This window comes from Strigops habroptila, chromosome 15 (assembly GCF_004027225.2).
Source record: "Strigops habroptila isolate Jane chromosome 15, bStrHab1.2.pri, whole genome shotgun sequence".
Classification (NCBI taxonomy): Eukaryota; Metazoa; Chordata; class Aves; order Psittaciformes; family Psittacidae; genus Strigops; species Strigops habroptila.
Window position 1 is genome coordinate 5,333,600 of NC_044291.2, and position 105,582 is coordinate 5,439,181.

The 105,582-nt window shown below is 56.4% G+C and overlaps 3 protein-coding genes across 5 annotated transcripts; all 3 read right to left on the reverse strand.

Annotated features, from left to right (window-relative positions):
- Positions 1 to 12,098: 12,098 nt before the first annotated feature.
- ASS1 (argininosuccinate synthase 1) lies at positions 12,099 to 37,808 on the reverse strand. 2 transcript variants are annotated; one of them, XM_030507205.1, is made up of 16 exons: positions 37,748 to 37,802; positions 35,768 to 35,820; positions 35,222 to 35,333; positions 34,747 to 34,815; positions 34,292 to 34,480; positions 32,052 to 32,108; positions 31,510 to 31,584; positions 29,163 to 29,233; positions 28,752 to 28,782; positions 25,006 to 25,096; positions 23,155 to 23,239; positions 22,093 to 22,157; positions 17,948 to 18,079; positions 14,456 to 14,612; positions 12,965 to 13,030; positions 12,099 to 12,434 (listed from the first exon to the last, which is right to left on the reverse strand). In XM_030507205.1, the coding sequence occupies exons 3-16, from the start codon at positions 35,327 to 35,329 to the stop codon at positions 12,380 to 12,382; spliced, it is 1,251 nt and encodes a 416-aa protein (XP_030363065.1). In that variant the 5' UTR covers positions 35,330 to 35,333; positions 35,768 to 35,820; positions 37,748 to 37,802; the 3' UTR covers positions 12,099 to 12,379. The 2 variants fall into 2 exon arrangements, with proteins under 2 accessions (XP_030363065.1, XP_030363064.1); XM_030507204.2 differs by lacking the exon at positions 35,768 to 35,820 and having other exon boundaries at positions 37,748 to 37,808.
- A 1,016-nt stretch (positions 37,809 to 38,824) lies between these two features.
- HMCN2 (hemicentin 2) lies at positions 38,825 to 74,103 on the reverse strand. The gene is made up of 79 exons (XM_030507207.1): positions 73,869 to 74,103; positions 72,932 to 73,002; positions 71,875 to 72,033; positions 71,646 to 71,768; positions 70,691 to 70,862; positions 70,394 to 70,500; positions 70,068 to 70,188; positions 69,709 to 69,972; positions 69,398 to 69,542; positions 69,008 to 69,129; positions 68,643 to 68,915; positions 68,401 to 68,542; positions 67,661 to 67,788; positions 67,332 to 67,445; positions 67,053 to 67,202; positions 66,214 to 66,408; positions 65,768 to 65,863; positions 65,312 to 65,436; positions 64,889 to 65,033; positions 64,669 to 64,781; positions 64,229 to 64,385; positions 63,865 to 64,048; positions 63,001 to 63,128; positions 62,750 to 62,858; positions 62,280 to 62,449; positions 61,656 to 61,751; positions 61,362 to 61,538; positions 58,559 to 58,678; positions 58,233 to 58,394; positions 57,616 to 57,897; positions 56,873 to 57,040; positions 56,597 to 56,710; positions 56,338 to 56,424; positions 55,658 to 55,849; positions 55,067 to 55,240; positions 54,552 to 54,665; positions 53,879 to 54,021; positions 53,553 to 53,703; positions 53,120 to 53,338; positions 52,852 to 52,965; positions 52,597 to 52,784; positions 52,304 to 52,400; positions 51,892 to 52,053; positions 51,400 to 51,513; positions 51,148 to 51,279; positions 50,543 to 50,686; positions 50,282 to 50,441; positions 49,729 to 49,853; positions 49,463 to 49,646; positions 49,180 to 49,277; positions 48,593 to 48,865; positions 48,313 to 48,503; positions 48,154 to 48,235; positions 47,776 to 47,912; positions 47,509 to 47,650; positions 47,160 to 47,307; positions 46,787 to 46,914; positions 46,503 to 46,659; positions 46,276 to 46,397; positions 45,909 to 46,073; positions 45,713 to 45,820; positions 45,471 to 45,605; positions 45,067 to 45,201; positions 44,756 to 44,946; positions 44,218 to 44,431; positions 43,923 to 44,057; positions 43,662 to 43,852; positions 43,493 to 43,574; positions 43,090 to 43,359; positions 42,173 to 42,322; positions 41,840 to 41,977; positions 41,551 to 41,672; positions 41,215 to 41,452; positions 41,020 to 41,082; positions 40,807 to 40,935; positions 40,393 to 40,710; positions 40,042 to 40,161; positions 39,658 to 39,784; positions 38,825 to 39,541 (listed from the first exon to the last, which is right to left on the reverse strand). The coding sequence occupies exons 1-79, from the start codon at positions 74,101 to 74,103 to the stop codon at positions 39,199 to 39,201; spliced, it is 12,219 nt and encodes a 4,072-aa protein (XP_030363067.1). The 3' UTR covers positions 38,825 to 39,198.
- A 2,063-nt stretch (positions 74,104 to 76,166) lies between these two features.
- Positions 76,167 to 97,634, reverse strand: NCS1 (neuronal calcium sensor 1). 2 transcript variants are annotated; one of them, XR_003994485.1, is made up of 9 exons: positions 97,231 to 97,597; positions 84,396 to 84,420; positions 82,994 to 83,132; positions 82,701 to 82,779; positions 82,480 to 82,568; positions 82,139 to 82,216; positions 81,602 to 81,718; positions 80,519 to 80,909; positions 76,167 to 79,415 (listed from the first exon to the last, which is right to left on the reverse strand). XR_003994485.1 is itself a non-coding variant. In XM_030507074.1 (8 exons), exons 1-7 carry the CDS (start codon positions 97,292 to 97,294, stop codon positions 81,620 to 81,622), a joined length of 573 nt encoding a protein of 190 aa, XP_030362934.1. In that variant the 5' UTR covers positions 97,295 to 97,634; the 3' UTR covers positions 76,167 to 80,909; positions 81,602 to 81,619. The 2 variants fall into 2 exon arrangements, 1 of the variants encoding a protein (XP_030362934.1); XM_030507074.1 differs by having other exon boundaries at positions 76,167 to 80,909; positions 97,231 to 97,634.
- Between the last annotated feature and the right edge of the window lie 7,948 nt (positions 97,635 to 105,582).

The following is a 105,582-nucleotide window of genomic DNA, read 5'->3' on the forward strand; positions in this document are numbered from 1 at the left end:
CTTCTCCCTGCCTGGGCCATCACATCTCATCCCATCCCTGCCAGCCCATGCCATCCTGTCCCTGCCTGTGCCATCCCATCCCACCCGTGCCAGCCCGTGCCATACTGTCCCCACCTCTGCCACCCCATGGCAGCGCATGCCAACCCCTCCACCCCTGCTGTAGAGGGCTGCAGAGGTGGCCCCACCAGCAGTCACCATTTCACACATTCCATGTAAATGCGTCATCCCACAGCGCACGTTTCCAGCCCACTCTGGTGCATGTGTTTGGGGACCATGGTTCTGGCCCACACAGTGGTGGCTGGACGGTGCCATGGTGTTTGTGACATTGCATGGAGCTCCTGGAGAGCTCTGCCCTGCTCCTCAGAGAGCTGGAGCTCCTGGGGGTACCCGGTACCCCCATTCTATGTTCCAGAGCCCCCAGGTCTGACACAGCCCTCAGCCACAACGCTCCCACCACAGCAGAGCAGGAGACTCCAGGATGATGCAAGGACCAGTTAGTCAAGGATTGATGCAAAGAACATGCAAAGCTTCTTCCCTGAGCAGGATGCTGCTGCAGAGCCCCTGCACAGCCCTTTTGGTCTGGGACATCTGGGTAACATGGGGCTTTTTGGGGTGTCCCATGAGTGCTGCCACCCAACCTTCTTGGGGGTACATGCCTGCTGTGGTGCTGAGTGTTCACATGTCCTCCAGGATATGAGAGCAATGCCATGCTGCAGGGTGGTGGCATGGCTTATGGCACAGGGGGGACGAGGGTGTCAGTTCTGATGCCAGAGCAAAAAGGAGGGGAGCAGTGGTGGGAGCCCCAGTCCAGCAACTGGCCCTCACTGAGCCTGACAGCATGGGGGGGGGCTTTGACCTAAACCCCCAATTGCAAGTGCAGCTGCATGAGAGATGCAGTCTCCCACACTGCAGCCTGCAGCCAGCTCATGGCATGGCTGGGTTTGCACACTGAACCTGGAACAGTCCAACTTTGACTGATCCCAGACCCCTTTTCCCAAAGCCACCAAGTATTATGCCCCAAGTTGTGTCGTGTCCCATCTCGGCTGTTTCTTGCTCTTTCCAGTTTTATGCATCTCATTCCCGCCCACATGAGTAGGCAGGAATTGCTGAGGCCCATGAAATTGTCTGGTGGCTTTCCAAGAGCAGGGAACACGCTTCTCCCCTGGGATGCACAGTCTGCTGCTGCTCACCTACGTTACACCAGTGGGCTTGCTGATCTCCTGCTTTCGGGAGCAAAATGCCTGTTTATTTTAGGAGAAAGGAACAGAGCTCATGGGGGAAGGATTTTAAGATGATCTATCTCACTGCAGCCACCCATTGTCTTCCAACCATGGTGGAGGCAACTTCTCCAGCCATGCCCAGGGCTTTGCTTCTTCCTCTATTGCAATCAACCCAAAGACTTTGCCGGATTCAGGGATTTTCCCCATTCCAACACTGTCTGGGAAGAGCCAACAGGCTCAGCACCAGCCACCTCTTGTCCCAGGCATGTCCTGGGTGGGGGGATCCCCCCAACAGCCCCACTTGGCTCTCGGGGGTGCTGTGCCCTGAGCAAGATTCACCCCGTGCCCCCCAGTTGATGCCAACCTCAAAGTGGCTGCAAAGGAAAGTGCCCAAATCTAACCTTAAAGCCCTCGGTGCTGGGATGCTGGCAGGGAGAAGCTGTAGCCTCCACTGCAAGCACCTCACTTGGGGCTGGAAGAGCTGAGTTTTGGCAGCATCAAGCCCTGATAAGAGATGGAGGAACCTCCTCAGCACTGAGGACCAGGGCTGATGGACCAGGCTGCCAAGAGGGTGACAGCGACCCCAAGCACTGGACAGGCAGGGGCGGCTGGGAGGGAGCTTGGTGCGAAGAAGACATCAGGCAGCAATTGAAAAGAAGGAAATTACAGGCCTTAAACACTTCCAGAAACAAATTTCTGATGTAAATCTTCCTTTTTGAGAGGGGGGGGGAATAAAAAGAGAGAGCCAGGAGTGATTCTACGCCTCCATCCCCCGCATCCCCCCCGCCAGAGACACACACACCTTCGCACACACACTGAAATTAGTTGTGACAGCTGAAATTCTCCCCTCGTCGGACGCCGTTTGACAGGGTACTTAAAAAAGGAGGGGGGGGAAAAAGAACCCCACCACAAAATAGGAGAGGAAGAAGAAAAAGGAAAGTGGTTTGGTGTCGCCTGGGGGAGGCGGAGGGGGGTGATGGGGTGGGGGGTTTCGAGTGATCCAAGGCGCATAATTCAGGCTTCTTGGATTGCAAAAGCTCCTCTTACCTAAAGGGCCTGCTGCCTTTATTTTTATCCAAATGGCTCAATTACTGCAAAGCCCCACAGAGAAAATTATGGATGTTTGCCTCTATTTTTCTCCCCTTGTCTCGACAACTGTAGATATTTTGTTTTCCTTCTTTCCATCTCTTTTTTTTTTTTTTCTTTCCCTGTTTTGTTTTTGGTTTGGTTTTTATTCCTTTTTGGTGGTGGTGGTGGGTGCGGGGGGTGGAAGGTGGCCAGGAACCAGGATGAGGGATGGATGGGGAGATATGGGGGACCTTGGGTGAGGGATGGGGGGCTGGCATGTGGTGGCCCCGCCACTATCACACAACTTGGTCCCCTCTCCATCTCCTTCATGTCACCTTGCACCTTTGGCTCCTTATGTCCCCCTTATCCCTTCATCCCCCATCCTTATCCCTCCCTCCAGCCCTTTCTCCCTCTCTTCTCCCCCACCTCCCTCCTCTCCTTCCCCCTGCTCTCCTCCCTATCACCCCCTCCCTGTGCCTCTCAAAGCCACCATAATAGCAGCTTGTTTGGCACTTCACTTGGTCTCAATGAGAAAATTTCCCCTTCTCCCTCTTTTTACCTTCGTTATTTCCAAACCCTGCAATAGCTCCTTTGCTCAGGGCTGCGGGAAGTGCCCATTTTTCAACATTTTTCTTTGGCTTATGTTTGTCATCCTCTGAATTACCGCACCGGGGAGTCCAGGCAGCCCGACACCGGGCCCTGCTATTCACGCCTCTCCTGCTCCTTGAGATCATGTAGGGAGAAATTAGTTATTTATTTCGAGCACCACTGCAATGCACTTCCCCTGCAGAAGTGTTTGTTTTGATCCCTCGCTGGAAAAGGAGGCTCCACAGGGAAAACCAGTGTGGTGGCAGAGCCGGGTCTGGCAGGAGATGGGGTGAGGACAGGGCAAGGCTCAGGGCTCCTGGGCAAGGTGTGATTGTGAGACCATCATTGAGCACGAGAGGGGTCCCCATCATGCTGAGATACTTCCCCAAGGCTCCTCCTGGAGCAGATGCTCTCTGCAGGTCCTGAGAGTTTCCAGATGATGTTGTCCCATTAGGAAACCTGGTTGTCCATGGTTTGATCCCATGGTGAGGTGGATCCCAAGACCACATGGTGCTGGGGGAGCATCTCACCCCAAGCTGGCCATGATGGCACCAGGAGGCTCTGCCAAGCACTGAAAGATTGAGTAGGTTTGGTGGCTGGAGGAATAAACCCTGCTCCAGCAAAGCCCATGGTCACTGGACACGGTCCCCAACCCTGATCACCGGCTCCTGTCCTGCCCATCCTGTTACACTTTGCAGAGCGGTGCCAGCCCTGCATGGGCATCCAGGCTTTTAGGCAAGGGCAGCACAGACCAGGAATCATTCACCAGCTCAGAGATCACCCCAGATGATGTGAGATGGAAGGACACTGCTTGTCCTTGGAGATTGTATCCTACCTCCCCTCCTCCCTGTGCCAAGGTCCCATCGCTGAGCCCACTGGTCCCGTTACAGACCAGGCTCCACAGCCATCCCAATGGTCAGGATGCTGCCAACACTCATGAGCCCTTCTTGCATGGGCGGCAGCAGCACCAGCCACACAGGCTGCCAAGGAAGGGACACAGGGAGCTGCAGCTTTAAAGAAGGAAGAGGAGCAGCAGGAGGAAGAAAATGCACAATTGGCCCAGTGGGTAGACCTGCTATTTAAGTGCCGTTGAGAAGCGAGCAGGAGGAATTACAGGAGAAATGATAGTGCCCTGACAGCTGCCATTTCCCACCGCCAGTCTCCCCTAATGGAGTCCTAATGTAGTGGTGGGCTCTTCGCTGACAGCCCAGCCCAAGACAGGGCTCGTCTTTGTGCTGGTGACAGATGGGACAGTCCCGCAACAAACCTGTAATCCTCTGATTTCTGTCACTGGCTCAGCTTAACCCCTTCTTCCCCTGGCCTCCAGGTATGTGGGGCCCAACCTACCCTCAGGTCCCCCATCAATATGCTGCCATGTGCTGGGTCTAGCAGCAAAGAAAGGTACCAGGAAGAGGAGGCAGATCCTTCTGCATCACTGGATGGGGCAGCATGGCAGAGGCTCATCCTGGTCACCGAACAGAGCCAGAGAAGGAGGCAGCACAGGTCCCTATGGGGAAAGCAGCTCCCTGTGTTGCCCTGCCCGTGTGACATTTAAGCAGGCAGGTGAGTGCAGGCAGATGTGCTTTGCACCACGGTCCTCATCGGGAGGGCTCTGGGCTGCCTGCCCAGCACAGCACCCACCAGAAGCCTCCTGCTACCACTGGCTGCTGGCTTTGGCACTGAACGTCCTCGCCTGCCTCCCAATTACCCCCAAACTAGGGTAAGATTAGGCAGTTTTAAGCTAAAAGGTGTGACAGTGCCTCCCCACGACCAGGCTGCCTTGGCTACACGGAGTTCCAGTCCTGATCCCCCGGGGTGGCAGCAGGAAAAGCTGCTGGAGTTTTTCAGCAGAAAAATAAATGCAGCTACTCTACACACTTGTCTGTGTGTAGGGGAAAAGGATGGGTGTGCTTAGGGACACTCTGTGCCACAGGGATGCTCTCACCCCTGGGATGCATAAGGGGGAGATTAACCACCTGCTGATCCCTTGTCTCCTATCCTAAAGGCCCCAAAAGATCCCTGGGGAGGGATGATTTTTGGATGTTTCTCTGTTAGGCAAAAGTCCAAGACCCTCTGTCTCCTGCCCAGCATGGAGCATCTCTCACTTTCACCCTATCTGCTCTCTAACTCACCTTTGGGTCTCTATCCCCTCTGGTGAATCCCACCAGCATCCTTCCAAGCTGCAGGGAGCTCTCTCGTCAGCATTCAGACACAGAGACATCACCCAGGATCACAGGCACTGAGCAAAAAGTCACCGGCCTGGTGGGGTTCCAGCATCCTCCTTGTCTCCCCCCATGAGATCCCATCCCACTGGCATCATACCTGCCTGCTTTCCTGCCAGCACAGGAGTTAGCAGGTAGGACAGAAAGCTCCAGCAGGGTCCATCTGCTTGTCCATCCAGCTGCATCCTGAGCTGAGCCCCACTTCTGGCTCTGCAACTACCCTCCCCAGCTCGTCTGGACCCGAGGCCATAAGGAATAGCAACATCCCCATCCTGCATCCCTGCCCGACCAAACCCCAGGGAGCAGCTGAGACCCTGGGGCAGATCCCAGTGGATACTGAGGGTCCCCATCACCCTCTGCTCAACGGGCAGCGTTGAACCCTCCTCGGCAGGAAAACGCAATGCAGGTCCTCGGCAAAATTAGCCAACAAGTGGCTGTTTTGTGAGGGATTGTTGCTGATGTGTTTTAAGTGGCTTTCTGAGTGGAAAATGTGAGGCGCTGGAGAGGCCGGCGGACAAAGAAGGGGATGCATTAGGTTTTATTGGTCTGTTTTGCGCACATCTGACATCACTCCACGGAGCAAGTTCTGCCCGGGTTCGGGGAAAATGAGAAATAAAGCAAGAAAAAGGGGCCGAGGGTACAGGGGCGGGGGGAGCGCGAGTGATTCAAGAAGGCAAGTGGGAGCTTAATAGCAGGAGACACTGAAGCAAACTGTGTCAACCAGATGGGACCCGGGTGCCGCGGGAGGAGAGGGGAATTAGCCAACCCGCGCTTTGTTCCAGCAGAAAGCGCGGCCCTCTCCCCCCAGGAGCTGCCTCCATGTGATATAATACAGCCCCTTTCAGCCGCTAAGCTGGCCAAGGACAAAAGTCACCGATAAATAGCGAGAGGGCGAGGCTGAAAGCAAAAGGCAGAGTTGCCAAGAGCCGCTGCTTTCTCCTTGGGCTGCCCGCGCTGCCGTGAATCCGCCCTGGCTGCTGGTACCTGCAGCGCAGTGGTGCTGGGGGTGATGCTGTGGGACAGGGCTGGGGACAGGAGGGGTTTTGGGGACATAGTGCCTTCAGCAGGGTGGTTGCAGCCCATGTTTGCTCTGCCTTGATTCCCTTAGCCAAGCCATAGGAGCAAGAGCTCTCCATGTGTCACGCATCCTCAGTGCGCACCAGGAAGGGCTGGAGGCTGCCATCCCGGCCGTGTCCCCCAGCAGCCCACTGCTAGGCCTTATTAAGCCAATGTGCACCCTTCACTTTCGCTTCCAGGCTCCTGTAAAAACACCCCCAGCACCAAATAAGACTGTTCAAACATCCCTCACCCAACCTTAAATGCCAGAAGGAGACCCCACTGAGTGTTCTCTCTGCAGCTACCTGCATCCCTCAGTTCCCCGCTGTTCATCCAGAGCCCGGTAGCTCTGGATGCTGAGCATCCTGCATCCCCACCCATCACCACCGCCCTGCCCACAACAGCCCCATGCATGTGGGGAAAGGGGCTTGAGGGCTGAAGCCACGCCAGCTCATCAGGTTTTAGACCATTTGCGCTCCAGTATAAAGCTCAAGACCCACAAACTGGAAGAAGGAGACCTTGGACACCCCCAGTCTGAGCTGTCATCCTCATTGGAGGTCTCCCTCCTGGCCAAGCACTTAAACCAGCTATGGGTCTGTGCAAACAAGCAGAACCCACCGTCCTTTCCACCCTTCCTGGAGGGGTCATCCATGCTCTTGCAGAAATATTGATCCGGATAAACCAGGAGACACATTAGGTGCCCCCGGGGTCAGGAGATCAGCGGCTCAGCTGGCTGCCCGCTGCCCCATGCCCACAGGGTCCAGCTATGCAAGACAAGGATGGGCAAGGGGAGCACCCAGGGCCTTGGGAAGACCCTTACGTCACCGAGGGGGCTGGGGCCAAAGTGCTTTTTTGCCAAGGGGAGGTAAAACAAATCGATGAGGGGCCGCTGTGACATGCTGACCCTGGCGCTGAGCCCTGGCTTTAACGTGTGACAGTAAATCTGGGCAGGGGGCTCGGAGGCAGATGGCTGGGGCGGGGGGAGGCGAGACCAGGCACTTGGTGGTGGGATGAGGGAAGGGCAAGAGCTTCCTAACCAAGAGGAGTCCAGTAGAGCCCGTCAGGAAGGGAGAGGAGGTGGGAGAGGACAGCTCGGATGCTGGGTGATGCCTCTGCCAGGACTGGGATGACTCTCATAGCCAAGAGCCAAGCATCACTGCCTCCTACTGCTGCATGTGCCTTGGTCCAGCTGGGAGGGCTGCAGGGTGCTGGAGCAGAGGCATTCTGAGCTTTCTCCAAACCTGTTTCCATACAGCTGAGGGGAAGCATCCCCTCTGCACAGAGGTCTCAGTTTCCAGCCCTCAGCTCCTGGCTCCCACCTCCCATCTCTCACCCCCCACGGAAGCCTGAGCAGAGGGTAGGAAGGCACAAACGGTTGCAGATCCGGTTACCTGCAGCCAACAAAACCTACCTGTCCCCCTCTCCATGGGGATGAACCACAAGGACCCCCCAGCCCTCCCCGAGCATCGCTGCCTGCCACGATCGAGTGACCAGATGGACACTGGGCTCACACCGCAGCCTCCTCTGAGGGTCCCTTGTCCCCCCCTCCGTGCCGGCTGAGCTTTGACGCTCTGTCCCCCCGGGGCAGCCTTTTGTCAGGGGCGTGCAGAAGGGCCCCTGTGTCCCTCTGATCCCTGCCGGCCCCACGGCAGCGCGTCCCCGGCCGGAGCATAAAGCTGGCTTTCAGGGACCCGGCGTTGGGAAACTCCCAGGGAAGAAGCAAGGGAGCTTCTTGTTAAACGGGGAGACAAAGCCACCTTGTTAAGGGGTTTACAAAGGCGACCATCTCCCCCTTGCCTGGGAAGCTCACGACCGGCGACTCCCAACCGCACCGGGGGGATGGATGGCTTTCCCTTGGAAAGATAGAAACACTTAATAGCCGTGCTGTGCTGCAGCCCCTGTGACCTGTGTGCAGGGCCCAGGGCACCTTCCCTGCTCCCATGAACTGCTTGGAGCCACGTCTCTGAAGGAAAAAGGGAGACAAACGCTCATCATTGGGATCCCATTGTGTTCCTGTGAGTGCACCATCACTACCCGTGTCTCTGTTGAGGGGACTCCATCCTTGGCACTGCAGCCCATGGACCACCACCTGCACAAAATTACATGATATTGGGTAGCACAAAAGGATTTTCTGTCCCTCCTTTGGGAGAGGTGGGCCGGGGTCTCCTCCCAAACACCCCACAGATGGGGAGATGGAGGCACAGGAGGGACATGATGGGGATGCAGTCTCAGAAGACACAGCCACACAAACCTTCCTGCTTCCCTCCCACAAAACATCATCCCTTTTGCTCACATGGACCCAGTGATCCCTTTCTCTCCCCAGTAAAATAAAGTTTAAGCAAAAACTCAGCAGCTGCATAGCTGCTCTGTTCCCCTGGGAATTTCCTCTTAAAACCCATCTATTCTTACTGCCCTTTGCAGGGAAAAATCCCTGCCCTGAACAAGGTCAGCATGATCTTTGGCACAACCATGAGATCAGATGTGATGGGATATCAGCCTCTGATGGGCACCCCCAAGCCCCCCATTCTGCAGACCACATGGGGGGCTCCATACACCAAGACCACACCTGATCCCCCAGGATGCATTGCCCAAACCTGTGCATTGTTCTGAGCTGTTCTTGATAACACCTGCACTAAAATCCACATGCATATTAAATCTTAAACCCAGTAATTACCTGAACTCCAGAGAAACAGGGAAATTGGTTTTGCCATAGTGATGCAGCAGGCTGCAGTAGCCAGCACTGGCTGGTCAGCTTAGAGAAACCAGGACCCCTGGGCTTGTACAAAGCCCAACTGGGTGTGAAAACCATCCGGGAAGGGGAGATCTGCCTCTGCAATCCCTAGGGATGGGCAAAATGGACCAAACCCCATGCAGTGAACCCTGCTGAGCAGCAAGTGCATTGCCAAAGAAGCCAAATTAACAGCAAGGACCTTTCACCCCTGCTTTTCCCTGTGGTACATCCATGCCTCCCACCTACACTTACAGGTAGCACTTGAGGGGGGCCACATCCCTCCTGCCATCATCCTCACATCCTCCTCCTCCTCTCCGTGGGGAAATGCCATCCCTGTGTGAGCGAGGCTGGAGGACACGTCACCTTATCTACTTTGAGCCAGCAAATGTGAGCTGCCCGTGCTTCATGATGCCATCCTAAGTGCCAGTCCTTCACTGGGAAGCCCCAGCCGCGGCTCTGCACCCCATGGGACCAGGCTGGAGTCATCTCTCCCTCACCGCGACCAGGATAAATTGGAGTGCTGCAGCTTTAAAGCAGCGTGTGTGCTCCTTGGCTGGCTGCAGGGCTGGTGGCAGCGGGGAGAGCCAGAGGACACCTGCGGAGATCCTGTACAGCTGGGGAAGATTAGCCTTTTCCACTAGACAAGACCCATTACCATGTTCCAATATACCATCACTTCCGCTAGGAGAGCCTGCAGATGAGATATCGATTGCTGTGACCCCAGACGAGCCCTTCCCCACAGCCTGGGAGGGCGGCAGAGCAGCCCCATAGCATGGCCCGTGGTATAAAGAGGGAGTGCAGCTTCCCAGGGGCATCCCCAAAGGACACCCAGCACCAGGGGCTGCCTTGGGGCAGGCTGGAGCTTGGGTGGTGCTGATTGGGATGCACAGAAGAGCCTCAAAGCCCAACAGTGGTGCAGGTCCTTTCCCAGGGGATGCTCTGCCCTGGGAATGGGGAACCCCACACTCACTGCCCTTACAGCTGGGTGTTGCAGAAACAAGCCTGCCACCTTGAAAACCCAATATATTACCCAAAAGTACCTCTGAAAGGGTGTTATCAGGTGGTTCAGGAACTTCTCACACCATGCTACTCACCCCCTGCTGCAACATGAGGCTGAGTCCCTGAAATACCTCCCCAGTACAACACCAGGAGTGGAAGGATGCTGGGAACATGCAAGGGGGATAATGAGAAACCACCAAATCCTGAGAACTGGAAGGGCTGATGGTAATTAAAGTAATAATTAAACATGTGGTGGTTGACTCACAGCATCCTATTGCTGCAGCCCCTGGTTGCTGCACCAAGGGGGAAATGGCAGGGATGTGCTGGATCTCCTCTATCCTGTGACCCTATGGCTTTCAAGAGGTTTTATTTCCTCCTGCAAGACTCACACTGGGTTTGATTCCAACACACTAAGCTCTGCTTTACCAGCACGATGCATTTTCAGCCCAGTTGGAAGCTGACACATGCCATCCTCCAAGGCTGACCATAGCCACATCCACCACCACCTCCAAAAGCATCCCTGTGCTGCCCAAGGAGCTGGAGATGCTGTGGTACACAACATCCTCAGCCAAACACCTCATTACACATCCCAGCGGGTGCAGCAAGGCATGGGCAACCAAGGACCCTCAGGTCTGGGCTCCAGAGTGCTGCAGCACCAGTGCTGCAGCCAGTTCAAGGCCTTGGAGTTAAATGGCTTTTTCCAGCTGATGTTTTAAGCACCCCAGGGAGAGGTGGCTCCACCGGTCCGATGAGCCCTCCCGGAGCACATCTGGCATTTCTCAAACATTGGGGCACAAGAAGCTTCTGCTGTGACACTGTTTTGTTTAGTTGGGGGGTCTTCCCCCCAAAAAAGACACCATCTCCTCACTGCACCAAGTTATTTCAAACTCCACTTTGCCAGCAGAGACTTCTACCATGGCCAACCCTTGTTGCTGCTGGGGGAGAGTAGCAGAGGTTCCATGGGCCAGCACAGCATCCTGGAGGGCAGCAGCTCTGTTCCCATCTTGCTTTTTGGATGATGCCCACAGGAGATGGCTCCTGATGAGGTTTCAAGCCCTTTCCTCCACCTGGGAAGGGGCTGCTGTAGGATGAACAGTGCTGGCTCAATGTGGGCTCAGCACCACATCGCCACTGACCATCGCCGCTGCTGCAGGGCTCCGGGATGCTGCTCATGCGGGACCCCCATGTGAAGCTGCACTTTCAGCATGGACTCACTGCCAAAAGCAATAGGATATAGGGAATGGGGCAGCCCCACAGAGCATCCCCACACCCCACAGGGATTGGACAGGCTCCACAAGCCCAGAAAACCATTTCTCTCCCCTCGCCTGACAGCCCTCCGCTGCTTTCTCCTCCCAAGATGGTCGCTGCCAGTAATAGCAGGGAAAGTCACATCCAAGCTGGGAAAATAACATGTTATTTTCCCAGCTGTGATGTCAGAGCTTGTCACGCTCACCAGCTCAGCAGCAGGGCAGGCAGGGCACGCCTGCACGTCCCCAAATGGCCACAGGGCCTGGCTGTCCCCTAGGGGCTCCAGAAATGTTCCCCTTTTTGGTGGCAACTCTGGTTTATGCTTCCCCAATGTGTTGGAAAGCAGCACATCCCTCCTGCCGGGATGGGGCTGCCCAGTTCCCTGCATCTGTGCCCTGGGCACTGCAGGGTGCATCACTCCCAGTCCCACAGAGCATCTCTGCTCTCGGCCTGGGGACACCCACAATGGGGCCATCCCAAAGTGGGTCCTTCCCCGTCCTCGTCAGTGCGGAGCAGCAGCACAACCTGGGTGTTTGCATGGGTCAGAAAGTGTTTTCTTTCTTTCCTCCTGCTTCCACTGGAGTTTTGGAAAACATGTTCTCATCAAGCCACCCCTGCATCCCCGCTGAGCACTGCAGCCTGAGCCCTAGGGATGGAGAGACCCACAACCCGCCCAGCCATGATGGATGGGAGAGAAACCTGCTGACCAGCCTCTCCTGCAGCACCATCCAAAGACATTTCCCCTTTTCAACAAGCCCCAGTTCAGCTCTTAAAACACACTAAAATAAAGACAAAAGAAAGAGGATCAAATCCTCTTAACCCATCCCCACCACCCCGCCCACCCTTCTGGACCAGCACCATGCAGGGTGATGCCCCCCCGCTCCCCACCTTCCCACCAAGGTACTACCAAAACCCCCCATGTCCTTCAGAGCCACTTAATCCATTACAAACTCCACAAAGCCTGGCTCGGGGAAGCACTGGGCCAGAAGAGCAAACAAACAAGGCAGGAATAAAGCCCGGCTCTCAATGAGCGGACCCCGCACGTGGCTGGGGTTTTATTCCTTTCCCTCACTTCTCCTCCGGCCAACCACCTTTATTTAATGATTGCATTTCACTTGCTGCCCCGTAACAAAGCCATCACCTCCGGGGAGACGAGTTACAATTACAAATTACCACCACAATTAGTGCTAGTTCTTAAGAGAAATTAGAAAAGGGGGGAGCGGGGAAGGCTCGCGCGCGATTGATTGCTATTCATCCTGCTTTACGGTGACCTTGCTCTGGAGACGATGATATTCCTTCAGCCTAGAAAACAGGGTTTAGAGAGGAAAAAAAAAAACCCTAAATGAATTAATTGTAAATTAACAGTAATAACACACATTTCCTTTCAATTAATTTAAGCAGAATGAGGGGGCGTGAAGAGCAGGCGTTTGTTAAGGCCTGTACAGTTTAATTATTTTTGTTCCCCTTTCCACGAGATAATGTAATTAATTTATCTTAGAGGAGTTGGGGGGGGGACGGGACACATGGCGGATCAGGGAGAACAAAGCAGTTAACAGGCAATGGAAAAATTAAGAGCCCATTATGTAAATGTGGCGTGTTTTACAGCCCTGGAATTGGGGGGGGAGGATGATACGTATAGTGGGGTCTGAGGAGTAAGTCAAATAACAAGATGCTGTGCTGGGGAAAGCTGTAATTAGGCAGGGCTGATGATGGGGGGGTGTTTGCACCCCGGTGGAGGTCTTGGTGCACCCCCAGAGTGAAGGGGAACAGCCCCATGGGTGCTGGGAAGTTTCTGCCCGCCTTGGGGAGGGTCCCATCTCAAGCCCACAGACCTCAGTGAGTTGATGTTGATGAAGCCGGTGGCATCGGCAGGCTCGTAGTCCCCTTGCACGTTCATGCTGCAGAGAGAAAGGCACCATCACTGGGTTGGGAGGTCCTGGGGGGCTTGGGGCTGTGTTTTGGGTAGGGAGAGGACATGAGTCCTTAGACTCATGGTCCAATGCCTGCTGCTGCCTCTCCTCAGTTGCTGCACGCTTGGGATAGTGTCCCCATCAATCCCTTGGGGAAGGGGTACACGGCCTTGGAACGGCAGATCCACAGGGTCACCCCAATGGCCATCCTAGAGGCGCAGCCCCAAATTTCCCACCACGGTCCCTTGTGTGCATCCTCACCATTCCTCCCCTTGCATCAAGACGGATGCTCGCCCTATCCCAGAGCTGTCCCCTGGGTATGGCTGTCCCATGCCAGGCAGGGACATCAGTGTCCAGGGCAAGGCAGTGGTGCTGAGGACGCCCTGACACCGATGGGGTTTATGGCCACAGTGGCCAGTGCCTCACTGAGCACATCCCTCTCCAAAGGCAGCAGCCACACACCAAATCCCAGCTCCGATGATTTCCTACATCCCCAAAACACACGGCTCATTTCCCAGAAACCACAAACCTTAAAGGAGGAAGTGGAGGGAAATAAAGAAGAAGAAGAAAAAAAAAAGAGAGTTTACAATGATTTTACCTCCCCTGACGGGCTACAGAAAAACCTCTGTGCTTTTATTTTTGCTCATTCGAGTGGTTCTGACCTGCTCTATAATTACGTTACTTTCTACCTACTGTGCAGAGGCATTTCCACACAGCTCTGCCTCTCACAGCTTTCTCTCGGGTTCCTGTGACGCCGTCACTCAAAAGCTTTCAAACCAGCGATGTAGAAATCAAAAAGAAAAGGAAAATGGTTGGAGACGCAGGGAGAATAAGTGCCCCTGCTTTTCTCTCCCTCTCTCTTTTTCCTCCGTCCCACCCCCCTCCATCCTCCTTTTTTTTCTTCCCTCTTTTTTTTTTTTGCCTCCCGATTTTTTTATACACTTTATTCATTTAATCTCTCCAAGTGAGAGTGCGAAGCATAATGAAAGGTTGGGATGGATTATTAGGAGCTGTTGATTTTGAGGGGGAGGGAAAGGGGGAAAAAAAGCCAGAGAAGAGAAAGAGAGAAGATAATTTGACATTTACTCCGACTGATCTAAACTCATTCGGGTGTATTTATGGCTTATAAAGTGTTTAGAGAGATTGAAAGGGGTTGAGGGAGGGCTGTGGGGGGGAGTGAGTGCAAGAGAGAAGAGAAAACAACGTGAAGAAAAGGGAAAAGCCAGAGGGGAAAAAAGAATAATATTGACTTGAAAACATGGCTCGTGCTTTGGCTTGGAGGATGGCGTCACTGGGGATGGGATAAGATGGGATGGAGAGGGATGCAACGGGATGGAGCAGGATGCGATGGGATGGAGTGAGGTGTGATGGGGTGCTCGCTGCCACCACCCCGGCCCCCCAAGCCCCACTCACCTCACCAGCTCCTCGTTGTACAGCGAGCGCGGGGACTCCCTGCCCAGGATGTAGACCTGCCCCTTGAAGACAGAGAGGCGCACGGTGCCCGCCACGGCCTCCTGCGAGCGCCCGATGCACTCCCGGAGGAACTCGCACTCGGGGCTGTGCCAGAAGCCTGCAGGCAAGAGGAAGAGTGATGGCGACATCAGGCAAGATGGGGTGCCCCAAGGTGACCATGCAGGGATGTGGTTGCAGGAGTGGGAGAGGGAAATGAGGTGCTGGGACACCCAGGTTCAGCTCTGAGGGATGGAGACCTCATGTGTGTCCCTTCCCCTTGGTGGCCCTTGGGTTCCCACTTGGGAAAGGAGGCTGGACCTAGCTGGTGGAGAAGAGGCAGTGAGGCCATTCCCCTTCCAGCTCTGCCAGGTTGAAGTGATCGTGGAAATCAAAAGCTTCATTAAGTTAAGTATGAAACTGCCACTCAAAAAACACCATCTCAGGAGGGTCAGGTAGAGACAGACAGATGGACACAGAATTGGGAGGGATCAACTCCGAGCCCCCAGGAAGGGGATGAGCTGTTCTCTGCTGGGATGGGCAAGGATCAGCCCCAAAGGGCCAACCCCAACACTGAGCTCTACTCATTTGACTTGTTCCCCCCGCACTCCCAGAGCAAGAGGCTGGTGGGACGCAGGGTAACGGTGCCAGCACCCATAGAAAGCTTCATCTAACCCACAATCATGGCAAGTGCCTCCCCTTCCCACCCCAGCTCCAGATGTCACAGTAGCCTCCCAGCACCCCAGAGCTCAGATGGTGAGTGCCCAGGCTGGGTCTTGGGGTGATGTGGTCATACTGCAGCCCCCCAAAACACATCCTATGGGAGCAGCCCCCGGCATTGCCATCCACCGAGGCCACCTTGGGTGCACAGAGGGGCCGCAGCCCTGCCTGCTATCCCTGTGCCCCCTCCTGTCCCTAAGCAGGGTAATTAGCCGGGGAGCCCTCAGAGACCTGGAATAAAGCCTGGGAGATGGAGAAGGAGATAGAGGTGGAGAGAGAAAGAGCCCATTCACCACGCTCCGGTCAGCCCCAGGTTTTATCTCCCCCATCGCCCTCCGCTCTCGCACACCGGTGCCCTCTCACCTTTCCCTTCCCAGCTGTGCTCCGGCCAAAGCCATTAAAGCAACAAACAATTTCTTTTGTGTTTGCCTTCGCCAGCCCCTGAGCGGGGCCGTATCCTGCAGCCTCATCCCTGGGATCCGCGTAGCCCTGCAACCCCTCGCCACCAAGACCACATCCCTGACCCAAACCCCACCACAGCACAGGCAGGGGGTTTGGGGACCCCGTCCCATCAATAGCACTGCCATGCAGGCAGGGAGTCTGGGTCCAGGCAAATACACCCCTATTTAGGCAACCACCCTCCAGGTACAACTCTCCAGACATCAGGATAGATGCAGGGCTGTTGCATCCCTGTAAAAAGCAACCCAAGACACATTAATGTAATAACCAGCTACTTAAATCCTGACTCTGACAGCTCCAGGTGTGAGGAAGCATCCCCCCTCCTCGCCCCTCACTGCACACATATTCCCCATTGGAAGCAGATCCTCCTTAATGACCTTCCTGCCTTGTAACCTCCATCCTGCCCTAATCACAGTGTGGGCAGAGGGACAATGGCATTTCCACACCTGGCTGTACCTGCAGGATGGGAACTGGCTTCAAAGCCACCCCTCCACAAAGGGATCAATGGGATGGGGGGAAGATAAACACTAATTCTCCTAAAATCAGGACTAGTTGCAATAATGAGGTGTTAAAGGAAGGTGAGCTTGAAAGCCTGGCCTCCGGCATAGGGACCCACGGGTGCTGTTTGCACCCCTTTGAGGGTGTTCCTTGGATTTGGGCTCAGCTACCAAGGGACCATGCTGAAAATCCCTGGGGATTCAGCATCTGAAGCCAGGGAAACAGCAGCCTTTGCCTGACGGAGGTGGGGAGGGAGAAGCGAAATCACAGTTCCCCAAGTGGCTCTTTAATGTGGTGGCTTCACAAGTGAGTGGTGAGAAATAAACAAATGGGTTTATGCTCAAACTAAGAAATAAAATAGTAAAAATAAAAGCAGTGCAGGACTAAGTCTAATAAAAGCAGCTGGAGGTAGGAGCAGCATCAGAGAGTGAATCAGAGGCTGTGACTCAAGGGGAAGGTAACCAAGATTCCTGCAGCCCCAGAAGCCCTCGCCCTGCCAGGGCCCTAAATATGGTTTAAGCAGCAAAGAGGCTTGGGCATTGAGTGGCAGTCGCCGAGGAAGATACAGGAGGGAACATCCTTGAAGGGGAAGATGCTGAGGATGAGCACAGGCATCAGAAACTGGAGGGGAGAAGACAGCCTGACCCAGTCCCACTGGATCTGCTGCTGCCCAAAGCCCAAGCTCCCAGAGTCAGGTTGTTTTTGTGGGATCTTCCCATGGAAGACCACAAGGGAATCATGCCAGCCACTGTGGTTAGAGAGAAATGCCTAGAAGGAGATAAGAGGACGAATTGGGAGGCAAAGAAATGAGGATATGTGAAAGATAGAAGTGTTGTTTGGCTGAAAGACAGGAAAAACTCAGTGCAGGGTTCCAAGGACATCACTGAACTAGACAGGGGACAGGCAATGAGGACACACCACTTGGAGCCGTGAAGCAGGCACCGGCTATGAGCAGCAGGGTTTTGAACCCACCAACGGTTCTTTGGGCTAAACCTGCTTCCTTCAACTTAGCACCAGCAACTGAGTCAGGGTTGATCCATGGAGCAGACCCCGGGGCAGTGCTGATGTTCCCTCCCGGGGGTGCCATTCCTGGCCCCCCAAACCTGGCAGCACCCACCCCAGCAGCACGGGAGGGGGACTAAGCTGAGACCCCTCAAACTCGTCGCACATGAGCAGACCCGCACTGCATGAGGAAGGGCAAGGGGCTTGTTTCTGTCCCTAACTGCGGGTGAGAGCCAGTGTCCCCTTGTCCCCTGTGGCTCCCGGCCCCCCACGGGCAGTGCTTGTCCTTGCCTCCTGCATCCCGGCAAAGCCACAACCCGCAGTGCCGCTGTGTGGGCTGCATGTCGCATAGCACGGCCAGGACCCTGCTGCCCCATAGACCCTGGACCACCGTAGCTGGAGGGAGGGACACAAAGGGACAGTGAATTACAGCCTGTGAGACATCTGAATGTGTTGGATGGGATGAAGCGGTGGCACTGGGCTGGGAGAGATGCCTGAAGCATCCTGCATCATCCTGGAAGGCAGCACCATGTCCTGAAGGCAGGCATGGAGCTTCCTCGACACAAAATCAGGCAGAATGTGGGGTCAAGCTCAGCCCTTGGCATGAGCAAACCCATTTTGTCCCCCGTGAGCAGCCTCAATATCCACACCTGAATTTTACAGCCCTAAGTGCATGTACCAGTAGGACCTGCAGCCTCTGGTAGCCACAAGGGAGGATGAGGAGGAAGGCTGGGAGCATGCTGCGGTGGCAGGGATGGTCTGAAGGACCATACGTACCATTGTAAACCAGCTCGGAGAATTTCAAGGCGAGCCCCTGCTTGATTTTCCGTACTTCCCGGTCCATGGTGAAGGCCTCGATATCTAAATGCGCGTGGTATAGGATCGTTCCCGCTGGGGTCTCATAGATACCTAGCCATTTTTCCAGGCAGGGGGAAAAACAGAAAAAGAGAGAGAAACGAATGAGACCAAAACTGTCAGCAAATGACAAAAAATAATGACTTGGCTGACAGAAGGAGCCGTGGTCGAGCGCATTCAGTCCCGGCTCGCTGTAAAATGCATCTGTCATTATATTCATGCTGGGGCCGAGACAGTCCACTCCGCACCTTGCGGAGAAAATGTCTAGATTCCCCTCTTTGAAGAGGCACTCTGACGAGGCTAAATGACAGGCTTTGGGAACCGATCCCCCCGCCGATCCGTGCCCAGCGCTGCGCCGCTGAAAACCTGTAATTAAAGGAACGATGCGGGGCACAAGCACGGGGAGCGAGGGCCTGAAATACCCTCCTCTCCCCTCGGCCGCTGGGAAGCAATGAGGCTACCTGGGGGCTGGGAGGGCAACCTCATTTGGGGATGGCAGGGCCCCCCCTTTCCATTGCACGAGGCCTGGGGATGGAGGGATGCTTATTATTTTGGTGATGGGGGCTAACGCTGTGGGTGAGCTGCTCCCTTTGTTGCAGCTGCTCGAGGATTATTTGCTGTATAACGTGTTTACTTGGTGTTTAAATATCATAGAATCAACCAGGTTGGAAAAGACCTTTAAGATCATCAAGTCCAACCATTAAGATGAGGGTGGCTATAGAGTGGCTTAAGGTTGGATGTGAGTGGAAAGATGGGGGGGGAATGCTGAGGCTGTCTGGCATGGATGTTACCTGCCCGTAGCCAAGGCTGCTCCACCAGCATGTCCCTGTGCCCTGTTTGTCCCCTCCCAGTGTCGGGCATCTGTGCTATGGCACGGCCATGGGAATGGTGAAGGGAACCTGCACAGTTGGGTTTTGCTGGCACACAAAGAAATCCCCACCAAAGGGGATGTCCCCCCAACCAGAGCCAGCACAGCGAGGGGTGAGAGGAGCCCATGGGTTGTCATGGGGGCTCAAATCTGCACTGGGATCTGCCCGCTCAGTGCTCTGGAGAGTGGTGCAGGCTCAAGCGTGTCCCATCCCAGGGTGGCCACACTGCCATGGACCCAGCTGAAGCCCTATCTACCACGGGAGCCCAAGACCCTTCATCAAACCTCATCCCTCCCAGTGTCCATGATCTCAGCATCCTACAGGCACGGGACAGGCCCCAGCTGTCCCAAAGGAGAACATCCCCTCCTCTGAGGCCATCCCAGTGGTGTTGCAGCCCAGTCCCTGAGGGAAGCCTGCAGGGTTCTCACCATCCACTCATCCCCATGGGGCTGCAGGAGGAGACAGCCGAGTTGACATCAAACCCAGCCATCCCCATGGACACAGTGAGCACAGAGGGCTGCAGTTTGCTCCCTCCAGCCCCCAAGCATGGAATCGAGATACCACTAACACAATTAATATTCCCTCTCCTTCCCCTTAGGAGGTGTTAAAACGAATTTGGGCTGAATGAAGGCATGAGTTTGTGTCTTGACCCCCATCTCCTGCCTGTGTGCCTGCACCCCTGCCCGTCCCTTTCAACCTGATGCTAAAGGACCAAGGACCGGAGTGTGACAGCCAGGGCAGAGGGGAGGGGAGCTGACATTCACGCTCTAAGCCACCGAGAAGACAAGAGACACCTTCAAAGTGACACTCGCAGCGTCTCCAAGTGTCTATTTTCATCTCCCCATGTTTACAAGAAAAAGACAGAGGTGTCAGCACCGCAGCCTGGCGATGCTTCAATCACCCCGTAATTACTGCTGGGGAAGGGGGGGACCGGAGCCGGGGGGGACATGCAGGGGGGCAGCCAAGGAGACAGCTGCTGCTGCTTAAAATCTGTAACCTCTGCTGTCAGTTCACCTCCATCTGAGCCATTCTGCTGTGCTGAGTGTGGGCTGTTATCCCTGGGGTAGGACGGGATGCGGTGGCTTCCCAAGGGGAAGAGGATGGTGGTGCTACCCATAGGAAGATGCTGCTGGTCCAGGGTTGAGGCCGAGCGTGGCCTGCTATGAGTTCATCATAGGGAAAGGGGTTTCGACTTTCCTCCTCCATCAGCTCCGTGCACTGAGAGGAGGGAAAGGGAAAAGGAAAGGCGAGAGCCGAGGGGAGGAAAAGCCGCAGCTGAAGGCAGCGCTCGGCTCTTTTGGCAGCGGCTGTCCCCTCCTTCCCGCTTCCTCCCCACTGATTTCATTTACTTCACTTAATTAGCCCCCCTTCGGAGTTAAAAAGATAATTTGATAATGAGGATGTGAAAGGCAGGAGAGGCAGCGCCAGGCTCCCGCCTGCAGCCAAGAGCCCCCGGCCGAGCCGTGCCCCCCTGGCCGGCTGCAGCACCGCTCCCCGGCACCCCATAATTAGCCACCGTCCTCCCAGTAAAACAAATATGGCAAAACCGAGTTAATAGCGCTGGAAAGGGTGGGGGGTGCATGCTCAGCTCACCCCTCACCCATTAGGCCTTAACGAAGTTCAATTAGGAGCTTAGTAAAAATCAATGCAAATGAATTTTGCTCTTCTCCCATTTCCCAGGTCTAGGAGGTGAGGGAGAGGAGGCACCTTTCCTTGCCACCTCTATGGCCATGGAGGGCTCTTGCTGTGCTGCCAGTGCCTCAGTTTCCCCTGCAGAGCGGGGTCCCTGTGCTGCCCCAAGGAACCTGCACAACCCAAGCCCATAGGGCCTCCACGTGCTGCTGGGATTTAAGGGGTCATCTCCCACCTGCAAAGCCAGGTCCTGTCTCCTTCCCTGCTCACGCTAACGCTATTTGGGGTCCAAAATGCTCCTGGCAGTGCGATGGTGGGGCCACCCAAGGTGCCCTGCACCCCAGAATCGGGTAGGTACCAGCAGCATCTTCCTGCTCCATCCTGCTCCTGCCTCATCTCTCACAGAGCATCTCTCGGAGCATATTTCTAGGAGGTTTCTATTAATTCCAAAGCGCAAAACGGGGACAGGATGATGCTCACAGCAAGGGGGAAAACCCACTGCCAAGGTCTGGTTCTGGTCCCCGAAGCACCCAGCCCCACTGTACCCAGTAAGCCCGGTCCTCCTGCATCTGTGGCTCGCACACACAGCACCGATCGTTTGGCAATGTCACACAAGAGACAGACATGACAGATAAATGGGGTTTAGAGAAATTGTTAAATGCTGAAGGGTCACTAGAGCGTGTCAGTGCCTCTTAAAAAAATAAACCAGATTTTGACAAATTACTCAGCATCCTGCATGCAAATGCACAGGCGGGCGCGTGTGAGTTGGGGTTTCTTTTTCCTTCCTTCTTTTGGTTTTAATTTGGTTATTCAAACACAGATCAAATGATTTGGGGTTTTGCTTCTTGCCTCTCGTGGCGGATGCTCTCTGGTGCCCTGTGGCGGGGAGGGAGACCACAGGCTGAGCCTTACCAAAATATTTGCTGATGCTCTGCACAGAGGGCAAGTGTAAAGAAAGGGAGCATCTAATTAGGTATTAATGAGATTTAAAACAAAAGAGCAGGGGCGAGGAGATGGGAAATGATGCTGAGCAACCTCGATACTTAGTTCTGCACGGGGCAGCTCACTGCCTGCAGAGATTTCCAATGAAGCTGATCCTAATGGATGATCAATGCTAAGAGTCACAGCCTCAAAAACCCAGATAAATCAAAGAATTGGCTTTAAAATCCCTCAGTGACTCACACTGGCCTCCTGTGCTTTGTACCTGTATTATAGAGCTTTGCACCCTCCAGGACCAACCATGAGCATCTTCCCACACAGATCAGGGATTTTCTCACTAGAGACAGGCCTCACCCAAGACCTGGGGTCCCCGGTGCATTGGTAACCCAAGGCTGGTGCAAACAGTAGCACTGGCAGCAAGCGGGCAGCTGCCTTCATTAGGGAGCAATGAGAAGCCCCTATCAAAGGGGAATCTAAAGCTGATGGGGAGGAAGCAGTTGAGGGCTGCTGGTATGACCTGAGCCACAGCACCCCAGCGATGCTGAGCACCCACCACATCCCGCCAGGGTTTTCCCTTTTCTGCTGTTTTTAGGGCAGGGGTGGCACTGCCCGTGGGTCACTGCTCACCTCTGGACTTCATCCCAACAAAGCGGTTCTCCACGATGTCGATGCGCCCAACTCCATGCTTGCCCCTGCCAATGAGAAGGGAGGTTACAGCAGCCACAGCAGGACACAAGCAGAGGGTCAGAAGGGTGGACAATGGGGGACAAACCCCAAGTGACAATATGGACAGCCCCTGAGAGCATTGGTGACCATCAGTAATGACCCCCACATAGAGTAGGTGACAAGGAGATGGATTTTCTCTCCTTTTCCCCTCCTCCTTGCTGTGCCACCATCCTTGCTTGCCACTTGGGCCACTGGAAAATAAACCAGGCAAGGAGACAGGATGCTCCACAGCTCTATTCCCAATGGCCAAAGTCATTTTAAAACCACTTAATTAACACGTAAGAACTGAATGGGAAAAGTTCATTCCCATTCAGTGCCAGCGGGATAAAGGCAGAGGCACAAAGGAGGATGGCATTTGGCATAGCGCAGGAGGAGCGGGTGCCCTTGTAGGTGCTGATGCACTTTTAGGCAAGCCCCTGGGGATTGCTCTGCCCTTGTGGCAGCAGAAACTGGGCACAGGGTGGCACAGGGTAGAAAATCATAGGGTGATGGACTCAGCCAGCATGTGTCCATGCCCCAAGAAACCTAACTTTCCACCCAAAAGGGACAGTGAGGCCCTATGGGCAGGCAGGGTGAGGTGATGCCCCTGGATGCAGGAGCTGGAGCCTGAGGTGAAGGGTGTCGTGCAGGTAGGGGTGCCCTGAGTCTCAGCCCCCCCTCACCCAGCCATGCAGCCGGGACACACAGTAGATACAGAGGATGTTAATAAGACTTTTTGTCCCTCCTCATGCGCAGGGAGCAAAGCCCTAAATACCTGCTGTGCTTCTGGCCTCAGTGCCCAGCTCCACTTGTTGGCATGACTGGCACAAATGGGATACAACTAGAACCTGACTGGGGCCATCCCATCCTCATGCTGCTCATCGGGATGTGCCTACTACCAGCATCCCGCTTCCACCCCACGCTGGGTACCACGGGGATGATGCCATCCGGCGGCCAGGATGCAGGGGACACTGTGGCACTCACGCAATGTCATTCAGGTACACGAAGAGCTCCAGTGCTGTGCAACGAGTGGCTCCATCCCCAGCATTGGTGACCTTCACAGGGACACCTGCGGAGGACAGGCAGGATCAGCCGGTGTCAGGATCCCCCCTCTGGAACATCACCCCACAGGCGTTAAATAGATGTGACAGATATGAACTCTAAATAACTTCTTAAAAAGGCATATCCAAGCTGGTGCAGGGGAAGGAGCGAGGGGAGGGGGGACCCACCTCGGGAGAGAAGCGAAATAAATAAATAAAAAAGGCCATAAAAACGTCCCCCCCCTTTTTTCCCTTTTTTCTCCTTCTCTCTTTTTTAGGGCCTGTGAAATTGCAACCAGGCCCTTAACTAATTGAATTTCACGCTCCGCAATTGTCTTACAGCACAGCACCTTCTGTCCCACCAGCCCCTACCCGGGTTGGGGAAGGGGGGAGTGTGACAAATGTGTGTCCCCCTCCCTCCTTCCCCTACCAGCATGGGGGGTGTCTATAGGGGGACCCCTGTGCTCGCACACGCACGCACACGCACCCCACGGCGGGGTGCTCCCTGCCATGAATTCATTATTGCACCTTTTATTTTCCCTTTTCCCCCCTCTTTTTCCTTAATTTTTTTATTTGAAGGGCGCTGGGCAGGAGATGGGGGGGGTGTGTGTGTGTGTGATGCTGAATAGAAAAGAGGCATTTTTCTTTAGCGGTGTGAAATGAGCAATAAATGTATTAGGAAGCTGACAAGGGGGCTGCGGGGCCCACAAAGAAAAGCGGTGCGGAGTTGGAGGCTAATCCCCCCTCCATCTGCCCTCCTCATTACCATTTAACGCACTATCAGTTGCCAATCAGCCTCAATGCCTCCCTTTCTAGTCTTTATTACCCCCGCTACAGCCCTGTCTAGTGATGGGGGCTGTCAGCTCCCCCCCCTGCACCAAAGCCCCCCCCCCCTTTAAACCCCCTATTTTCCAGGGGTTTATAAACTCAGTTGTAAATTACTATTAAATGTAACTCACGGCAATAATGAACCTTAAGCTGCTTCTCAGCGCGGGCCCCCCCACTCCGCGCCCTCCCCTCGCCCCGGCTCTTTCTATTCGCATCCTCCGGCGGGGAATTGGCCGGGGTGCGCTCGGCAGAGAGCCGACGGAGCTGGTGAAAGCTGCTTAGCCTTTAAAATAGTTAATAATTAGATTAAAACTTCAAATAAATTAACTAGGGGCTGAATGGGCCGCTGGGAGGGGGGGCTGCTCCGTGCAGGGGGATCATTATCATGGAGCAGGGATGCTGGTGGAGGGGAGGGGGTGATCCTTTGAGCGGGGGCTACCCCCAGCTTGGGCTGGGCTTGCTGTTGCTGCCAGCATGGATGGTGGCGTGGGGATGGCATGGCTGGTGGGAGATGCTGCTCCATGTACCACCCTGGGTGATGGCTCCAGGGCTGGGCCTTACTGCTCATCCCTAGGGATGGAATGGAGTGTCCTCATCTTCATGCAACATCGATGGCACCACAGGACGCATCCTGCTGGAGCATCTCCCAAGCTGTGACACTGGTCAGGGCCACCTACATGCCCCCAGGACCACCTATATGCCATCCAGCAGGAGAGGGACCCTGTCCCCACTGCACCTCGATGGCTGAGGCAGGGGCTCAGACTCTTCTCTGCTCTCAGGGGGGGTCACAGCAAGCCCCCTGAAATGTCCCCAAGACCATTGGCACAACTCAAAGGCCCCCGATGTCCTGCAAGCACCATCGCGAGCCTTGATGCCACAAGTTGGGGCTCATCCTGGCTGCCCCTGGTCCTCGCTGGGGTTTGCCTTTGGAGGGTAGAAGCACAAGGGGCTGTGAGGACACGCTTACCCCGCTCAAACTCGATCTCCAGCACATCCGGGGTGTTGGGAGAAGTGGCCGGATCACAGGTCTTCGTGTAGAGCCCAGGGGGAGCCTGATTCTGCGGGAAGGGGAAGAGAAGAGAGTCAATGGCATCAGCATGGCCAACACTGCCAGCAGCCCCATCCCTGGTGCGCATCCCCCATCCCCAGTGTATATCATCCATCCCTGGTGTGCATCCCCTATCCCCGGTGTATATCCTCCATCCTCCATCCCTGGTGCTCATTCCCCATCCCAAAGCACGGGGCCGGCGCGGCACAGCACCGGTGCTTACTGGGGCCCCGGGAACAAAGGGGTTGGAAGAATCAGCCAATTTTTCCCCTCAACTTGATCTCATCTTTCCCTCCGCCGCCCCCCTCAGCTGGAGGCGGGACGGCTGCGGAGAAGCAAGTCAGGCAGGGAAAAGCGGGATGCGAGCGGAAGGGCGGGCGCCCGCACGTCCCCGCGGCGGGGACCGGCTTATTCTGTGCTGACCGAAGAAACTAATGAGGAGGCCTGACCCCAGCAGGTGCTCCAGGCACACCGGCTCTTTCATGATGTCCCCGGGGTTAATACACATGGGGGAAAATAGAGGAACGAAGCAAAAACCCATTTCAGAGCACATCAACCTTTATGTATATTGGGGTTTTTTCCCCCCCCCCACTTAGATTTATAGGAAAGTGGCATCTTATCTCCATCAGAGCCAGGCCACCGGCGGCTCGGGTGCTGACGATGAATTGCTGCAATTGAAGTGCGTGCCAGAAGAGAAGGGGGGGAAATATAATTAAAAGAAAAAGCTTTCCATCCTGGAGAGAAAATGCTTTGCAATTTCATCTGACCCCAAAACACTTTAGGACCAGTATTTGCAAAGCCCCGTCCCTAAAGAGATTCCCCCCCCGCCCCAGCTAAAACTATGGGAGGTGGAGGGGAAACTGAGGCACGGAGCATCCAGTGCAGTGGGAAGGCAGGAAACAGTGAGCAAGCAAACCACAGAGCAGGGCTGTGCTTGGCCAACATCAGAACATTCAAAGGAGCCTCCAGTGACCTAAAACCCCCTGTGCAAGCACCTCAGGTGGAGGTTCTCCAAACCAAGCTGCTCTTGCAAATAAGCTGCTCTTGCCAATGGTTTAGTGGTGGTAAACTGGTTGTTTCCCCCCTAAAACCTGGCTGGCTGGAGCTAAGACTCTGAGCATCCCTGGGCAGCAGGGCCCTGCCTGCACCTGGGGCTCCCCCTGCTTCTCCTCTCCTTTATAAAGCTCAACTTTTCTCCTGTTCACTTTTCCTCCCTTCTCTCCCCCTTTCCAGTGAGGAAAAAAGAACAAGGCAGAAAACCAGTTAGAATAAAAGTAAAAAAGCAGCAGTGATTGCTTTTAAAGAATTTTAAGCTTTTTTAAAGGGAAAATAAATTCCTCTGCAGAAGTTGTTTCCATCTCAAATTTTTGAGAATGGGCAATAAGCCTTTCGGTGAAAACTTCCTCTTTTTGTCCCCCAACAAACAGCAAAGCCCAATCCCTGCCACCCCCTGCACACCAGGGACCCCCCTTGCCTCAGCCCACACCCCAGGACACACATTCCAGCAGCAACTGCTGCCAAATCCTGGGAATACAGACATAAATCCCCATCAAAACCACTTTGAGGTGCCCATTCTATCTCATTTTTGCCCGTTTTCCCTTGTTTTACCCATGCGGCACTTCCCTGGTGCCCCCTGCGCACAGATTACACGGGCTGAGGATTTCAATTTTACATCGTCTGGCCTTTCCTAGCCCTGATCACACTTATTAACCAGACAAACCTGTGAGAGATGATGAAAAACTTTGAGTTCAAAAGGAAAGATGGGGAGGGGGGCGGAATACTAGAAAGTATTAAAAACTCTTTACTAAACATTGGAAGTCAAAGTCAGGTAGTTTCCAATTTTCCGAGCCAACTATGAAAACCCCTATTAAATAAAATAACTAAATAGAAATAAAAGTGACATTTGGCTTGCATTCCATCATTACGGGTGCGAGTCTGTCCTCTTTTTATTCTCCCTCCTAAAAGCACAGTTCAAATGACAAATAGTTTGTTGCAGTGTATCAATGCCTTCTATTTATCCCTCCCCGCAGGGGGGCTAGTCCTGCAATGTCATCTTTAAAGGGGAGAGAAGGGGGAAAAAAAAGGGGGGGAAAAAAAGGGGGGAGGAGGAAAAAAAAAAAAAGGAAGAGTGTGTGGAAAGGGAGATAGGGAGGGGGGAAGAAAGAAGCAAGAAAAACGGGGCAAGAAGAGAAGAAATTGGAAGCAAATGGTCCATGAAGTAAACCATGATGCAGAGCTATCGATGCCGCAAATGGTTTATTCATCCGGCTGATATTGTTGTGCCCGGGCCTGAATGAACTCTTTCAGAGTGCCATATGAAGTTAAAGCAAGTAAATTTCTATCTTTCTCCACATTAGCTGCCTCATTGCCCTTCAATCGGGCCTCACAGAGGCAGAAAATAGCTCAACCATCTGCTTTCAAATCCCTGCATTTGGCAGGTCCCGGGGGTTTGGGGAGGGGAACCCACTGTGCCTGGCACCCCGGATCCTGCCACGGCTGCCATGGTGCCCAGTGCCGCTTCCTGGGATGGGGAAGGGAATGGTGGTGACACCATGATCCAGGAAGCCACCTCTGGTGTTGCAGAGGGAGAGATACCTGAGTGGAGGATGCTCAAGGGGGTTAGGGCACTGGTTTGCCCTGTTTTCCAAGCTGGCTTTGGGAAGGAAGCGGGCTTGGCAAAGCCTTGGGATTGGGGGTCTTCCCCAAGAGGTGCTGGATGTGAAGGGGTCAGAATGGGCGCATAAGGAAAGGCACGCTCAGTGCTTCACTTGCTCCAGTTACAAGGCATGAAAACCTACCCCTGTGCCAACTGGGATGGAGGAAGAGCCCCCCCAAGGACCCAGCTTTGCAAAGCCTGATGCACAGACACCCCTGCGGAGGGCACCGAAGGGGGAGCAGGGCCCCTTTTCCACCTTCCTCTTCCTCACATCCCTGCTGGAGGCACGCGCCAGCCCCATTGCGGTGAGCGGGCTGCGGGCGCTGAGCTCCAGCCAGCTCCCGTTCCTCTCCCCCTCCTCTCGCTGATTGTCTAATTAGCACTGATGGATAGTTTCAGGAGCATCGTGACCTGCTGGAGCATGAACCGAGCAGGCAGGGGCCAGCAGGCAGCCAGACCACGAGCACTGCTGGAGGCAGCCGGGGCTGGACCCGCACATGGAATCAACTATGGAAAAGACCTTTACAATCACCCCGGACCGATGTGCCACACTCACAGCCACCCACTGCCACCAGGCTCATAGCCCCATTAGTAGCCAAAGCTGCCCAGGAGCTAGTGGTCCCATGGGTCCCGAGCATCACCTCATGCAAGAAGAGATTTTACCCCGCATCCCTTTGGATATTGGGGATGGGAAAGCAAGGAGGGACCTGTAGGCATAGGCAGGGGACTCGAGCTGCAGGGGCCAGCCCGGACCTCCGCCACCAGCTCTCCCACCAGCGCCTCATCTGTCTAATTGCTCCTTTATTGCTGCCTCGTGACATTGCCCCCTCCAGTGTCACCCTGAAACAGTCCCTTCCCCTCTTCACGCCGGCGGCAATTAACGCGCCGGGAGAGGCAGCAGGGCCTCCCCACCACGCACAGAGCCGTGAAATTCCCAATTAGGCTGCAAACACATGAGACACCCCAGCCCTATTGCTGCCATGCTGGCCTGGTGGCTGTGATCCATTACCTTGGGGTTCTCCAGGATCCCGGCTTCATAGCTGCAGCAGGCAGGGAAGGAGAGAGAAGTCACTGCAGCATCTGCAACCCCAAAAACCCACTGGAATGATCCCCCCCAGTCCCAACCACCCCATGAGGATGTGTGTTAAATACATGTGATGGATCTCCAGGGGCTTTTAGCAGCAACCCTGCAAGGAGTACCGGGCTTGGGAGAGCCCAGGAGATGGATGCTGCCATGTGGGACATGGTCAATGAGGCAGAAAGGGAGGTTGGAGGTTTTGGGGTCTCTCTTGGCCAGCATGTGATAGGGCAGCTCTGCAGGTGCAAAGGGCTGTCCTAGCCATGCAGCACAGGGGGAGATGGGGCCCCCAGGATCTGGATCCTCACCCCACAGATGCTCCGCACCTGCCTGGGCTCTCACCTGATGTGCATGAGGTTTTCATCCATGCTCCAAGGTGTCTGGGGCGTCACAGGCACCGGGATCCCATGTTTCTGCAGAGAGAAGAGGAGCAGAGAGGGGGTGAGACAGCGCATAGGGAAAACCAATCCCCACCAGCACCAGCTCCTGCTGGGATCAGCACAAAAGCACAAAGGGACAACTCATGGCCACCAGCAAGGTGGACATCCATGTCCTGATCCTAGGCAACATCAGGTCCCACCATGAGGGCCACCTTGATGGTGACATCAGGGACCTGGTATGGCTAGGAGGAGAGTTGGCCACAAACTGAGAAGGAGTGCCAGAGCACCCCGGAAGCCCCAGCAATGGAGATGTCAGCATGGATGCTGTGTGCTTCCTCTAGGTCCAGGTCCACTGTGGCGCATTCCCCCAGCTGGACTCCTCAGCAAGAGGAGGTGACATGGGGACAGAAGTCCCCAGAACGACCGAATGCTCTGCAGCCTACACAGGACTGATGCTGTGGGGACAGAGGACAGCACACGCATCCCCACAGCCTCATGCGGACACACGGTGATGCAGACACACAGCGATGCAGACACACAGCAGGCAGGCAGCAGCATTCCCAGGAGCCCAGGGTGCCCATGGACACACAGCCCTGCTTGGCTGCCTCCCGGCGCAGCGTCGAGCCCAGCTCCCTAACAAGGTCACAGCGTGCTCCATTATCCGCTGACATTTCAATGGGGGAAATTGCCTGTGAAGACGAGGTGAATACACCGGGGAATTAGCAGGAGAGGGGATGGTGGCGAGCGAACAACCGGAGCCAGCAGGAACATCGCCCACCCTGCCACAGCGAGCCAGGGATGGAGGCAGCAGCTCTGGGCTCCCGCTGTGCCTCGGGGTGTCTATACAGCCCATACATCCCTGGGAAGTTCGGGCATCACAGTGTCACCACAGCAGGGACGTCAGCCAAGGGCTCTGCCAGGAACAGAGGAGCAGGGGCTGAGCAAACTCCTTGTTTGCCAAGAAGATAGGAGGAAATGACTTGTGGTTGTTAAATCGTGGTCATCAACCCATCACCTGAGAGAAGAGCAAGGTTCTGAGATGCCTCCTAAGGCTGCAGAGGGAATAACACAGCCCTGCTCTGTCCCACTGGGCTCTGCCTGCTGTGATGGCTCATCCTGGAGCAGCATCCAGGAGAGCTTCACCTTTCTCATTCAGGTGTTTTGGCCTCAGCTGGTTGTGGGGATGAAGTGGGTGCTGGAGTGAGGCTGGGTCCAGCCCCGGGCAGCAAATCTATAGCAAGAGCTGGGTCACAATGACACAGATCCCTGCTTCCCCCAGCACCAGCAGAGCCCCAGATGTCATTGTGCTTATAACTCCTGAGCATCGGGGTGAGCGCATCCAAGTCCTGAAAGGACCTGGCCACTCATCTCCCTCTCCTAAGCATGAAAAAGAAGGTAACCCTCCTGTTTTCATTAACACTGAACATAACCAGAGACTGAAAAATACTACAGACCCTCCACCCCCAACCTTTCCTCTTTGAGCGGGGCCCCAGTCCATTTCATCTCCCTTTTTTCCCCCCCACTTCCAAACAAAGCCAAAAGAAAACCCCCCAAACAAAACCCCCAAACCCAAAACACATGTTCCATTTTCCATATAATAAAACCGCGGCGCTCTTAATAACTCCCCTTTTTGACAATTTGTTTGGCAACATATGGAAAGCTCTCGTAAACTCGCCCCTTCATAATACAACAGCAGATGGCAAACACAATCCTCGACACGCTGCTCTCAGCGGCCCTAATGGGCTCGGAGGGCTCCTCACCCCACACTGCATCCCTCTGGCTCCACACCTCGCCTTCCCAGAGCTCACCCAAGGCAGCCTCGATGGCAGCTATTTAAAAACTGAAGCAATTTTCTGGTTTATGCACAGAGCTGCCTTTTCCCTTTTGATTGATTGAGCCGAGTTGTCAAGCATTTCCATGAAGTCGCTAAGGAAGAAAGGTACCCTGGTGGGCACGTAAAAACCTGATGCAAAACTTCTAATATGTTTTATTGCAACTTGTACTTCAAAAAGGAAGGGACAACAAAGGTGAATGGATTTGCTTTGTCTGTTACGCAAGTCAGGGAGCTGGGACCTGTTTCCTTGGAAAGCAGGTTACCATTAATAGCCAGGTAATTATGGAGCTTTTAGAAAGGAAGGAGAAAAAGAATAGAGGGGGGGAGTGGGAAATAAACCCCAACCAGAAGCTCCAGCATGGTGCTGCAGGGATGCTCTGCAGGGCTTGCAAGCCATGGTGAGCATCCCACAGCTGCCCCAAGCATCCCGCAGCCATCCCAAGCATCCCGCATCCATCCCAATGCCAGCTCCTACCTTGGCATAGTCCATTAGCTCGCGGCGCCCAGGGAAGCGCTGGTAAAACTCAGGCATCCTCCATGGTGCGATGATCTGGTGGGAAGCAGGAGAATGAGATGAGAAGCCCCCAGTCCCCCTTGTCAGCCCCTCAGCCCCCTTTTCCCCCCCAGGCTCCCCCAGAGGAAAGGGCTCCCCAGGGGAACCAGGTCCCACAGGCTGTTGGTCCCCCAGCTGAAATCTAATCTCCGTGCTCAAGGGTGCAGTAACCCAAACCCCTGATCCTAACAGGGCACTGGGATGCAAGAGGGAAACAGGCAGCATCGATTATCTGGCAGCTGCCTTGGTACTGTTTCCTCCATGGCCTCGTAGTGTTTGGGGTAAAAATAGGTCAATTAAGGACCATTACAGCCCCCTCAAATGCCAAAACGTGGCTCCGTGCAGCTGGCAGCTTGTTAAAGTGAAGCACAGCCGCTTGCGTCAGTGTTAAAATTCCCCACCGGCTGGGGAGGGGGATAGAAGCCCAGCAACAGGGCCCCAGGGGGCAATTTTGGGGGCCTTACCTTGATCTTAGGACACAGAGCGTAGCAGGTGAGCTCAAACCGAACCTGGTCGTTGCCCTGAAACATCAATGAGAGATGCTAAGGGTGGGCTGGGAGGTGAGTGCCCCCACCCTGGTCCAACTGATGGGGGATGAGGCACCATCCCTGGACCAGCTCGCTCAAGGCCATAAGGCATCCTCAGGAGAGGAACAGGGCTGCAGGTTTGGATTTGAGGAAAGAAACTGCAAAATCGGTCAGAATTGTTAAAAAAAAAAAAGAAGAAGGAGCATTAAAAGTGCAGGTGATGAAACAGCAGCTCCACGGCTTCATCCAGGGAGCTGGGGGGCTCAGGAGCTGCTATGTGCTGGGAGAGCATGTGTGTAACAGCACATACGTGCAGCATCTGACACGCTAAAGTCTTCCATGCAACGCTGGAGACCTCTGGCACGGTGGGCAAGGACTCAGGGTTTCCCTGTTCCTGTGCAGGGCTGGGACCAAATTCCCTTCAGCAGAGAATGCCACTGGGATGGGATTGCTGGCAATTTTCACTGGAAAAGCAAGGCCTGAGGCTGAGGACCCATCTATCTCCTCCATTCCCTCAGCAGGAGGGGATAAAGGATGCCAGGACCTAGTCTGACTCTGTGCAGCGGGGTCACTCCTCATCCCTTCTCCATGGCTGGTTTGAACCCAAAATCACCTTTCCTGGTGCTCCTGACAGCTGGGTGTGCAAAACCCTGACCCAGTTCATTCACTCAACAGTGAAACTCTCCCCTGGGCTGACACTCCTAAAAACTGAACCAGCAGAAGCCCAGGTTTGGGTATTTCACCCCTGCAAGCACCAGAGGACACAGAGAGAGAAAGGACAAGCTGGGGGAGAAAGACCATCATGTCATGGTGTCCTGAACCTCCCTTTATCTTAATTGGCCCATGCTGATGAGGTCCTTCTAATGAGGGCAGGTAGCTAGGAAGGGGTGAGGAATGAGCCTGGGGGTTATTAGTACTTCCAAAGGAATAGCGCTCACCAAAGCCTGTTTTCCAGCAGCGCCAAGGGGCGTAAAGGACCCCTTTCCCCACCTCCTCTTGGCCCCATCCTGGAGGATACATTTACAACTGGGCTGGGAAATCCCTGAGGACTATTACACACAGGCAAGAACATCCACCAAAGCACTCATTTCCCTTACAGGCCCAAAACAAGCCCATCTGCTCGGGCAGTGGGGACACCGCAGATGGTCACATTTAAGACTCTGGGGCCAGGATTGAGTTACCCACAGTCAGTCCCTGCCTGTGGCTTAATGGCTTAGGGAACAGGCAGAGCCTGGGGAGCACCCGAGGGTGCCCCGTGAGTGGGGACATACGTGCTGGTGGTACCCAGGAGCAAAGGGAACATCATTGCATTGGGGGTGTACTACCACTGAGCAAGGGCTTTCAAGAGAGAGCTGCTGGAGATGGGTGAGATGAATGGGGAAGGGATATGGGGAACCCACTGCAGCAGGAACAAGAGTTATTTCAGCCCTGAAGCCCCACAACTACCTCTCTGCCCCATCTCCCTGGTGCCAGCTATCTCCTGGCTGCACCTAACATCCTTCTTCTAGCAGGGTCCTCCCTATAGCCGGGGACACCCAAACTAGCCCTCCCAAACCCAGCCCCTTGCACTGAGACCTAAGCAGGCACCTCACCTTTGCCCCCGGGCCAAGACCGGCATGGTCTGCAGTTTGGGTCCCTGTTGGATGGGGAGCAGTGGGCACCCGGCATGTCCTGGGTGCACCCACAGCACCCAAGGGCCCCGCAGAGGCTGCTAGTGACGGTACCGGGGCTGGAGGTGCAGAAGGGATAGCCACATAGAGGATTTCACCATCCCGAGCATCCTTTCCACGGTCTCTAGCTGCCTCTAGTGGCAACGTGTCCTTCCTGCGGCTGGTGGCGACGAGGACAGCCAGGGATGGGGACCGGGATGGGGACCAGGATGAGGACCAGGATCCCCCCATCCTGCCCGGGATGCCCCGAAAAGCCCGGGGATGCTGGCCCGGCTCCTGTCCGTAGCAGCTTTCAGACAGCAGCTACCAAAACCGGGTTCGGCCACAACTCAAGCCTTTCCGAAGGGGAAACGAAACCGAAATTGGGCAGAGAATTCCCAGAAACAAGAAGGAAATGTCGAAACACGGTTGGGCTTTACACAAAACACTCTGTGCACCCCTCCTGGCACCCACAGCTTGGCCAATGGACTGACCAGACACCCCTGATACCCCCCCATCCTCCCTCACCTTGCCGGTGGCTCCATGGGCGACGTGCTGGGCTCCCTCCCGCTGGGCCACCTCCACCAGCCCGCGGGCAATGCAGGGCCGTGCCAGCGCCGTGCCCAGCAGGTACCGGTCCTCATAGAGAGCGTTGGCCTGCACCGCCGGCCAGATGAACTGCTCCACAAACTCCTTGCTGATGTCCTCGATGTAAACCTACCAGGACAGAGGGAAAACTGTGATGGGAATGTGACCATAGGGAGATCCCACTTCTCTAGTGCAGCCAAGGGTCTCTTTGCCTCCCCTTTCCTAGACTGCTTTGGAGCTAAACCTCTGGGAAAGGGATTCCTCGCTGGCACTGTCCACGCTCCCTGCAGTGGCCCCAGCCATGGGATGCATGAGACCTCAGAGCTCAGCCTTACAGCAGTGAGCAGAGGATGCTCAGAATCCCCCCAGGCACCCAGAAAGAGAGACACTATTACCTTTTTAGCCCCCAATGCCAGTGCTTTCTTGCGTGCTGCCTCAAAATCTTCCTTCTGCCCAATGTTGGCCTGGAATGGGGGGAAAAAAAACCATGGCTGAGTTTGAAAGGAGACCACGAAACCCAGTGTGAGCCCAGCCTCAAACAGGGCATCATGTAAGGAACAGCAGAGCCCATACTGGCTGGGTTTGAGGCCACTCAGGATGGGTTCCCCCCAGGATGACATACCGTGGGGCTATGCCACCCTCTGCCAAGCCTCTGCCCGATGCGCTGCCCTCATTAGCAGAGGGTCATTTGCTGGCAGGACAGGATGTACCACAGGGCTGACAGAGCAGCGCCCAGACTGGGCGATGGTTAACCAGTGAGAGCAGGGTCACCACCATGGTTGTGCACAAACCAGGACCCCCCCATCACCCACGCGGGCCCCCCAGCCCCTGGGGCAGGGTCCTTGTGGCAGTCTTTGGCACAGAACTCACCAGGTAGGCAATGACATCGTAGCCCTGCTCCTTCAGCCACACCAGGATGCAGGAGGTGTCGAGGCCCCCACTGTAGGCGAGCACCACCGTGCCCTTGGTCTGAGCCATGGCACTGGCAAAGCAAAGGGAAAGGGGTTCATGATGGCACCAGTCCCTGCTCTTGCTCAGTGCAGGGATGATGTGGCCATTATCTATGAAACCCTTCCTGGTGTTCCTGGACTGGCCATGGGTCCATCATGGTGCGGGTGCTGAGGACTCTCCCAAGAGCGGGATATTCTAGGCAGCACAAACATTATCCAGGGGGTGAATAACCAGGAGGCAAGAAACAAAGCCCACAGCAAACTAAACACCAGCAGCAACTTAAGCAAGTAGAGGAGCACATGGTGGAGCTGCCAGTGCCAGGACAGGGTCTCTGATTAAAACAAGCAGGGGATGGGCTGGGGGCAGGAGGAAAAGCCACATCCAAGCTGCAGCTCCCAGGGAGCTGTGTGCTGGCCAGTATGATGGGGGACACCAGGGCAGTGATGGGCCCCCCTTTGCTCTTACCTTTGCTCCACGCTGCTTTCTCAGCACAACCTGTCCCACACTCTGCAAGCACCCTGCAACACCGAGGGGCCGGCACTCAGCCATGGTGGAGATGCAGCCCAATGCCTTGTTCAGGCACGACCCGGCACATCACAGCCCTGTGCCAGAGGAGCTGCTGCAGCACATAGGTGCAGCACCCACCAGCACTGCCCAGCCCCCAGTCTAATTAACGCTTATTGGGTATTTGTCCTAATTACACCACTCCGAGTTTCCTGCTGGTGTGAAACACCTATGTGAGGATTCGGCGCCTCTCACCCTTCTGCCAAGAGTATCGAGGGCTTCAGCCAACACCAGGAGATGAAGGATGCGGCAGCCCAGAGCTCTTGGGAAACGATGGGGGTCCCGCTGTGGGAAGGGGCTCAGCGTTGCCCCTGAAGTTCCCAGGCCTGTGGATCCCAGGGCCTCCCAAAGAGGCAATGCCAGCTGACCCTTGGACCACAGAGCCGGCCAAATCCCGCCCTGAGCAACATTCCTGCTGCCAAGTCAGCACAATCCTGCTTTTGCCAGTGAGGAAGGCACCGAGCCGAGCTCCCCAGCCTGGCCCAGCCAGCACCTTTCCCAGCGGGATGCGTTTATGCCAGGGTGTATATCCCAGCACCCTGGTCCTGCCAGTGCGGTGTGGGGCCAGCATCCCACAGGGCATGGCTTGGAGCCGGCACAGGATCTGGCATGCTGCTGCCAGTTTCTTGCTGAAAAGCAAAGGAATCTGGCAGACCCATAACTACAACTCAGCTCCCTGAGCCTGCCCATGCCCATCGTGCTGCCTGCACAGCACCCGGCTTGTGCAACCGGTGTTTCCCTACCAGCCAACGCACTGAGCTGGGAAGGCTCCGCCTGTCCCTTCCGCCCCGGGGCATTTACAGGAAGGCAAACACAGTTCCCGCAAAGGGCCCAGCCTAAGCATGATGCTGCATCAGTGGCTCCTTGTTGGGCAAATTGCCTCCTTTACCCCCAAAACCCATTCCCACTGCAGCATTACTGCCTTGACTCAGCACCTCTGAGGCTGGGCACACTCACTTCACAAGTGGCCGGGCAGCAGGTTAAGGAAACAGCTCCAACTTTTGCCTGCTCAGACATGTCCTGCTGCCCACATGATGCCTGGGGGTAGTTTATCTTGGGGCACATCCTGCATCCCAGGAATGGTGTGTGGCCACCACTCTTTCCAGCTCCGGTAATGAGGCTCATGCCAAACCCGCCTGCCCAGGAAGGGAGAGCCCCAGATTTTTGGTGGTAGGTGGTAATAAATCAGAGCAAACAAAGCTCAATGAAGGGGAATGTAGCAGGGACTTTCTCAGCCCTGATTATTATTCTGTAGCAGTTTCCTTGTGAGTTAGGGCAGGGTTTTGGCTGGAGCGATTGTGGCTGCCCTGCTCCAAGGAACACTCCGCAGAAACCAAGGAAAAAGTAAGAAATGAAAGGGAAGAGGAATAAAAAGCCTGAAACTTTGGTAAGGAGAGGAACCACCTTCACCAGCCGGGCTGTAAGATGGGGCAGGCAGCAGGGAGGGCTCCCCAGGAGTCCCTACAGCAGAGGCATGTGGGGCTGTGCTTGTCAGTGCTGGGGTTCACCTCAAGCATTGCTCCTCCACCTTATGGGGGTCCCATCCTGCCCCCCAGCATCCCCACAGTGGGGACACCACCAGCCGAGGTCCCATCTCCCCTCCCTGGGGGTGGCCAAGGTGTCCCCTCAGGGACATTGGACTCACTGGGAAACCCCAAACTGAGCTAGAAGGGGCTTAACTGCAGCTCCCAGTGCTGGGAAGGGGCTGGGACCCCACTGCCCTGCTCCTGCAGGGACCAGCAAGCCCTCCAGCAGCACCCAGGGCTGTGGGAGACCCGTGGCTGGGTGCAGAGGGGACACCCAGGGGCAAGGGGACAGGTCCCCAGTGGCAAAGGGCCCCGTTTCCCCCCGCCTCCAGCCCCATGCCGTGTCCGCACTCACCCGCTCCCGGGGCCCGGCTGCCCTCGTCGCTCCGGTCCGGTGCCTGGAGCATCCTCCTCCTCCTTCCTTATAGCCGGGCGCGGGCAGGCGGAGCCGCCGCGGGACTGTCCCCTCTGTGGGCACCGTCCCCAGCACGGGCACAAAGGGGGAGGCCGGTCGCATCCCGAGTGAGGAGGGAGGATGTGCCCGGCCACAGTCAACCTCCTGTTGGTGCTGTCACCCGTGTGCTCCCACTCCTGACCTCCACAGGGCACCCCTCGCCCTGGGAAACCCCATGGAGCCGCCTGCTCCAAGGAGTGAGAAAACGGGGAGCAGATGGGAGCCGGTGCCCAGTGTTGCGCCCTGGCACAGGGGAAGGTTGGACTTACTTGAAACTCCATCGTCAGGAGAAGCAGGAGCCCGAGTGGGCAGGCAGGGATGGGGCAGGGGACTGTGGATGGGGCAAACCCACCTTTCCCCATTGCACTTACCCAGGGGACCCCAGACCAGCAGCAGAGGTGGTCCTGGAGGACGGGAAGCCCCTAGCCCAAAGGACAGAGCTTTTATCGGGAATGTCAGTGCCCCTGCAAGCTCCAGTGATGGGATGTGACCCTCACCTGGTACCTCATCCATCATCACACCCAATGGCCCAAACCTGGATTGCTGTGGGCTCAGGTCCTCAGGACCAGCAGCCCTTATCCCTCTGGCCAGTGCTGTAACAGAGGACTGAGCAGCTTTTTGGGAATAGCCTCAACCTGCACCATGTGCAGAGAGGCCACATCCTGCTCGTGCTGACCAAGAGACCTGACATTGGGGCAGGATTGCACCTTCAGATGCTGGACATTGGCCAGCCGGCGTTGCCACATCCAGACAATCTCCCTTCTATGGTTCAAGGCCACAGAGGAAGGTGTCTAAGCCCCAGGAAGCCAGGGCTGCTGCTGGAGCAACCCCCTCCCGCATGCTCAAGGAAGCTGCTTTCTTCAGGGACAGCTGATATTTAGCCACAAAACACCTTTATTTGGGAAAAAAAACATAAATAATTAAGTGTACACAGAAACCAAGCAGGCTAAGAATGAGAAAATTGAACACAAGGCTATTTCAGTTTAACATGTGGTTAAATCCAGCGGCCCTGAGGCTTCCCCAGCCCAGGGAATCCCACCCTGCACCCCAGGGGGACCCTCACTGGCTGCTGTCACCCAGCTCATCCCCTGTCCAAGGACTGATAATGGCCAAGGCCACCCAGAGCTCTGTTTGCTCTGGGGCTGCAGGTTGCAACAAAACCCGATTGCAAGAGGCTGGTGGGACACCTTGTTCCCCCCAGGGCCCTGCTGAGTCAGGGACCAGACAAGGGTGAAGGGGCAGCCAAGGGGTCTGCGGGGAGAGGAAGGGTGCAAGCTCAGCTCTCCCTGAGCCACAGTGGCGAGGGACAGGAGGAGATAAGACCCCACATCCTCTCCTGTCCCTCGGCTGTGTCAGTAGGGGTAGGGCGAGATGGAGATGAGGAGGATGAAGATACTGGGTGCCTGCTGCCCGCCCGGGGCCAGCGCCTGCACCTTGAGGCGGTGGGTGCCGGGGTCCCGCAGCGGGCGCAGGGTGAAGACGATGCCACGTCCCTGCTCGGTGCGGAGGGCGAAGGGGCTGCCCGGCTCCCGCTCCAGCAGCGTGAAGAGGGGATGGTGGCGGAGGGCAGAGCCCGGGGTGAGGTGAACCACGGCCCGGCCGGCAGCGATGCCAAGGGGCAATGTGAGCAGCTCGTACCGCAGCGTGGGGGGACCAGCCGAGCCACAGTCTGGGGCGCAGAGACCCACACACAGCCTGCACGAGAGCCGAGGGGATGCAGGATGCAGAGGGGTGTCAGAGCCGGGATGCTGGGGTCCACGGTGCCATAAGGAGTGCAGGATGGGCACCCCCAGACCCACTACACAACTCACCCAGGGCTGGAGCCCCTCCGGTACCCGGCTGGGCACGGCACATCCACACACTGGGCACCTCCATGGGTGTTGAAGCACATCTGATTCGAAGCACACTGGATCATGCCCTCTGCACATTCATCCACATCTGTAGGCAGAAAGGAGACAGGACTGAGGGTGCCGGAGTATCCCGGGACGAAACAGGGATTCAACCCCACCTCCCACCCCTTCCCACTCCCTGCCTGGCTCTCAGACACTGGGGCAGTGAGACGAAAGGAGAAAGGAGGAGACAGACTTGCAGCCCCAAGGGAGTGACACCCAGGGCACCATATGGACTGGGTGCATGCCCTAAGGGACACAGCATCCCCCAGGGCAGGGGCATCCCTCTGGCATCCCCACACTGACCGTGGCAGCTCCTCCCATTGGGCAGCAGCTGGTACCCAGGGGGGCAGATGCAGCGATAGCTGCCCGGGGTGTTCCTGCAGTCGTGCTGGCACTGCTTCAGCATCCGGCACTCATCGAGGTCTGTGGGGCAAGAGGGATGAAGGCAAGCAGAGAAGCATCAGTCCCCTCTGGTACCCACTGCCCTGCAGCATCCTGGCTCTCAGCAACCAGCCCCAGCACAGCCAAGCCCAGGGAGACCCCGACCCCATGAACAGAGGTGCAAACAAATGGGAGACAGAGCAGCAATGGGCATAGGAGCTGCCTTTATGGCCTCCAAACTCCCTGCAAAGCCCTTCCCTGATGTACACTCACCAGTGCAGGTGCCATTCCTCCTGACGAAGCCCATGGGGCACGGAGGACCTCGGGCACTCAGCCCCACATCCTTCGCCACGCGGCGAATGGTGAGCTTGGTGTATAAGGACCGTCCCCATGGGCTGCTTGGCCCCAGCCTATGCAGGGGGGTGTCCTGGTGGGTGCTGCCCGTTGTGTCCCCTCCATCTGCCTCTGCTGCCCCACATGCTCCACTCGGCAGCAGGGTCCTGCCAGGGGGGCACAGGCACTCGTAGGAGCCCCGCAGGTTGCGGCACTCAAAGGCACATGGAGGAGGAAACTGCAGGCACTCGTTTATGTCTGGTGGAGGAAAGAGACGGGGAGTTGCAGCTAGATGGGGAAACTGAGGCTGGAGAAGGGCAGGAGAATGACTGTGACCCTGTGCCCAGCTCATACCCAGGCATGGCCAGCCAGTGCCCAGCGAGTGGTAGCCGGGAGGGCAGACGCAGCGGTAGGTCCCTGCAGTGTTCTGGCAGAGCTGGTTGTAGCGGCAGGTGTGGGACCCCTCGGCACATTCATCAACATCTGGGGAGCAGGGACAGGGTTGGGGTGATGGGGAGGTGGCACCAAGCAGCACCATCCTCACACCCCCTTGGGAAGGGTCCGTACCAATGCAGTGCAGCTGCCCACGGTCCAGGATGAATCCCAGTGGGCACTGGTCTTCATCAGCCACTGGGAATCAAGCAGAGGTGATGAGAAGGGACATATCACTGCAGGGATGTGGCTTTTACACCCTCAGAGCCACCCAGGACCGACAAGGTATCCCGGTGTCTCCATGCCCATCCCTGGGAATCCCCTTGTTACCAGCATCAAGCGAGGCACGGAGCTGGAAGCGGAGCTGCTCTGAGGCTGGGTCATAGGAGGTTTTGATGGCGCTGGCCCGGACGTGCTGCACCCGTGGGGGCTGGAGGCCCACGGGGGGGTCATACATGATGGTGTGATTGCAGCGGGCACGGATGATGTGCCCATCCCGCAGGAATCTCTGCACTGAGCCCCCTGAGAGCCGTCCTGCGCCTGTCTGCACATAGCGCTCATTGAAGTCCTGGGGAGAGGCAGGGAGGGAGGATCAGGCCATGGGCCCCCCCCAGGCTCCCAGCATGGGAGTGTTGGTCGCGCAGGGAGCATGGGCAGCACTGGCACCTGCAGCAGCACCGCGGCATCGCCGATGCTCTCGGGCACGGAGCCGCTGATCACGGTGTCCAGCAGCAGAGCACCAGCAGCATCCGCGCCCCGGGAGAGGTGGGTGACCCGCAGGATCTCCCCTGCCGGGGGGGGAGCAGTGAGCAGCAGCCCACAGCACCCCCAAACACAGCTCCATCTCCAATGGGAACCTCAGCTCAGTGCAGGGATGAGTCCCCAGGGATGGGGCATGGGAGAGATAGAGGCTCCACAACCCTGAGACATGCCTGGAACCCCTGACACTGCTTACCTGTGCCAAACTCCAGCTGTGATTCCTGCTGGAATATGCCCCGGGTGAGCAGGAGCCCGCTCCGGGCATCACCACTGGTGAGCACCAAGGACCAGTAAATGGGGGCAATGACAGCAACCAGCACCCGCATCAGTGGCCCTAGAGTTGGGGGAGAAAGGGTTTACCCTCCAAACGAAGCACCCAGCCCTCCCCAACCACCTCTTCCAAAGGGCACAGCACAGACGTAGGGTGCTGCTTTTGGGAAAAAAACAATAAAATACATCTTTACCTCCAAATTTATACCTGACACAGGTCAAAACCCTCCCTGGGGTGAGGGCAGGGGTGGTGACCTACCTACAGCGGGTGGGATGCTGCCAATGCTGCTCCGGACCGCGGTGGTGCCGGACCGTGGGTCATCCAGCACGCTGGCATCAAGGGTGGTGACACCGAGCTCATGGGTGTTGATGGCCCCGGCCAGGCTGCCCCGCACCCGGCGTGGCTCCCCTGGGGTGAAAGGGACAGGGGCAGCGGTGTTGGGGCTGCTTTCCCATGGGAAAGTGGGGTGCTTCCCTGTCTCCCCTCTCAGTAGCTTGTTCTGGAGGTGAAGGCTGCAAGTACAGCTCTTAAAGTGCCACGTTGACAGGGGATGCTGCAAGCATGGCCCCATGTCTTGTACACACAGACGTGCACCAACCCCCCCAAATTCCTCTCTGTATCAACCCCTGGTCCTGGCCACAGCCCCAAGCTTTTATTTGCTTCTCCAACATGCCTGGCAGCAAATACCAGCAGCAATGCAAGGAGCACACAGAGCTTCCTCTGTGCTACTGGCCAGCCTGGCCCTCTGCTCCCCAAGGGGCAGCAGGAGAGGATATGCATGTACATTTAGCGGAGCCCCTGGGAAATGGGATTTAATCACAGGCAGGAAGGCTGAGGAGAGGCAAAAAGCAGCTGTAGGGTAAGGGTTTGTCTGGGCTCAGACCTTTAGATGAGCAGTAGAAGAGAAGAGAGAGCAAACCAGAGTATGAATCAAGGGGTTTAGAGCAATGAAGGAAAGACAACACCCTTCCAAACCACTCTGCAGGAGGTCTTACCCCAGGGTGTAACAGCACTATGGGCAACTCCCGCCCTCTGAGCCAACGAGAAGCCCCCCAGGCTTTGAGCAACCTGCTCTAGTGGATGGTGTCCCTGCCCATGGAATTGGATGAGCTTTAAGGTTCCTTCCAACCCAAACCATTCCATGATTCTATGAAGCTGCAGGAGAGGACACCCACCTTGCACAGCCAGGGAGGCATGGGCGACAGCAGCCCCCATGGTGTTGCGAGCGAGGCAGGAGTATCTGCCAGCATCACGGCGGGCAGCGGCGGGCAGGAGCAGCGTGGCATTGGGCAGGATGCGGGCGCGGGGACCCTCAGGCAGTGGCTCCCCATCACGCCGCCACTCCACAGATGGGGTGGGCTCCCCCGACACGGCACAGTGCAGCAGCACCCGCTGCCCAGCTCGCACCACTGCCACCCGTGGCATCACCACCACCAAGGGGGCACCTGGGCAGGGAGAGAAATGGAGCATCTCAGCGGTACCATGGTCATTCCCCAAGGTTCAGGATTGTGTGGGGGGCTGAGGAGTGATGCGATTTGCAGTCCCTCAAAAAGGGGGTGCAGAGGGGGCAGCACTCACTTTGTAGGGCCAGAGTGACCACCTTTGCCGCTGTGCCTGCATCATTCTCAGCCACGCAGCGGTAGTGCCCTGCGTCGGTGTTCTGGCAATACCAATAGCATCAATGCGGTGCTTGGCTTTGCTGTGAAGACTCCCCAAAATGCACCAGCACCCCCTAAGCCCCACTCACCCCCACAGCACGGATGGCCAAGGAGCCATTGTGCAGCAGACGCAGGCGCCCACCGGCCACTACTGGCACCCCATCCTTGCTCCAGCGGATGAGGGGCAGGGGGTGGCCCCGAGCATCGCAGTGGAGGAGGGCATCGTCCCCGGGGTGCTCCACCTGGTAGGCGCTGGGGTCCCCATGTATGATGGGTGCCTCTGGGAAAGAGAGAGGGATGGCAGAGGAAGGGGGCTGGCTGCACACCCCGGGTTCCCTGCCAGCACCTACCTCTGATGGAGACAAAGGCAGTGGCCCTGATGGCACCCGCACTGTTCTCTGCGTGGCAGATGTAGGTCCCACTGTCGGCACGGGTGGCTGCCTCCCGCCGCAGGGTGCTCCAGCTGCTCTGCTCTGACACACCATCTGCAGGTGCAAAACACCCAAAAAGTGTAGTTGGGGACCAGCCATATAACCATGCACAGCCAGACATGCCAGCACCCCAAAAAGTAGAACAAGGCCTGGGATGGCAGCAGCATCACATCCTCCCCACAGGCTCAGCATCCTCTGCCCGCTGCCAACGCACCAGTGATGAGCTGCCCGTTGGACATCCAGGATACACGGGGCTGGGGGCTGCCCGTGGCGGCGCACACAAGCTCCAGCCGCTCGCCCCGGCTCAGGGTGACGTCCTGGGGCAGGCGGGTGAAGGTGGGCAGGGTGTGGATGGAGAGGGAGAGCCGGCGGACAGCCCTCCCAGCTGAGTTCACTGCGGTGCAGGAGTAGCTCCCGGCATCCCCTTCCTGCATGGGGAAATGGGAGGATGAGAGGATTCAGTGTGAGTCTGGGGTCCAGCTGCAGCCCTGGCTCATTGGGCTCTGCACACCCAAAAAGCTATAGGTCATTCACAGCTACTTTTTCCAGCCCACGTTAGCAAACCCACGCTGCCTCAACACAACAGCCTGTTGCAAAGGACCAAACAGGGCTCTCCCTCTACCAAACGCTTTTGAAAGCAGCCAGAGACACATAATTATGCAGAACAACTCTTTCTTTTCAGCAGCAGCAGACACTCGTTTCTCAGTTCTAACCTTATAGCTAGCTCAGCTGCAGGAGGGGATGGAGCTCACCTGGACATCACGGAGCAGCAGGTCCCCGGAGGGCAGGACAGTGGCCTTCCCCCCGCCGCCCCGCACTGGGGCTCCATCCCGGCTCCAGGATACACGAGGCTCAGGAACACCGCGGGCAGCACAGGGCAGCAGCACCTCCAGCCCCTCCAACACAGCCAGCTCTGCTGGGCCAGCCGCGATGACGGGGGGCACTGGATGGGGCAAGGAGAGGGATTTGCTTGCACCTTGACAGGCACATTTCACTGTGAGGTGCAGGGGAAGGAGCTGAGTGGAGGAGAGAGCAAGTGATGGGGCTCTGGTTGCTATAATACCTTGCACGATGAGCCTGGTCCTCCCTGCAGCAGTGCCCGATGGGTTGCGAGCCACACACAGGTAGGTGCCTGCATCCTTTGGGGAGGCTCGGAGGAGATGGAGCTGCCCATTAGGGAGCAGCTTCAGCCCAGGCCCTGCAGGAATGGGCAGGAAGGAAGGACAGGATGCAGCAATGCAGCCACCCCAGTGTGTGGATGTGTGTGCATGGGCTCCTAGGGAGTCTCTGGGAAAGATCCCCAATGGCCACTGCATCCCCCTTGTACGGGAGATGGGGGCCAGGAGGACCACGCACAGTGCCACCTAGCACTCTGCTGCGGCACGTACAACCCATGGCACACAATTCCCCCCCAGGCAAAGGCTGGCAGGCAGCATGGGCTCTGCCCCCCAGCAGGATCCCACTCACCTCCAGCAATGCCAACACCATCCTTCTGCCAGCTGACCTCCGGCTGTGGGACGCCTGTTGCCTCGCAGGACAGCACCGTGCTGGTGTTGACCATCACCATCACCATGCCGGGCAGGGGCTTCAAGGCAGGGGGGTCTGCGAGCAGGAAGGCAGCACTGCTCACCAAGGGCTCCCCCCCAAGGTGGGCCAAGGCATGGGGAGGAGCAGGATCCCCAGGATCAGGACCCAGGAGCTGCCTGTACCGTGCACCATGAGCCGGAGATGCTTTCGGGCTGTGCCAGCAGTGCTCCTCGCAGTGCATGTGTAGTGACCAGCGTGTGCGGGCAGTGCCTGCCTGATCTCCAGGGCCCCTGGAAGGCAGCGGGCATAGGGCAGGCAGCAGCAGGGTCTGGCAGGGACCCACTGCCCCACTGGGGCCGCACTGCCCCATGCCCGTACCTGTGGGCAGGATGCGGTACCCCCCTCCCCGGCTGCCCAGACGAGCCCCCTCCTTGCTCCATGACACTGCAGGGGGGGGCACGCCGGATGTGTAGCAGGTAAGGACAGCGGGGGACAGCCGGGTGACAACCACATCCGTAAGGTCATCGGCAATAGTGGGAGGCACTGGAGAGGTGAGGCAGGGAGGTGAGCGGGACTGCATGGCAGATGCTGAAGGGAATTCCATCCCCATGCACAGACTGTTTTCCCTCTTGCCCAGTCCTTAAGAGGGCAAAGGGACTGGAGCAGATCCTTGTCACACCCAGGCTGGTGACAGACCTGGGAAAGCTGCTCTCAGCAACACTCACAGCCCTAAGAGCTCACTCACCATGGACGGACACGCTGAAGACCTTACGTGCCTCTCCAGCAGCATTAGTGGCGATGCACTCAAACCACCCCTCATCCCTGGGAGCAGGGCTGGTGATGAGCAGTGACCCCGAGGACTGAAAACTGCATGGGGAGAGCATCGGGGTCAGCCTCTGCCCCATGGGGAGCAAGTGAGAAGGGGGGAAAACTCCACCGTATGGTGGGTGAGGTGGCTGGTGCTGCAGGTACCTATAGGCGCCAGGTAGGAGGTGTGGGTTCAGGGGGTGACCATCCTTCTCCCATCTGATGTGGGGCTCAGGGGATCCCCAGGCATCACAGCCCAGTGTGGCCGGCTGCTGAGCCATCAGGGTGAGGTTGGAGGGCCCGGGGGTGATGGCAGGAGGGACTGTGGAAGGACATGGTGGTGATGAGCAGAGGATGGCAGCACATCAGTGCACTGATGAGAGCTGCCCAGCAGCGGTGGCTTGGACGGGGGTGAGCCCAGGAAGGATCTGTCTGGCTCATCCACTTACCCAGGATTTGGAGGTCCAGGCCTCGCCAGTCGGAGCCAGCAGGGCTGGACGCCATGCAGAGGTAATAGCCTGAATCCTGGACCTGAACAGGGTTGATCTGCAGGGAGCCTCCCGGCAGGAGCTGCAGCCTGCAGAGGGAGAGAAGGGAGCCCCTTGGGGCTCTGCATGGCCGGGCTGCAACACATGGGGACAGGCGGCTGGGAGGGTGGCAAGTGCCATTGCAGCCATATGTGGCATGTGTCCACTGCACTGCTATGGGGACAGCTTTCCATAGGGGGATAGTGCTCCAGGCACATCAAAACACCCATTGACGTGGAGGGTGGCACGACCCCAGAGCCAGCTCTTGGTGCCACCAACCTGCAGAGCCTCGTACCTGCTGCTCCTGCGAAGGGGCAGGAGCCGTCCGTCCTTCCGCCATGTCACCCGGGGCACGGGCCACCCCTGTGCCCGGCACGGCAGCACGGCAGAGCCATTGAGCAGTGCTCTCACCTCCTCAGGGCCTGGCTGGATCTCCGGAGCCACTGCAGCAGCGAGGAAAGCCAGAGACAGGAGTCAGGGGACGGAGAACATCAATCCAGACCAGTGCTGAAGGCTGGGCACCATCCAACCTCACTTTCCCACTACCCCAAGCATAGGACACCCCATAACATTGCACATCCCTGAGCTAACAGGAGGGAGCTGGCACTCACCGCTGCCAAAGCCCCACAGCAGGGTACACTCACCATGGACCTCCATGTGGGCATGCAAGTTGGTGTCCCCCAGTGCATTGGTGTCCCTGCAGCTGTATTCCCCACCATCCGCTGCCACCACAGCCTGGATCTGCAGGAAGCGTCCCTCGGCCAGGACCTGCCTGCGGGAATCCTCCTAAAACCCCCAGGTATCCCCCATCAGCTGCTCTTCCCAAATCACCTCCACCACGAGCCTAAAGGGGCTGGTGAAGGTGCACTCCAACCCCTGCACCAGCCTGGGCCCCATCACATCACACACACCTGCAGTGGGGAGCCCTCCCGGTGCCACTCGATATGGGGGGACAGCACAGCATCCTTTGGGCACTCCAGGATGAGCTGCCCCCCTGCCACAGCAGTGATGCTAGGGGTCTCTCCAATGCTCGCCATGCTGAGGGGTGCTGTGGGACATGTACCACGTGAGTCAGCGGGTGGGCATCCCCATATTTGTCCCCATACGTCATGTATAGAGCCCCACACCCTGCAGAATCATCAAGCTGTGCTCCAGACCCCTCTTTAGGGGCTTACAGCCCCCACCACTCTCCCCATCCACCCTCCAGCTATCCCAAGGAGGGATGCAGGGGATGCTCTGGTGCCCCAGAGCTTTGAGCACCCCCTGCTAGCACCCTGGGGCCATGCTACCTTGGATACTGATATGGAAGCTCCTGCTGTCCTCCCCAGCAGGACTAGTGGCCAGGCAAGTGTACAAACCAGCATCAGCCACCTACACAGAGCCAGGAGAGGGAAAAACTGAGCCACGAAAAGAAAATGAAGGTGGGGAGAAGGAAGAGGAGCCTTTACCTTAGTGTTCTCTATGTGGAGGGTGCTCTCATTCCGCAACACAAGCCAGGGCCCTGCCAGCAGCCGTCCATCCTTCTCCCAGGTGACAGTGGGCATGGGGACCCCTGTCACCTCACACGTCAGCTCTAGTGGGGTGCCCACGGTGATGGACATCTCAGTGGGCTGGGATGCAGCCTTGATGAGGGGTGGCTCTGTAAGGCACATGGTGGGCTCATCCCTTCTTTGCTCCCAAAACACTGGCTACTCTGCCCTTCCCGCATCCCCAGGGGACAACACGCACCCATCACCAGGAGGTGGAAGGCTTTGCTGGCCTCCCCCACCTCGTTTGCAGCCAGGCAGGAGTACACCCCTGCATCGGCTGGCCCCACGGCCGCCAGGCTCAGCCGCGGGCTGCCGGGCTCCTGAGTGCTGTGCCATGCCAGGGGCTCGCCATCCTTCAGCCAGGTCACTGCCGGTGCTGGGGACCCGGTGGCATCACAGGTGAACGTGACATCGGAGCCCTTGGCCACCATCTGCTCCTCGCTGCTGTCTGGGCTCTCCAGGACGGGGGGCACTGGGGAGGGAGGAATTCCCTTTATAGGGGGGCTATGGGAGCAAAGGTGGGTGCCCAGGCACTGGGTACAGGCTTGGCAGTTCCCTGGTGTGCTGTGAGCACCTCGAGGTGGCTCAGCCTCCCCACAGGGTGCTCTGGGACTACTTTCAAGCTGGTCTTGCCTTCACCATCCTCTCTGAGCCCACCCTGCCTAAGGGATGGCTCAGGACCCCACTTGGAAATGGGGCTGCAAAGCACAACACATGCTCTACCAGCAGAATTAGTGCCTGGGTACCCTCTGCTCTGCTCTCCCCATATTCCCTGCTTCCCCATACCCCGTATCTGCAGGACGAAGCTGCGATCAGCAACCCCTGCCCGGCTGGAAACAATGCAGGTGTAGAGCCCGGCGTCAGACACTTGTGCCTTGGAGATCCTATCCCATGGAGAGGGGAACAGAGACGGGGAGGAGACATCAGCTCCAGGTCCCCACCTATCCCCCAAGGTCTCCACACCGAGATGCAGCCACTTCAGGGTGCAGCCATGGCCACCCCATCAATCAAACCTGGGTACCAGCCCCAAAGCCTGCATCTGAGCATCGCTCCAGGGACAGCTTCTTACCGCAGAACGTGCCCAGCCGAGAGCAGGGTGACACGGGGGGACAGGCGCAGGGGCAGCCCGTCCTTCAGCCAGCTCACATGCACCGGAGGGGACCCCCGTGCCCGGCACTCCAGTGTCACCATTGCAGACAGGACACCACGGACCACTTCCGAGTCATCAGCACCTCTCTGGATGATAGGAGGGACTGGGCAAGGGGACAGAGGAGCTGATATGGCTGCGGGGGGCTGGTGGCCCTGGCACTGCCTGTGGGTTCCGGCTTTACTCACCCAACACACTCAGTGTGTGCAGCCGTGCATCTTCACCCGCGCTGTTTCGGGCCAGGCACGTGTATGCCCCCGAGTCAGCAGCTTGGAGACCCTCGAGGAGCAGGGAGCTGCCATCTGGGGACATCCTGCATGGGAAGGACGGGGCAGTGACCTGTGTGCCCATAGAGCAGAGATGCTCTGTGCTTAGTTGAAACCCAGGCTGCAGGTTTTGGGGTGTGCTGCAAGTCCAGGCAGTGGTTGGGACTCTGCCAGGGTGACAGTGACCATGCCAGGATGCAGGGACAACCGGGACATGAGGGCTTAACCCATGAAGATGTTCCTCAGCAAACAGAGTAGTTTGGGTTGAAGGAACCTTAAAGCTCATCCAGTTCCAACTTCCTTCCACTAGACCAGGTTGCTCCAAGCCCCATTCAACCTGACCTTGAACAGGGATGGGGCAGCCACAGCTTGGGCATGACCCAGCCCAAGCAGAGAGGAGGGGCAAGACGCAGCAGAGCTCAGCCTGCCTCGCACTGCACATGGGGAAACTGAGGCACGGACAGTGCAGACTCACCGGGCATGGGAAGGGGGCTGCAGCCCCAGGGGCTGCCCATCCTTCAGCCAGGAGATCCGGGGGGTGGGCTGCCCCTCTGCCCGGCACTCCAGCATCACCCCTCCGCCCTCCAGCACGCTGTGCTCACTGGGGACCCCCGTGCTGGTGATCCGGGGTGCCACTGCTCCGGGAAGAGAGGGAAGCTGAGGATGAGGATGTGAAGGAAGAGGAAGGGAAGGAAGGCTCCCCTCCAAAGGAGGAGCCGCCTCAGAGGAGCCTTACCTCGCACCAGCACCATGAAGTCCTTGTGTGTCTCAGTGCCTGTGCCCTGCACCAGGCAAGTGTATTGGCCCTGGTGGAAGGGCTGGAGGGGGCTGAGCTGGAGCTGACCCCCACTGGACACCAGGCCCTGCTCCGGGCTGCTCTCTGTGAGGAGACAGGGTGAAGGTGGTGGCAGCCCCGATGCTCCATTGAGCCCTCCCTAGGGACATTTTCATGCTCCCGCCTTCCCACTCCCAAGAGCCAGGTTTGGAGACATGGTGTTTGCACTGTGCATTGCTAGAGTTTTGGAGAAAAAAGGAGCTGCTGGTTTTGGGGCAAACCGTTGTCCCAGCAGGTACCCCAAAAGCTAGTACCCATAGAGCTCAGCCCTGCATCCCTCCATCACATCTTATGCCCACTGCTTCAAGCCTCAGGAACAATCTGAGACCTCTTAAAAACATGCAGAGAAAATACCAGCCCCTTCTTGCTCTGTCCCCTCCCCTGTGAGGCCCTACAGGCCTCTTGCAGCAGGATTAGACATGGGGAAACCAATGCAGGACTGCTTTAGGCAGGCTGACAGTGAGGGTGGGGATGGCAGCGCAGCACAGGTCCTGCTGTGCACGTACCAAGTGGGCTCCCATCCTTCAACCAGGTGATGGCAGGGGCAGCCACACCGGTGGCTTGGCAGGTCAGGACAAGGGGGGTCCCCATGTCAGCTTCGAGCATCTCCTGCTGCAGATCCTGGATGCCAGAGGGCTCTGATGGGGAGGAGGAGCAGGAATGGGATGTGTGAGGAGGAACACGCAGATTGATGTTTGCTATCAGCTCCTCAGTGTGCACTCGGGGGCAAAGCTCCCCCCGAAGCCCTCTCCACTTACCATGGACAGTGAGGATGAAACGCTTCTCATCCTGGCCGGCCACGTTCAGTGCCACGCACATGTATGTGCCCGAGCTGGAAGGCTGCAGGCGAGAGAGCTGCAGCACCCGTGAGCCTGCAGGAAGCAGAGAGCAGGGAGTCAGGACCAGGTCTGGACCACCACACAGAGAGCTGACCCGTTCCCCAGCAGCCAGCCAAGCTCCATACGAGAGGTGTCTGACCATCCAAACCCCTCTCTGAGGGCTGAGGCCTCATTGTGCACAGCAGCAAAGGGTGCTCAGCTCCTGGGGAGCAGCAGTGTAGAGTCTGCAGGATGCAACCCTTGGTGCTCTCCAGAAGTGAATCACTCAGCAGCAAGTTGTTAGTGTGTGGAACAGCCAAAACTCTGAGCTCGAGTTCCATGTGCGGCATACAAAAGGGCCATTAGGGGAGTTAGAGCCCACTATTGGTGGCTGTGCCCAGCCCCGTGGGAGAGGCTATCATCCTGATGTACCTGGGGTGACGGTCGCCTCCTCATCAAGTTGCAGGATGTGGCCATCCTTGTACCAGGCAATATCTGCCGTGGGGTGAGACCGAACATCGCACACCAGCGAGACACTGCCATTGATGACACCATCGATGCTTTCGGGGTTTGTGCCCACAATCCAGGGAGCTTCTGCTCCAGAACACCGGAAAAGACAGAGCCAAAGGGGAACCATCACCACTGAGGACAAGATCTCCACAGGAGGAAACGCATACTGAGCATCTTGTGATGGCAGCTCAACGTCCTGGCACAGGGTAAGCGTGACAAGCACGAGGGGACAGGGGCAGCCATGTGGTTCAGGAGCCACAGCTGGCAAAGGAAGAAGAGGAGGAGGAGGGTGGTAAATCAGCAACCCAGGGAAGGGTTGCTGGCGATAGCTTACCGTGCACAGTGAGGGCAAAGTGCTTCTCAGCTGACCCGGCCGGGTTCTCAGCCACGCACGTGTATCTGCCCATATCACCCACCTCCACTGCAGCCACCTGAAAAGGGAGAGCAGAGCACTGCTGAGGGCTGCCCTGAGCCAGGATGTTGCTGGAGCTCCCATGGGGACCTCAACACATAGCAAGACCAAGAGAGGGAAGAGCATCTTTAGGAGAGAAGAGGATCTCATCCCCTCTATCTGATCTCTATTGTGTCCCCCTCCAGCAAAACCACCCTGCCAAGGAGCACACCAACCTGCAGTACTGTGCCACCCTCCAGGAGCTGATGCCGTGGGCCAACCGCAACAGGGACATCATTCCAGAGCCAGGACACCACAGGCACCGGGTGCCCAGTGGCCTCACACTTGAAGCGGACGGTGCCATTGATGGTGGCCGTCACTTCCTCAGCCAGGTCCTCCGTGGCACCGTGGATGGCCGGGGCGGCTGGAAGCAGGCAGTTATGGGGCTGCCGTGTGCCTCCATCCTCTCCCTGCCCCAGCCCCGTACTCACTCAGCACCTCCAGCTCGTAGTGCAGGCGGCCCCGTCCCGCCGCACTGGCTGCCTCGCATGTGTACCTGCCTGCATCCTCCTCCCGCACCGCCGGCAGCTCCAGCACCCGGCCCCCTATGGCAAAGAACAGTGGTCAGAAGGTCCTATCTGCATCCCTGCACGTCCCACAGATAGGATCCAACCTCCTCCATGTTATGGATGCTCTCAACCCACAAAGCTGCTGCAGGAACCCCCTCCAAACCCCACAGCGAGGGTCCATGCCCGTTACCTAGCAGCATCAGCAGCCCTGGGCCAGGGGAGAGGGGCTCCCCGTCCTTGTACCAGGTGAGCTGGGGGGGTGGGATGGCGTTGGTGTCGCAGTACAGTGCGGTGGGCTGGTTGAGGACAGCTTGCCGGTGCTCCGTCACCTCCCCATCCTGGTCCTCCTCCCGATAGAAGACCTCAAGGGCTTCATTGGGGCTTGTCTGCTGCTGGAAGAGGGGTGGCACTGCGGGGATAGGCTGTGGTCAGCTGTGGGGAAGGGGAACTCACACCTCCATATGCAACCAGAGCATCTGCCCAGATGTGACCGGGGCCAAGGAGATGCTTGTTTTCCAGCAGGTACAAACTCCTTCCCCATATACCCTGCTCTGCTCCCACAAGGACCCCACCAAGGACCCCTGCTCTTGCCAACACACCCACTGCTCCGGGCACTGGCTCACCTTGGACATGCACAATGAAGTCCCTGTCATCTTCACCCACAGCATTGGTGGCCACACAAGTGTAATGCCCCGAATCTGAGACACTGGCTGGTTTGATCTGAAGGACCTGCCCCTCGCTGAGGATCTGGAGGTGGTCGTCACTTTCCAGGAGCTGCATGGGGACCCCAGCCCCAAGGCACAGAAGAAACAGAATGGCAGGAGGAGATTACACACCAGGGAGTGGGATAATCCATACAAAAGCCATATAAAGGGTATCTTCCCACTCCACCCACCTGGGAGGGTCCCCAAATCCAGCAGCTCCTCCCTGGTCACAGTTAGGGCCTCACCTGCTTGTCCTTGTACCACCGGATGGTGGGCTCAGGCACAGCCCAGGTCTCGCACTCCAGCATCACTGTGCTGTTCACGCTGGCTTTCACCTCCTTCACAGCATATTCACCTGAAGGCTCATCTCTGGCAATCCAGGGAGGAACTAGCACGGAGAGACAATGCAGTTGAGATGAGAGAAGAGCCCTCAATGCCCTTGCTTTGCCCTAATCAGTGACAGGCAGCACCTTGGGGTACTGATGGACCCTCGACAAGTGGTGTCCCTTAGGGGTCTGTGCTGGGACCAGTACTGTTCAGTGCCACATCAGTGGCAGTGGGAGCAAGTGCACCCTCTCCCGTGAAGAGAGGCTGAGAGGCTGAGAGAGTTAGGCTTGTTCAGCCTAGAGAAGAAAAGGCTCCAAGGAGACCTTAGAGCAGCTCCCAGTGCCTAAAGGGGCCAACCAGCAAGCTGAAGAGGGGCTTTAGACAAGGATATGTAGAGACAGGACAAGGGGGAATGGCTTTAACCTGCCAGAGGGGAGATCAGAGGCTTTTTTGGGTGGCAGCATCAGCTGCACAAGGTGCAGCTCCCAGGCATGAAGGCATGGGAAAGGAAGGAAGCAGCACTGAGCACTGGCTTAGTTACAGTGGTGGGATCACTGCAGGAATTAGGAAGGACATGGAAAGCTCCCGCACCCAGGACCTTCACGGAGTAGTTCTTCACAGCTTCCCCAGCTCCATTGGCCACAATGCAGCTGTACGTGCCCGCGTCCTCTTCCTGGGCATTCAGGATCTGCAGCCCGTGGCCACCTGGGCAAAAGGGGTCTCCTGAGAGGGTCTCTGCTCACAGCCTCAGCTGTCTATCCCCAAGCAGCACAAGAAGGTGTCCTAAGGGACCTGCTGACCACCCGCAAGCCTGACTCAAGTGGGCCTAATGCCCTTCTAGAGCCCTGTTTCCAGGCTTATAGAAACCAGCTCTATCCCACTGATGCTGCTGAGGATGCTCTAGTGATTATCAGTTGATGCTGCACATGGAAAAGCAGCATCTGCCTGATGGCCTGAGCCCCTTGGGTTCTGCAGGATAATGTCTTCTCACCATCCCACTGCCCTGGGCCACAGCCAGACCAAGAAAAGGCCCCACTCTCACTCCCACAAGCATGCAGCAAGGGGGCACTATGGTCATGCAGAGCCAGTGGACACCAGCACAGTACCAGGGAGCAGGAGGATGTTTCTAGATGCTTTGAGGGGAACTTCATCCTTGAGCCAGGTGATGTTGGATAATGGGTATTCCAGAGCCTCGCAGACCAGGGAGATGGGGTTGTTGATAATCACTGTGACTTCTTCTGCAGCAGCATCATTGGCATCTCCAGCAAAGGTAGGACTGGCTGCAGACATGTATTTGTGTGGCAGATCAGCATTAGCACCCACTTATGCTTCCCAATGCTTCATCCCCCCACCAGAGAACATGATCCAAGATCAGGGAGTTGGATCTGACCACACAGCATGTACAGCACAAGTCCAGCTTCAGACTCTGCCCTGAATTGCTGTCCTTTAAAAACACAGAAGACACATCCCCCCCCTGCTTCCCACAAGCCATCATCAGAGATAGATCCTGCGCTACATGGACCCTCCAAGAGGTCTCACAAGTGCTTTGGAGCAGGTCCAGGACTTCATGCCATGCTGCTGCCTGTAGGGCCAAGGGATCCTCACCACCTACCTGGGGCAGGCAATGAAATAGCCCTTTAAGTCCATGTCCCCTGCTCACACCTGAGACTCTGTCTCCATCCAAAGGCATCTCATACCCAAAACATCTAGCAGGTAGTGCTTGGTTTGATTTGCCACAGAGCTGGAGGCCATGCAGGAGTAGCGGCCAGCATCAGACAGGGAGGCTCGGGGGATGTGGAGCATGGAGCCATTAGGAGATATGGAGAAGGTGTTCCTGCTGGGCAGAGGGTGGCCGTCTTTCAACCAGGTGATCTGAGGTTGGGGGTTGCCTGTATGGGATGGAAAGCAGGTTTTAGCCTTAAAGCAGAGTTTTTCCATGTGTGAGCACAGCCTGACTGGGGTCACAGCACTGGAGCTTTTCTGGAAAGCCGGAACATCAGCCCAAATCCAAGATCATCATGATCTGGATCAGGATTTTAATGGCTGCAGGATGAGCCAGCAAGAAGAAAGAAAACTGTCCTGAGTAGGAGGTGATTGATTATTCCCACCACTAAAGGAGAAACCAGATTAGAGGAATTTTAGCTCCATTTGGGAAAGATCGGAGCTTACGTTGTGGAACAAGCTCCCCACGTGGGCTTCCCCTCCCCAGTGCTTCCCGGACAGCCCAACTGCAAAGCCAGGAACTATCCCAAAAAAAGCTCTTCATCCAATTTCAACTACTCTCATGTCATCGGCTGAAGCTGTCCATTTGCTCCACACCCCAAAGGGAGACCCAGGTTAGCTCCCACCTCCTCGTGCCACCCCGTGTGATGCTCACCCGCAGCCAGGCAGGACCAGGTGACAGGGTGACCCTCGGGCACTTTGGTGATCTCTTCTTCATCCGTGTTCTCAATGTGGGGAGGAACTAGGAACACAAGCCACCAGGGACCTCAGCAGCTGGCCAGCCTCACCGAGCCTCTGAGCTCACATGCTAAGCACAAAGGAATTCAGCACTGCAGCTCCCACCATGCCCAGTCTCAGCTTGTGCCTCTTCCTGCAAGGGTGAAGCTCTGAAATCCTTGAACCCTTCCCCTTACCTAGGACCTCCACATAGAAATGCCTCCTGGCCTCCCCAGCTACATTGCTGGCCAGGCAGGAATAGCGGCCACCATCCTGGGCTCGTGCATGGGTGAGCCTCAGCAGCCAGCCCCCTGGAAGCATAGAGCAGAGAGGTCTCAGGGCTCTGATTCAGGCACCAGCCCATCCCACAGTGCTCCTGCAGGGAGCTCCACCACGTTTAAACCCATCATCACTGGAGCAAAACATGTTCCCAAAGCACTTGTCACTCACAGTGTCCATGCCTCATCCCTGACCTGAAAGCATGTGTGTGTGCTCACTGGGGGTGATGGGAGACCCATCCCTAGACCAGGTGACTGTGGGCAGGGGAACACCAGTGGCCTCACAGGTCAGTGTCAGGGATCCTTGCAGAGAGACGCTGATGTTGGTTGTCGATCCTAATCCTTGAATGAACTCAGGAGGAACTGAGAATGCAGAAAACAATGGACATCCATTTGCAAAGCAGCCAAGACATCAAAGGAGCAAGTCAAAGGGGGAAAACTGGGTAAACCCAGCTTGTTCCCACCCTCATGCTTTGTAGAGTTTGAGGACACAAGCCCAGAAGGACCATTAACATCATCTGAAATTGTTGATGTTTGGGACAGGTGACCCACAGCAAGTATGTGCCACTTACCTGCACCCCAAGCCCATGCTTACAGTAATGACACCAATCTGGCCACAGACCCTGAGCCACCTCAGCCCTTTTTCAGCTCTAGTGCTTGGTACATTGACCCATGAGGTTTCTCCATGTCCTTGGGAAGCAGATGACTTTATAAAGTGTGAGATAGTCAGCTGTGATGACCCTGGAAAGAAACTCTTGCCTGATGGAGCCAGTCCTACAGCTATTCCTAGAGCATACCCCTTCTGACCTTCTCTGTGCAGCGCTATCCAAGATCTCCTCCACATCAGGTTGCATCAAACACTTGGTGGGACACCACCACCCTCCTGAACCTGCCTGCATCCATACCCCACAACCACCAGCCCCATCCCACACCCTTACCATGCACTGCAACATCAAACTCCCTCTGCTCCTGCCCTGCTGTGTTTGTCACCAGGCAAGTGTAGCGTCCTGCATGGGCCACCTTTGCCTTGCGGATGCGCAGCCGCTTCCCTTGCTCCATAAGCAGGAGCCCGTCCCCTCTGGCCACGGGCTGCCCATCCTTCACCCACGTCACTGTGGGTGTTGGTGTCCCCACGGCCTCACACTCCAAAACCACCTCGCCATCCTTGATGACAGAAACCTTCCTCAGGGATTTGCTGCTGCCCTGGATCCTTGGCAGCGCTGTGGGCAGAGGGACACAGGGTGGAGGTGATGCTGTAGCTACTCCCTTATATGCAAGTAGGTATACAAACACCATTGGTCTGGATGGTGGCAGCAAGAGGGCGAAGCAAATGTGAGCAGGTACAACTAGTGGCAACCAACTGCAACCAGCTTGGAGCCAAGAGGAAAGCTGGAGGGGCAAAGCTAGCCCAGCTAGCAGCATCCTTTCCAAAGCATCTAAAGCAGCAGGCAATGGCTGTGAGCTCTTGGATCCAGCTGGACCTTGCATTGAGAGACATCATGGCACATTCAGCCACCCCAACAGTTCCCCTTTGTCTCTGGCTCCCCCAGCTCACCATGCACCTCCAGGCGATGCTCCTTGCTGCTGCTGCCTGCAGCATTCCTGCACTCGCAGGTATAGGTCCCCTGGTCCTCCAGCCGCACCTTCTCCATGTACACCACGCTCCCTCCCGTGGACACCAGCTTCTGGCTCCCAGGCTGAGTGGAGAAGGGCTCGCCTACCCAGGGAAGGGACAGCAGCCTCCTCTCAGGTTCCCAGCAGGACCAGATCCCTCCCGGATACTGCTCAACATAAAGCACTCCTTGCTCCAAGGAGACCAACATCCCTCTGATGGGTCAACACATGCACAGGGAGGGATGCAGCTGAGGAGCAGGACCCTACCATCCTTCCACCAGCTCAGGGTGGGGAAAGGGATCCCATGGCACTCGCAGGCCAGCCTGATGGACTGTCCCTCCAGCATGGACACAGCAGTGGGCTCTGGTGAGGAGAAGGACGGGGGCACTGCAGGGGAAGAGAGAAGAGGAGCATCTCGCTGATGGCACCAGACAAGAAGAGAGGGGCAGCTCCCGACCACTGCAGCTCAGCTGGGCTATGCATAAAGAACCAGCAAGACTCCCCTGCAGTGGATCCATGTGGAAATAATAACCTGGACTCTCCAGCTGTTAAGCAAGTGATGCTTTCAACTGCACGTGGCCTACAGCAGAGGACAACAGAGCATCCCGTGCCAGCCACCCCGGCTGGCCAGACGCAGCCTTATTAGGTAGCACTGCTTGCTGGGAAGGTTACCTAACTCTTTCCATTCTCGGGTGCTGTTCTCAGTTGCTCATAAATACAGCTGGCTAGAAAATGGTAACTCCTTCCCACGAGGGATATCAGTTTGTAGAAGAAAAACCCCAACACCCAGAAACCCCATAAAAACAAAAACAGCAGAACCCAAACAATCCACCCGAGCCAGGACGCCAGACGTGCAAACATTTCCATGGGACGGGATAGCAGGAACAAGCCCGGATCAGGCAAGCTGGATTTTCTCCACTCCCTGGCTACCTGCCTGCAGGATTTCCACCAACTGGCCTAGAGCATCCCTGAGAAAAGCCAGGCCCTGGCTCAGCCCCGGGTGCTGCAGACGTGCCGAATGGGATGGGAGGCTGCAGGATGCTCAAATCGAGAGCAGAAGTGGTATCCTGGGTATCCTGGGTACCATCACTGGCATCCTCCCACCTCAGGCAGGGGGAGAGAAGGGGAACAATACCTGCAGTGACCACTGCACTGATTGAGTGCAGAGAAGGGGAAGAGGAGTCCTGGGAATGACAAGGAAATCCCTTCAGTCTCCTGCCCAAACCTTGGCAAGACACTGCTGCTTTATCATCACTGAAATCTCCCCCCAGGACTCATGCAAACGTTGGAGTTTTCCCCTCTGACTCGCACTCTGGTGGGGATTCCCAACCACCTCATTTACAAAGCTTTCATATTTTGGTCTTAGTGTCAAGTACTCCAGGTAAATATTCTAAATATAAACAAACAGTACAGCATATAGTATATATGTGTATGTACTCACACACTATATATATTTACCCTGATGGACTGTTTTAGCAGCAGTGCCCTTACCCCACACATCGAGGTTGTAGTGTCTCTCCTGGCACGTGTACCTGCCTGCATCCTGCACTTTGGCTCGCTCGATCTGTCAGAACAAGTAGAAGCACTAAGATGCTCTGCAGCAGAGTTGGATCCAGCAACCTCTCCATGGGGGGATTTGGTGCCAGAAGCAGCCACAGGGATGGGGTCAGTGTGAGGGATGGGAATGATGCTGAGCATAGGCAGAAGGGAGGGACACCTCTTCCCTCTGCACCCAAGGCGGGGAGGAGGAGACAGGGGTGTTCTTCACAGCCCTATTTCCCCTCCCATCCTCTGCAATACTCTGAAACATCACCTGGAGCATGGTCCCCTCCGCAGAGAGCTGCATGCCTGGCTTTGTTGTGAGCAAGTTCCCATCCTTCAGCCAGAGGGACCCCTGGGGCGGGACCCTGGGAGCTGGGCACTCCAGGATCACTGTCTGGTTGACGATGACGGAGACATTCTCCTCCTCACCCAGGGTGGTGGGAGGCACTGGAAAACAGATCGACAGGGCAACACCTTCCCTGAGACACCCCCTTTGGTACCCTTGTGAGGTACACGAAGCAGCCCCATCATCCTGAGCATCACCTTCAACTCCACAGTGGTGGGAAGGAGCTGGGGATGCACAAGGGTACTTACACCGGACCTCGAGGGTGGCCTCATGTCTGTCTTCCCCCACGGCACTGCTGGCTACACACGTGTATGTCCCCGAGTCCTGGAGGTGAGCGGTGGGAAGGAACAGCACGTGCCCATCGGAGAGGATCTGTGCTTCCCCGAGATGCAGAGAGAGCCCAGATGAGCATGAAACCAGAGAAACCCACAGGCAGCTTGGGCTGCAAACCAGCAGGAACAGGGATGGGTGGGCATAAGCCTGCCTTTGAGCCCATCTTTGTCACATCCCAGGGACCTGCTGCCCATCCATGCCCTCACGGGAACAAATCCCAACACAGGGCTGAGCAGGGCCATGCTCCCATGGACCAAACATGGGGCAGGTCCGGGCAATATTGCACTGCCTCAGCACCAGCAATTACCTTTTTGAAGGCCAGAATGAGGAAAAGGAGCATTTTCCTGGAGGGACATCCCCAGTGAGCCCCCTCTGTCAGGAGCCATCTCACCTGCGGGCCACCCATCACCTCGCTGGGCACCGGGTTGCCATCCTTCAGCCACAGCAGCACTGGAGCTGGGGTCCCCGTGGCATCACACTCCAGTGTCACTGGCTCTGTCACCAGCACTGTGAGGGACCTTGGGCCAGCTCTGATCTGTGGGGGCACTGGGGGGGGCAGAGAAGTGTCACCAGGAGCATCAGGGTACAAAAGGGATGGGGTAGGTAGGAGACGTCTTGGTGTGGACCACGCAATACCCATCCATTGGGCCGTGATTTTCTAGGACATTGGGATGAACAGAGGGGATTGCATGGCTGGAATTGCAGAGGACAGGGGCTCTGCTAAAGCCATCTTCCAGGGATGTGTCCCGAGGGCTGGGACAACCCCATTAGTCCCCTGCACACGAGAGATGCTATGGAGAAAGCAGCAAGCTCTGAGACAGACACTTCCCCTGCTCACCACAGACTCACCAGTCACCTGCAGGCTGTACCACAGCTCAGTGACACCGGCCACGTTGGAGGCCACACAGCGGTAGCTGCCGGTGTCAGAGAGCTGGGCACGCTGGATCTCCAGGTGCTTCCCATCCCTGGACAGCATCCTGCCTGGTCCATCCGAGAGCTGCTCATGCTCCTTGTACCAGGTGATGTCTGGAGGGAAGCAGGGAGCCGAGCTGTCAGGAGTGATGCTGCAGCCCCTCTCACCAGGGGGACCAGGAAAAGCCCCAGGGATGCATGAGGAAGAGATGAAGGAGAGGAGCAGCTCACCAGGAGCAGGCAGCCCCGAGGCCAGGCACTCCAGGGACACCGTGGTGTTCTCCAGGATGACCAGGTCCACCACACTGGGTTCAATATTCGGAGGCACTGCAACCCAGCACACACAGTCAGCACACACAGCCACAGCCACCCAGAGCAGTGCCACGGGACATGGCCAGGCTCACAGAGGCGCTCAGCATGCATCAAGTCCTGGGAGAGCAGCAGCCAGAGCTCATTCCCTGCTCTGGAAGGGGACCACATCACCACACGGTGCCACTGCTGCTCCCCAAGGCAGCTATAGCAGGTTCGTTCCCTGCCCTAATGAGATATTCATTCTTCCAGCCCAGGGATCTCCACTCCCTGCCTGGTTTCTCGCCCAGCACCTTCAGCATCACACCCTGCGATGCTGATTGAGGGGTGCTCTGGCCAGAGGGGAAATGGGGCCGGGGGAAGATCCTCCACCGGGAAGCACCCATTAACTCTCAGCCTCATTGCAAAGGACAAGCTCCCGATGGATCAAGCTAGTGACTCTACACCTCCCAAAACCAGAGCCGAGAACACGCGCCCCTTTGGCCAGCCATTTTCTCCCTGACACATGGGATGGGTAGTGGGTCTCGCAGCACATGCTGTGCTCACCTTGCACCAAAACCTGCACTTCTGCTTGGGTCACCCCTGCCTGGTTGCTGCCCTGGCAGACATAGAGCCCTTCATGGTCAAGCCCCACACGGGTGATCAGCAGAGTCCCACCATCCTCAGACACCACCACGCCATCCCGCTCGTGCAGTGGATGCCCATCCTTCAGCCACCTGCGAGGAAGAGGAGAGGTGGCAAATGTTTGGTCTGTCCTGCCACCCTCCACCTCCCATTTCTGGCCACCGAAGGGATGAATAGAGAGATGCTGGCAGCAAGGGCTGTTCCCTTATCACCTGGAAAGGGACTGGCAGTGCCCAGATTGTTGGGCAGAGGAGCAGGAATGGATGCTTCCCATCCGAAGGGATGCCCCAAGATCCCCATCCTGATCTCTTTGCAGCACAACCCCAGGGAGTTATGCAGCCCCTAAGGTTGCTCAGGTGGAGGTGGGCAGGACCCACCACTGCAGTACTCACTGGATCTGGGGTGGGGGGATGCCTATGGCACGACAGTGAATCCTCAGGGAGTCATTGGTGACAGCCGTCAGATGGCTTTCCCCATCACCGATCAGCATCTGGGGGGGAACTGGTGGGAAAGAGGACCTCAGCCTGGGTTTACCCTTGGACCCTGGCACAGGGACGCAGAAGGGCTTGGCGGAGGCAGGATCCTGGTTTTATATTAAGACCCACATCCTACGGGAGGAACATTTCAAGCATCAGACACGAACCTTGGATGTGCAGGCTGTAGCTGAGCGAGGCATTCCCTGCAGCATTCGTGGCTGTGCACGTGTAGAGACCAGTGTCTGTCACTCGGAGCTCAGCCAGATGAAGGGACCCCGAAGGGAGGACGCTGTAGCTTGGGAGAGAGGGGACAGAAAAGCTGGATGGGAGGAAGAGTAGGTCATCCATCACCTACCGCTGGGCAGGAGCTAAGGGCTGGGACATCACCATTGCCTTGAGACAGCTGAAAGAAGGTCGCCACGGCCACCTCCATTTGAACCATGGGTGTGAATCCCCTTTGCTCAGCTCCCATGTCAGCTCAGCACGAGGCAGTGCACAAGCCTTTGATGCAGGGGGACAGGGCTCCCCATGGAGCACAGCCCCTGCAGCTGGAGCTGGCCATGCTCTCGCTCCCAGCACTGTCTGTGTTCCACAGACATAACATCATCTCAGCCCACGGCTGCAGATTCCTGCTCTTGAGCTCCCATAAATCACCCAGGCACATGAGGACAAGCCAGCTGAGATGTGGGGAGAAGCACAGGTCAACCAGGAACACACCACAAGGCACCATGGTCCCTCAAGAAGAGCAAACCCAAGATGCCTTCCCGCTTCCCCAGGCCACAGCTGCTCCATCCCAGCAGATGTTTGGATGATGAAATGAAAAGCCTGGTGGTTCTTGGTCTGCTCTCCTTGAAGAGCAGAGCTAATGCCATACCGCTTGTCTCAGCTCCTACCAGAGCATTGAGCATCAGCTACTTGATGTCTTTGCATCTCCCTACCAAGCAGCTGAGCCCCTTCACAGGACCAGCATCCCTCTGGGGAGACACACAACCCCAAGAGATCATGGCCCTTGCACCCACAACTCTCCTTACCTTGTGGTGGTGAAAGGCAGCGGCTGGGACTCCCGGGTCCACACCACCAAGGGAGGGGGATACCCCTGAACCTCGCAGGGCAGGGTGATCTCCTGCCCAAGCATGGCCAGGATGGTTATGGGGTCCAATGCCTGTGATCCGTTCACGCTGATCCTGGGCTTTGCTAGGTGGAATGGGAGCACGGCTGGTGCAGGAACACTCCAGGTACCCCACAGCCCTCATTGCTGCTCTTCCCACCCCACAAACTCCTCTGGCACCTGGTTAGGTAGTCCAAGGAGAGTCCCCAGGTCATGCCCTCCCAGCCAGTCACCCCCTGGAGCTGCTTTACTGGGAACTGGTGCCAGGGCCAGTCCTGGGCACTCACTGCTGATGGAGAGCTGCATCTCCTGGCTGGAGAAGCCTGCTGCATTGGTAGCTGTGCAGAAGTAGGTCCCAGTGTCCTCAGGGGAGGATGAAGGGATCAGGAGGGTCCCATCAGGGTCAAGGTGGTAGCGTGAGCTCAGTGAAATGGGCTCTGTGCCCTGCAGAAGAAAAGAAAGGGAGAGAGGAAAACAGCAGAGAGTCTCCCATGAGCTCTGCTGTGAGCTCCTATGAGATGCTGCCCAGTAATGAGCATCCTAAGGGCAAGAGGGCAGCTCTGGATTCATTAGAGCAAGCTGCTCCTTGTCCCAGTTGCCCAGGGCACTTGGTACCATTTCCCCGGGCAGCCACTGGTGAGCTACATCCCCTTCAAACACATTACCCTGCACCCGAGGGTGACCCACAGACTGGCTGGCAGGGGGACAGCCTGTCGCTGTCACCTACCTTTGTCCAAGAGACAGTAGGGGAGGGCACACCAGTGGCATTGCACTGCAGGGTGACGGGTGCTCCCTCAGTAGCAGTGATGAGGACAGGGCCAAGCTCAATGCTGGGAGGAACTGAGAAGAGAAGCATCTCATCCCTGCGGCCATGCTTAGCTGCTCAAGAGGTGCGGAGAGCACCCATCCCTGTTCACTGCGGGGACACCCTGCACCCTGCCACTCACCATGGATGACCAAGGACATGTCCTGCCTGTGCAAGCCAAGGGCATTGGTCACCTCACAAGTGTACCTGCCCACATCCTCCTGCAATGCCTGGTCCACATGCAGGCTTCCATCAGCCCTGATGGAGTAGCGTCCACTTGGGACTACCTGGGCACAGGCAGAGAGCAGAAACAGGACAAGACCGGGGGTCAAACATCACCACATCCCTGTGTCTTTGGGGCCTATCTAGAAACTGAACCTTGAGCAGCAGAAACATCCTGATGTGGTGATAAGCCCACATTATCCTCCCAACCCAATTGGTCCCCTGGCACCTTTCACCAGTAGCTTTGGCCCCAGGAAGTTGGGGCACCTATCCTGCAGCAAAGCCCCCAGCCATAGGGCCATGATTGCAGCTCCCACCATCCCGGTGGGCACAGGACCCTCACCGGCTGCCCATCCTTCAGCCAGCGTCGGGCCGGGAATGGCTTCCCAGTCAGGATCACACAGGGCAGCGACACGGGCTGGCCTAGGAGCACACGGACCACAGGGGATGCAAGAGCTATTTCTGGGGCTGCTTGAAAGACAGGAAAGGGAAACAATATTAACTGGAGCTAAAGTGGCCAAGAACACTCAGAACAGCTCTGGATCGCCTTTCTTCCAAGGTCCAGACCTTGGCTTGGCACAAGCCAGCTCCAACACTCAGCTCCCCCAAGAACTTGAGGATATTAATCTATGGTTTGGGTTCAAGTGTGTGTCAGTGCATTAAGCCAAAAGAAATGGAAGGGCATTATCCCAACCCTGAGCATTCACTGGCCGGCTTAGGAGCAGACGTGGCTGCATGGGGGTGCCGGTGCTGGCAACAGCCAGGGTCAACACACCAAGAAAAGCACATAAAAGCAAACCGTGACCGGTGACCATGAGCTTGATCTCCGCTTGGATCTTCCCAAACTCATTCTGGGCTTTGCAGATGTAGATGGCTTGGTCATCCAGTGAGACACCTGGAGCATGGTGAGGAGAAGGATGAGCCCCATGGGGCTGGAGAGCCCTGAGTGAGCTCCAGGATGGGGTAATACAACCCTCCCCTACCCCACCAGCACCTCCAATGGAGGCGAGACCCTGCCTGTTGGAGGCTTGCAGGCTGTTACAGCACAGCTAAGCCCAAACAAGTGAAAAGTGCCAATAAACCCACTACATCAATGCTTTACTAGCACAGAAAGAGTGGGCATGGGGGCTAATCCCGCTGCTGGGACACCAGCCTGCAGTGGGCAGGGGCACAGCACCAGAGGGTGATACTGTGTAAGCATGCCCCTGGGCGGGATGCCACGCAGTGCACACAGGGATTTCTTACTGTCCATGAGGAGCTCGGCAGCCTCCAGCTGGCTGGAAACACCATGAGGCTCATGCCAGCCCGTCACGGGCTTCCCGTCCTGCCGGGACCAGGAGACCCGCGGTGCTGGAGAGCCCTCGGCACGGCACAGCAGGCGCACGGGCTCCCCGACCTCGACCTCCATGTCCCCCAAGGGCTCAGGAAAGTGAGGGGCAGCTGGAGGAGAGAGCACGGAGAAGGGGTCAGGCAGGTCCAGCACCCCAATGTCCCCATAGCCTGGAGAGATGTGGCTGCAGTACCCATGAGCAAGTGCCCTGAGGAGTTATGAGACTGACTTACAGCATTTGGTGTTTTCCCAAAGCTATTATAGACGTTGCAGTTTGACCCCTTACAGTTGCACTCAGCAAAACCTTTTGCACTTTTCCAACTTCAACTGCTTCAAGCCTTGCTGTCCCCAACACAGACCCTCATCTCCTCCTTCTCCCCAGGCTTTTCCATCCCTTCTGCCTCCCTGAGCACCAGTTGGAGTACTTTATTCTTCAGACACCCAGAAGCCAGCCTCCACCTCTGCCTAATCCCACTGATCGCACTTTGCATCCCCAGTTTAGTCCCAAGCTGCCACGTCACCGTGCAATAGCATCTGCTTTGGTCTTCTGCCACTGGTTAAGCCTCTTCCATCCTCCTAACCCTTGGAAATCATTCCAGGCTTCAGCCTGCTTGTACTGAGCTTGTTCCCGTGCTGGGAAACCCAGGAGCTGGAGGCAAGAGGGGCCTTGGGAAGCAGCAAGTGGGAGCTGAACTGGGAGAGAGAGCAGTGGAGATAGGCTCAGTGGGATCCAAAAGGAGAGGCAGAGACTTACAGCCCACATCCAGCATGGTGCTGTCGAAGGCGACGCCAGCCTCGCTGAGCCCCTCGCAGCCGTATCGCCCTGAATCCTCCTCCTGCACCGCCTGCAGCCGCAGGACCGCACGCTGTGTGCCGTGCGGGAACGTCGCCACTGCCTGCTCGCCTGCCCCGGGGACCCCACATCAGCACCACAGTGCCCCCGGGGTCCCTCCCTTTGTTAGTCCAGGGGACACCAAGTGTGATGTCCCTGCATGGAGGGGGTTTGCTCCTCAGGTCTGCCCCAGTCTCTCACCTTTGTACCATGCGATGTAAGGTGGGGGCACCCCGAAAACCCAGCATTCCAAGGTGACATCTTCTCCAACCAGTGCCTTCAGGCTGGGTGTCAGTGCCAGGATGACAGGAGGCTCTATGCCACAGGGAGGAACATGGCACCGATGACTCTCAGCAGTGCTGGTGTGGTGTCATTCCCCTTGAGGGGACTCCAGAGCCCTGGGAGCTGCCCCCCAACACACTGCAGACAGCCCCATCCCATAATTTGCATGCTGCAAGGTCCCAGACAGCAACCAAGGAGAGATACTAAACCCCTTTGAGCCCAGGTTTTTCTCGGTGGGAAGCGGGTACCGGTGAACTCCAGGGTGATGACTTGCTCATCCCAGCCCAGCGCACTGCTGGCATAGCAGCTGTAATTCCCTGCATCCTCTGGGATAGCAGCCCTGATGTGCAGGGTACCCCGAGCATCCGTGAAAACCCTGTGGCAAATAGGGAGAGAGGGAAAAAATGAGCCCTGTAAAAACAGAAAACATGTTGAAATAAGTGAGCAAGCTGAAGGCCATCCCACACACACAGCAAGTGGTGGGCATGACAGATGTGGGTTAGCACTTAAAGCCAGCTCCATCAGCTGCTGCAGGGAAGGACGTTGCTTTGAAGCAGGGAAAAGCATTGAGAATTGGCCTTTTTCATCTTCAAAGTCAAAAAAACCCTTCCCCAAAGCTCACTTCAGCATTCACAGCCTGACACGGTCAGGGAGGTGGAAGCCAAAAAGCAGAAGAAATTAAGGGGAAGCAGCACAAGGAGTATTTTGAGACTTAAGCACACACTGGGTGTACAAAGCACTTTGAATCTCCCTAAGTGGGGACAGTGACCTGGATAAGGCAGGATAGCTTAAAAATAAACATAGGATATTCAGGCTAGCAGCATGCCAACCATCTCAGGTGCAGGGGTTGGGGGTATTGCAATGCCTTCCTCTTTCCAGAGCTATGGACAACCCCAATCTCCTCTCCCTCAACCCATACACCCCTGCAAGGGCAGTGCATCCCCGGTAGGACAGGGAGAATGGGGACACCCAGGTCCCCATGGGTCACCTCTCATTCTGCTCCAGCACCCAGCCCCAGCGCTTCCACGCAGTGTGGGGCAGAGGGTGGCCCCCGGCCGTGCAGTTCAGCCGCAGCTCCTGGCCCCTGCCAAAACGCTGGGGGCTGGCGTCGACCATCACCCACGGAGCCTCTGCACGAGGTTGGAGAAGGGCTCAGCCCTCGGGTGCCATCACCAACCATCCATGGGGTGAGGCATCACCCGGGCCAGGGTGCAGCGGGGCAGAGCCTACCCTCGATGAAGAGCCAGAGGGAGGCGGTGGCCGTGCCATGGGCGCTCTGTGCCATGCACTCGTACTGGCCCCCGTCCCCCGGCTGCACGTGGCTGATCTCCAGCGAGTGGTTCTGCAGCAGCCGGGTCCGGCCGTCCCCTGGCTGTGCTGCCTTCCCATCCCAGCTCCACGTCAGGTTGTAGGGCACGTCGCCCAGAACCAGGCAGGACATGACCACGTCTTGGCCCAGGGAAGCGGTGATGTTGGCCGGAGCTATGAGACGCGGTGGTGGCTCTGAAAACACGGGATGTAAGGATGAGATGAGCCTGTGCCCATCACAAACCAGAGACTAGTGGGCACCAAGGCTTGGCATGAGCAGTCCCCACCTGAGACAACGATGTAGGCACGTGCCCGTGTCACCCCAACCTTGCTCTTGGCTGTACACTCATAAAACCCTTCATCACTCTTGGACACCACAGGGATGAACCAGCTGATGTTCCCTGAATTCCTATGAAAAGGGAGAAACTACAGGGTCACATCCATGCTGGGGCTGCCTTGCCACTGCTCTGCTTCCAAATCCCTGGAATTTTTTCCACCCTAGTCAGGCAAAGAGGCACAGACACATCCCTTAGGATTTTCCTCTGCTGCCTTGGGATGCTCAGAACTTGCAGGCACCCATCCAGCACACAGCATCCCCCTGGCCAGCACAGCTCAGGGGACTGTTGATGCCTACACAGGTCCATCATGGAGCTCACTGGGTCAAACCAAAGGCTCACCAGAAGAACCGCTCTTCCCCAAGCTTCATCCTACCACGGCTGAGCTGCAGTCGGAAAGGGACCTCGCTCCATGCGGAGCAGGAGATCAGCTGTGGCTCACGGTTGTAAGCCTGGATCTTGCTGGAGATGTTCACTTTGGGTAGACCTGGAAGTAGTTTGGGACACGCACACTTATAACACTCATCAGGAGCTCACCAAACGCCGCACTGGGAAGCAGGATGGAAATATTCCCAAGCAAAAACCAAAGCAGAGGCAGTGCTAGAGCCTCTGATCCCATCTCAGCACCCTCGGGGACCATGGGGACCACTCACCGGCAACCACACTGGTGTAGGTGACCCCGGAGAGGCGATGCAGGGGGTGGCCCTCAGCATCTTCACCCTTCACCTTCAGCAGAAAGTCACCCGGGGGGACATGGAGTGGAGAGGCCACCCAGAGCTGCCCCAAGGAGCTGTTGGAGAGGGGCCGCATGGGCAGCGAGAGCAGGGCATGGCCGGAGGTGTTGAAGAGCTCAACCTCCTGCAAGTGCCCGGGTGGCTTCAGGCCGGAGCAGTTCACCACCACGGAGATGGGCAGACCTGGAGAGAGGGAAGGGAAGAAACAACCCAGCCGCGTTCCCGGATGCAGGAAGCCCAAATGCAGCATCCACAGCCCTGGACTGCACCAGCCTCACCCTGCACCGGCCGCTCTCCGGGCTGACTGGCATCAAAGTCTGGCTGGGTGGAGAAGCTGGCTTGGAAATTGATGTTGCTGATGCCTGTGATCCTGAGTGAGTGACGGCCACTGCTCTGGGTCTAGAATTGGATTGAGAGGCACGTGCCAAGGGCAGGGAAAGGGAGAGTTGATGGGGAAGGGAGGAAGCAGCAGCCAGTCCATTCCAGCTCATTCTCACATCCTCTGCCCGGCTGGATGGCGAAAGCTCATGCCTGGCAAAGCCTGTCCAGCTAAATGTCCTTCAGGGGATGGGTGAGGGATGTGGGGGGTCTGCCACCAGCCTACCGTGACCAACCATGTCCCTGGCTCGTGGGGCTCCACAGCCACCACCATGGCTGAGTTGGGGATGCTGAGCAGTTCCTTCAGACCTTGGCCTTTCCCAAGGATCTTTCCTAGAACAGTGAGTGAACCTCTGGGATGGGCAAACCAGGTCCATCCCCTGGTCCCTGCAGCTGACCAGAAGCCCCCTTCCTTGGGGCTCACTGCAGTGCAGAGCCCATCACCCAGCCTTCCCTCTAACATGAGGACTCTCCAGGAGGCGAAGCATCACCCCCTGCCTGTTCCCCTCCCCTATGTTCCTACCTGCTGGATCCCGGACCTCGATCTCTGGGGCAGGACCACTCAGGGAGATGGTGACCTCCTTCAGGCTTGGGTCAAAGGGGACGGGCCACGTGTGTTCCCCACCATCCTCATGGTCCGTAGACAGCAGATGGACCTTGGAAGCTTGGATGGCCTCTTCCACCCACTTTAGCACCTGCGGACATGCGGGAGAGGTTAACGTGGATTCCCCTTCACCACCAGGCACAACCATTTCAGGAGCAGGGCTGTGTTGCACTGGGTCAAAATCAAATGCACTGGCTGCAAAACAGTGCCCGGGTGAGGGACCAGCCCCAACCAGGTCCACTGGGTACCAGCACAAGGGTGGCACAGGGGCTGGTGGGCAGGAGGTGATAGCCCTGGTTGATCCCCCCTTACTACATGCAGTTGTAAAAGGAATTGAGTAATTCGGTGCCATTGTTATTGCCTGGTGGCTCCTGCTCAGCCACTCCGAGCAGACGTGTTATTACCCCTAGCTCGCTCACAGGAATAGAAACCATTAAAACATACAATAGCCAACACTGGGCAGGGGCAATAAGGGAGATGCTGCCCAATAATGAGCAGAAAAGCACTTTGCAATTCCTCAGGTCTCTGAGATGTCATGCCAGTCAAGAGTCTGAAGAACAGGGACAGGCAGAGGCTCCTCTTCCTATGGCTGGGCCACCCGTCTGATTCCTAGGATGCTGAGCTCAATGGGAGCAACTCCAGCCTCACCCCCAGGCAGACACCTCCCCTCCACAGAGCTCATCCCAGGGATCACACGAGCAATCTCAAGAGCAACCAGCCTTCTCCAGCTTCAGGCTGAAGCCGGGTTCCCAAGCAATCTGGAGGTGCTTTGAGCATGAGGATTAACCCCAGGGAGCACATAGGAGCAGCCAAGCTGGGCTGGACCACACACACCTTGGGCACCCCATCCCTGCTCCCACCGGCTCCTGCTCACCTCTGAGACCTGCTGCTTGTCCAGGTGGAAGATCTGCCCAGAGCTGGTGGTGGCGATGCGCTCGTACACGCGGTACCCAGGGTGGCTCCTGTCCCCGCAGTCCCCCGTCAGCACAAACACCACCTGCACCAGCAATGGTCCCCATAGCATCACACAGCCATGGGGTGCCTGTCCATCCAGGGAGCCAGACTTGGGGATGCTCAATTCCCACCATTAACAGGGAGCTCACCTGGGTCTGCTTGTGCTGCAGCAGCCGCAGCAGCTCCTCCTGCTGCTCATAGTCCTTGGCCCGAGCATCAGAGAAGACATAGATGAAGGAGCCGGGGTGTGAGACCTCCACAGCCAGCCTGATGGCTCCTACACTCATCTCCGGGCAGTCCCCTCCGCCCTGCCATACACATGAGGGAGGTGGTACAGGCACCAAGACACCCAGTGCTCAGCTCCCAGTAGGATCCCACCCAGCATCTGCTCATGGAGAGGAACTGCACCAGTTTGATGCAATCAGCCCAAGCGCAGCCAGAGCAGCGTGATGGGACCGCAGGGACATGCGGGATCACAAGGACCCATCCCTGCCTCGCTACTAATGATGATTAAAACACCCATTTTGGGATCCAGACTCACAGAAGCTGCTGGCTTCCCACAAACTCGTTTAGTGAGCACATTCGTGCCCACCCCAGCCCATCATCCCCCCACATGGCAGCAGAACTGACCACTCCAGGCAAGCACAGAAGCACAGTGAGGACCAGCTCCTGCTTCTACAGGGCTTTGCACTCCAAAGGGCCGGGAAGTGATTTGCAGCCACAGCTTTACACCTCCTGCCAAAACACAGCTGCATCCAAAGGGGAACACCACAGATATTTAGCAATGCAGGGGAGGCAGGGCAGGAGCAAGGATGGATAAAGCATGATTGAAATCCCAGAAAGTGTTTTGAAATTGTTCACAAATACATAAAAAACACAACTCAATTTTCAAACAGCCCTTCCAGAAGAAGAGATTTTTGGTTCCATGGAGAGTGTGCAAACTCTCCCAGGGAAAGCATTCCCCACTTCGGGACAGAGCTGTGAACTGGGAGCACTCTGCCCCATCGCAGGACCCTGGGGCACGGCGCCAGCATTACCATCCTCTCTATTCCTACCCTGGTGTGGTCAGCCCTAAGCCCCTCCACACTCCCAGGGAGCACCATCACTTCTGGGACCCATCACCACGCAGGAATGCGGGGCCAGGCTTCCCATCAAGTGCCAAGGCCATGCACCAAGCTCAGCACCATGGGGCTGAGGGATGCCTACCTGGACATGGAGCTCCCGCAGGCGCCGCTGGAAGAGCCGGGGGTCTGTGGTGAGGGTGATGGGTCCCACCTCTGCAAGCACACGGACACCACTGCTTCAGCCTTCCCCATCACCGGCACCAACCTCCTCTATGGTGGCACATTCCCAAGCACCCACTATGGCTTGAACATCCTGATGGGACCTGTGGGACTCAGGGTTAAGCATCTACCCTGTCTTAGCACCCAGCAAGACATGGATGTGGGAACACTGTTCCAATGGAAAACTCTCCTTGATACACCAGTGGACCCAGCCAGGGTGAGCTGCAAACCCTTTTCTGCTGGGGGAGGCTCCCAGCAAAGCGATGCTGAAACCCAGTTACTGCCTCTGCCTCCCTCCCTGTCCAGCTCCAGTGATTTTCATTCAACCTCAGTATTTCTGCTGAAAATAAACCCTCGGTCCTGCTCTCTTTGTAGGGGGTCTAAGATCTTTTGGAGACCAGCTGCTATTTATGGGTGTGCACAAAAATCCCAAGGCAAAGACTGGGACAGATAGAAATAATTCTGGAATTGCAGTAAATTACCAAAACCTCTGGCAGCACTTTGTGGACTTGTATAGAAATACCTCCCCATGATTAGACCAGGGGGATCAGAACAGGCTGAAAGTAGAAGAGCCACCCACAAGTGAGAGCTAGCATCGTTTGGATTAATCCAGAGAGATACAACTTGCCCTGTGCCTGCAGGGTGGCTTGGGAATGGGAGCCCCTGCCCAGCAACATGCCCTCAAGATGCAGCTCATCCTGCGATGCCATCCCCATCAGGGCATTAAAAACAGGGAGAAGGGACATGCAGGCACTTGGCAAGTGCACATTCCAGTCCCAAACCCAGCCAGAACCACACCTCAGCTCCCCATAGCCCCATCCCCAAGTGAGACACGTGCCCTCCCCCTGCCCCAGCCATACCTGGGTCATGGAATGGGACCAGCACATAGTTGCTGATGGGCTTCATGCTCCTGCTGAGCGTCCGCTCCAGGATGCGCGAGGCCCCGTCCATCACCTGCACCAGGTCGTCGTACATGGAGCCGGTGACATCAAACACGAAGGCTAAGGTGGCCCACCCCGAGCTGGGGGGGTGCTCGGCGAGGCTGGGGGCCAGCAGCAGCCAGAGACCCACAAACACCCCTCCATGGGGTGGCATCGCTGGGGACACCCCTTTGTCCTTGGCCTCTCCTTCTCTCAGACCCCCTGAGCACCGTCCCTGCACTGGGGAGAGATATGGGGTGCAAGGGGCCACATGCAGTGGTGACAGAGCAGGGATCTGAGCCAGGGGATACTGAGCCACCGACCAGCTCCTCCAGCGTTCGGCTTCTGAGAGGGAAGCAGGGATGGAGGGAGGGAAAACAGGACTCTCGGAGCCAGCGACGCGGCAGGGAGGTGGGTGGGAGCTGGAGGAAGCTGGGATGGGGATGTAGGGATTGGGAAGCAGGTCCTGCAGCCCATAGGATTGTCAGAAACACTGCCCATCCCTGACACCCCCCCAGCTCAGAGAGCCCCCTGCTCTGCTGGAGGGAGCCAGGGTTAGGGGAGGACATGGGGGCTCAGAGCTGAGCACCTGCAGGGACATCCTGCCAAATCCAGGCAGGGGGGAGAGCCAGCTGGGAAAGGGACCAAGGAATTAACCCCACCTCTGCTAGGCAAAGGATCTTCCCTGGAATAGGGGTCTGCAATGGGGCTGGTGGGGATTTAGGGGTTCTGGGGGCGGTGTCCCCAGCACAGCTGCCCCCGGAACAGGGAGCAAACAGCCACATAAAGTGCAGACAAAGCCACAGCCAGGACAAGGGGTGGGAAATGCAGCCCTTGGCTGGGAAAGGCAGCGCTTGGCTGGAGCCTTTCCTGGCTCTCCTCAAAGCAGAGTGCTGAGCTCATGGCTATTCCAGAGGGATGCCCTGCTCTTGCTCAACTCCCTCCCAATGGGACCCAGGGAATGGCCATGGCCAAGGACTGGCTCCAGGTGAAGCTGTGCACTAAGGACCAAATCCAGCCCTGGGCTGAGCACCTTCTCCAGCCCCAGTGCCTCACTGGCACTAGACAAGGGGCTGGGGGACACTGGGAACCACTCATCCCACATCCCACACACAGGACAGGGAGATCCTCTTGTGCATCCCTTTGCCCCACAAGTCCCTACAAGTCTAAGCTCAACCCAGGGTGGGCAAAGACCCCCCTTGCAGCAAGGCAGAGAGTGGCACCCCTGCTCCACAGGGCTGAGCTGTGAGCTGTGCTGGTGGTCTGTCCCCATCCTGTCCTCCAGTCAGGCTTGGATACAGCCACTCATTGCAGCCCTTTGTCCCCCCCAGGCTTTGCACCCACAGCCCCACACTCACTGCAAGCTTGGGAGGGTTTCCCCATCCCACAGTACCCGCAAACCTACCATAGAATTCATCCAGTAACCTTGTGCCCAGCTCCATCCTGCACACCAGCAGCGAGCACCTCTCTCCAACGCTGCTGGCACAAAGAAACCCAACAGCTTCTCCTCATCACCAAATTAATCCCTCCCCACACTCATCAGTGCTCCCGGTCCCCCAAGCACCTGAACTAGCTGGGCTTTAACCCCTTTTGTGCTGGGGTTAAAGCACTGGGTAACCACCATGGTTTGGAGCCTGCGCTCATCCTCACCCGCTCCGCAGCACAAAGGGATAAATCCCCGGGCGCCTCCATCATGTGCTGGCACAGGGCACCCCCAAACAAAACCCCCTGTGCAAACACAGCCTCCTTGTTTAGACCATTAGGCCACCAAGTCTGGGTTCTGAAAATAATGAGTCAGCCTCGTTAGGAGAGCAAACAAATGAAGATGGGCTGGCAGAGAGACTTGGCAGGAGCAAATGTGATCCCATTGCACGTGAAAAGCCTGATGTGAGCCCCTGCTCGCCCTTCCAGCCATGGAGGGATTGCCAAGGGGCACCTCCATCGAGGCACAATTATGGGATATTAATATCCAGCTTCCTCAGCAGCCGGTGCGTGCCAAAAGCGACCCGATGGCTCCCAGCCTGGTGCGCTGGCGCAGGGTACCCAGAGAAGCTGTGGCTGCCCCATCCCTGGCAGTGTTCAAGGCCAGGTTGGAGCAACCTGCTCTAGTGGAAGGTGTGCCTGCCCGTCGCAGAGGGTTGGAACTGGATGAGCTTTAAGGTCCCTTCCAACGCAAACCATTCTATCATAAGCCTGACCCGAGCCTTCCCCACGCAGCACATCACAGACCACGGGTGCTTCATTATTGTCATTAAGCTTTTATTTCCACTGTCACAAAGTTCCTGGGTTTTGTTTTGTTTTCTTTTTTTTCACTTTTTTTAATCTGTTTCGTTTGCTTGGTTTGCTCTTGAATTCATCTCAAGACAAGGCAGCAGGGCATGCAAGCCGAGACACCGGCACGGACGCACAAACAGGCTTCATCTTTACAAACAAGGCTCTTTTGCTGGAGCTGCTGTTTCTCAGCCCAGGGCTCCAGGAAGGGGTCCCATGGGACACAGCACCCAACCCGGAGCTGGTGGCTGCAGGAGCAGAGAGAGAAGGGACAAATGGCTTTCCTGCAGTGCCGCTGGGGCTGGCACATGTAACTGAGACCCAAAACTGCTCTGCAAGGAGACCCCCAAGCTGTGCACCAAGACCGGGGCCATCAGCTCCCATCTTTGCCCCCAGCCCTTGCTCCTGCCCCATCACCACCCCAGACAGACATATCCACTCTAATGCCACTGTGAGGTGTACTGATACCCTCCCAAAATGCCCCAGATGTCCCTCTGTACCCCAGGATGGGGACAACGTGACATTGATCTGGCTGTGGGTCACCCATCCAACCCTTCCAACCCTAAATACATGGGAAGAGGGCAGCCATGCCAACGATTTTGGCTGCCCCCATGCCACATCTGGCCCTGCTTCAAAGCTCCAGACCCCAAGACTGTTCCACCCTTCAGGTTAGCACAGCCCCATGGCAGCCAGTGGTAGCCTCTTACTTCCATCCCTGCTCATGCCAGGGGAGCAGTGGCTCTGGGATGGAGGTTCCACAGCCTCAACCCCCCATCCAACTGGGATGCATGTCCTGATGGCATGGGAGGCAGGCACCAATAGGCACCCTCTTTTGCACAGTCGGGTGGGATGCAGCTGGTACCCAGCACAAATCGGGTCTGGGGTCCTCCATAAGCAAACACCCCCCTCCATAAACCCCATGGGGAGCGCTCCAGGGGCCACCCAGTCTCATTACAAATCACAGCAATTAAAGGGCTGCTCTGGAGGGAAAAACCCACTTTGCATCTCTCTCTTGGGTCCTAATTTGTGCCATGATGGGGGTGGGAGTCTGCCCCCAGAGCCTTTTCCGACATCGTTGCTCTCCAGGGAGAACAGCTCAGCCCAGCCCCAGAGCTCAAGGGAAGACGGTTACAAAGCAGCAACAGGCAGCACACGAACAGAAGAGTGAAAAGAAAGGGAAGTACAGACACGGCAGTTTAATGGGGCAACACTGACAGGGACAAATGAGAGGTGGGGGGGACACTGCAGCTGCTGGGGCCAGACCCTGTGCTGTGCCCGGCTCTGCTCCGGTCCCCTGCCCATCGCCAGGGTGCAGCCGCTTTCATCCAGGCACCAGGAACCGGGGTATGAATAGAAACAAACCAGGTCTTGTTGGCTGTTTGCTTCAATCATGAGCGGGTGGAAGAAGACGACCAAAATGAACTATTCACTGATGTAAGCTCCGATGCAGTGGTTCATGCTCCCGGTGTTCTGTATGTGCCTGATGTTTGATGGGTCCTGCTAAACCCTCGTGAGCTCATGAGCCATATCCAGCATTCGTGCTTCCCTGGGCACATGCATTGAATCGCTTTCCAGAGGGGACGGCTCACCCAGCCCATTTCACCGATGGGGAAACTGAGGCACGAGAAGGTTAAGGCCAACTTTGCCAAGCGCGAGATGCTTCAAGCCTTGTTGTCAGTGGTACAGAGAAGCTGCAGGTCCTGGTGATGTTCAGGAGGAGCCAGGGTCACCAATGCTCCCCAAAGGGATGCCAGAAGCATCCAAGCCAGGGCCCCAAATCCATAGCCAGGGGGAATACTGGGGACAAAATGATGTGGCTGGGGACACTGGGCATGCCAAGAGCAGGGCAGGACAGACCCACTGCGGGACCAGAGCCAGGACCCAGGACAAGAGCCAGCCCCCGTCCTGCCCAGGAAGACTCATCATTGCCACCAACCCAACAGGGTCCTCGCAGCCAGCACAGAGCTTTGAATACACCAAAAACTTATTTCCTTTTTGCTCTTCTTTTTCGGACAATGTGCAAATATTTAACCAGGGGCAGGGGAGGCCGAGGCCTTGGGCTCCAGCCCTGAGCCCAGCACCAGCAGCAGCAGGAGGTTGCTGGCAGAAATGTCAGCACCATCCTGATGAACACTGAATGTCGGTGTTTCTGGGGTCTGAAGCTCTCCCAAGCTGATGTTGGTCCTTCATCCCCTCTGTGATGGGGCCACACACCCGCTGCCCTTGCAGGGCTGCCTCTGGTGAGACATCATCAAGCACTGATGGAGCTCAAAGCACGGCAGGTCCTCTGAAAATTAAAAGCCTTTCAGAACAAAGCATCAGAGCAAATGAGGTTTGCCTTTGTCTGGGAATTGTGTCAAACATTGCAGGGTCCATCATTTATCAGCGGAGGAGACTACAGCAGTGTCACATTCAATGGGAACATCGATTGGCACCAGAAAGGGACCAGTCTGGCAGACGAGCGTTACAGAAGTTGGAGGCACTGCAAAGATCTACCCAAGAGAGTCGCATTTTGGCCACAAAGCATCACGGATAAGGGGTTTCCATGGGAGGGAGCGAGGTGACACCCTCCAGGAGTGAAACATGGGCACCCTCAGGGGCAGAAGCCGCAGAAGAGGCAGAAATATTGCACATGGACATGAGGTCGGTCTCCTTGGGGATGGGGAAGGGTGTTTTTTATGGGCATCAGAAAATGCCAACAGCACACGGGCCCCCAAAACTGGGGATTAGGGCTGCACAGCAAAGGACCATCATCGCTTGACTGGAGAGCCTGTCCCTGCCATGCTGAAGGATTCAGATCCTGCTGGAGCATTGCCTTGTCTCCTACATCATCTGAGAACATCCTCCATGAACAGATGTCACTTCCCACCACTATGGGGACAAATCCTGGCCATGGGAGCTGCAGACATCCCAGCAGACAGCGGGTGGAAAGATGCTGCCAGCATCAACTGGACCAGGGACAGAGGGGTGAGCCCCTGGGGTGGTCAGAGCATGGCATTGGGGTTGCAGGGCCAGGAACAAACCACATTGGAGCCATCGCAGCTGGCTTTAGGGGTCCCACAGGCATCTTGCGCTTTGCTCCTGATGAGGTGCAAATCTCTCTTTCTCCAGGGCAGGGACCAAGGCAGATGGAAATGGAGCTGCAGCAGCGTCCTGTCCTCCATGGAGATGCCAACTGTGTCCCACGGTGTGTGTCCTGATGGGGCTGAGCCCTGCCTGGGCACATCCAGAGTGGTCATGAGTGATGGAGAGGCCTCCATCAATGCTGAAGGGCCATTTCCAAGCCCCACACTTGGGTGTCTCCAGACACTTTTCCCTAGTCCCCCCCAGCACGGACGCAAGCGGCTCTGCTTTGGGGCTGGAAAGGAACTTCCCAGGTCCTAAAAAAGGTGCAAGGGAATAAGGAGACACCTCCAGATGCACATCACCCAGCCCAGCAGCCCCAGGGCAGGAGCTACCGCATCATCCCAGCTAGGATGGGGGACACAAGCCATTCCCATGGGCAACCCCTCTGCTCACCCAGCCCCGCACATATGGGACAATTCACAGCCACCCCCTTGGGGTGCAAACAGACCTTCCCATCATCCGCACAACAGAAAATAGTAAAGGAATCCACCTGAAAGCAAAACCCAACTCTTGGCTCCATTAATACTTTTTCATGCAGAGAGAAAATGGGGAAAAGAAAAGGAAATGAGGAAGTTCTGGTGCCCGGCGGCTCCCTCACCCTGAGGGATGGAGCGGGCTCAGTCTGCTCGGAGCCTGGGCTGAGCTTGCAAAGGGAAGGGTGAACAGAAAAACGCAGGGAACGGGGGAACAGGAAGAGGAAAAGAAGCTACAGCACCCCCTTAAAACAGCAGCCAGCCCACGGAGCTCGGGATACAGGGAGTGGGAAGAGAAAGGGGGAAGGCAGATTTTTTGGCTTCATTGTTATTGCAGGCTCCCGGTGCCCCGCAATAGTGTACGAGCATGTAAACCTGACGTATCATCATCACCTAGGTGGTCGGACACACACACGAGAGACTAAACACGGCAGCAACATTTACAACAAATAAATAAGGATATCCATTGCTGAGATAGGCATGTAAAAAAAAACAAACAAACCTCACTTTTTTTTTTCCACCAAAGGAAAGAGAAAAAAAAAAGAAAAAAAGCACAATACTATCTCACCGAAAAAAATTAATATAATAATATAATAATATATATCCCTAGAGAGCCGGGCAGGGCTGGTGACACCAGCACTGTGTGTTCCCAATCACCGTCAGTGCCTCGGCTCCCCTGCCCTGTGCAGGCAGCACCCCGGGGTGCAGGCCCCCCGGTACCTTTGGGCTCCATCTCCAGCCAGCTGATTCCCGGGAGAGGACAACGCCGGCGCATCCACAGTCCCATCCGAAAACATAGGAAAAGGGGAGCAAAGGGGGACGAGGAGGCCGGGAAAGGGGGGGCTTTGCCTGCGGCGATGCTCGACCCGTTCCCCCGGCGCTGCAGTCTCGGGTGTTCGCTGCCGCTCAGCCCGGGGTCTGTGGTGGGTTTTGTTTTGGGAAAAGCAGAAGTTGGCGAATGGCAGCGGCTGGTTTGGAGTGCAGAGAGGGGGAGTGAGCTCGCGCTTCGAGGGCATCCTCTGCTCGCGGAACAGAAAGGAAGGCCGAGAGGGACAGGCAAGCTTCGCGCGGCGGTGGTCGGATGGCACGGAGAGCGTCTTCCCCCAGGCATCTGCAGGAGAGGGTGGGGAGGAGGAGAACCAGGTGAGAACATGGGCAGAAAGCCCTGTGGCCACCGCACACACCACCAGCACAGCTGGAACAGCACAGCTGGAAGCACAATAATGGTTTTGAATAGCTCAAAACTCCAGTGGGGCTAAAAAACCCCCATCATCACCCATGGTTGGACACTGCCTGGACTGTGATAACCAAAATCATCCCATCTGCATGGCCCCATGTGGCATGGTGAGGACCACAGGGTGCTCAGCAAACCATCGCATCCCTGACACGGCCATGCCAAACCCTGCCAGCTCCAGGGTGCAATATAATGAGATGTAATATAAATAAAACATTTAATATAATCTCTCTCCGGTGCATCCCCATGCCCTCAGCATGCCAGCTGCCTCCTCTGCAGCCACATCTGCAGGGAAGAGCTGAGCTGTGCCGCAGGCGAATGCCTGCCAGCTGGGTGACTCTACTGCATCCTCATGGGCTGTGGTCCAGGAGCGCTCTATGGGATGGGGGGCCTGCGTGAAACACATCAGTGTGGGATAGGAACATCTCCCTCCACCAGATTTGGGGGGGATGCCCATGCTTTGATGCTTTGGCAGAGAAGAACCAGCCACACACCTCTAGGAAAGGTGGGAATGGCATCAAAGCAGGTGGGAGATGGGGCACCCCTGGGTCCCCCAGCACTGCACTCACCGCCGCTTGGCCCCGGGACTATACGAGCCCATCGTAGAGGGAAAGCGCCTGCACGATGGAGGGGTCGGCCTTGGAGCCCTCCTGAAACTCCTGCAGCGTCAGCTTCCCGTCCGCGTTCTGCAAAACACTCCTGTTCAGCATCACTTTGCCCTGGCGAGGGAGATGCTGAGCACCCCAGGACCAAACACCCTGGGACCGAGCACCCCAGGGTCCTGGCACCATGCCATGGACCCACACCATCCCGCACAGCTGCCCAGGTCCCCACCACCACCACAGCCTCAGTCTCCCCATCAAGCCACCGGTGCCTGCAGCCAGGGAGGAGTGCCACAGAGGGTGCAATGCCACCTTGGGGACCTGGATATCCCAGATACAGGGATCCTGGAGGGATGCAGAGGCATGCAGCAAGCCCAGGGACAGCTGAGACTTTGTATAGCCAAGGGAAGGAGGCACCTGCAAGAGCTGAGATGCAGTAAGGGGGGCCACAACTGCTTCCTAAATCCCTTGACCCCAGGGAAAAAACCACTTGAGCATCCTCACCTTGTCCATCATGGCAAAAATCCTATCCACCCTCTTCTCTGGTGTGTTCTCCTCCTCAGGAAGCTCCACTGTGTTTCCCTGTGGCAGCAGGATGGGAGCTGGTCACGCGCCCATCTGTGCCCTGCCTGGATGGTGTCCCCAGGCAAGGACGTGTGTTTTGCTCCCCAGCATTCCCCACACAAGGACAGGGCACAAAGGGCTGTCACTGGCCATCCTCAGTGGCCAGATCCAAACCCTACCCTGGCCACAGTGGCCACAAACCCCCACTAAAAAGGCCCAGGGAGGGAATCAGGGATGTTTCAGCATCCTCCCCACAGCCCCCCTCACCCTTTGCCACTTACCACCATCTGATAAATGGCATCCACAATGTCCAGCATCTCGTTCCTCGTGATGTACCCATCATTGTCCAAGTCGTACAGCTTAAACGCCCCTGCAAGGCAGAGCAATGCCGAGGTGCTGGGCACTGCGTCCCCTCCAGCGCACACACACACCCCCCATGGCTGTCCCCATGCCACCCCCCTCGCAGGGCTGAGCCCACCGGTGTCCCATGGGGAGCACTTACACCTCAGCTTCTCGTCCAGCGTCCCCCGGGAGGTGACCGACAGCGCCTGGATGAACTCGGAAAACTCGATCCTCCCGTCCTGGCGGAGAGAAGGAGGGATGAGGGTGCCGCTGCCACCCCTGCCCGGCAAAGCCCTCCCTGCCCATGCCTGGGGGGCACATCCCAAAAGGCTGTGGTGGCAGAGGAACTATGGAATGTTGTCCTCCTTTGGTGCCGCGCAGCCGCGCTCCGAACCCATCCCACCATCGCCGCCCTGACCCTGCTCACACCATGCCCCCGGCTCACAGACTTACCTTGTTCTCATCGAAGACATTGAAAACGAAGGTGGCGAATTTGGTTGGGTCGCCGAAGGGGAAGAACTGCTTATAGATCTTCTGGAAGCCTGCGGCATCCAGCTGCCCACTGGGGCAGTCCTTGATAAAGCCCTTGTACCTGCGGAGGAAGGACAGAGGATGGGCACCACGAGCACCATGGGGAGTCTTTTAAACCTCCTGCAAAACAAAAAGCCCCTGCACAGAGTCACCTCCTGCAGGCAGAGGTGCTGGGCAGGAGGTGCCTTGCTCAGCACTGAGGCATCACAGATCAGCAGGAGCGTTTATATCTCTTGTTCAGAACTTTGGATACACGAAGCTCCCAAGCAAGAAGCTGCAAATGGAAAGCTTTGCCCTGGGGCCAGAGCTCGCCTTCATTTCCACTGCTGCTCCACAGCTACGCCAAGCACATCCAACTGGCTTTCCAGCAGGGACACGGCCAGGAAAGGGACTCGGGATCAGCAGCAACCCCACAGGCAATTTGCAACTCAGCACACACGTGCTGCAGCCGTGTACCAGCGGCACAGCATCCTGAAGCACCATGACTTTATGACAGCATTATTTGCAGGCCCCCGAGTGAAAGCTGCTCAGAGGAGCTGTGGGCACAGCAGGATGACTGTGTCCTCAGGGTGGTTCAGCCCAGGGCATCTCCCAAAATCCATCAGCGCTTAAACACCCCCAAAGCCCTTGTTCCCTGCTCCGGGCTGGACCTGGATGCTGCAAAGTGCCATATGGGAGGGCGCAGGGGAAGGGGCTCGCCAGGGACCACGCAGGGACCATCAGGGACCACGGAGGGTGCATGAATATTATGCAACGTGTCGCCCAGATCTGCCAGGCACCCGTTGCAGCGGGCCGAGGGCTGGAGGAGGAGGGGAAGGGGGTGGCGAGGTGGGAAACCGAAGCGCCGGTGACATCTTTTTCACGCTGCTGCAGCTATGACTCACCGAGGAGGGGGGGAAGGATGGGAGAAGGAGATAAAGAAAGCAACCCTTGACTGGTGGGGTGGGGAGATGAAAGGGAAGCGGTGGCTTTTCTAGGGCATCGCATTCCGTGTGGTGGAGGGGATGGGGTGAGAGCGTGCTGCCAGCCCCAGCCCTGCTGCAAATTGGGACACGGCAGGACAGCACCAGCATCCCACGGCCAAGGACATGGCCACCAGCTGGACTGTCCCCATATCCCAGCTTGCCTTAGCCACCCATATGGGGAGGAAGAGGCAAGAGGGAGCATGCAACATCCCATATGGGCAGCTGAGAGCAGCCGGAGCCAAGGCACACCATAAGGTGTGCAAGGAAACCCCCTCTTTTTCTGGTGTCTGCTCTCTGAGCTGAGCGTTGCCTGCTCCCATCCCCTCGCCCCAGCACTCACCACCACGCCAGACACTCACCACTGCTGCACCTCCTTCTCCGTAACTGCAAGAGAAAACAGAGGAAAAGAGAAAAAAGAAAGGAATTTAGTGCTTTCCCAGTGACAGCTGCTTGTCTGCACCTCACGTAAGTGGATTCCCCCGGAGGGATGCCCCAGGGCTCACTCACTCCATGTACTGCCATGTGATCCCTGCATATAAGCGCTGCCATCAAGGCACAGCCTGGGCCAGCCTGGGTGGATGATAGGGTCCCTCCAGCCCCCAGATCACAGCACAAAGATGTGCTGCTCCCTGCCCCATCGCTGCAAGATGCTGCGTGGACCATGCAGGGGCCAGGCCAAAACATCCCCAGAAACATCTGCCCAAACATCTGCCTGGAGGCAGCACCCGCTCAGCCCCAACATCCAGACGCTGAAGGTGGCACAGGCACAGCCCCAGAGCCAGCATCCCCCCAGGTACCACCTGCATATGAACCACATGGAGAAACATCCTCAAATCCACCCCACAGCCCTGGGAAGCTTTTCTGGGCTCTGGAGAAACACCGAAATGTGACAAGCTAGAAAATGGTGAGTGCTGGCAGCCCCGAGTGTCCCCAGCTTGGGGACAGATGCTGAGATCACCAATGTCCTCAGCAGAGGAAAGGCTCTGATGCGATGCAGGATGCCAGGGAGCTGGTGCCTGTCCCCACATGTCCCACTGCAGAAGCAGTGCCTGGCCAGCACAGAGCTCAGTGCCAGCAGGCAGGGGCAGGGGGAACAGCCCCATTAGTCATTTCCTTTGCATCGTGCATCTAAATAATAACACAAAAGCAATAGGTCTGGACCGCGCTTGGGTAATGAGGCAGAGTGGAGATGTGTCAGTGTGCAAACAGCTGATAAAAACAGAGACCCAAGACACATCAACAGATGCCAATTACCTTGGATGGCAAAATGAAGAAAGCAATTCTCCGTCATAAAGATTTATAACACGCCTGGCGGAAGGTGCAGACTGCAGAAGACAAGGGCTGGAGGACACACGCCAGCCCACACCTCGCATATGGACGGGTGCTGGGTCCCACATCCCCATGGGCAGGAATTGCTGTGCCCAGGGCTGTCCCTGTGCATACAGGGGGTCCCTCCGTCCCAGCTCGGGGTGCACTGGAGGCACAGAGCCTGCAAACCGCCCCGGAAGGGCTCAGAATGGGGCAGCATCTCCCCCCTTGCCAAAGGGCTGCAGGGCTGTGCTGGGAGGGCAGTAGCACCCACTGTACTGCCATGGGGTGTCTGGACCACAGCACCCCCAGAGAGGGAAGGCGGGCATGGGGATGCTCAGAACCTGGGCTGAAGGACACTGAGGGCTTTGGCCGTGCCGCAGGAGGGATTTGGAGGGTTGTTTTGGCAGGGCTGTCTGGCAGAAGAAGAGCAGACAAGGGAAAGGACAGAGGTCTCTTGGCAGGAGGAAGCTGGGAAGGACGCGCTGCATCCAGCAGCTGAGCTGGGGCGGGCAAAACCAACAGTCGTGCCAGTCCTGAAGGGTTCCCCTTCCCTATGGAAAGGGTTGTGCAGAAACATCCTTCCAAAAGAAAGATGCTGAGTGATGTCTTTAACAGGAACAGGCTTCCCCACAAGCATCGGGACACCAGCCAAGCCCTCCACCCAAGGATGCTCGGGGGATGCCCCAGGCACCAGCTCTGCAGCCCGTTGCCTGCAGACATTGATGAAGGCAGATGGGAGAAGGAGAAAGGTGAGCAGCAAGGCTCCAGGCAGCCCTTAGGGCAGGAGAAAGGGGCTGCCCCTAGGCTGTGAACAGGGCTTGGCTCAGCCCCTAGGGGCAAGTCACCTTCTGCTGTCTCTCATTCGCTGTGTTTCCCCCAATGTGCTATTTCAGGCCCAGGAGCTGCCTTTCAACTCCAGCAGGAAACAATTAAGGAATTTGTGCTTTTTTTAGTACAGGAGAAATGCTGGTAATGACACACTTGGGCTGGGGTGGGAGGGGAGGGATGGGGCCGGCTCCCCTTTGCCTGCAGGAGGGATGTGTGATGCTCCCAACAGAGGCGAACGTTCAGGTGTCAGCCTGAAAACCAGCACAGGGCTCCCAAGGTTGGATTTGTTCCTGTGCATCCCTGGAATGGGGCCATGCAAAGCTCCATCCCTCCTCCAGCGCTTTGGCACCTCCTGTGCTGGGAAGCTGCAGGGTTTGCCCTGGGATGGGAATGCATCTCCATCTCCCTTGGAAAACCACCCACCTCTGGGTGCATCCTTCTGCTGCCACCAAGTTTTCCCTCTTCCCAGGGCAGAGTGTTCCCTGCACAAGGAAACACCACAATCCTGAGCCTGGCAAAGCTGGGGCTGAGCAGGTACCTGCATCCCTGTTATGGATCCAAGGCAGAGGATGACTCTGTGCTGCCACTTCCCAGCTGCTCTGAGCCCACTGGGTGTCGACACTCCCAGTGGCACCAGTTAGGGATGCTCACATCCATCCCTGCAGCAGGGACCCATGGCCATGGAAGCCTTGGGGACACACCACTCTCCTGGCCAGGCTGAGCCACCCATGCTGGGGCTGGGGACAGGGGACACATGGAGGGGCAGGGCTGTCCCTCCACCCTTCTCCGTCCATCCTCTGCAGCTCCCTGGTGCACAGAGCCCAGCCACGCTCACAGAAAGTACCTGTGTGGCGGCGGCTGCTGCATTTCCCTCCCCTGGCATCGATTACGGCGCGATGCTGAGCCCATGCAAATCAATTTGCAGTGATATAAACCTCCGCCAGGTTTGACTCCAAGCGCTCAAGGACACGGGGATGACCCACGGCAGCCCCACTGCAGCATCGCACCGGAGCAGGGCCGGCTCCCTCGCCATGCTCCGGCTGAACCGTGCTCCACAGGGACCACCGTTCCCGCAGCCGCTATGGGAATGGCTATAAATAGCCCACATAGCAGCTTGCTAGTGGATGCAGCGTGCCCTGGGATCCTTAGGGATGAAAAGCACTAAATAAAGACAGGGTATTAGCATTCGTTCTGAACCACAACGCTGTAAGGGGCATCACCGAGCCGGGAGCCCCGGCTACGCGCTGCAGACACCCTCCCGCACGTACAACACCGCACACAGCTCGTGCCAGCAGCACCTTTGTTTCTGCTGCTCTTAGCACAGCGCAGGGAAACGCTGAGCACAGGGCTCGCACTGCAGGCAGGGGCAGGCAGCAGGGGCAGGCACCCCAGAACAGCACAGGAGGTGCTCCTTGGCCATCCATCCCCGCTCCCATCTCATCTGGGAGGAGGGATTCAGCCACTCATCTCATGCAGCGCAGAGGGGCAGAGACACCGGATGGGGCTGCACTACAAACAGCCTCCAGCACCCTCCTCCCAGCTACCAGTACCCAAAAACCCCCAAGTCTCTACCCCCACCTTTCTATCAACCCCCAACGGCGCAGCAAGGACTGACAGCTCCATCACCACCCGCCCTCTGCATGCCCCCTCTCTTCCCACCACCCAGCTGCCACTGCAGCAAGAAGCTCTGGTTAATCAGTGCTCAAGCCTGTTAATTTGTGTTTGCCAGGCAGCAGGAGAGGAGGGAGCCAGGACTGGAGTCCCCATCCGTTGCCCTGCCCGCAAGGGAGCTGCATGCTTGCTGGACCACAGCAGTAAGGAGTGCAGGAGAAGTGAATGGGTTGAGAATGGTTTGGAGACCCCTGGCCATGGTGGGATGCAGGAGGTGACATGATGCTCCAGCCTTTTAGGCTCCCACAGGCTCAGTAAGCACTGCCCCAGTGCAGGAGCAGGCAGAAAGCCTGCATAGAGCCCCAGTGTGTCCCCCCCTTGCTCCAGCCGCTACGACAGCACCTTGTTCCTCCAGGGCCACCGGTGCCTTATCAGGGAAGCCACGGTTAATCATTTCCAGCACAAAGCAGCTTTCCCTCCCCTGCAGGGCACTGCAGCTCTGCCAGGCCTGGCCTCCACCACCAACCCACTGGCAACAGGTCCAGCATCACCCACCGAGCATGGCAGTGTCAGTCCTGCAGCATTTACAGGGGTCCCTGCAGGTCCCCGCAGGGTCCCTCCGTGGGTGAGCCAGCATTGCCCAACACTGGGGGTCCTGTCAGGTTTGGGGCTGCTTAAACCTGCTGCAGATGCTTAGTGCAGTGCCAGATGAAGGCAAATTGGGCACCCACGTGCGTGCAGAGTGGGTGCTCAGGCGTGAATTAATGGGGCACTTACGCATGCACTAACTGGGCACCCATGCCTGAGCCAGATGGGCACTCATGCAGAAATAAATTGGGTGATCATGCATGGACTAATTGAGTGCTCGTGCATAAATATCTGGGTGCTTCTAAGTGAACTAATTGGGTGCCCATGCATGAACTACCTGGGTGCTCAGGTGTGAATGAAAGGGGTGCTCATGCACACATTTCGTGGGCACTCTTGGCTAATGGGGTAGTGATGCACGGGCTAATAGAGATCTCAGGTGTGAATTCACTGGGCACTCCTGTGTGAACTAATTGGGCACTCGTGGGTGAATTAGTGCAATTAGCAGGTAACACACTTGTGCATGTGTTAATTGGGCACTCAGGTGTGAATGGATCAGGTGCTAATGCAGAAATTAATTGGACATTGGGGCATGAACTGATAGAGAGCACATGCAGCGATTAATTGGGCACCCATGCAGCATATAACAGGGAGCTCATGCATGCACCAGTGCGTAGTTCAGTGTGAACTAACTGGGCACCCATGCATAAACCAACGGGTGCTCTATGTAAGTTAATTATGCACTCATGTGTGTATTAATTGGGTGCTCATGCATGAACTTATGGGGTGCTGATGCGGAAATGACTGGGTGCTCATGCATGAGCTGATGGGCCCCTCATGCGTGAAATGCCACGGTGCTCCGGGGTGATCCCGCACACCCTGCAGTTTGTGCCCAACACATTCCGGTCCTCGCCTCTGCGAACATGTATTTAAGAATTGTCTGAACATAAAGCTATTACAAACTCTACTTTCAACATCATCACAACGTTAATGTTGACCAATTACGAGCTCCCCGCCAAGTGTACATGGTACATGTGCTCGCCTGCATTACACTCCTTGTCGTGGGACCCAGATTCAGGCCTCAGCACCACAGCCCAAACTGCAGAATCAGCCTCTGGTCCCTGCAGAGCAACCATAGAGCTCAGCACAGCAGCCTGAGTGGATGCTCAGTGCAGACTTCCCACCTTCCCCTGCAAACATGGACCCAAGGAGGTCCCATCAGTTGGAGGGATGGACCCAGCGCTCTGCAGAGCGGGTTACCCGGGGTAACCATGTCATAACCTGAGCAGTCATCCCAATTTCAGGCCTCATCCCTACAAAACACCCAAGAGTACAGCAGCAGCTCAAGCTACTGGAGGTACCGATGAGTGCAGCCGCTTTGGGGCTTCTCCTGCAGGGATAGGCAGGGTCTGCTACTGTCAGGGACCACCTCCGGCAGCCTGGGCTGTTGGGTGGCTTTGTGCTGGCTCACCTGGGTCCCCATTCAATGTGGTAACTTTTAAGGCACACTGCATGTCAGCACCTTGGAAATGTGGGTTGTTTGGCCCTCATGAGTCCACCTCATTCAAATTCAGGTGTAAGTACACAACCAGTGTCCTGGTTAAACATTACAGAGCACAACTCCTCCTGCCCTCAGTCAGGGCCCAGCCCCAGCTCCAGGGAGGTTTGGTAGCCCCAGGGCTGGGGTTTGCTCCTGCTCCCAGCCAGCACAGCATTAGTTTCGGGGAAGCTTTGGGGAAGCAGCATTAAAACACCAAAACCCTCCTGCAACACCAGGGTCACCCCAATGGAAACAACCACAGCACGAGCCTGCCTGACGACATCTCCTTTTGCTCCCCGAGATGATCAGCAGCAGCTTGTCCGAATCACCGTGCCCCCATCTCAGCCCTGCACACTCCATCCCCGCTCCCAGCCTCAATACAACACACCAGTGGTGTCTGCATGCCGGGATCATCCCCATGCAGGCACCCATCCCTGCAACATCCCATTGCAAAGGGATGTCAGAGCAGCCTCACCTCGCAGGCACAACACAGCCTACCTGTCAGAGCGGAACATCCCCATCCCAGCTTGCCCATCTCCCCGTGTCCAATTTGGCTTCTCTCCCCATCAGACACAGACATCACCAGCAGCACGGCGGGTCCAGGAGCCTCCAAGACGTTCAGAGCACAAACCCGACAGTGTTATTGGTGTCATTTGTTACTGCTTAGATACGAAGCAATATGTGCAGAGAACTGCATGTGCGTTTGGCACTCTTCTCGCCGGCGGTTGCCATTAGTGGTCTGTCTTGCTCCCAGACTGGATAAACAGGTCCATGAGCAGCAATGTTCTCATCTCCCCCGGGGCTGGTACCAACAGGAAAGCCAATATGCAGTTAAAATCCTTTTTAGACTTTATTAAATATTTAAGGGCCCAACATTAGGCTTTGGAAATTGGGTTCAGGGAAAAAGCAGCAGTCGCTCTTTGCAGCAAAGGCAGCAGAGGAAGGGCAAAGGACAGTGTCTTCGTTTGGAAGCTAATGAATTGGGCTGAAACACAGCCGCAAGCAGGAGCCTGTGGCTCAGGTCTATTCTAGGCTGGGTTTAATCCCAGCTTCCCCATGAGCCAACACAGAAATGCCCCATGGCAGGGCAGAGCATCCCCAGTGCTGCTAGGAGCAGGGATGGAGCAGCCCCGCTGGCTGTGTCCCCCTTGGCTATGGGATTTCAGCATGGCCCGGTGCTCTAAGGTGCTGTCCCAACCCATGGAGTGATTCCTGCCCCAGGCAGGGGAAGGGAAGTCTCTCTGACTCAGCCATTGGACCCTGAACCCAAGGGAAGGTCCAGAGGATCCTGCAGGGTGAAGCCTCACTGGCAGCGAGGCCTCTGCCACCCTCCCCATCTCAGCAGGGATCACACTGTGCTGAGGGATGGTACTGAAAGCACGGAACAACTGCTGCTCCACAGCATGTAACAGACACCCAGGGCAAATCCACAGGCATTGACCAGGAGATGCTGGAGAAACAGGTGGATGAAGCACAGGCAGCCCTCCAGGAACCAAAAACGTGCCTTGAAGGGAGAACAATGTGCAGAAGGTGTGGGGATTGAGTCCTCTGCCAGCGCTACCGGGCTTGGGAACATAAAGCAGCAGTGGTGATGGGAGCGATGCCCACCATGCTGGGGAGCACCCCCAGCCACCCCGGCCCTTGGGCAGGGATGCAGGGCATGGATCCTGGCTCCTTTTCCCACCCAGCTCCGTAGAAGACCCAGGATAATGAGCAGGGGAGGGAGGAACAAAGTGACCCTGCAAATGTCACCCCGATAACGGAGCGAGCGCATCCACGGGCTCCTCCCTGAAGCAGCCGCTTCCTTTGATGCCTTCGGAGCTTCTTGTTTCACAACCTTAATTATAGCGGCAGCAGCAAAGGTCAGGAGGGTGGTAAAGCAGATCCATTAACATGTCAGGGGATAAATGAAATGTGATTCTTCTGATGCCTGAGCAGCAGCAGCAGCGTGGCCGGTGGGGTCGGCTGCTCTGCTCTGCTGCAGAGGGAGCCCGAGGGACCCTCGGTCACATCTTTCCCTTCCCATCTCCCAGTGGCTGCAGGGACACCCCAAAACTTGCTTCTCTTGCATCTACCTGCAGTGCCCCAGGTCCACGCACACGGGATGACATTCATTGGGAGCAGGTTGGGGTCTCCTTGAGGAAGGGGCTGGAGATGCCTTGAGACCCCCACAGCTCTCTGGCGGCAGTACATCAGGTCCCAATCAATCTCACAGTGAACCTGCACCAGAGCTGCCATCATTGCAGCTCTGGGTTCCACGTACCTGCAGTAAAAACAAGCCCAAAACAAAAGCCACCCCGTGGGCATCCCTCCGGTGCATCCATCACCCCCCCTCTGGTGCCTGGCTGGCACCGGACAGCAGAGCCGCGCTGCTCCCCTCTACCCAGTGCATCTCCAGGGTGCTTGGGTAGATGCTCTCCTCCTCCCCGCAAAACTCCTCTTTCAGGCTCCTCCAAATCTTATTACACACTGAGAGCACTTGAAGCAGGCAGCAGCAGCCCAGCCTCAGCTTCACACCCAGGCATCAGGCATGGGTCTGCCTCAGCATCCTGATACCCCTCTCCCAGGAGCAGGTCCCATGCATCTCCCACCCCAGGCTGGGATCCTGCCCACTGGTTCTCTGCCCACAGGGGTGCAGGCAGCCCCAAAATGAGTGCTTGCAGGGCGACGGGAGCTTTGGGGCTGTTTTGGGGCTCTGTGCTTTAGGTATTCCACCCAGTGTTTGTCACCCAGGGATAACGGGTGCTTAAGCACCAGGCTATCCTGCCCTGCTGCTGCTGGATGAGCAACAGGAGGGATTTCAACACCAACCAACCTGGCAGAGAAACTCAGCACCCGAGGCCAAACGCTTCAGAGGCCAAAAACAAACCAGCAGCGGGAAGCCACCGAGGTCCCTCCTCTCCTCCTGCCCATCACTGGGACAGCACGGTGGAGCAAAGCCCCATCCCAGTGCTTCCAGTGAGGAACCAACCCGTTTTCCTGGCTGAAAGCTGCTGCAATTGGAGAATTCTCTTTCCCGCTGAATCCACCCCAGCACGACGTACCCCCATAACTACAGATCAATATGTTTGTAGTTTGCTCTTAAACTAATGCCCATTAATTCAGCGCATTACTGTCGAGCGACAGAGCCAATTTTGCAGCTTATTGTAAAAGAGCAGAAAATGATGCTGCCAGAGTGAGTTTAGAATCCACAAAATAGATCACAGTGGGTGGGATGCAGCTCTTGGGAAAAGAGCATCTTCTTCTCCCTGCTCCCACTCTGCAGCTCGGGGCCTCCCAGTGCGGTGGGGATCATGTTGGTACTTCCAACACAGCTCCCACCGGAGCCTCAGGACCATCATCCTGACCCTGTGCCTGTTCCCAGCAATGTTGCTGCTGCACCTACATGGCTCCAAGGGTGCTGGATTGCACGGCTATTGCAGCCAGCATTAGAAAAACCCAGTGTTAGGAGTTCTGGACATGGGCAATCACTATGAAAATGAACCCTGAAATCCAAACCCCCCCTAAATGACTTAAAAAAGGAGCTAAAATGTGTTCCTCTGAAACAACCTCTTATTTTTAAGCCCATTTCATGATTTTAAGGGTTGCGGATGCTGTGGCTGGGAGCGCTGCTGCGAGCAGGGATACTGAGCACTGCATTTCCCTCCCATGGTCCACACTGAACCACTTCCACCCACAACACATGTTCTGCACCCACAACTGCACATGTGCCCTTCGCACAGCTCCAAGCAGGCTGCAGGGAGCAGCGATACCCCAGCACCTTCACAAAGCTCCAGCTTAGCAGAACCCTTTGCCCTCGGCCCCACAAGGCTCTTAAGCACCATCCCAAATCCCACCTCAGCCCTGAGCCGCAAGCACCTGGCCCAAGTTAAGCCCAGGCTTAAATCCCTGCCAAAGAAGGGCCATGATAAAGGGAGGACGGTGACTCCTTTGAGCCTTGGGAGTTATCACCTCCTGGGACAAAACACACAGAGGCCAAAACTGCATCTCAGAGGTACACCAATGTGGCATCAGGAAGATTAATAAATTAATGATTATAAAGCACTTTAAGAGCTTTGGGATGAAAGGCTCTATGGAAGTACAAAGAATTACATAATTTATTATTCATTATTGTTATTGCTCAGCGTTGGCTTCTCCCGCATGATCCTATATGGCATCAGCCTGGCCTCTGAGGAAGGTTAAATCCTTGCCCACAGCCAGGCTCCAGCCAGGCAGGCAGGTGAGCTTGGCACTGACAGCTATTCCTGGGCATAAGGTGCCTGGAGATACCGAAAGGCACATGGTGATGGGCCCAAATCAACAGGATTTGGGCAGCCGGCGCTGTGAAGAAGCCCTCGGATGTCCTTCTGTGCCTTCAGGTGTCCAAGGGCCATTAAAATCTGGCCCCCAGCACTGTAAGTCAGGAGCTGAGTGGGAAGCGGAGCCAAGAGACGAGGTTTACAGACTCCTGCCCTTCTGTGTGCAGTCCCCATCAGGGCCAGGGCAACCTGCTCTGAATACCCACAGTAAAGTAAGTCTCACATCTCATGGAGAGCCTGCAGCATCCTCGGTGCAACCACCATGGCACTGCACCCACAGTGCCAGGCTCCAACCGCCTGCTTGCGACCAAGGCACAGCCAGAGAAATGCCACAAACAGGAGATGAAGAGACCAGAGGGGACAGTGACTGGGGGACATAAGAAGCCACCAGGCACTGGAAGAGCACTGAGGGGACACAGCATGGGTTGCGGATGAGATAAATCTGCCACAAAGCCCTATGGGGCAGGGAGAGGGGTGACACCTCCCCATCCCTCTGGTCCTGCAGAACCAAGAAGGGGATTTTTGTTATTAGCTTCATTTTGTCTGGAAATGGCACAACTAGAAAATGATGCAATGGAAGGAAATCCCATCGTGGGAGAAACCCTGCACATTCCATCACGCTGCCATGGGAACCTCCCCGGGACAAAAGTGGGTCCCAGGTATGGGGTCCCTGAAACATCTGCCCAGATGCGTTGTAACAGCAGCAGAAACAGCACCACACATGAGGCAGGGCCAGTGCCTGCAGCCAGCACACGGGATGGGCATCACATGCCAGGGATGCTCTTAGAAGGATGGTCACTGCCAGAAAGGTGCCAAAATACCACAGTGCCGTGGAGTAAAACCTTTCCCAAGCAGAAACGTCCCAGGAATTCTTGAGTACGCCATGGATTTGTGGGTACGACTACCATTAGCCGTGACACAGGGGTCTGGATCAGTCCCTCCCATTGCACTCGGTGCAACCCTGCACTCCTACCTGCACCTCCTCTGCCTGGATTCCCCCAAACGCAAAAGGAAATGAATACCTTCCCAACCTCCCAGGGTCTGAAGATAAATCAGAGGCTCTCAGACGTGCCTGGGAGGGCCCTGTGAAGTGCTTCACCAGACAAGGGAACGCGCGCTCGCCTTGACAGCTGCAGAAAAGGGGCAGAAACACTCAGCAAAAGTAATTAATCCCAGAGACGAGAGGTGGAACGAGCAGAGCTCAACAAACAGAGCCTGGAATTAGCCAGGGCTCTCCCTGATGGGCACTGCACTGCCGGCCGTGTGCTGCCAGGGCACGTTGGGATGCTGCACCAGGCGAAGGGCCATGTGCTGCCCCATGGCGTGACTGCTGGGGCTGCTGCCTCACCTGCACAGGTAAATGGGTCTTGACAAAGAGACAGCGAGAGGCAGACAAAAGCCCAGCCAGGCCAGGGAGTCATTGGTGGAGCAGAGGATCAGGGTTTTTTTGGATGGGGTGTGATGGAAGGAGGAGGGCACTCAAGGGAGAGGAGCAGAAAGTTGGGAATAAAGTGATTCCAAAGGCAGTGACCCTCTGCTGGCCTTATCCATCAAAAGAGACATCCCCATGTCCACAGACCGTGATTCCACCAGCACTGTGTTTGTTTGGTATTGGCTGCTGGTAGGATATGGGGCATCACCATCAGCCCTGCTGGGGTTGACACAGAGAGGAGCCACCTCAGGCTGTGAAAGCCCAGCACGAGATCACCACCAGACAAAGCTGCTCCAGAGCTGGCTCTTCCCAAATCCCTCTCCATTGGAGACTGGATCATTGTGGTGGCTGCAAACCGCACGGGCGATTGCAGCACAGCAACAACCGTACCTGACCCAGCGCCGCGGCACCCGCCGTGGGTCACCGCTGCAGAGAGGACACCAAAACCAACCCGGTGCTCAGCTCCAGCTCCGCAGTGCTGCCACGTTCTCACTATTTCTTCCCCCCAAGCCCAATGGGGTACCCCAACCTCTCCTCCTGGTTCACGGTTCGGCTATGCAGACAACCTGCCCTCCTCCTTGCCTGCTCCCGGCAAGAGAGCAGCCCCGCGTGTAGGGTTGTGCAATGCACCAGTGTTGCCTCTCCTCCATATGGGAGAACTTGCTGCATCCTGATCTATTGCCTTTTTGGGTAAGCGCTGCCGTGGGACTGCAGCAATGACAGCGGGGAGAGCTCGCGGGGCTGCTACACAGGAGGGGAAGAGCTCTGACCTGCAAGGGGAGAGGCAAACTTGAGCCAGCAAAGCCTTTGTTTCCTTTGTGCATCCTTCAGGGAAAAAAACCCATCTGATTTTGCTAAAACTGGATGGCTCAGGCAGTAGCCACGTTAATAAGATTACAGCGGAGGTTCAGGCAGGAAAGCCACTCACTTAGAAAATCAGGTTATTAAACTGATACTGAGATACTCATAGAAAAACACCCAACTCCCCGGTGCTGGGCACTTCGCTCCACTTCAGAGCATAACAACAAAGGAAAACCCTCCAACTAACACACCCAAACTTTGCAAGACACCCACCCAGGCGCTTTGGTTCCCTGTTTATGGAGAAGCCCCCTGGCTCCTGGGAAGCAGCGCGGGAGGACAACCAGCACGGTTCCTGCATCCCTGGCTGGCAGCGGAGCCTTGGGAGAAAGGATGCTTGGAGCAGGGGGTTAATAAGGGGAAGGCGCCTTGCTCCGGGCAGGCAGGATGCGGCCCTTGCCCCGCAGTTACTGGAGGCTTAGAAATAGGCCACGGAGGGTTGTTTTAATAAGAAAACAAGAGTGTTCCTGTGGCTCCCTGCACCTCTTCTCGTCCCTGCTGCCGTGGAGGGGGGTGGGGGGGGTGTGTGTTTTATTATCCTCCCGGTCTAACCTCGGAATTCGTGCAACAAAGCCCGGCCGAGCCTGCGCCCTCCCCGCAGAACGGCCCCGGCCGCGCCGCTGCCCGGAGAAATCACAGCCCCGCGCTGCGGCCGCGGGGGGCGGCACGGCGGAGCCCAATACAACCCGCGGCCCCCCCATCCCCATCCCCGGCCCGTTTCGGTCACTCACAGTACGTTTTCCTGGTCAGCTCCTCCACAACTTCAGGCTTTAACTTGCTGTTGGATTTCCCCATGGTGGCCGGCAGCCCCGGCGGAGCGCGCAGCGCCGCGCCCGGCCTCACTGCGGGGGCATCGGGGGGGCCGCGGAGCCTCGGTGCCCGCGCCCGGCCCGGCTACATCCCGCGGTGGGGCCGGGGCTGAGGATGGAGCGGGATGGAGGGAGTGCGGGTCGGGTCTTTGTTACCGGGGCTCGGCCGCAAAGCGATGGGCGCGGAGCTGCGGGGCCGCGCTGTGTGTGCGTGTCCCTGGTTACACGCACCCTCCGCCGCCAGGCGCGGAGCGGCCGCGGCCGCGCTGCGGGAGCGCGGAAGGGGGAAGTGGAGCGGGGAGGAGGGGGGGGAAGCGGTGAGCCCCGCCCCGCGCTGCGGGATGGGGATGGGGGAGTGTGAAGGGGGGGGCGCCGGCACGGCCCCGCTCCACGAATCGGGGGTATTCCTGGTGGGGGGAGGATCCCAGACACACACACACACACACACACACACACACACACACACACCCCTGCTCCACTGGGAGAAACGGGAGGAAAATGTCGGGAAGCGGGAAGCGTGGGGGGGTGATGGGTGGTAGGGCCCCGCTGCTGAGGGGTGTCCTTCCGGGGGGGTTTGGGGGGCAAGACGAGGGGGAGAGGGGAGGTGGTGGTGGGAGCACGCAGCCCGAAGCAGCGCTAAGCTCAGGGCCTGGGGATGGGGTGACCTTGGTGAGACACCATCACCTTCAGCTGGAGGAGAAGCATCTTCCAAGTGCTGGCAACCCCCAGCTTGAAAGCAGGTCTGTGCTGTGCACCCCAGGGTCCTCAGGTACCCTATAAGCCTTGGTTCACTCTGCAACACAGACCAATCCCTTCCAAAACCCCACAGATTGAACCCACGGCAGGTTTGTGGCACAGCTGGGAAACCATATAAGTGCTAAAAGCAGCGGCACTCGGCTCTTTTCCACCTCAAAACCATGCAGGGCTTTCTGCCTCTACAAAAGCTCTCTGTCTGTGTGCACACATTCATTAGCTGTACCGATGCACATGATAAATATAGTTTTCTTCCCGCCTGTGTTGCAATGAAGGCCCCACTAGAGCTGCCCAGGCATGCCTAGACTTCTGTGGTGGAAACCAAGGAGGGAAAAAAGCCTCTGCTTGGATACAGTCAAACCTGTCTGTACGGCTGCAGAGAGCCCAACACAGAACACTCGGGGCTCGGCAAAGGAGCAATGATTCAACCCTGATTTCTACCAGCAAACAGTTGCCTGATGCTCACTACTCCAGGGACACATTCCCCAGGTGGATGCTTCTAAAATGCACCCTCCTGTTTAACCCATCCTGCCACAAATGAGCTCATTAAGGCAGAAGAGTATAAACCACCCCATCAGCACCCAGCACCCGTTGTCCCCTGGGGTGTGCTGGTGCTGGACACGGGATTTGCAGCACAATCGAGGCTCCTGCCTTCCCTCCAGCATCCCTCCTGGTCACCACCAACATTTGCATGGCTTTTAGGGATGAAAGCCTCAGCAGATTCCAGTTTGGGCCCCAAATCTGCTGCAAAAGGCCTCGTGCAGCCCCTTCGTTTGCTGTCAATTAGCAAAATACCAGGTTTTTGCAGTATTTCCCTTCATCCCTGGGCTGTAGCCACGTTGCATCCATACCTGGCTAGAGGATCAGCAAGGTCCCAAACCCGCCCCACGCAGCACAGGCATTTTAACACAAGCTCTGCTGCTGCAAAACTGATGCTAAAGGGATTTAATTCTATTTTAAAACCCTACCCTGCCTCCACCACAGGGAACGCTGAAGAGAGAGCTCAGATCACACAGATGAGAGGAGAAAAGTAATCGGAAACTGTGCAAGCCAGTCACTTTCTCTCCCTAATTATTAGCTTTAACCCTATTATTGTTTAAATAACACCACTTGTGGCATTCTCTGGGATGCAGTGACATTTCTACAGCCAGAGCAGCACAGCCCCAGCCCGGAAAGACTCTGAGGGCTGACGGGATTGAAATGTGAACAGTGTCTGGGGCATGAAACACTCCCATCCAGCTGAATGCGGTCAGCGCGCCAGCGAAGGAGCTGGGTTGTTTGCTCAGAGAGGAAAATCCAGCACAGGGCCAGCCCCTCAGAGCAGCTTTGCTTTGCAGATGCCCCTGAGTCTCCTTTCCAAGGCAGACCTCAGCAGCATGGGCTGTGCTCTCATCTCCCCACCACCAGTGACTGCAGCAGAAGCTCCTGGGCTGGCTGTTTAATGAAGCAACTGCATGTGCATCCGCTGCCTGTTCACCATATTGCAACGTGCTGCCATGGAAATGATGGTTCCCTGGGAGATGTTGGCTGTTGTTGCTGTGGTCGGAGCAGGGTCGTGCTCATAGGGAAGCCGGTACCTCTCCCACCACGCCAGTGCCGGAGGTTGGGATGGGATCTGAGGATGCTCCACGCTCTGACTGTAAAAGCTGGGAGCTGTGTGGGCTGCTCTGTGTCTGCAGCTTTTCCTTCCTCGGGTATTTACTTCAAAGTGTTTAATAAACCCACTGAGCTCCTTTTCCCCAGGACACAGCGAGTCTGCCAGGCTCAGCCACGCAGCCTTTTGTTCCACGTGGGCTCGCTGTGCTGCGTGCGCTGGAGCAGCAGCCTCAGACACCATCACAGGGGTTTTCCCCAACGCATCCTCATTGATGTGTCAGGATTCCAGTCACCTCCTGGGAATAGCACTGCATCCAAGCAGCGAGGTTCAGTCCCCCTGCTCTAGTGTACTCCCTCTCTGTGCTTCGTTGCAAAAGGTCTTTTCTTTCCCGCTTCCTTGCCCTCACTGATGTGCTCGGACCTGACACGGCAGTGGTATAACAGCCTAAGCACTGCAGCCTCCAGAGCCCCACCGCAGCGTACCTAGAGCCATGAGCAGTGCTGGAAATTGGGAATGGGGCAGCATTCAGTATCCCACACTTGCACTCTTGGATGCGCACTGATGCAGGAGCTGCCCCAGGAAGGGGAGGAGAAATACCACATCCCAGCTCAGCCCATCCTCTGCCTCTCTCCTCCCCTTCCCAGGGCTGGATGAGGCTCCAAACAGGGTCCACTCATGCTTCAGGCTTCCCCAACCCTTTAGTGCATCACTAAACCCACTCATCCATCCCTCTGTTACTGCCATCTCTGGGGCCAGTGTTACCCCAGACTTGTGAACATGCCCCTTCCACATCCACCCACCCCCAAAAGCAGATCGAGAAGGTGCTCCAAAACCAGCCGAGCACAGGAACAAGGAATCTGCTACTGGAGACAGCAGTGGTGAAGGCAAACAGCCTTTGCCTGGCAGTAAGCTCACAGAGCAGAGCACGCACAGCCCACACTTTGTGTTTTTTCCATGAAAAAGCCAAGATTTGCCAAGAGCTTTCTTGTGCCAAAGCAGGGAGTTGGGCAGCAGAGGAGTGGTGAAGCTTAGGATAGTGAAGGAACGCACACACACGAGATTAATTATATCAACTACAAAAATAGTTGCTATTTTAAGGTTAATGCTTAAGTGAACTGACTCAGAAGAAGAGCCAAAGGAATTATTGGCATCGGTGCTGGCTGCTCCACCAGACAAGCTGTGGTCACTGCTGGCACGAAGAGCCACCAAAAGAGTTGCTTTTCAAAGGGCTTTGGAAAAAGAAATGCCATTAGAATGAGTTCAACATCCTGGTGCCACAGCCACAAATGGGGAATGCAGGAATGCATCAGCCAGTGCCAGGGACATCCTCACCCGGACCTCAGCTCCCCAGGCATCAACCCTAATCTCAGATTACAACATACATACGTGTATGGTTTCAATGTGGGAAGCTTTAAATAGGACTCCACAGGTTTGAGCTCATCATCCGGGGTGTTCCTGAAGCTCTTTTAAGCTTGACAAGACATGAGCACTGCTGCTCTTGCTTTGCCCCTGGGTTCACCGCGGGCCACAGCAAGCACCAAGCGCTCGCAGTTACTGCTGTAACCATGTTGATAGCTGAGCTATATGCCACTAAATAAGAAAGCCCTCAGAAATCAAGATTTATAACCCAAAACACTCTGAGACTCAAACTCTAGCAGCCCCACTGGCTCTCACTGTTATAAATTCATCTCATATAACACAGCATCTTAGTGCCAATACACGATAGAGAAAGGGCAACAGAATAAAACATACCAGGTTTTTGGGTATGGGTGATGGTGCCCTGCAGGCTTTTGCCCCAGAACCATTGCACATGTTGAAATGATGGCCAAATGCAGTGGAAGGTTTGGAAATCAGCACAACCATGCCAAGGCTGCATGTAGACCTACTGTGTTTCAAGGCCGACACGCAGCCGACACGCTGAGCATTACAATTTGCTACGCTATTAATTTCTCTGTTAAATTCTAGCATATTGTTTTTTCCAAGACTGTATTCTCTTCCCTGCCTCTGGGGCTGTAATTGTCATGCTAATGTGGGAACCTGGAAAGGGTGGCTGTGGGGAACTCTGTAGCAACAACCCAGTTGCCTGCTGTGTGCAGGCAGCAGTTGGCTGAGACAAAGCCAAGCAGGAGGAGGTGTTGCGATCCTCCTTCATGTGGCACATCACAAATCACAGCTGGCAACTGGGAAACCACCTTCTTTTTACTGCTCCTGCCACCCTCATCCCGCAGCGCAGGAACTGCAGAGCCCAGGCACCTTGAGCCTTCAAACAGGGCTCAGTACTGGAAGCAGGCAGCGCATTTGTTCAGGGACAGAAAATAAAAGGCTCCCCATAACAAGCACCAAGAGAGCTCTGCGCGGTTGTGTCTGCCTGAGATAAGATCACAGTCGCAGAGGGAGCAGCAGCTTTTTGCAGCAAAGATGCTGCGCAGCCTCCACCAGCGCTGTCAGGGCTGAAAGAGGAGTTGGGAGGTTGTTCCCCACACTGTGAGCGATGCGATGTGCAAGGTCATTTGAGCACCATTCGCCAGTTCTGCTGCTTGGCTTCAGCAGAGGTTTTCACTCGAAAAAACCTCTTTGAGAGAAATGTCCCTAAAACTGCAAGACTGGGGTTTGGAGCAGAACAAAGGGATTTTTAAATATATATATATATACACACATAATAACCTTCAAACCAAAGGGAAGGTATGTGGCCACCAACTGTCTGTCCTGCCCAAAGCTTTGCTCTGAAGGTATCTCAGCATCTTTGTGCTGAGCCGCCAGCACCCGCAGCGGGCGCAGGGGAGCAGTCGTGGTGGTGGTTTTCCTGTTGCCAGCCAAGCAGAAGTCAGCCTCTTTTAAAGGTCACTCATGAGTCACGTTGGATCGGCAGCCTCTCGGTGCGTGGAGTCTGTCTGCCGCACGCAGCACCCACCATGGACATGGAACAGCCCAAGGAGCAGGGTCACTGCAGGTCTGGTTTTAAAACAGGACATGAGCCTATTGAGCAAGCTTCATAAGGAAACTGCGCTGGCAGCAGTGATGACTGTCCACCCTGCAATCACAGAATGGTTTGGGTTGAAGGGACCTTAAAGCTCACCCAGTTCCAACCCCCTGCCACAGGCCGGGACACCTTCCACTAGAGCAGGTTGCTCCAAGCCCCTGTGTCCAACCTGGCCTTGAACACTGCCAGGGATGGGGCAGCCACAGCTTCTCTGGGCACCCTGTGCCAGCGCCTCAGCGCCCTCACAGGGAAGAACTTCTTAAGATCTAAGTCTACCCTCTTTAAAAATAAAACCCAACACCCCCACTCCCCAAAGAAAAAAACCCAACAAAAAACCCCAAAGCAGCCAAAAAAAAGCCCAAACCCAAATCGCATCCAGACATACAAGATCAACGTGTACCTATTTTTGACATTCCGTTGCCATAAGAGGTTGAAGTGTTGCCTCCCACAAGGCTGCTCTGATTCATGGCCACACACGGGCATTGTGTGCTCCGTAAATCCCAGCAGATATTCCTGCTCAGTTTTTGCAGCAACAGTTAAACCTCTGACTTACTGGGAATACAGATGAGGACATGCACGTAGCAGCTTCATTTTAACGTCGTACTTTGATGTTCCTCTTATGGAGCAGCTGAGCTCACTCGAGGCATCTACAAGGTTTAATAGGAACACAAAAATGAACCCCCAAACCAGAAATTATGCATGCAATGTACTTCACACAGAGATAAGCAAATGGAAAAAGGCTGAGTGGGGCCTTTGGTGGAGCTCACAGCTGATATGGGGTTGTTCCCTATGGTGTATTTAGCAGTGATCTGTCCAGTGGAGTGCTGATTACCTAAAACAACACAGCACTGCCTCCATTTCCTCCAGGGAGACTGTTTGCAGCCAAACCCATCTCCTTGGCAAAAGGTTTTCTCCCAACATCTTGTTTTCCTCTGCTTTCATTGCATCTCACCTCTCCACAGCTCAGGCCTTGAGCCACATCAGTTAATCCCCCATCCGTTTCTGCCATTCCCCCCCATGCAGCCATTTCGTAGCGTGCTACATCTCCTTGGCTTTCTTTAATCATCACTTAGGCTTACAGCTTTAGTTCTTGTAATCTGCTGTCATCGCCCAGTTCTCTTGTCTCAGTCACTGCAGATGTTCTTTGTAGCCCCTCCAATTTGGCCACTGCCTCCTGGTATGAAATCCAGCCCCCAATGAACAAGTTTGGCTTCTCCCAGGACATGCAGATCAATACCTTCACAGCCATACCAGGGGTGGGATTCCTTGAACACTGCCGGGGATGGGGCAGCCACAGCTTCTCTGGGCAACCTGTTCTATTGTGCCACCCTAACAGGAATGACTCAGGACTTTAGACAGGACACAAGATCAGCACCCACAGCAGTGTCCTCAGGGACAAAAAACCCTCTTAGTAATATACTTGCCCTTGCTGCAGGAGGGGCATGTTGTTAACTGCTCATCTCACTGAGGGTGCTGGAAGTCTCTTACCAAGCTCAGCTCAATCATCCCAAGAGGGAGCAGTAAAAAAGATTTTAAGCCACCACTTCCATATTGATCCTCACCTTTGCCATCTACCGCCACTGTAACAGCCTCCCCTTGCATCCCTATTTTTTCAGCACCTCATCTATTATGTCTCAGCCACCCCACTTAAAATACTCCACAGGGCAAAACAGTCACGACAAAGCAGTGTCACCCCAAATTACATTATTTTCCATGGATGAAAAGGGAGAGAAGAAAGAGATGACACACATTTGTTACTAATGACATATGAAAGTCCTTGTCTCCTAACCAAGGACCCTAATATCAGGATCAGCTGTGCCAATACAAGCTGTGTTATTACCTCTTCTGTACAAAGCAATTTGTTTTTATTGACCATTCACTATACAGGGCACTATAACACGCTCCTGCTCATTAGAGTCTGTCAGTCAGAAGGCAAAGGAAGGTAAAATCAAGATTTAAAGAGAAGGCAGCTCTTTGCACTCCTGAAGATAATCTTGCTAGAGCGAGAGCACTGACAGCAGGCAGCCTGCACTGCAACAAGGAGCAGCAAACCATCAAGACAGCTCAGAATTTCAGGCACTAGAAGAAAATCCTTGAAGCAAGTAGAAGAATTAACCTCCCCTGGACAGGAAAACACCTATGAACTTGCATCCAAACACAGCACACTGAGGAAAGCTTTGTTAGGGCTCTGGTCTTGTTTGTTCTCCCCCCTATGTCACAGTCTTTGCAACAGACCTTAAGTACTGGAGCTTTGCTGCAAATAGGGGCTTTATCTTTTTGTCTTTCCTTGAAGAACATAGAAACCAAGATTTTTTCCCTACATAACCTACACTCAGTCTCAATCTCAAGCGAGTCTTCCCACAATTTAGACCCACTTTATGCCCCCCACCCCTCACATTTCACCTTTCTTTACAGCAGAGCCATTTTTTGGCCTAGCACAGCTAATTCCACTGGAGCACAGGGATGAGCTCAGCTGCTGTCACTTTAAGGGGGATCTTTTAAGGCCAAATATACAACAGACAGAAAGTGCAGAGGATGTTCAGTTTGGAGAAACCCAACATCCAAGAACAACCTGCATGGAGCTGATCTAGGCTACCCCAGCACAACCACCAGCCATCCATCCCCTTCATCACATGCAGTCTGTTTTGTTCTACAGCACAGTATTTCTAAGTCCCAAACCCATGTACTTTATATAGTTTAGTTCCTGGTAAAACACCACCCACCCAAAGGCTTGAGGCAATGCAGAACCGGCTGCTTGGGATTTACAGGGTAGAGAACAGGGGTTATTTTTGGCATTACCCCTCGGTGGTAGAATGAGAACCATAGGCTAAACTGTAAAAAACATCTTGAAGACGTACATTTGGTGACGAAGGACATATGCTTTTGAGGGGCGGGGGATTATCAGGAAGAACACTTCACAGAAATCCTTTGTCCTCCCAGTCCC

Coding starts and splice junctions, on each gene's coding strand:
- ASS1 (XM_030507204.2), bottom strand. CDS start 35,329: ATGGCTCAGACCAAGGGCACGGTGGTGCTCGCCTACAGTGGGGGCCTC. Junction 34,816..35,221: donor ACGATGTCATTGCCTACCTG/GTGAGTTCTGTG, acceptor CCCCCATTCCAG/GCCAACATTGGGCAGAAGGA. Junction 34,481..34,746: donor TGGCATTGGGGGCTAAAAAG/GTAATAGTGTCT, acceptor CTGTCCTGGTAG/GTTTACATCGAGGACATCAG.
- HMCN2 (XM_030507207.1), bottom strand. CDS start 74,103: ATGCCACCCCATGGAGGGGTGTTTGTGGGTCTCTGGCTGCTGCTGGCC. Junction 61,752..62,279: donor AGTGCAGGTTTTGGTGCAAG/GTGAGCACAGCA, acceptor GCTGGGTTGCAG/TGCCTCCGAATATTGAACCC. Junction 49,647..49,728: donor GCACACACTGAGTGTGTTGG/GTGAGTAAAGCC, acceptor CCCCTTGCCCAG/TCCCTCCTATCATCCAGAGA.
- NCS1 (XM_030507074.1), bottom strand. CDS start 97,294: ATGGGGAAATCCAACAGCAAGTTAAAGCCTGAAGTTGTGGAGGAGCTG. Junction 83,133..84,395: donor GAGAAGGAGGTGCAGCAGTG/GTGAGTGTCTGG, acceptor CTTCCTCCGCAG/GTACAAGGGCTTTATCAAGG. Junction 82,780..82,993: donor ATGTCTTCGATGAGAACAAG/GTAAGTCTGTGA, acceptor TCTCTCCGCCAG/GACGGGAGGATCGAGTTTTC.